This window comes from Xenopus tropicalis, chromosome 2 (genome assembly GCF_000004195.4).
Source record: "Xenopus tropicalis strain Nigerian chromosome 2, UCB_Xtro_10.0, whole genome shotgun sequence".
In the NCBI taxonomy this organism is placed as follows: domain Eukaryota; kingdom Metazoa; phylum Chordata; class Amphibia; order Anura; family Pipidae; genus Xenopus; species Xenopus tropicalis.
Genome location: NC_030678.2, coordinates 93,730,464 through 93,874,642, shown reverse-complemented (window position 1 = coordinate 93,874,642; position 144,179 = coordinate 93,730,464). Strand labels below are relative to the sequence as shown.

General features: G+C 38.7%; 5 protein-coding genes and 1 non-coding gene across 15 annotated transcripts in view; 3 read left to right on the top strand and 3 right to left on the bottom strand.

Annotated features, from left to right (window-relative positions):
- The window catches only part of styxl1 (serine/threonine/tyrosine interacting-like 1), a 13,173-nt gene extending 66 nt beyond the window's left edge, over nucleotides 1–13,107 (bottom strand). The window contains exons 1-10 of one of the 5 annotated variants that reach the window (XM_031896955.1): nucleotides 13,023–13,107; nucleotides 12,392–12,607; nucleotides 12,030–12,149; nucleotides 10,938–10,999; nucleotides 9,767–9,866; nucleotides 6,949–7,082; nucleotides 5,670–5,815; nucleotides 4,136–4,233; nucleotides 2,775–2,887; nucleotides 1–237 (exon numbers count right to left, since the gene is read on the bottom strand). The exon at nucleotides 1–237 is cut by the window's left edge and continues 66 nt beyond it. In XM_031896955.1, the coding sequence (XP_031752815.1) occupies nucleotides 106–237; nucleotides 2,775–2,887; nucleotides 4,136–4,233; nucleotides 5,670–5,815; nucleotides 6,949–7,082; nucleotides 9,767–9,866; nucleotides 10,938–10,999; nucleotides 12,030–12,132 (888 nt within the window). In that variant the 5' untranslated portion in view covers nucleotides 12,133–12,149; nucleotides 12,392–12,607; nucleotides 13,023–13,107 and the 3' untranslated portion in view covers nucleotides 1–105. Of the gene's footprint in view, nucleotides 238–2,774; nucleotides 2,888–4,135; nucleotides 4,234–5,669; nucleotides 5,816–6,948; nucleotides 7,083–9,766; nucleotides 9,867–10,937; nucleotides 11,000–12,029; nucleotides 12,150–12,247; nucleotides 12,369–12,391; nucleotides 12,608–12,656; nucleotides 12,748–13,022 lie in introns of those variants that run through there. The other 4 variants (XM_018091596.2, XM_031896954.1, XM_031896956.1 and 1 more) reach the window with 4 other exon arrangements.
- Nucleotides 13,108–13,175: 68 nt separating this feature from the next.
- On the top strand, nucleotides 13,176–38,557 carry tmem120a (transmembrane protein 120A). 3 transcript variants are annotated; one of them, NM_001114210.1, is made up of 12 exons: nucleotides 13,225–13,335; nucleotides 21,856–21,974; nucleotides 22,949–23,071; nucleotides 23,769–23,828; nucleotides 24,379–24,474; nucleotides 25,168–25,257; nucleotides 26,177–26,242; nucleotides 29,384–29,445; nucleotides 31,621–31,713; nucleotides 34,927–34,991; nucleotides 37,673–37,741; nucleotides 38,197–38,556. In NM_001114210.1, the coding sequence occupies exons 1-12, from the start codon at nucleotides 13,264–13,266 to the stop codon at nucleotides 38,290–38,292; spliced, it is 1,011 nt and encodes a 336-aa protein (NP_001107682.1). In that variant the 5' UTR covers nucleotides 13,225–13,263; the 3' UTR covers nucleotides 38,293–38,556. The 3 variants fall into 3 exon arrangements, with proteins under 3 accessions (XP_031751788.1, XP_012812338.1, NP_001107682.1); XM_031895928.1 differs by lacking the exon at nucleotides 24,379–24,474 and having other exon boundaries at nucleotides 13,176–13,335; nucleotides 38,197–38,557; XM_012956884.3 differs by lacking the exon at nucleotides 26,177–26,242 and having other exon boundaries at nucleotides 13,176–13,335; nucleotides 38,197–38,557.
- A 28,469-nt stretch (nucleotides 38,558–67,026) lies between these two features.
- On the top strand, nucleotides 67,027–106,938 carry por (P450 (cytochrome) oxidoreductase). 2 transcript variants are annotated; one of them, XM_002933818.5, is made up of 16 exons: nucleotides 67,027–67,308; nucleotides 78,316–78,517; nucleotides 91,481–91,529; nucleotides 91,990–92,118; nucleotides 94,120–94,269; nucleotides 94,566–94,690; nucleotides 95,365–95,454; nucleotides 96,897–96,995; nucleotides 97,408–97,524; nucleotides 98,996–99,114; nucleotides 99,510–99,691; nucleotides 100,692–100,841; nucleotides 101,116–101,383; nucleotides 103,406–103,551; nucleotides 104,533–104,618; nucleotides 104,943–106,938. In XM_002933818.5, exons 2-16 carry the CDS (start codon nucleotides 78,330–78,332, stop codon nucleotides 105,085–105,087), a joined length of 2,043 nt encoding a protein of 680 aa, XP_002933864.1. In that variant the 5' UTR covers nucleotides 67,027–67,308; nucleotides 78,316–78,329; the 3' UTR covers nucleotides 105,088–106,938. The 2 variants fall into 2 exon arrangements, with proteins under 2 accessions (XP_002933864.1, XP_004911688.1); XM_004911631.2 differs by lacking the exons at nucleotides 67,027–67,308; nucleotides 78,316–78,517 and adding an exon at nucleotides 87,684–88,170.
- Nucleotides 106,939–109,746: 2,808 nt separating this feature from the next.
- Nucleotides 109,747–118,981, bottom strand: rhbdd2 (rhomboid domain containing 2). 2 transcript variants are annotated; one of them, XM_031895868.1, is made up of 5 exons: nucleotides 118,966–118,981; nucleotides 118,278–118,760; nucleotides 114,606–115,007; nucleotides 113,988–114,138; nucleotides 109,751–112,716 (listed from the first exon to the last, which is right to left on the bottom strand). In XM_031895868.1, the coding sequence occupies exons 2-5, from the start codon at nucleotides 118,477–118,479 to the stop codon at nucleotides 112,425–112,427; spliced, it is 1,047 nt and encodes a 348-aa protein (XP_031751728.1). In that variant the 5' UTR covers nucleotides 118,480–118,760; nucleotides 118,966–118,981; the 3' UTR covers nucleotides 109,751–112,424.
- LOC116409374 lies at nucleotides 116,704–116,797 on the bottom strand. Its single transcript, XR_004221815.1, has one exon. It is a non-coding gene; the product is annotated as a Z30 small nucleolar RNA (small nucleolar RNA).
- Nucleotides 118,982–121,195: 2,214 nt separating the features above from the next.
- taf15 (TATA-box binding protein associated factor 15) lies at nucleotides 121,196–143,415 on the top strand. Of its 2 annotated transcripts, none has more exons than NM_001004806.1 (16): nucleotides 121,196–121,272; nucleotides 124,694–124,739; nucleotides 125,753–125,804; nucleotides 127,675–127,753; nucleotides 128,550–128,646; nucleotides 131,414–131,781; nucleotides 132,334–132,460; nucleotides 135,901–135,935; nucleotides 139,104–139,136; nucleotides 139,230–139,336; nucleotides 139,675–139,804; nucleotides 140,287–140,406; nucleotides 141,155–141,242; nucleotides 141,334–141,419; nucleotides 142,736–142,823; nucleotides 143,133–143,415. In NM_001004806.1, exons 1-16 carry the CDS (start codon nucleotides 121,263–121,265, stop codon nucleotides 143,170–143,172), a joined length of 1,506 nt encoding a protein of 501 aa, NP_001004806.1. In that variant the 5' UTR covers nucleotides 121,196–121,262; the 3' UTR covers nucleotides 143,173–143,415. The 2 variants fall into 2 exon arrangements, with proteins under 2 accessions (NP_001004806.1, XP_012812161.2); XM_012956707.3 differs by lacking the exon at nucleotides 121,196–121,272 and adding an exon at nucleotides 121,336–121,472.
- Nucleotides 143,416–144,179: the final 764 nt, after the last annotated feature.

The following is a 144,179-nucleotide window of genomic DNA, read 5'->3' as shown; positions in this document are numbered from 1 at the left end:
GTTTTCATTTTGCCACAATGGAAAACGTAATATTGTTATATACAGTTGCCTGGATCAAATTGAACCATAGTCTACTGTCAATTAATGTTAAAAAATATCTGAAAATCAGTAATGAGGGTCAGCTATGTCTGTGCTCTGCTGTCCCAGAATGATGTTCTCCCACTCAGACAGCTGCTTCACAAAACCTCTGTTGGGTCTCATGTTGGGTTTGCATGTAAGGACATGGGTCCATGCCTCCTGGAGAGAAAGACATTGAAAATGATATTATAAGAATCATCCTGCACAAAATACCTAACCCTGTTACAGGGGACCTGTCATCCAGACATACAAAACTTTAAAAAAAAAATATTAGGCACCCCCAAATGACTTAAATTGCCTACCTTGTACCCCGGGCTGGTGCTGTTCTCTCCGAACAGGGGCACCAGCCCGGGGTACAAGGTAGGCTGCAGGGTAGCTGCAGCACTTCGTCCTTCCTGCTTCGCTCACGCGCGCAGTAGAGTGGAAAGCCGAACTTTAACAGAAAAGTCGGCTTTTCACTCTATTGCGCATGCGCCGACCGCTGGCATTTGCTGGAAAATGAAGCAGGAAGGAGGAAGCGCTTGCTACAGGTACCCCGGGCTGGTGCTGTTTTCTCCTAACAGGGGCACCAGCCCGGGGTACAAGGTAAGCAATTAAAGTCACTTGGGGATACCTAACATTTTGCACCCCCAAGTGACTTTGCCTTTCCTTCTCCTTTAACAAATAAAACATGAAACCGAAATTCATTTTGTATCAAAACTCTCATGCCTGTAATAAACTCATTTAGAACTCTTAGCTGTCAATCATATATTGCATCCCCGCCTCGATGCCTCAGGTACAGCAATCACATTCACTTTACATTCAGCACTTCTTGTATGTAACTACATGTCTCACTTTGTGTATGTGCCAGCATGGGAACCCCTCTCTACTCACAGTCTATAACTGTGTAGCCAGTGCACGAACTTGGCACATGCACAAGATTTGGGGATGATGCAAATGAGTCATATCATACAAAAATTAAGAATGTACCAGTGAATTATACTCCTCTAAATATAGAAGGATTGTGCTTAACAAAGTTCCCTCAAAACCCTACTAGTCCCGCCCATCTGCTCCACTTCCTGCTGGCTGATATCTCTGGATGTGCAGGGGAGCCGGCAGCACTCAGTACACTGCACTGTAGGATAGGAACTCCAATAAAGGGGCCATTTTTGCAGACAGTATTTAATTTTAGCCCAAAGTGAAATCAGCACCATATATTATTCATAAGTGCCTACAAAATTAGGTTTTTTTTTCCATTTATCCAGTATGTCTCCTTTAACAGTGTCCACAAAATGGTGCCTGAATTCCAAGACTGATGAAAACAAGATTTATATAACGTATATAATGTTTATTTTGCTTAACTTACATGGTCCCCTTTAACATTTTATTTTGCACTATTCAAATAATACTATGTTAGCTTTACAGGACATTTAAAGCCATACATTAAAATATGTGTTTTCCCTTGTGTGTACATTTCTGCTTTACATTTTCTCATGTTCCCTATTTTATGTACAACCACATCCTCAGCAGCCCTATTCCCATCTGGGCTTTCTGTTTAGTCAGTCCACCAAATTTTGTGTCAATAGGCCTGCACTGTGTTTCCAGTAAATAGCTGCCAAACTGGAAATAATAAAGGGTGAGGGCACAGTGCACAAAGGAATAAACAAGGATGTAGTTGGCCAGAACCTTTAATGCATAGGGCTGCTGTATAATATTGAAAAACATCAGGAAGTTTTAATTTAGGGGTTTTACTTGACCTGCACTGTATTTGATTCCTCCTAACTATACATAAATTTATATATGTAACTATGGTAACTAGTTTTCAATGACCAAACTGTTAGGGACTTAAAGTAACAATTTTATGTATGCTACTATACTATAGAAGTTAACCCTGTAGGATTCCCACTGTCATTTAACTCTTAGCATCTTGTATCACTTAGAAGAATACTACTTCCAGCTGTTGACATGACATCTCTAAACCATGTTGAATAAGAAAATTGCTTTACTATGCATATTTAACAATGTGTAAAAATTCTGTGAGAGTTGCTCTTTAAAGCATGCCATTTATATAAACAATAATCCGCACTCATCCTGGTAAATACATTTTATGAAAAAAGCTATTAGAGAACATAAAAAGGTCCTTGGCACTTTTAGCTTTAAAGAATCAGAGCACCCGCTAAAAATCATAGTGCAACTTTGCCTGCCTTTTCTCTCATTCTTTATATCCCCTGTCATGGTTACAGTGTGGTCCTTTCTGTAGCATTTATGGTTGAGCATTCCAACAAAGTCAGCAGCACTATGTCCTTTACCTACAGAACACTAACCGGCAAGGCTGTGTATTGTTCTGGTCTTTTTATAATTATTTTTCTGTAACATAAATTTGATCCACAAAAGGGGGCAATATATGCAATTTTGTTACAGAAGTTTTGTAGATAAAGTAGAATCTAGCTGTAGAAGAAGAGAGGGTCTGCTATGGAGCAAAGAGTCTTAGTAAGAGTCCCTTAGTTTGGCACATAACTAATCGGGTAGTCTCATTCTAGAAAAAGGAAAATATAGCACCATGTGGTTGGGAATTTTTTTTTTTCAACACAATGTCACATATTTCTACATATAGGTTCATATGCTACTCAGCTGCCCCCTGCTGGAGAAGAGTTTACACAAGTGTATTTGAGTATAAGGGCTTGAGTGTTTATAATTATAACAAAAACGACAATTACCTTTAAGAAGTACTTTTTGCAATATATGAGATAAGCTATCACCACTGTGCTACTGCGGCTGATTCCCAGCTTGGAGAAGACAAGAACTGCAGAATTTGTCCCCATGTGCTTATCTAGAGAAAGGAAAAAAGACTCACTCAGTTTTGGAAACAACAGCATAATTATTACGTTGTTGATTTACTCAAAGGAGACAAAAAATTCCAGTAGAAGCATTACTACGGAGCATGTAGATTAACCATGCTTGGAATAGATACATACCTTTCCTGCATACAAACAAACTAAGGATTCAAACATTCTGAGCAGATTATATGGATAAATAGGTCTCTGTCTTTTCACAAGTACATTATTTTGTATAGGGTTTTATTGTAAAAATATAGGGAGGAATATGTTTACAAATACAGTTCTATGCTGTTCCAGCAGAAAAATGCAGAGTGTAAATAGTCAAAACATATTTGTAACTATCAAATAAAAAATCTAAAGGCTTAATAAATAGATATTTTCCTTTTTACAGATTATATCAAATAAACAATATGTAAATAATATAAAAATAATCTGGTTCATGATATTAAAAGTAAGGACGCACCAAATCCACTATTTTGGGATTCGGCAGAATCCCGAATCCTTTGTGAAAGATTTGGATGAATACCGAACCAAATCCGAATACTAATTTGCATATGCAAACTAAGGCATGGCATTGTAAAAAGAACGAAGAATGCAGCATAAGGCGAAAAATTTAGTTTATGTGCAAAAACTGACATGATTTTAGTGATTTTATGGATTCGGTTCGGCCTGGACCATGACTTTAATCGCTTACCTTGTACCCCGGGTTGGTGCCCCTGTTAAGAGAGAACCGCACCAGCCCGGGGTAACAACAAGCGATTCCTTCTTCCCTGTAGGCGCGATTGCGCATTATAGTGAAAAGCCGAACTTTAACAAGAAAGTCGGCTTTTCACTCTACTGCGCATGCACCGGCCCAGGGATTTCGCCGCCAGAAGAAACGTGGAAGAAGGAAGCGCTCGCTACAGGTACCCAGGGCTGGTGCAGTTTTCTCCTAAAAGGGGCACCAGCCCGGGGTACAAGGTAAGCGATTAAAGTCACTTGGGGGTGCCTAACATTTTGGCACCCCCAAGTGACTTAGCCTTTCCTTCTCCTTTAAGTGCCATGTCACATCAGTATATGTCCCATCTAGTATTTTTCCCACTATGCCACCCATGACATTTATTTGCTTCGGAAAGTTAAGACTGTAGAGTCATGGGTGGAATGGTCATATAAAAGATTAATTTAAAATATGAAAAAATACTAGATAAGCGAGTGGCATTAATTTTATTATTTTTTTAGGGCTGGCAGTAGTATTTTCTTACCTATAAACTCACAAGCTCTGGAGAAAAATTTAAGAAGATCTGAATCACAGGAATCCATGACTGGGATATGCAGTTCATTGTGCACTTCAGATGAAAGACTAAGAAAAGAGAACAATGTAATAGCTGATATTTTTCAGTTAAAATCATTGCCTATCTATCTGAAGGAATAGTGACTGGGAAAAATGTGACTAGTCTGGTTTTAGAGCTATATCAAGTCCAAAAAGTATCTGCCAGTATATAATAAGTCCAGTGGAACGCAACCACACTTTTTTGATCTATTAGACTTGGCACAAGAGCTGAAGACTAGTTCGGTTCTACACCTTTTCCCATTACTTTACACCTTTCTGGACACTAGACAAAATGTGATATTTTTTGTCACAGCAAAATGAAAAAATCACCACCTAAAGCCTGCCATGATGCCATAGAAGTCAGTGGAAAGTGAACTTTCAACATTCCACCAAGTTATTAATAAAGTTTCATGTGATCATTGTTTTTTACTCCTTGAAACTCTGTTTCAAGGAACTTATCCAAGATTATGATAGCAACAAAATGCGACTGCAGGAAATTACATTTTTTCAACTTAAATTTTAACATTTTAATAAATATGCCCCTGTGATCTTGATCTAAATTGGAATGCATTTTCTAACATACTATAATGTTCTTATATACTGCCACCATGGAACATGTATTATATCATTGTATGCAATATATAGTAGATACAATACAAGTCATTATACCATATAAAAATTTGAAATCCTTTATCACATTTAGGGGCAGATTTATTAAAGTACGAATGCTCCGAATCCGACTTTTTAGTACTGAGCGTATTTTCTGCGACATTTTCGTACTTTGCGACAAAATTTGTGCAACAAAATTGTATTGTCGCGCCGAGTACGAAAGTTTCGGATTCATTCAAGCTTCGGTATCGTGACTTTCCTTGGGCCAGGTTGGAGCTGCAGAGTGCCACTGAGTCCTATGGGAGGCTACCAAAATCATGCACAGAAGGATCGCAGTCAGAAAGGTTTTCCCGCCGTTTACGATCATTCGGATACAAAAATTTCATGACTTTCGGATCACCAATACGATATTATCGTGACTATTATGATTTTTTCGTAAGTATTTTCATGATATTTGCGATCATCAGAAATTATCGTATCCAATCCGAATTTTTCCCATTTCGGGATTCGAACTTGTACTTTGATGAATGTGCCCCTTAATGTCATAACTTTCAAAAGAATGTTTTGCTTAAGGTATTAACTATGAAGTGCAATAGCAGGATTTTTAGACTTTTTGGGCACAGCTCTTCACTCCCCATAGCTCATAACAATGTTATACAACATATTATAATGACTTTCAACGTGCTCTAGTTTTCCATGAGCATCTACAGCCACATAATTTAGCCAACAGCAATTTAGCCTAAATCCTATCACGAATAGGCTGCCTTCCACACCTCTTCAGTGTTTTAGTGGGTTAAAATGTACAGAAAACAATGGAAAAGGAATGGAAGTAAATGGCATTTATGCTGCTTACTTACTTTTTTTCTGGATCTAGAGAAACATTTACTTGAGCATTAATTTTCAAATCCTTGTGAATATGACGATCATTAGCTTGTCTTTGATCACCCAAGTACAGCAAACCAGGGATTATTTCAATAGGATAAGACAGAAATTCCTCTATTTCCTTGTGATAAAAATAATATTGAGAAGTCCTTTAATAAAACCTTTTTGCACTGCAAAGCTTCCATGAAATCTGTACATAGCATTGTACCTCCTTTACAGTGTCATTCATTCCATAGTTCTACTTTCACAGTTCTATTTTTACAGAATATGAAGAGCTACATTCTTATGAATATACACCTGTGCCACACACAGCACAACCAGCAAGTGGTGAAATAAACTTAACAGACCCACTTTTAAAAAGATTGATTAATCACTATTTTTTTTTAATTTTGTCAACCTATTATATAAAAAAAGATAACATCTCTAAAAAAATGTTTTATTTTGCATTGATTATCTTATTTGAGTATGGTGATACAACGGCAAACTATATAATTTGATACGTATTGCTATTTATTGCTCTACCATATATACAAATACATTTTATTAGGACAAAGCAGCACAATGTTTTAGTTTTACAACCCCTCTCTTCTTTCTCCTTCTTTCCAGCTGATTCAATGTTGGGCAACTCACAGCCCCACTTTTGCTGAACTGGACACCCCTCAAATGTTTTATGTGAGATATATATATATATATATATATATATATATATATAGATATATATATATATAGAGATATATATATATATATATATATACATATATACACACACAGGTATAGGACCCGTTATCCAGCATGCTCAGGACCAAGGGTATTCCAGATAAGGGGTCTTTGCGTTATTTGGATCTTCATACCTTAAATCTAATAAATAAAATCAATAAACATTAATTAAACCCAATAGAATTGTTTTGCATCCAATAAGGATTATGTATATCATATAGTTGGGATCAATTACAAGGTACTGTTTTATTACTACAGAGAAAAAGGAAATCAGTTTCAAAATTCTGAATTATTTGATTAAAATGGAGTCTATGGGAGATGGGCTTTCCGTAATTCAGAGCTCTCTGGATAATGGGTTTCCGGATAAGGGATCCCATACCTGTATCTATAAATATATATATATATATATATATATATATATATATATATGAATTGTGGGAAGATCTTCTCCCATAGACTCCATTTTAATCAAATAATACAAAATTTTACAACATAATTTCTTTCCTTTTGATCTTGTACATAAAAATATAAATTTACCTGGGGCATCCAAAACACTTTCTGAGACCTAAAGAAGTGGTAGTAAGCAGAGAATCGCTCATAGCCTCCTTCCAGCACTAAGACAGGGTAACGATACACCTGTGCCACAACCCTGGAACATTTAATAGCTGGACCTAGAGAAAGATTATAAAATTAGTAAAACATTATGGGGCAGAGTTTGTACTTTTACCTAGCCTTGGTCAGGGCATCCAAGTGCATAAAAGCAAGAATTTAAATCGCCGGTGTGATGGCATACACGTCGCTTCGGTTTCCCGAAGTTGCCTCGCAAGGAGACTTTAAAAAACCAAAGAGACACATATGCCATCCCACTAGCGCTTTACATTCTTGCTAGTGGGATGGCATGTCGGGGAGCTTAGTTGCCCGCAATATCGAAGATTTATCGTGGGCGACAAATCTCCCCGTGTGCCTCTGCCCTAAATATGCTAGTGCGTGTTGGGGAAAAAAAACAATTGCAGGAAAGAAAGTCAATCTAGTTTAGAGCAATTTGTTTTGCAATAAATTGAGAATGTTTATAGTTAGTATCAATTCTGATGAACACATATTTATAAAGTGTCAATATATTCCACAAAGCTGTACAACAGGTGGGTGTATAAACTGAACATACAGATTACATAATAGATTACAAATACTGTATGCTAACTAGAATTTACAATCTAAGGTGCAAAGAGAAATCAATGTACATTTTCTGGCCCATGTTGTACCAATCATTTTATTGTCTCTGCAAGTGAATACATTTAAAAAAACATAGGAATCTTATTACAGGTATGGGATCCCTTATCCGGAAACCCGTTATCCAGAAAGTTCCGAATTACGGAAAGGCCATCTGCCATAGACTCTATTATAAGCAAATAATTCAGATTTTTAAAAAATTTGTTTTTCTCTGTAATAATAAAACAGAACCTTATACTTAATCCCAACTAAGATATAATTCATCCTTCTTGGAGGCAAAACAAGCCTATTAGGTTTATTTAATATTTAAATGACTTTTAGCAGACTTAAGTTATGGAGATCCAAATTACAGAAAGATCCCTTATCTGGAGAATTCCAGGTCCCAAACATTCTGGATAACGGGTCCCATACCTGTACCTGGAGCAGAACAGAACATGTGGACATAACAAGGTAGTAAGATCAAAATCTATACACTTGCAAAGTATAGAGAAAGAACCCACTGATAAATACTGTACTGATATATACTCGAGTATAAGCCTAGTTTTTCAGCACCCAAAATGTGCTGAAAAAAAGGCACCCTCGGCTTATACTCGAGTCGGGTGCCATGGGTCCCTCTAGACTAGCACCCTCTCTCCTTTGTGTGCAAATTAGGCCACCTGAAACCAGACCCTCCAGTGCCCTGGCCTAGGCTCCCACTAGCAATACTTATTTCCCCGTACATCCCTCCGGGACTGGGTCTGCTGCCAGTTTGCCAATGTGCAATGAGCGTGGGGTAGTACTCATATTGTTACTGTTTTTCTTTGAAATAAATATTGAATAACATATACCCCACTGATGCCTCAATTAATGTAATTTTATTGGTATTTATTATAAGTTTTTTAAAACTTAGTACTGCTGCATTTCCCACCCTAGGCTTATACTCGAGTCAATAAGTTTTTCCAGTTTTCTTAGGTAAAATTAGGTACCTCGGCTTATATTCAGATCGGCTTATACTCGAGTATATACGGGTACTCTTCTAAAAATCCCATAGGAATGAATGGAAAGTGTGTGAATTTGTCTCGTAAGTTCATTAATTTCATTAATATTCCCCTATGTGTTCTGTGGCATGAGTGAAGCTGTTATTCGCTCAAAATTTTCTTCCCATAGTCCTTATGGAGAAAGAAAACAGAAGCAATCGTTAAGCTTCTATGGACTTATGGTGTGATGACTTAGTAATTCCTATACAGTGTATATAGCACAATTCAGCATGACAATGTTACGAAAGAGCAGCTTTTTAATATGCATTTTTCAAAGCCATGTAAAATATCAATATATAAAAGTAGGTCATACTTCAAGTTAACAATACTTATAGGTAAAATATGTTGCTAACAATGGATGGCCTGTCTACTCTTAAGTGTGGTTTGGTGCCAGCAGATTATGTACTGGTTAACTAGTTATTAATTGATTTTAATTTTAAAACATAGCTGCTTAATGTATACCACCAAGCTAACCTTAAAGTGAAATTCTAACTGCAAAATGGTTACATAGTTACATAGTTACATAGGGTTGAAAAAAGACCAGTGTCCATCAAGTTCAACCCATCCAAGTAAACCCGGCACACCTAACCCACACCTACCAATCTATACACTCACATACATAAACTATAAATACAACCACTAGTACTAACTGTAGATATTAGTATCACAATAGCCTTGGATATTCTGATTGATCAAGAACTCATCCAGGCCCCTCTTAAAGGCATTAACAGAATCTGCCATTACCACATCACTAGGAAGGGCATTCCATAACCTCACTGCCCTCACCGTGAAAAACCCCCTACGCTGCTTCAAATGGAAGCTCCTTTCCTCTAATCTAAAGGGGTGACCTCTGGTGCGTTGATTGTTTTTATGGGAAAAAAGAACATCCCCCAACTGCCTATAATCCCCTCTAATGTACTTGTACAGAGTAATCATGTCCCCTCGCAAGCGCCTCTTTTCCAGAGAAAACAACCCCAACCTCGACAGTCTCACCTGGTCTGGTTACTTGGGTGATCCTGATGGAACCAGAACATGGGCCAAATGTCTTTATTTCTACATTGAAGAATGTTGGAAGTTGTGCTAAAGTAACTGTGATAGTACTCTTCCCTTACCAGTTTCATTTAAAGATGCAGTATTTCCATCATACACTACACAGTACCGAACACATTCCAGTTCTACAGATTCAGGTAACAAGTAGTTTTCATCTTTATCCTAGAGAAAAAATAAGCAGTTTTAGAATCCTGCACAAATTAGTTCAACCAAGCTAAAATTGAAATGAAGTTTATCAAGACATATTAGCTATCTTTGTGCTCTGCAAATTTAATCAATGTAAAGGAAAACAAATCAAAACACTGGTCGTAATTTGTTAGGCCTTTGTACCTTAGGAGGACAAAATTGTAATGCATATTGTCTATGAAGATTCTCATTCATCCAGGCCATGATATACAGTATCTAGTATCTTCAAAGCCACTCGGATGATTGGTGAAACTTTTTCAAAGAAAAAACTCAGAAAAGTCCAGTTGTTTTAGACGTAATGCATATTCTTCATCGGGCCCAGTGCTTTGTTAAAGGTAAGGATTACTCTCTTCTTCTATGAAGCTCTATTAATATAGGACACTACCTTGCTAGCCATTCTTGCTACTCACTGGCACTGCTAGCTACAACTCTGTTTGTTATCTAAATGTTTCCCTAAGTCTGAATTGATATATTGCACAAATGGCTAAACTGAACTGACCGAAGAATTAACTGAACACTGCAGACTTTCATCTATGTTAGCTATACAAGATGGGCTACAATGCTCACACAACCTATTTATATGTCCCTTCAGGAAAGAATATGCATAGCAGCTCAATTTTAGAGATAGTTTAGAGAAAGCAAAGGGGACAGAAGCCCTACACCAAATATTGCATTTAGGTCCTCCAGTTTTGTGCATCAGACAGTTTCTGAATAAAGATTTGTCTTGCTTATTTTTTCTTTGTTTTGTATGTTTTTATGTTAAGCAGTATCCTATCTGTGTAATAATATTCTGATGAAGGATAACCCCCAAAATGTAGCTATCACACCATAACTGAGGTGCGTGATGTGCTCCTTTAATAATGGAAACTTTTTTATAAGTGTGGGTCACACCACTGAAAAGTAACTGCCACAAAACACTGTGCTGGGTGCTCCTTTCAAACTGTTTGGGTGATAATATTTCCATGATGAATCAGGTTCTCATATAGAAAGACTACCATATCATACTGCCATATCTGCCATGAAAGCAATCAAACAGAACTGTTTTACCTGCTTTGCCCTTCTGGCAGTTACAATGTGACTCTCATTGTACTCTCTCTTGGAACGGGCATCTGGAAAAACATAAGCCAAATGGGGTAAAGACACAGATATGAATATAAATGTAATCTTTCTATCATTTATGGGAGACATTTTTTTGGAAAAAACAAGGGCAAAGCACTCTGTTTTTATTACTTTAAACCTTTTTCTGCCAGAATTTGCTCCTCAGCTGAAGTGCAAAGAGTGCCTTTCTTGTATCCAATGCTGCAGAAATGAGGGGCGAGAAATGGGCAGTACCTGGACATCCCCAATTTTGCAGCCCCTAGCTCTCATGCACTACTTGTCTAGCAATAAGTAAATAAACTGGTAATCACTTCCTTGAGGCAGGGGCAGAGATTATTTGCCATTTGATGCTATTATATAGGCAATGTATAACATTAATTAATCAAGAAAATGGAATGAACTAGTTTTAGTGCAGCTGGTGAAGAACTCTGCAATGTTATTCCAGCAGGAATGTGCCCCTTGAAAAAAAGAAAACTGCTAATACTGAAATTGTATTATTTCTTTGTCTTGTGCAGGAAATGGAGAGTGCAACAGATAGTTACTGCATTTAATGCCATTACTATTAATCTATTCAATTTATAAAACAAGTCTTATATTTGAATATGACATGTGTTAGGTATGCTGCATGTTTCACATTGTAAAATACAGAAATTAAAAGAGAAATAACCCATTTTTACATAAAAGGACCCCCTGCACCGGGCATCCTCCCCAACAGCATCTCCTAGTCTCCTGAAAGGGGCCCCTTCCCTCCTTTATCCTAAATTGTAGGCATCCATATATCCTGCAGAAAGTCTTGTTTTTTCCATAATATGAAAGGGAGCATTATCAAATTATAGCTGCCTTATGATGCCTAGCATCTGGCATATACAGTACATTTCCCATTTAAATGAATTCAAAAAGGCTGCCAGCAGGTAAGGGAGTTTTGATCACTGCGGTTCTCCCAGAGAAACCATGGCAACATGATAAAAATAAGCCTATTAGACTATGGTTAAATATGGTTACATTTCCTTTTCAATAAACAACTGTAATAAAAATGGTTACCTAAAAGACACAAATAATTGGGCTCTGCCAGCCTGGAGAACTTTGTTGATTGGTTCAAGATGTTGTAGAGTTCTGTTGGTTTGCATAAAACTAAGTCAGCCATATCAGTATCCTATTATCCTTAAAAAAAGGGAACAAAAAGGTTTTAATATTAAAAGACACTCTAAAGAGTGCTAAAGAGCTACTAATACTCAAGGTCATTCTTGGCTAAATATTACCCCTTGACAAGCAGACAACCCACAAACATTGTTAACAATGCTCCTTCTAAGCCAGTGGTTTTTCGACTTTTCTGAGAAGTAGCTTAGAAAATTCCCAAGAATATGCTCCAATGAAACTGCCCAACAACCTTACTCATGCTTTACCTGTGCTTGAAGCGGTCGCTAAAGACGCTGGGACTGTAACCAATAGTATGACGTCATCAAAGTGCGCTGCAACCCTTAGTGTGCGGACTGCCATCTTTGGTTCTGGTAACTCCATCGTACACAGGCTGGAGCGAAAAGGGGCACAGCGTGCCAAAACCTTGATGCTTCTAAGTGGTTGGAAACCAAAGAGAACTCAGAAACGGTTTTCTGTGTTCCCTAAACAAAAAGAAGTGATAACAATGAAAACATGAGGTCGCTTACCGACCTGATCAATGGCATTATGGCGTTCCACGGCAATGGAGAACGTCCCAGCCGCACAGATGTTTGGCAAATCAGAGGGCTTTGTTAAAAATAAGGCTTTTTGGTTTAATGGTGTAACATCAAGCGGCCCTGGATACTTTATAGATAGAGAGATACCCATTGTATATACCCATTTCCAGATATTCTTTAGCTACGATTCTCTGCAACACTATGTTTTGATGTAGGCATGGAAAATCTTTTTCCTCACACCCCGACGCGTAAAATTATTAAACTAATCAGCAGTATTTAATAAAACACAGCGGTGACTGAGCGCCATTGTATTATGTACATTTTGGGATTATCGACTTCCCTTAGTTACTGACTCTCGTACCATGGAGTTCTATTACAGTCTGACACCGGGACAGAAGCTAAAAGTGCAGCTTGTCAGGATTCTTTCTTATTACTAACAGTCCCATCGTGTCACATGTCGAGTCTGCACTCCAAGCGTCTGATTGGACAGGAATAAGGGGACGAGCACCCACATTATCATTGGCTACCCGCAGTCAATCAGGAAGTGTCTGTGTCTGGCTGATGTAGTACCGCACAGCACAGGTTCCTGCCCCGGCACAACCATGAATTCCCCAGCGCTGCAGGACTGTGTGCGGGACTGGGGGGAGCTTCAAGAGAACTATCAGGATATACAGGTCAGTTTCAGGAGCCAGAGCTGCGGTTTACTTTCCTGCTTCTTAGCTGTAGCAGCTGTGATGCAAGCTATGCTCCGCCCAGGGACACGCTGATTGGTGGAGCTTTGACGTCCAAGTGTTTTGGTGGCCTACTATAAGAATACAGTATGTCTGTATAGAAACCGTAAGCGAGATGATTATAACCTGTGGCTTACAGATGTTTCTTGAGGAAACAAGCTCTACGTAGACCTGGTCTAGAACTAATATTTCGGTGGAGAGTAGCAATTTGGCCATTAAAGGGGTTCACCATCCTATGCAGTCAGAGTAGCGGTGTACAGGGTTCTGTCAACATATTGTCGCATCTGATTTGATATTCCATCTCCAGCAACCAATGTCCTTAGTTTAATATTACTATAAATAGCAAGAATGACAATCATCTTGGTAGGCATTACTACTAAGACCATTATTTCTTAACATGTTAAAATGGATTCTAGTTCTGTGCATTCAGAATGCTTTCCTCCTTGTAAGCAGAAATGATTTCTACCAGCACCGTTAAAGGGATTCTGTTATGATTTTTGTGGTATACTTTTTATTTCAAAATTACACTGTTCACATAGCAAATAATTCACTCTCCCATAAAAAATTGTATTCTTGAACCAACAAATGTATTTTTTAGTTGTAATATTGGTGTGTAGGCAGCCATCTCAGTGCATTGTGCCTGAGTCTGAGCTTTCAGAAGGAGCCAGCGCTACACATTAGAACTGCTTTCAGGTAACCTATTGTTTCTCCTACTCTCATGCAACTGGAGGAGTCCCAAGCCAGACTTGGAGTTATTTCTATTGAGCGCTGTTGTACTCCAACTTGCCTCTCAGCAGTAAAGTGTGACTGATATAGACTCTGCAACTTAGACAAACTACAGCTAAAACATAGACATCAAATCCATTGTATCTATTCAGGCAAGCTCAATTCTAGTCTCTTCTTTATGTTTTATATAATTTACACTAAAGTGGGTAAAACTCACTCAGGATCAGTATCTCACTGATGACATGGAGTTAGTTGTTATCACTGCCCTTGCAGATTCAGTGGTAGCGTCTTAGTAGCAGCTACTTGTCACAGCAACAAAATGCCAGAAAATACCCTACCATAGACAATACTGAGCATTGGGAAGCAGCTGCTACTGGTAGCTCCATGTGCCTTCTCCCTTTATTTTTTCTAAGAGCAAGTTCTTAAAGTTATGCATCAGCACAGTGTAGTGACTTGTCCAACAGCACTGCTCATCACATGGAACCCAGTAAATGAACCCCTATAATTAGAAGCTTCACATTAAGACACCTTAGATTACTGAAAAATATCATCCTCTAGGCCTTTTTTTTTAACCACTGGTGGCCAAATACCACAGTATTGTTATAGCTTTTTTTGGCTGTGTTATGCCAAAAAATACTACACTTGCAAGTATCATATATGGTGTAAAGATACCAAGCTCTGAGAGCCCAGGCTTTACACATCTCGGGCTCCTCTTTCCCAATTAAATTGAAAGTCTCTGAAGGTACCTATTATTTTAGCTCATTTGAGTAATCCACCAATTCAGATATTAAGCACACCAATGTAAAGGAATAACTTTCTGGCAAGAACACAGGAGAATAAACAAATGTTGGCTAAAGCTGGAGCAGAGGGTTCTCTAAGCTGTAAAAAATTGTTCTCCCTAGGGGCTTTTGTCCTGCTGCCCTCTCTGTGTTAGAAATATTCATATTGAAGCCAGCTGGACTGCACATTTTATTTGCAGAAGCACCCAGTTCTATCACCTTCTGATAAGACTGCTGTAATAAGATGGGGGAGGCATGTATTTATTTATTTTTCTCCTGCCAGTTCAAAATTTTCTATGCCTGACAAAGCTGGTGCATTGAGCCCCCTGCTGTATTATATACGGCAAACCTTAAAAGAGAAGGAAAGGTAAAAACGAAGTAAGCTTTATCAGAAAGGTCTATGTAAATACAGCCATAAGCACTTACAGAAACACTGCACTGAGTCTGCACAGCTCTCTCCTCTCCTGCTCCTGCTCCTCCTCCCATAAGAATGCTAAGAACTCCCTTCCTCCCCTTAGGAATGTGGATCTGAGCCAATCAGCAGGAAGCTTCCTCATAGTCTTACAAACTGCGCATGTACAGGGGTCTTGGCCTTGGTGCAGGAGCGAGGCATTATGGGAATTTTGTTTACAGAGCTCAGCAGTTTTTTTTTTCCTATGAGGCTTCTGATCATCTGAACAGGCATAATATTGGGAGACTTAAGGGCACTATTGAGAGAACTGAAGGTATGGCTGTAGCTTGAGATTAACACTTTATTAGCCTTTCCTTCTCCTTTAACATGTTTAAAGTATATGCATTTTCATGCCATATCTGCTCTATGCACTAACAAGTGGATGCCTTGCCTGTCAGTGCTACTAAATGTAGTATATTGGTGCTGCACCTACCCATGATTGTGAAGGGAAGGAGAGTCAAAAAGTAGCGATGTGCTACTTGAATATTTCTTGAGCCGTGAAGAAACCTGTTCCTAACCTGGCCTGCTGCAATGCTTAATATAACTGCACCAGGAATCATACACAGGGTAAGAGGGTATGGATTAGATCAGTTGTAAAATGCCATGTAGCAGTGCACAGTTCCTGGCACCTTTTCATAAAATTTCCCCCCCAGGGTCTGATCCGCAGTACTGTCCAGGGGACAACAGCCAATAAATGTAACTTATTATTATTAGTTATAAGACTATTCCACTCTACAATTCATTCAATATGACATTATTACAAATTAAATTAACCCTAGTTCTTCAGCCTAAGGTAACATGGTAACCAGTAATGTATCTACTCTGTGCTAGGCCCCCCTGTAAAAAAATCTGCAGAGGGGCCAGCGCGGAGTAGCAAAATCTCCCACCCCCCTGCCCTGATGCGCCCTCCCCTCTGACACACAGGGGGCCTCACTTCCTCGCTTTTCACCTGCTTTCCACCCTGGGAGCGTAGAGCAGAGATTTACATGCAAAATGGAGAACGCAGACCCCGTGGTCCAATAACTAAGGTTTTAACCTTGCACTGGGCTGGGATCATTATATTACAGGGCCTGACTGTAGCTTAATTCACAAAGATGTTCTGTTTAAAAATCCGGAACCTACAAACTGATAACCTTTGATTCAAGTGCACCTTAACCTGAATTATGTAAAACAGTCTGAGTATTAGGTCATGTACCCTCCCTGCCAAGGGCCACTTGAGTCAGCACCTGGAAAATTGCTTCTGGCATTTCATTTGGCTAACATAATAGTGATGTTTTAATTGGCCGGTTACATAAAAATGCTACTTCTGCATTTATATAAGCAAGTGTTGCAATTTTTTGTTCAAAGGTGATTTTTTTTCAGTTTTGATTGAGATTCAGTTCAGTATTCGGGCACATCTTTTGTGGAGCATTTAGTGCGTCCTTAATATGTACATTATGCTTTATATCAGAGACTTATTCTAATTTCTAAACATGCTTATTTAAAAGCTTTTTTTATAAAGCTTAACTTCCATTGTTTCCCTTTCCCTGATTTATGCTGTTAAAAGTAAATGTCATGTAATGTAGAAATCCTAATTAAATTGAGAAGAGAGTTCTAAATTACTCATATCCATCATAATCCAGTTATTGTAGGGTAGATTTGCCTTCTTCCCTAGCCTGGCTCAGAACCATTTTCTCACCCCCTTCCTGCTTCCATTGAGATATTCACTGTTCAGAGCAACCCCACATGCTGCCTCCACCCCAGGCATTGATGCAATCCTCCCCCAGTAGTTCTCCATAGGCCCTCTATATAGTCCAACCATTAGCCAAGTGCTTGGGTGGGTAAATTGGGTAGAAATCTGCTCATTTGGTGGCCGCTCATTGTTTATGGCCAGCTTTAATGGAAGATCAAAAGGAGAGGACCAGAAAAGAAAGATAAGCAATTCAAAATTAGAATAACCAAAACCCTAACAACAATCTTTTTATTTATTGCTGGGGTCAGTATCCTTAAGAACCAGATAGCATTTTAGTTGCATGCTGAAGGCAGACAAAATAGAAATGCCAATAATACAATAACAATACAAAACGAATAATGAAGACCTATTAAAGCATTAATTAGGATAGGTCCATATCTATTATACTAAAAGTTAATATAAAGGTGAACTTCCCGTTTAAGTAATTTTTTTGAAGTTCAGTAGTTTTCAAACTCTAAGCATATTTTACACCTCTTAAAGGACATGTAAGGCCTATATTTGCCTACAATGTATATCAGTTGGGCTTGTCTCCCCCACCCAAATGGCATCATTTGTATTGCATATATCCCACCCGCTTGCCAGCTCCATCACATTTTCCTAAAGCAAATAGCAGCTTTCACCGGGTGGCCATTTTTTCTCTGATACATAACCAGATACATTTAAATCTGCAAACAGCATACACACACAGACCGTTATTCAGTATACATTTCATCAAGAACACAGGCTCACACAGGCACAACTGTCTTTGATAAAAGTTCTGCTTTGTTTGAGCTGAGCTCAGAAGAGGAGGTTAGGAGAAAAAAATTGAAGCAGACAGCTAGAGCTAAGTTTCTATGGGAACCAGCAGTGCCATCTCTTCACTGGCTGCTAAAATGGAGGGTGTTTAGTAATCTGAGCTGAGAACAATTGAGCATGCCCACAAGCCAGAAGTCAAAGCAAATTCCTGAGGGGGCGAGTGGGTTACAGGAGGAGAAGGAAGTCTAAGTGATTAAGGAGATGTTGCAGCCTTACTATTAAACTCTGGACAACCAGTGTGGCAGGTATTGAAAGATTACAAAGAGGCTGATTACATTTTTGTGTGTGGGGCTTACATGTCCTTTAAGCTATTGTCACACGGTAGGACTCCTTTATGTCCACAAGTATAGTTGCTCAACCCTTCCTGCCTCCCATTCCAAATGCTGCACTGCTGTGCCTACTGATATATGGGAACCCTTATACTACCGCCACCTCCTGACCAGGCAGTAGCTGCAGGTTTCCCTTAGTGCCCTGTATCAATAGGTGCAGCACATTTGCAGAAATTATAGGCCATACACATCACTTGCAGGCAATCAGAAGATATTTGACACAACTGTGCCCGATTTACAGCATGTACATGTGCAACTGCATCTATTTTGGTAGATCGAACACAACTGTGGTTGGTGCAGCGCAGTTGCGTCAAGAGAATTGCCATTTCTGTCTATAGTGATGTCAGAATTTTGGGGAAGAATTAATTGCGGGAAAATTGTACACTTTGGCAAGATTAGCGAATTCCTGAATAGTGTTTTTCCGCTGGCAGAGCAAATGCTGATTCGACCCCCTACTGTTCCCTATATATGTGCAGCAACAAGAGTGCAAGCCCCCTGTCACTGTTCACACAGGGCTGATTTCATTATGAAAATATGGGCTTGAGCGTTTTTTGCCCCATGCGCCCAGTGATAGATGGATTGCAGAGTGTGATATTAACTTTTATAAAACCAATACATTTACAAAGAATTAATACAGCACGTAACATTTTTGTAGCTTTTTTCAAAACACAACAGAAGACACACGGTAAATGTATATCTTTATTTATAAAGCGCTACTTATGTACGCAGTACAGTGGAATACATCAATACAAACAGGGACTTATTAAGATAATAATAGATAAATACAAAGTATACAATAAATACAAGATACAGTTGCAATAAGTTAAGAGTCAAAGACAGAAGAGGATGGAGGTCCCTGGTAAATGAGCATATTGCGCTAAACAAGGCCACAAGTTCTCCCCTATGGGTCCCAAAGTACTTGTGGCCGTATCACTGATAATGATCCCCAAAAACGATTTATCTTTTAAGTGGAGAGGTTATGTTGATAGTAATTCATGTGAGCTGGATCTAGTACCGTGCAATTAACTTGTTTAAAACCACCAGCAGAATTGTGGGTACATTTATAACACTTATAGCAGTAAGTAATATGGATACTAAACATTACATTTTCATTTGTATTAACAGAGTTTGGCTGAAGTAATTGCTTTATATTTAAAGGCGGACATATGTAGGGACAGTGTTTTTAACATTGGTTCAATAAACAGGACTGCTGCTGAACATACTTTTTACGATGCAGAGAGGGATATTCTGAGACAATTTGCAACTGGTTTTATTTATGGTTTTTGAGTCATTTCACTTTTTATTTAGCAGCTCTCCAGTTTAAAATTGTAGCAGCTATCTGGTTGCTACAGTCCAAATTACCTTAACAACCAGGAATTTATTCGAATGGGAATATGAAAAGGGGACTGGCTAGAAAGATGTGTAATAAAAAGTAGCAATAACTATAAAATTGAAGCCTTAAAAAGAATGTTTTTAATGGAGAAGGAAAGGCTGGGGGGGGGGGGGGGTTGCTGAAATGTTAGGCACCCCCCAGTGACTTTAATCGCTTGCTGGTGCTCCTGTGAGAAGAAAACCGCACCAGCCCGGGGTACCTGGGAACAAGCGTCTTCTCTTCCTTCTTCTGTCCTCGCACACTGGTGCAGTAGAGTGAAAAGTTGAAGGTTAACAAAATAGTCTGCTTTTTCACTCTACTGCGGGATTCAGAAGAAAGAGGGAACACTCGCTGCAGGTACCCCGCGCTGGTGTGGTTTTCTCCTAACAGGAGCACCAGCCCAGGGTAAAAGGTAAGCGATTAAAGTCTCTGGGGTTGCCAAATGGTAGTGACTTAGCATTTTCTTGTCCTTTAAGAGAAAGTCAGGAGTAGAACTCTATTGTGCATGCTATACATGCTGTGCACATTTATTCTTGTCCCTGCTTGAGCTAAATTTGTCTTGTGCAACATCCTTTTCTGGCATTCTTCCCGGTACATTGTTGGACCAAGTTCTCAGTTCATTACTAAATAAATATGTCCAGAAGCCACAAATGAAAGTCAGTTGAAATGTGTTGCCTTGCCTTATGCCTTACTATCATTTACTGGTAGATTACCTGACCAATTATCCGAAGGACTCAATTTGCCAAATTTGACAATTTCATTTTTTCATTAGAAACAAGGATTTTCATTGTTTAAACCAACCAAACTTTCTGGCCCAACTCACTTTGGAAGTCTCTGTTTAAAGTAATCATTCTGTGTACCCCCTATATTAAAATGCTGCTATGCGCTAGGGCTCTGCACAGCTGTAACCACCTACCCAAGAAAAGATGGCAATTCCCTCTGGCTGCTCTCATGAGGGCTAAAGTCTACATTTTAAAAAAAAAAAACTACTTATACATTACATTACATATTTTTGGAACTTTTTAAAGGAGAATGCAAGTCAAAATTTAAAAAGCATACTGCCCAATAGTCCTCCTATTGTTTAGTAAAATCGCCACACTTTTGGCTCACCTGAAAAGTAGCAATGTACATGTGTGTAACTTGATCCTGTCTCCTGTTCTGAGCTACACATGCCCACCAGCCAATGAGAAGCGGATCTGCCAGAGGGGGGGAGGTAATGAAACACATGTGTAGTATGAAGCAAGGAGGGAAAGGAAGGGAGAATACCTTTTTTAAAGATGGCTGCCTGTTCAAGAAAACAGATAGTTCACATTTTCTAAGTGTGACTAAGTAAATATTTATTTGATTAGGTGAGACAAAAGTGTGGAGTTTTTACAAAACAATAGGAGGACTACTGTTTTGTATGCTTTTTAAATTTTGACTTGCATTCTCCTTTAATTATCCAGGCACTGATGTAACGTTGATCATCACAATGTAGAAAATGTGGCTGCCATGGAAGCATGATGCATTATTATAATGTAGAACTAGAGAGTGTTTGTCTGCAGAGGGCTTTACAGATAAAAAAAGATCCTTTGTACTCCCCCTTTATCAATAAAAGGCTTTGAGTTTGCCCTGGAGCAGTAAGCAATAGCAACCAATCAGCAGGTAGCATTTACTGGTCACTGAGCAAACATCTTATTGGTTGCTATGGGTTACTGCTCCTTGGCAAACTTAGCGCCTTTTATTACATAACCCCATTAGTGCATTCATCTACTAAAAAATGTCCTTCTTGTTAAAAAAAAACAGGTATTTTTTGTGTCCATATATTTTGGTATATTCAAGCTGGCCAACTGCATCAAATATATCTGGTCAGGTTAGTCCTACACTAAATCTAATCTAATTCATTAAGAATTCTAATACTTCATTATACATTTTTGACAGGGAGTAAGTTTTATCTGCAACTTTTTATTGACCATCACTGGGATTACGTGACTTTAGCTGGGAATGATGGGAGCTGGCCACTGCTCTTGAATAAATGTTAACCTTATTATTAATGTCCTTAATATATTTAAGGTTGGCGAGTGCAGAGGACCTTTTTTCTTTCTATGAATTGTTTACACCCTTATTGCACCTCCACTTAATAGTTCAAAATTGTTTGGTGGTAAACACAATTTTTCATTTGTTGCACAGGGCTTTATTATTTACAAATTAAAAAACAACAAAAACAGTACCTGTTTTGCTATAGTGAAATATATAACAAATTTGGTTTGGTTACAGTGTCTCTGTGATTAAATTGGCAGGAAACACATCGATTATACAAGCAAAAGTTGGAGGAACTAGCAAAGCTACAGACACGCTGCTCCGGTACCATTGCCCGTCAGAAAAAGAAGCTTAAAGAATTATCAGTGGAATTAAAGAAGTAAGTGCAACTGTGCTGATGTACGCATGAAGGCATATTTATCAAAAATCAAAATTGTGAATTTTTTAAAAAATTCGTATAAAGTCCAAAACTTATCAAACTTTACTGAAAAAGATTATATTTAAGTTTTTTGCACTTAATAAATCTCTAGAATTTAATCTTTAAAAACTCGCATTTGGATTTGTGAGTTTTAGCACTAAAAACTAATAAAAATTTTGATTTAAACGTTGATAAATTAGCCCCTTACTGTTGATTTTATGGATCTTATCTGCATAACAATCCATTCATGAACTTGCAAAAATGCACAATATCTGTGCTGATGGGTCAGCAAGCCAATCTGTTACTAGTTCTAAAGTCAGCCAATGCAGGCATAAGCATAAACAATTTGCACCAGAAAAGCAGGTGAATGTACATATGACTGTTGTGTGATTAAGTTATTGTAATCTTAGTAAAAATATGAAATACAGGTATAGGACCTGTTATCCAGAATGCTCGGGACTGAGGGTATTCCGGATAAGGGGTCTTTCCGTAATTTGGATCTCCATACCTTAAGTCTACTTAAAAACCAATAAAACATTAATTAAACCCAACAGGATTGTTTTGCATCCAAAATGGATTATTTTTATATTAGTTGGGATCAATTGCAACGTACTGTTTTACTACTACAGACAAAAAGGAAATCAGTTTTAAAATTCTGAATTATTTGATTAAAATGGAGCCTATGGGAGACGGAGCTTTCTGGATAACGGGTTTCCGGATAAGGGGTCCGATACCTGTAATATGAAATTATGGAGCTAGGGCATTTCCAGTGTTCTCTATAAACCTTGTGCACACAAATTTTGAAGCACGTACAACAACAGGGCATGGACACATTTGTCTGAAAATATAATTTAGTATTTATTTAGATCCATTGAGAGGGAACATTGGGCACACTGGACATTTTACTAATAAAACAACAATGACCATTTATACAGATATAAATCCTCTGTAAAAAATGTGGAAGAGGAAGAAGAACAAATCAGCGTCTTGAATAATCAGATTAGGATACGGGAGAAAACATTTTTTGAGATGGAATCTTTTCTACCTAAGAAGAACGGGTAAGTTTTTTATAGACATTACTGGACTGTACTCTTTATTGTTAGTAGTTACTGAGGAGTGGGTCAAGTGTAAACCAGCTGGACCACGCTTGGACCCATGGGTCAGGCTCATTTGCTTTACAAATAAATCTCACCTGTATTAGGGGTTTGGGTTGGCAGAGGGTCCAGACTGCACACAGACATTATATTTGCCACTGGGAAAGTGATATCATTTTACTCTTAGCCTTTAACTTTTTTGCACCTAACAGCACAATATCATCACATTAATGTTATAATTTAGGGGTTGAATTACTTCCATTTCCATTCATAGCTCATGTATGTGAAGATTAGAGCTTTATTTTAGTACCATGAATATTAGGTGGTTAACAGTGGTCAGAGAAGGAGTATATTACTTTTGTATGACTTTCTGAACAGCTGTCATGTGTTGGAATTCAATATCAAGGGTAGCTGGTTAAGAGAGGTACTCACAGATTGGTGTGATGCAGAGCTACTTCAAAGCAGATGCCCCAATCATTGTCTGCAGTAGTGCTGCAGTAGTGCTCCCTTAAGCTCCCATGCTTTATGATACAAGTTTATACTAAACAAGAGCATTGTCCCTTTAGTCCCAGCCTAATACATGTACTGTATCTTTTTGCAGTTACCAATCATGTACTGACATTTTCCCCCTCACCTTTCTTTTCTTCTGGTTTTGTTTTAGACTATACCTGAGCCTAGTACTGGGAAACGTGAATGTGACTCTCCTAAGCAAACAGTCAAAGTAATGATGCTTCTTCTTTCTCATTTCCAAACACCTCAGTGTTTTCATTTTGATAAATGCAGCTAAATGAAAAAAAAAACAGGACCTTTCTATGAGGGGAATGTTGGAGGTTCTTCAGTAGAGATTAGTGAAGATTAGTGAACTAGCAATTTCAAGGTACTGCTCATGCAGGTAGGCATCTATCCTTCTTTTGTGCTAGATTCCCTGGCTGATTCTGATTGCAGCCCTGCTTATATGCCTTATATGCAGAGTGTTTTCAACTGTAGAAAGTAGGAACCATTTACCTCTAAATCACTGACCAATGGACATACTCCATGTGACCACAGCCTAGGCAATCAGTATGACTTTCATAAGTAGTCCCAATACTTTCTGAGACAATTTCTCAGTACTTAGCTTTACTAGGAAACAGCACAGTAACCCTATTGAGTACTTAAATTTATTTAATAGGACACTCATAGGTATTTTTTTTCCATAAGGGTACTGTATTTACTTGACACAGTAAATGTATACACAGACACTGACCTCGTGTAAATGTGTAATTGTTTGGCAGGTTTGCATACAAGGATGAGTATGAGAAGTTCAAGCTGTACCTCACCATGATCCTTATGGTGCTCTCCTTCATATGCCGTTTTGTCCTAAACTCCCGGTGGGTTCATCTTAACTACAAGAACTTGTTTATAAGATTACAAAGTGTTTTTTTAACTCCCTACTTCAGGCCTTGAGCTGGCCATACACGCACCAATAATATCGTACGAAACCTCGCAGAAGGCTGCTGATATCGGTTGACTCGCTAATCGGCCAGGTTAAAAGATTTTGATTGGGCGCCATAGAAGGCGCCTGAGCAAAATCTGCCGTCAGGGCTGAATTGGCAGAAGGAGGTAGAAATCCTATTGTTTCTACCTCCTTATCTGCTGTTTCGGCCCTGAACGTTAGTGGCCGATTGAACGATCTTTCGTGTGTGCCCACCTTTAGAGAATGTTTTCCTGTGATAGAAGAACTTCTGCCAGACTTAAAGGGGGAGTATACACCCATTTCAACAGGTAATTAGATTACCAGTATGCAACCCCTCCCTTCTCCCTTTGTTGTGACTGCTTTGTTAGCTGGAGTCTATTATACAGGGCAGTATCTGCTCTCCTCTGATAATCTAATTATCTAACTCACTAAGGGCCAAACATGGAGTAGCTTTAAAAAACAGAACTTTTTTGTGCATATTTGTTGCCTAACAAATATGTTCAGCACAAGACCTATTCATTGGACTCAGGTAGAATCAGGGATTTTACTGCCACAGTGTAGGTCCATACGAATGAACATTGTCTTAACATGTGTTTTTCTGTTTAAGGGTTACAGATGCAGTGTTTAACTTCCTACTAGTGTGGTATTACTGCACGCTGACTATCCGTGAAAGTATTCTAATCAACAATGGTTCAAGGTTAGCTAAGTCTACCAGTTTTATTCTTCAATTGTATTAACAGCAATTTTCAAAGGTTAGCTGTTTTTTGTTACTGATGCCTGAATCAAAATGTAGCAAAGCTAGGAATTTTAGTATAGGCAAACCTACATTCATTATTAACATACTACAGGTATGGGATCTGTTATCCGGAAACCCATTATCCATAAAGTTCCGAATTATGGGAAGGTTGTCTCCTATAGTCTCCATTATAAGCAAATAATTCTAATGTCTAAAAATGATTTCCCTTTTCTCTGTTATAATAAAACCGTACCTTGTACTTGATCCTAACTAAGATTCTTACTGGAAGCAAAACACTCCTATTTGGTTTATTTAATGTTTATATAATCTTTTAGTAGACTTAAGGTATGGCGATCCTAATTACGGAGAGATCCCTTATCCTGAAAACCCCAGGTCCCCAGCATTCTGGATAATGGATCCCATACCTGTACCATATTTCTAAATCATTACAAAATAAAGAAATGCACAGAATTTGTAATTACAGAAAGTGAAAACCAATGAAAAACTTAATAAGTCATGTGTCTTGGTTCTGAGACCCTTCTAAGGGTGTTTCCCAAAGCTGCTTGAGCGCTATTGTAAGAAACCCACTTGGGCATTGTAAAACTTGTGGTGGCACCTGTGCCTAACCAGATGAGGGCCTATCTTGAGTTTGAATAGTGAACTTTTGGCATGTATGGGAATACACTGCTAGGAGAGTGCTCATCGTAAAAAAAAAAATTTGCAACATTGGTCACCAGGGGGTCTCCAGTATATTTTAATTTACTTGCCCTTTACTTTTTCTCCCTTTAACCAACTTTTTTTGTGAGATTTCTTAAAATTTTCTTATTGTGTCAATTAAACATGAGTAATGCATACTGTTCTGTTGGTTATGTCCCCACAGAATTAAAGGCTGGTGGGTTCTAAACCATTATATTTCAACATTTCTGTCTGGAGTCATGCTGACATGGTGAGCTTATATGAGCTTCCCTATACCAGTAAGAAAAAAATTAAATGTATTTATTCATATTCATTATCAGCTATGCAGTTCATAGCAAGTTCAGCCATCTTTTATCTCTTGACTAAACAAACCCCACCTAGTCTGGTGTTTTAGTGCAGCTGTATTTCATACTTCATACTATATGACCAGCTCCCAAAAGTCCTTTAAAGTCCTTTAATAAAAATTAAAATATAAAACTTTCTAGGAGCTGGGCAGAATATGTAGAATAACAACTGGCAAAACTTGAGAAGGTTTCAACTACATTTTCTAAGTGCCAAAGATAACAGACGGGCCATTTACTGTGGGATACTCCCTTGTTTAGCATGACCTTTGTACTTTCATCCTTGTACAGATATCACAATGCATTGTTGGCACTGGACAGTTGTATATCAACTGCAAGGTTATGAAATAATGCTTTGCCCTTCCTGTCACAATCTTAATTCCTTGTTGCTCCTTCTGTTGCCAGACTACAACTCCTAGCATCCTTCACTGCTATTTGTATAGTTTAGCAAGGGCTGCTGTGACAAGAGCTATTCATTACTGAGCTAGGTATATTTTAAACAAGGCCAAATTCAAATGCCCATTCAAGGACAATTTGATATATATCAAAAAACTTAGTGTAAAAAGCTCAGTGATGAATATCCCTTGTCACAGCAGCCCTTGCTAAACTACTAAAGCTGCCCCTTATAAGTTTGGATTTGGTAATATTTTTGGCACAAAACTACCAAGTAGCCCCGTAACTGCCATCCCCTGAGCAGTTTCCTTTAACTATATGGCCAGTGCACTTTGGCCTTGCAACTAACATAAGGCCTGAGATGCAGATATTCTTCCTAGAGAACATCTGATTTTCAGTATGTACAGAGTGGTGCATATGTTTTGATATGCACATAGAGAAACACCACCCTAAAGATTCATTAAGAGTTTTGCCAGCTGTTCTCCCTTTTATAGCGCACCTGCTTTCCCGTGCATATTAAAGGGGTTGTTCACCTTCACAAAACTGCCTTCTGTTCACTAAACAATGTAAATGAATGCAGATTTTAAATGTACATGTATTTACAATTTGCTACAGATTGTGAGATATTCACCTCGGTAAAGATACCGCTATGCTAAATGATAGGTCCGTGTTTATGCTCTCCAGGTAGGGGTTTGCTGACCCCAGAATCCGGCTGTCTAACCTGCTCCAAATAAAACAAACTTTTGATTGCAGCTCAGATGGCTAAACTTTTTAAATGCTGCTCTCAGCCCTGTGGTATTGCCTTTAGAAGTCCAACCTGCAGTCAGAAGTTTTCTATTAGGGGCAGGTTTATCAGGCAGATTCTGTCACAATGCAGTTAGAAAACCATGTGATGTGATCTAGGCCATGTCAGACTGACAAGCCTGCCTGTAGTAGAAATCTAGCCGCAGCTCAGATCACAAAGTTTTAGAACTGCCTTGTGTCACATTGCTTAACCTTCTCGTCATAGAAAACTTTTGACCGCAGTCACTCAGTTTTTAAAATGCAGCAGTAAGTTGTGTGGTGCTGTCTTTGGAAGATCTTGCAATCCAAGCAGCTGTGGAAAGTTCATATTATGACTGGAAGGCTAGGCAGGCTGACACTGTGACACAAGGCAGTTAAACTCTGCAATCTGAGCTGATGTATGGAGAGAAGAGGCAAAAAAAGTGGGCCTGTGAAACAGAAAAAACAGCAAAGAACTTTAAAGGAGAACTTAACCCGCTTAGGTACAAAATCCCCCTAAACTGACTTCCATTGCCCTCCTTCATCTCTCCCTTCTCGCACATTACATTGAAAAGTGGCCCTATTTAAAAACCTGAGCTAAAAAAGCTGATTCCCAACTATCCCTAACTGCACATACTTCTGTAGGGTCCATATCGGCAGTGGGACCCAAAGCATTTTCTGATGGACAGAGGATGGCGCCTATGTACCCTGCTGCATTCGGGGTTTTAATTAGGTCCACTTTTCAATGTAATAGGCTGTGCGAGAAAGGAGAGGGGAAGGGGGGCGATGGAGGGCAGTTAAGGGGGGCTGTTGTACCTAGAGGGGTTTAGTTCTCCTTTAATGAAATTAAAGTAAGGAAAATGAAAAGACCAACATCATCACGCCACCATGCGACTTCCCTAAACGGACCTCTCAGCAAATTCCAGAGACTGTGAAGTCCTATGACAGGGAGCCCTGTAACTGCACCCCCTGAGCAGTTTCCTTTAGCTACATGGCCAGTACTACTACTACTACTACTTCTGACCTTGACCTGCTTACCCGTGCAGCTGCTTCTTCACAGGGTAACCAGAACCTGCCCAAAACCAAATGCAACCTGCCCCCTGCTGAGAGCCATGCAGTACTGAAAGCGACATTGAATCTAGGCATATCTGTGAGCACTACACAAAATGGTTTTTTTTAAAAAAAAATCTCCTTACATTTAAACTGCCCCTATCCTGGCTGAATTCCCCTTGCAGGGTACCTGCAGACTACCCGTGCAGGCAGGAGATGGGTTTCTGACTGAAGCCCGGCCACTTTGCAGGTATTCCAAGGGTACCCAACCCAATGAAGGATTATACTCTCTGGGGCTCCAGTTTTATTAGTATGGTTATTTTTTATTACTTTTCTTTCTTTTCAGACCCTCTCCTATAGGGCAGGCCAAGCCGACCAGATGCCCTAGGCAACCCGGCTGACCACCTCACCCCTGCACCCTCTCCCCCATGAATGCGCAAAGGAGTGCGCGTATGCCCAGTGGGGTCGGTGCTGCACATTGACAAGAGGCAGGGCAAGAGAGCCAGATAAGGGGTAGGCAGGAGCGGTACCGGCCTGGTGACCCCCATCGTTGCACCCTAGGCATATGCCTCTTCTGCCTACCCCTAGTTCTGTCCCTGCTCTCCTATTCATATCCCAGTCTCTCATTTAAACCACTACCTGGTTGCCTTGGTAAATTGGGTAAAATTACAAACTCAAGAGCTGCTGAGCAAAACAGCCAAATAATTCATATTACAAAATATAAAACGTGAAAAGCAGTAGCAATTTGTCCCAGAATATGACCATCTACATTAAGTTAATTCAGAGGTTAACTGCACCTTTAATTTAGTAGCGAATGTAACTGTAATAAATACTATATATTTCAGGCCTGATGGGTTAATGTACCAGATGTTCAGGAATCAATTTTTGTCTTTTTCCATGTACCAAAGTAAGTGTTTTTTTTTCAATCTTATCCTGAATTATAATCAATATAAAATAATCTTTTCAGAAAAGAATCACTACTAGACACACAAGTGGTTCATTGTACAGGTATGGGATCCATTATCCGAAACCGTTATTCAGAAACCTCCGAAATACAGGAAAACCATCTTCCATATACTCCATTTTAATAAAATAACTAGCATTTTTAAAAGTAATTTAATTATAAAACAGTACTTTGTAATTGAGCCTATCTAAAATATAATTAATCTTTATTAGAGTAGTAGACTTAGGGTATGGTGATCCAAATTGCATAAAGACCCTTTATCCAGAAAACTTCAGGTCCTGAGCATTCTGGGTAACAGGTCTTGTAACTGTAGAGCACTTAAAAAAAGCTGTTAGCCCACAAACTATATATGTAACCTTCCTATATATAAGGGCAGTACAGGAAGTCTACATACTGTGAACCTATTATTCAGAAAACTGAATAACATTTATTTTCTGCACATCGGGTTTCTGTGATGGGAGTAGTATAGCATACCTCCCAACCGTCCCGCTTTCAGCGGGACAGTCCCGATTTATTTATAGCACTTCCCACTGTCCCAGATTCATTGTTAGATGTCCTGCTTCTCTTAACTCTTGAATCTCCCCTGCTATCTCAAGCTCACAGGTTTAGCTTGATGTTTAATTGTCCTGGGAGGAGCATTTGTGACAGGCAAGGGTCAACTATTGGCATTGGCGCGCATTCCTCTCCTTGCTCCTGCTCACGGGGTCAGGGGCTGGCAGTGCGCTCTGTCTTTTATCAGGCAGAAGAGGCTGCTGCCTTTATTTCTGTGCTGGACAGTTTCACCTTTCCACCCCTAACATATATCTCTAACCACTGGGAATCTCTGGCAGAGCATAGCATGCAGGAGAAGACAGAGGTATCGCTGATCCATTCATAAAATATAGCAGACATTTAAAAGGGGCCCTTATAAGTTTGGAACCTTAGGCTGGCCTTGTTAATATGGCTAGAACTTCTAGTGGTACATTAATATTGTTTTGCTTTCAACTGATTAAGAATGGAAGGAAATAACATAGATTTATGTATCACTGGAATTGGCCGTTTGTAACTTTGGAAAATGCACAGAACTGTTGGCATGTCTGAAGTTTATATGCCCTTTATCAGTTTCATTTAGTAATTTTACTGGCATGTCTGGGGTTAATATGCTCTTTATCAATTTAATGTAGTCATATTGGCACCTTTGAGTTAATATGTCCTTTATTCTTTTTATTTAGTGATTATACTGGCACATCTGGGGTATGTCAAGTGGGTGTGGCATGTGGGGGCGTGGTCACAAAGCAGGTGTGCCCAAAAATTTTTTGCCGCACTACCTGTGCCACATATTTTTGTCCCTCTTTCTCTTAATGAAATGTTGGGAGGTATGGCATAGTGCAACCTACAGTAAGCTAAATACAGCCTTCACATTGTTAATAGGTATTCACTTGTCTCTTCCTATGCAGGCTACACTATACTGTTAGACTTGAGGGCTGAGGCACACAAATCACTCCTTAAATGTCCTGTCTGATAAATAAGCATATATTGATAAATATGCATCCATCAATCAAGCGCTGGATATAAGCAAGGGTGGTCCAGACCATTCTGCCACCTGAAGTGGCCACCCCACTTAAGTGGTCAGACCTGGGCTAGGCAGGAGGCCATTTTTTGTCACTTAAGAGAGAACATTTTACTTTCTAACAGCAGTATGAGCTGTATTTCCCCCTTAAATTGCTTTCCTTCTGTTGGCAGCTGTTTGCCACCCCTACAAGAATGATCATCTTGACTTCCAACTGAAACACCCCTCTATACAAGGCATTGCTATATGTATGGCAGCAACTATGTTGACTATTATGGCTACATATAGGCTGATATTGATCACATATAAGTAAATTGGTCATTTGTCTGACTAGATCTGCACTTATTGGCCGTATTGCTTTTCCATTTTAAAGGCTAAGATCTATTTGTACCCAAAATAACCAAATCCTTGAATCATATGATCCCTTTTCTAAAGTATTTATTTTTTTGTAAAACATCTCATACAAGGGACCAAGGTTCAACAGATATAAAATATAAAATTGAGAAGGCCATAGTGTCACTACAAAAGCCTTTTGTATTCTCAGTTCATGTATATTTTATTTACTATAGGTTTTGTCCAGTTCCTGCAATATTACTATCAGAGTGGCTGCCTCTATCGGCTTCGAGCTCTAGGGGAGAGGCATAACATGGACCTGACAGTTGGTGAGTAGAAAAGGACAGATACATTTTTCAGGTGACAGTATACACCTCATTTCTACTGGGCTCATACTAAAAAGTTGCACAAAATGTATGTATGTTGGCAAAAACATTTGTTCCATTATTCTTGGGTTTTTATACACCCTCACAAACACAAACTAACCTGACTAACCTTATTCAAATTCCCACTCTCCGCTATTTTTATCTACCCTTATTATAATTAACATGTATTTATAAAGTACCAACATATTTGTTCTGTACGGCGAAGGCATTCTGCTCTCCCCTAATTCTCGTTGTAACCTTGTATCTATACCTCCTCTCTTCTACTTTCCTTCTTTTTTTTTTAACTCCTTCTTTTGAGGTACATGCAATTCTACTGTTCCACCATCTCTCTGCATGAGTGGCTGTTGTTTACAGACCACAATCTGCCAAATCCATGGCTTCATTCCTCTCTGACTTTGAATCTTGGCTAACTGTTTTCATATGTTCTGACAGCCCTACAGTTATCTTGGGTGATTTCAATTGTCATATTCAGTTGTCATACTAATAATCCCTCTCAGTTCTAGCCATCTCGATTTCTCTGTCTAACCTCCTCTTTTGATCTCCAGCAATGGAGACCAAAAACCTCAACCTTTATGCTTTCAACAGTAATCCTTTTACTTTTTCAGATCACCATCTTATCTCTCTCTCTGAATCAAACACTACACCCTCTGCTAACCCTCTGCCAAGGGATATGGTTCTAGCCTCTCTTTCCTTTGTGCTTTCTCTGATCCTGATTAACTGGTAAATATCTACAACTCAATTCTATCATCCACAATCCATACCCATGCCTCTCTGCAGCCACAATGCAGTTATCCCCATAATCCCCATCCATGGCTAAACTCTCAGATGTGATTTCTTCACTCCTACGCATGATCTGCAGAGCGCATTTGAGGGAAATCCCATACAAAAGCCAACTTCCACCACTGTAAATTTCTTATGGCCTGCCTCAATGCTGTCCTATCCCAGGCTAAAAAAGAGTTTTATAGCACACAAAATTATATTACATCCAACCCACAGTGCTTGTTTTCCATATTCTACTCACTTCAATTCATCCCTCACCAAATGAATCACTAACATCTGACCATATCCCATAGGACTTTAAAGAGATATTGACACCTGAAATTAAACTGCTTTTTAAATATATTATTACATTGTCTTTGCATGAGCTTTAGAATTTTGCCATAAAAGTATTTTCCAATGCTTTTACATTACCTGTCTGATCCCCCATGTTCCTCTGTGAGGGGGCTGCCATATTTGTGCAGCAGTAGTCCATTAGTATTAGAAGCTATAGCTGATTTCCCACCTGTCAGATACCAGTAATCTTAACCTAAATCTCCTCTTTCCCTATTCAGCCCTATGTAGAGTTGCAAATAACCCCCAGACTGCCAAGGCCAAAGGACACTTTTCTATTCTCATTTTTTCCTTTTGATACTGTTGACTCTGTCCTTATGCAAATTCTCAATTCTCTGGGTATATTGGATCATATTGCATCATGGTTCTCTTCCTACCTTTCTAACCTCTTCTTCTCTGTCACTTTTGCTAACAAAGCCTCTTCCCTGGGAACACCTTTTCAAAACTCTTTGCCAATAATGTCAACATATCCCATACCTTCTATTTATGGTGTTTATCCTCAATGGGGGCATGTGTAAATACATTTTTTGAAAGGGGCCCCTAAACATTACTGCCATATTACCTTCCCTGGATTCCCTAATGCATGCTCATGTATACTGCTCCCTCCCCATCAGTGTGTAAAAAGTTTTGTGTATTACTTTCCTACAGCTGCATACAAGAATATTTTCACACACAGAGCCATTCAGTACATTCTGTGCACAGTCTGTAATCTCTCAGCTCTCTCACTCTGCTTCACTCAGTGCCAATATTTTCTAACAGTTCAGACAAGCATAAATCAAGCAAATGCAGCTTCCAGCACCCTTCCCTGACATTACATGCAGTAGAGAAGAAAAAAAAGAAAGTTACTCGACAAGCTGAGGCTATCAAAAGAAACACAGGATTTCTTGTCTCTTTTTTTGTAAACATGTTCTTCAGTATCTGACTTCCTCTCAGATACAATGGGAGACACTGGTGGGGAAGTCATTTAATTCCAAATTATTCTGCATTGCCCCCATGTGTGTATTATTGTACCTCTCTCCACAACCTCTGAAACAAAGAGAACTACACATAGGCTAACATTTATTACTTTTACAGAAACCATTTACCAGCACTTTATATATTGATTCTTCTGCTGTTACATGTATAGATTTTTGCTGTGCTTACACATATTTGTTTTCATTCTTCCTGTGTTACTATGATATTGTTTCCTTTCCCATTGTGCCATATAAGTTAAAGGAGAAGGAAAGGCTAAGTCACTTCGGGGTGCCAAAATGTTAGGCACCCCCAAGTGACTTTAATCACTTACCTTTTACCCCGGGCTGGTGCTCATTAGGAGAAAACCGCACCAGCCCGAGGTACCTGCGAGCGAGCGTCTATTCTTCCTGCTTCTGTCTTCGCGCGCTTGCGTATGTGTAGTAGAGTGAAAAGCCGAACTATAAAAAAAGGAAGAAGAAACGCTCACTGAAGGTACCCTGGGCTGGTGCGGTTTTCATCTAACAGGGGCACCAGCCCGGGGTAAAAGGTAAGTGATTAAAGTCACTTGGGGGTTCCTGACATTTTGGCACCCCCAAGTGACTTAGCCTTTCCTTCTCCTTTAAAGGAGTTCCTGAATCTGAAATCTCTTTGTAAAGCTTTGAAATAATGTCCAGGGTATATGGGACATTCAAACAAAGCCTTTTTACTTCTGTAAAATGTTTTTTTATTTACCCATTTGGGTAAGAAATGAAAAAAATTCCTTCAAATTTTTATCTAACCTTAGGTGGTCAGCTAATATTGTACCAAATATCTAAATGTATAATTCTGCCATCCAATCCACATATACAGATCTTAAACCCTTGGCAGGGACCCATTCCCTTCTGTATCAGTTTGTCTATATGTCAGTTGTTATGTATCCTTTAATTACGGCTCTGCGGAATATGTTGGTGCTTTATAAACCAATGTAGTGATTATAATAGTGGTTACTATTGTGTCGTTCCATTCATTACATCAGCAAAGAGATGACAGAAGATGCTACATACAAGCTTTAGTGGTTGCTCTTCTTTATATTGTGTACCTTTGTCTTTGCAGAGGGGTTTCAGTCCTGGATGTGGAGGGGCCTGACCTTCCTCCTGCCATTTCTCTTCTTTGGTCAGGTCAGTTTGGGATTCACTATTAAACCTGCTCTGGGTATATTGTGGTAACATTAGTATGATCCCATTCTGGTGCCTGCTGTATCAAATGATACTGGCCAGATGTTCCTATCACTGACTTTGTGCATCACCTAAATGTATGGCAATTAAAAAAGGCTTTTCTTTCTCAGTTTTTATTTTGTCATGAAAATGATTATCCTTTTTTCCTATAGACTCTCTCTGGGTAACAATTGTTTTTTAAAGAAAACAGTCCCCGCCTGCGTCATGTAATTTACCGCGTATGTGCATAATGTGTGAGACTCCCCGCTTGTTCATTATGCGCGTGTGTGTAAAGTAGTAGCACTGGATGGGACTCACCCGCCTACGTCACACACATGGGCATAATGAGCGTGTTGTAGCACTCCCTCCTAATGTGCATGTGAGTGCCACAATATGATTACCTGAACTGGTGTGGGCAGCCTAGCACTGTAGGGGGCTTTTTTTTTTAAAAAAAACAAAAAACTATTATTTCCCCCCAACCAGAGAGTGGGCTCTATTAGCCTGCACCTCTGGTGGGAAGCAGTTTTAGTGATATAGGTGCCATTTTAACATGTCTGTTTTGCAATATGAGATTACTGTGAGTTTGCAGTACATAATCTCACCTGTCTCTCCTTCCAACAAAGGAATTCAGTGCATGTTAAACACATTGCATGTAGAGATCCTACATAATCACCAAAAAGATGCCTTCTTCCACATTTTCCCCTGAAAACACCAATATTCAATCAGTGCATATTTGTTGCCTGCAGGCTGCAGACCCAGTCTCTCATTACCCTAAAGGACAGTATCACTAAAAAAAAGAAATGTATACTCTTTGCAAGGTCCCACAAAATTGTAAGACAAACACTTTTCCCAATGCTTCATTTTTATGTAATGAATAAAATGTGTACCTACCCATAGAGAGGAATTGGATTGCACCTCTGATAACAGCAGAGAGGAATTATGGATGTCAGTAAGGCTCCAGATCTTTTGCACATACACAGTTTCTTACATTTTTATACCATTAATCTTACTGACAGCAAGTCAATTAACACTATGCAAATGAATGAGGAGTGGGCCCATGGGCAGTAACTCTCAAAGTTTGGGGGAGGGGTTTGCAGTTTGGTAGCAAAAAGTTTGGCGTCCCCTGCTGTATGGATTTTAATGGACTTAGATGTTGGATGCACAGTTTTTATTCTGCCCACTTGCTGGTTAGTAAAAAAATATACAGTAACATTAAGAAACGACTAAATTTTCTTCCTACTGTTTGCTAAAATATACAGAATAATAATACTGGACAGGTTTTAATACTTTTGGAATACTGGACTGCTTCAGTAGTGCATCTACATATTGCAGGTTGCATTGCTTTAATCCCTCTCTAAACCCCAACTTTTTAGTTTCCACCAGCCTTAGATTCTGCGGTTCTCTTACTTTTTGATCTCCAGTGCTCTCCAACTGGCAACACGCTGCCCCCCTTGTGTGACCCCCCATTAAAGTTTGGCTGCTGTGATTGCTTACCTTTGTTAAAGCTTTAAATGGTATCAGTACTGAGACTAACTGCCCCCCCTGCATGGTTAACACCTCAGGTTCAGGTTGTAAGCCCCTATACTGCTTACAACTGGAAGCCCTAGATAGGTTTCCCTGTCCCCTGCTCTACACCGTCTGTGTGTGCCATATATGAACCTGCCCTATGCTTCCTGTGTTAGCCATACTCTTTCTGCCCTATGCTGCCTGTGTGTGCCATACTATGCCTGACCTACCCTGCTTGTGTGTGCTGTACTCTGCCTGCCCTATGCTTCCTGTGTGTGCCATACTCTGCTCACCTGTGTGTGCAATACTTTGCCTGCTCTATGCTGCCTGTGTGTGCCATACTCTGCCCACCTGTGTGTGCCATACTCTACCTGCCCTATGCTGCCTGTGTTAGTCATACTCTACCAGCCCTACGCTACCTGTGGGAGGGAAGTCTGGTTGGGTTTTTTTTAGCATTTGGAAATAGTTATTATATGGTCTCTAAGGTTTTTATGTACTTGGGGTTGCTGTGTTATCCACAGGGGAGGAGAAGGCATGTGGATTTAAGGGTACTGCTCAATATGACTTCATTAACTTTTTTCACATATGAGTAATGGGTGATATCCCTGCAGTGAGCACCAAATATTTGTTTTTTTGGTGTTCTATCACCATTAATGTGGATATGGTTTTAAAAGTTCTTGTGATAACATGGGTGTGGTTTAAAAAAGGGAGTGGTCAGAACTGGCTTCCGCTATCGGCCCTCCAACATATAGGTCAGGAAATTCTGGCCCTTGGTACCACAGAAGTTGGACAGCATAGATTCTATGCCATGCATGGTTACTGGTAACGTGGCCAGTAAGGGTATTAAAATTTTGGGTCTTGGTGAAACTCACACTTATTGGCCCAAGACATATATGTCAAACACAAGGCCCGCGGGCCAAATCTGGCCCACCTGGCTGTTTTATGTGGCCCTTGGTGAGTGTGTCTGACCATCCAGCCTGATCAATTTCCATTCTCCTCACATAGTAACTAAAAAAATTTGGCCCGCGACTAAGCCTGTGTTTTAGATTTCAGCCCCCTTATGTGATTGAGTTTGACACCCCTGGCCTAAGACAAGGTATTAGAGATTAATTAACTAACTGTTTCTATTTGCCTTTCAGTTTTGGCAACTTTATAATGCCATCACCCTATTCAAACTGGCTAGACACCCAGAGTGCAAGGAATGGCAGGTAAATTACTTGTGAATAACAATAATGGTAATGATCATAACTTTTTCTCATGATGACTGTAATTTCTTATTTATATTGGGATAAAAGTCCAGCTTGAAGGTCACTGAGAGTGAGTTTTGGGGTGAATTTTTTTTGCTGTCATAGATATCATCATCAATAATTTATATAGTGCCAGCAAATTACGTGGCACTTTACATTAAATTCTAACAAACAGGGATCTTACAATAATTTAACAAACAAGGGTATACACAGTAACAACAGGATCAGAGGGCCCTACTTGCAATATTCTTGTAGCTGTGGCTGAACGGCTCATACAGGAGTATTTTCATATGTTTAAAGCTAAATATTAGCTAAGGAGGCTTGAGCCTTTGGGTGACTCAAGCCAAGGACATCAGTAATTAAAGAGCACTGTTTTCTGTTGCAGAACTTATTATATATTAACTGTTTCTTTTTAGGTGATAATGTGCGGTCTCCCATTCCTTGTTCACTTCTTGGGGAATTTTTTCACAACACTCCGAGTCGTCCACCAGAAATTTCAAAAGCAAAATTAGTAAGAAAAGTGTAAATGAAGCAACAAGTAGAGTCTACTGCTCCTGAGTGAGAACACATCTGCATTAAACACTGCCACAAATGCTGATCTTCAGAATTAGGCTTTACTGTATTGCCTGGAACTACAAATCATAATCACAGTTTCTGAGGTGATGGCTGGAGAATGCACAAGCAATGTCCCCTCCATCTGCAATGCTTTTGAAAATTATGCTACAAGTCTACTTTTGTCACAAAACTAGTTCTGCAATAAACCTTTTCTTTAATCATTTTATGTATTTATTTTTTTCAGGATATTACCATATTTTATATTTTTTCAATCACTCTTTTTAGTACTGTTTAATACTTGTGTCAGAGAAACCAAGTTGTGGAGAGAGCATCAAAATCTGAGAAAAGAGATTTAGGAGCAGAGACAGGTGCCACTATTTCCCATTAAGCAAGTTTACATTGATGTGTCCTATCAGATTCCATTTGTTCCTAAATAATGAAATGGGAAAATTAAATCCTGGTGAATTACTGTAAGAGAACCACCAAGGTGCATGGTTATAGCTAGTACACAATTAATGGAATTTTATACCATCAAGTATTTGTGGAAAGTCCCCTACTTGTTGAGACCCTTTGGTGATTGCACAGTTTTAAAGAGAGGGGTACAGTGACTTTATAGTAACAACTAACAAAGCAAAGCCTACCTTTTATCTATGGGCAGGACCACCAGACTATACTGGGGATACACTGATCCCATATTTTAGTAAGTAAGGACATAAAAGCTGATAAGTAAATAGACTTCACTGAGATGAGAACTTACTATAAGTAGGTATTTAAGATATTGGAAAATAGCCCCAAAACTCACAAGTGGGTATTAATTAAAGTGATTATTCTGCCTCAGAATATGGAAGAAGAGTGTCATTAATTTACAGGTCCACCTCTAGATCCAGCACATTTCAACTTATTAGGAGGCACATCATATACTGTATACCTAGCACCTACATGATGACTGATATTCTTTAGATCCAAACTTAAGTATCAACTGAAACAGAGAGAGGGAAGTTGTTCTAAAACCTGATATTAGCCTGCAGTTAACATGAGGAACAGGACTGCTCTTTTCCACTGATGCAAAATTGGTATATGGAACAGTGGACAGACATTTTGCATAGCATTTAACCATAGCTCTTACTAGAAATAGAGATAAAAGGGTTTTTAAAAATCTGTTACAGTTCAATAATGTGCCAATGTTACAGAAGAGCAGCATTAATTACAATGGAAAATTAGAAGTGTCAAGCTGCTCTGTTTTGAGCTGCATTCATCATTAAATGTGCTTTGTAAATGATCTCCATTCAGTGATAGGCACTATGGACTTAAGTTCCTTGAAAACTGTAATAGAACTGTACATCCCCTTACGCCAACCCTTGGATAAAGGCAGTATGAGTGCCAGAAGAGCACAAAAAGGAGCAACATCATGGTCCCCCTCTTTTTGTTTAGCAGAAAATACTGAAGAATTATTATTATTTCTATCTTATGCACTGGAGAAGGGGACACCTAGTTAGATTCCTCTGGTGGTGCTTAGCAACTCCATTGATCTCTGCACCCCAAGATAAGAGCTTGGATGATCAAACAACCCAACAGGAAAACAGAAAAGATAAAAAAAACAGAACACAAAAACAGATTGAAAATGTTGAATTTTAGAACACGGTGTCTTCAAGCAACAGACTTCTTCTAAAATGTTGAGCAGTTAGACATGCCTCCAGAAAGCTGGGTGTGAATTTGTGCAGATACAGTTAAAGATCTGCATTGATTGCTATACCATCTACAGAATGGGCAAACCTATAGAAACCGCATTTCTGCAGTACACATACAGGTGCAGGTGGCTATATAAAAGTTTTAAATATCTACAGAATAATGTGCTAAAAATAAGTATATATGTGTTGGCATTTTGAATTAGGAGCATTACAAGGTAAATGCAGATGTATCTCAGCAACGGAAGGCATCGCTAATCAAGACATAAGAAAATTCAACTACATCTTTTAGACATGGACAACAGTGGAGAAGTGAGTAAACCCCTACTATTGTTATTTATAAAATTCAGTCTCCTGCATAAAAAGACTTATAGAGGAATACTTGTGGATTCAGGTGAAGGCACTATTGGCTGATACATAATTAAGCCTATTGTGACCATGAACAGAATGTATGTCCCACAAAAGTGTTGCATGTATTTTGCACGCATTTGCAAAAAAAAAAATATATATATATCACAAACGTGTAGATTTCTGAATTATGTGTCAAAAATTCAGTGCACCACCACAGAAATCAGTATACTGTACTTCAGATTCCAAGGCTGAAAAATGTAAACAGTAGGTTCACTCCAGGAAGCAACATATCTTCAGAACGTATACACAATAGGAATACAAAATGGGTAAACATGGCTTTCTACTCTTTACTGCCAAACCACAATCCTTTCCTTCATTGGTGGGCCTCAAACATGCATACAGTGTCGGACTTCTGTATAACCTAACAGGAAAACAAAGAAGAGATTAAAAAGGAAAACCACTTTGCAATACAGATTGAATATGTACAAAAAATTAAGTGTTAATACATATTTTAAAATTATTTACAATAACTGTATGCTAGAATGGCAATGTAGTCTTTTTTCGATGTCTGGATAAAAATCGGGAGATGTTGATTGGATTTAAAATCTGGAACAGGGAGAAAAGAAGTCTGAGTTCTAAAAAAGTGAAGGATTGTACTTGGAGAAAGGTTGACATTGTGTTGGGGGGGGGGGGGGGCATGGATGGTGATGGGGGATGTCAGCACCAGAGGGAGAAATGGGGAAGTTTAAATTGTATATGGAACACACAAAACAGCTGCTCCTGGTAAATTTTAAAGGAGAAGGAAAGGCTAATAAAAAGTTAATCTCAAGCTGCAGGCATACCTTCAGTTCTCTCAATAGTGCCATTAAGCCTCCCCATATTTCTCCCGTTCAGATGATCAGAAGCCTCATAGGGAAAAAAAACAATGAGCTCTGTAAAGAAAGTTCCCATAATACCTCGCTCCTGCAGCAAGACCAAGACTGCTGTACATGCTCAGTTTGTAAGACTATGAGGAAGCTTCCTGCTGATTGGCTCAGATCCACATTCCTATGGGGGGGGGATTTCTTAGCATTCTTGAGGGAGGGGGGAGCAGGAGAGGGGAGAGGGCTGCGTGTCTTTGGCGCAGGAAAACAAACAGACAAGAAATCTCTTTTGAAAGAGAAATCAGTGCAGCGTTTCTGTGAGTGCTTATGGCTATATTTACATAGATCTTTCTGATAAAGCTTACTTAGTTTTAACCTTTCCTTCTCCTTCGGTTATTAAACCAGAAATTCAGCTCTTCTAGGGCAGAAACTGCATTGAGACCCTCACTTGTGGTGCTGGAAAGGTAAAAGGTATACCCCCCCCAGGTGCACTGAAAATTACAGCTTCCGCTTGAGTGCAAAAGCAGGCATTTTCGGGCCGACCTCCATTCCATATACTTGCACTCAAGTGGAAGCTGTACTTTTCAGTGCACATACACAAAGCTGCAGAAGGGAGGCTTCATGTGCCCTTGGCCTAACTTTAACCTGTATGCTTTCACTTTCTTCTGACTACACAATATGTCAATAATTCTGTTGTACTTGCTGTTACAAAACTCAGTGTTCCCTCCCAGTCACCAAAATGTTTTTTCTTGATTTATGTCATAAGTATGGGCAACAATAATTTCATAATTTCAGTGCAGAATACACAACTCCTTCCTCAGTGACGGCTCACTTGGGGCACAATAGGTTCTCCAATAATGAGACTAAGCTGCACGGACTTGTACCCTTAGCGATCTTGCACTTGGACTTCCGTGGGTCAAGTCATATAAGTGAGTGCAGAGCAGCTTAATAAATCCACACAATTCAGATAATTATGTGGGCAATAACATCAATGTACATATGTATACAGTGAAGGGATACATGTTCCCATGTGCCCCTAGTGCCTATATGCAACCCCCCTGTGCATACATGTGCCCCACTGCTGTCCATTAGTGTCTATATGCATTCCCCTACAGTCCTGGGTCCATATATGTTGCCTGACTAATGTCCTGTAGTTGATATATGCTGTCCCTCCCTGCAGAACATATTTTCTGACCCACTGTGCAAATATGCTGCCCTGTGAAATCCTGTAGTCTTAAGTAAAAATATGCTGTTCCTAGTGCTCCCCAGTACAAATATTCTGTTATCCACCTGCTGTCCCCACAGTAATTATGTTACCCACAAAGTATAAAAATGCTGCCCCCTAGTGCTCAAGACTACAAATATTTTGTTATCCCTTTTGCTTTCACCTGCTGTCCCACAGTAATTATGTTACTCCCCCTCTGTTCCACAGTACAAATACTAAGCCCCTAGTGCTCCCCAGTACAAATATGCTGTCTTGCCCCTGCTGCCCCACAACAATTAGGTTACCCCATGCTGCACAGTAATTGTTACTACATTGCTGTCCCCACAGTACAAATACGCTGTCCCTTAGCACTCCCTAGTACAAATATTCTGTTGAATGCATGCTGCCCCACAGTATAAACACGCAGCCCCCTAGTGCTCCCCACTATATTTTACAGTGCCAACTGACGTTAGAGGGAACCATGCAAAAGTGCAGCTGGGAGTACTTTTTCCTTCTCAGAAATAATTCCCCAGCCTTAGTTTTGCTATATTTAGAAATGTAACTTTAACTTAATTCATCCACAAGCATTTTTAAGCAACAAAGCAAGTGCAATGACAGGGATTCTAATACTGGGCAGGCAAAAAATATGTTCAGGAGCTTTAATGCCTGCCCACATATAACATATTAAAGGAGATATTTAGGATAAAAAAAACTCTAATCTTGCAGGGAATTATAAATACTATAAGGTTTTATAGTATATGATTGCAATGCAGTAATGGCACCATAATCATATTATATGACAGTAATGTGTCCTGTGGGTACTGACTTCAAAAGCTGCCAACAGAAATCACAGGGCCCCATACAATATAATTAACTGGACCCCCTGCCTCTCCGAGTGGTAGGCTGGCCACATTGAGAGGGTGCTCCCAGTACAAGCGGCCATGTAGGAGCGGGTAGATGCACCTCTGGTGGTTTAGCAATGGTGAGGGGCATAGTAAAAAAAAAAAAAAGGTATTGTTTCCTACTTCCCGAGTGTTGGCTCTATTAGCCTTCATCTCTAATGGGGAGAAACTATTTTTGCCCTTAAAGGGGGCCTGGCAGTGCTGCACTTGGATTAGCCAGCCCCCCCTGCTGTCAGTGAGCTGCAGACTTGAAAAGGGAGGGCAGTAGCTGAGTCTGCATTTTCTTTCCCCACAAAGCTTTCCCTACTGCTCCTTCTTTCACTGAATTCTAAGTCCCTGTAGAGCTGCACAGGGATTGGATCCCCTCCAGCCTTTCAATCCCCATGCGGCTTTACCAGGACTCAACATTTACTGACCAATGAGTTTACAGAAAGCTGTGTAGGGGAAAGAAGAACCAGGCACCTGAGCTCCCGCCTTCTTTTTCAAGTCTGCCACCCACTGACAGCAGCCTGGCTATTCAAGTAAATGCAGGATGACCAGGCCCCCTAAGACCCTTAAAACCCACCAGGCCCGGGACTACTGTCCCCCCATGTCGGCCCTGTATACACTTAGAGAAAATACTGGTACCGCGAGTATATTACAAACTGTGAGAAGCAGGGCTTACACCTCAAGCACAATATACATTGTGCAGTGACATAGTAATATAGTCATTTATGTTAAAAAAAGACTCATGCCTATCAAGCTTAGCCTTTTGTGTAAATTAAACGTACCTAACAGCTAGCTGATCCAAAGGATCCAGTAAAAGGCAGTTTTACACAACAAGCACATAGTATATAGTGGGTACTGAACCCCAAGCAAGGCTGAAACTAGAGGTAAGCAGAAAAGGCACCTGTCTAGGGTGCAACAGTCGGGAGTGCTCTAGTTTACATACACAGCTGTTATTTGGAAGCATGTCACTTGCTAGTGACCCTAGAGGGTACTTTAGTACATTGAATCTGTGCCACAGCAAGTGATTTATTCAGGTATGTTAATACTAAATCCAAAGCAAAAATTTAAAGGAGAAGGAAATAGTGCCCTTAAGTCTCCCCATACTTCACCTGTTCAGATGATCAGAAGCCAAACAGGAAAAAAAAACGCTGAGCAGTGTAGAGAAGATTCCCATAATGCATCGCTCCTTCCCAGACTTGGCGACTTGTTACTGTAGGCGGCGCATGCGCACACAGCAGGAGCGTCTGGTTGCCATGGCGACGCAGACTCTGTGACATGCAGGTGGGGGAGCGGCGGAGGGTTTGTAGCAGGAGCGGGGGGGTTTGTGTCAGCATGGCAGGAGCGGGGGGGGTTTGTGTCAGCATGGCAGGAGCGGGGGGGGTTTGTGTCAGCATGGCAGGAGCGGGGGGGGGGTTTGTGTCAGCATGGCAGGAGCAGGAAGCATCACGGCAGGAGCGGGAGCGTTGGGGAAGGGGGGAGTAGCCGGCAGATATGGCAGTAGTATGACACATACGAGTAGCCGGCGAGCAGCGATGATGGGGTGCTGCCGGATGATCTGTGACATGCTGTGGGGGGAGGCGGGTTGTGGCAGGTGATCGGTGAACGGGAGGGGGGTGGCGGAGGACACTCTGTGACATGCTGTGGGGTGGGGGACACTCTGTGACATGCTGGACAAGATGGCGGCGCCGTTCACTGAAACAAGTATGTAGGTTCTAGTATGTGTATCTCTTTAAATCTTTCATTAGGCAAGCCAGGAATAGAGCGTTTTTACACAACAATAGTAGTACTATTTAATAGTGTGCTTAATAGATTTTGACTTTCCTTGTCCTTTAAGCAAATTAAAAAGAAATTGACCTTCAGTAAAGTTTGAACTTTATAGATGCATCATTTTTGTGTCATAATAAATATGTATTTAAGTTACAGATTAATTTGCTCAAGCACTCTAATCCTGTTGAAAAGACTGGGATTTAGCTGAATCAAGGATTCAGTACATCCCTTATGTTCGAGAAATTTTGCTGGTCTTGGTGGTTAAAAACCTTACAATCTATGTAAGACAGGGGAGGTGGTGGCTCACCAGGTATTCTAAGATATAGGAGTGACTAATCCCTTTTTGGATTCACCTTCTCTTATCCCTTCACTCTTATTGTATCTCCTACTTATTTTCCCTTTCATTCTTCTTCTCCTATCTTCCTCACTTCTATACCGCCTGCAGCTCCAGGAATTTAACAGTCACAGGGGCTGTTAAAGGTAAGAACCCATGAAACAAGTTACTCGCCCGCCATAGATTTTTGCTGGTGGAAAGCCCTTCAAAATTTTCAAACCTGCCTTATACATGCATGGAGAATGTAAGCGTATATGCACCTTTTGTAAATAATGTAAGTGCATGGTAAGCGAGCATTTGCATTTGTAAGTAAGGCCATAAAGCTTTAAGTGACATTACTGTACTTTATAGAGCTATATCTAGTATAAATAAATTTGAAGCAACTGGACTTGTTTGGTAATCACTGAAGACGTTTCACTACTCATCCGAGCAGCTTCTTCAGTTCTTCGAACTGAAGAAACTGCTCGGATGAGTAGTGAAACGTCTTCAATGATTACCAAACAAGTCCAGTTGCTTCAAATTTATTTATACTAGATATACCATGACCTGGATGAATGAAAATCTTCATAGATGTATAGAGCTATGATTGTACACCAGCTTTATGCAATAAATACTTCCAGCATATCTACTCCTGTGAAATATTTTTGCTGTCAGTGTCAAAATAATTTTTGCAAGAGGACACACACACTATATTGTTATGCTGCAATGCTTGTCCTACCTGTGTGTATTTTTCCTATATTGTAAAATTGTACAGGACATCCTAGTGTTTCTATGGGACCTATTATCCAGAATGCTGGGGACCTGGGGTTTTCAGATAAGGGGTCTTTCAATAATTTGGATCTCCATACCTTAAGTCTAATAAAAGATAATTTAAACATAAATTAAGCCCAACTGGATTGTTTTGCTTCCAATAAGATCTCTTAGATCTCAGTTGGAATAAAGTACAAGGTAATGTTTTATTATAAAAGAGACAAAGGAAATACTTTTTAAAATTTTTAATTATTTGATTAAAATGGAGTCTATGTGAGATGGCTTTCCTGTAATTTGGAGCTTTCTGGATAAGGGGTTTCCAGATAACAGATCTCATACCTGTACCGCTTTATAAATATATTTATGCATACATGTTTATACATGTTCAAGCTGCCAGGGCAGTAATTGTAGGGCGACAGAAAACCTTTTATTAGCAACATGCTTTATCTCCTTTTAAAAGCTTGGTTCTCAATATTTTATTTTTCTTAAATAATCCAACAATTTAAAAGAGGTTGGCCAGCCACAATAATAGAGAGAACTAAATATGTAAATCTCTGGACACAATTGAATTTGAATCGCCAAAACACGCACGTTGTGTTAATTTTCATCAGGGCCAGAACTAGGGGTAGACAGAAGAGGCAGGTGCCTAGGGCGCAACGATTGGGGGTGCCAGGCAGGAGCCTCTCCTGCCTATCCCTAGTCTGCGCTCCTTTGTCATTGCCCCCGCTGCTTGTCATTACACAGTGAGGCAATGACATGTGGGGCCAAAGCACCCGTGAGGGGGAGGTGCAGGGGCGAGGTGGCCGACCGGGTTGCCTAGGGCGCCCGGTCGGCTTGGCCCGCCCCTGATTTTCATGCACAGGACAATTCAGGCAAACACAATGTTGCACTCTGCTGCAATGATGCGGCTAGTTTATTCTTGCCTACATATACATAGCCCACAGGACTGCAGTGACAGCAAAATATACAGACAAAATAGCACCATGGTTCAAATAGGTGGCACTGTAGTGATTCCTACAGAAAATCTGGGCATTCTTAAATAACTTTTCAATAAATCCTAGTGTGTGTCCTAGATTTATATTTATGGATCATAAGCTTATGGCACTGATACAAAATATATGCTTTACCATTATTTTTTTTTCTAATCAATTTATTAGGTACTCTGGTTTAGTCCCACGCTCCAAAACATACAGGTGGATTAATAATAGGGTTACCACATGACCTGAAAATTCAGGGACGCATTAAAAAATCCAGCTATTAAGGGCGACACTGACTGCCATTGACTTTAAATGCAATCAGTGCAGCCCTGAAATGTGAATATATTATATGTGGCCCTGAATTTTCAAGTAACTCTAATTCATAGACTTTTGATAAAATTGACAATAGTGTGGGTGAAGATTGTAACCTTACTGGGACAGGGACTTGTGAATTCTGTGTAATATGACAGTATCATATACTGATAATGATAAGGATAATAACATTCACATAGAACATAGGGATGTTCTCACTCTACATAACATGTCACTCCTCATGAAAGTAGAAAGGTCATTGATTTTGCAGATCTCTTTAAAAGGAAATAGGCCTTGAAACATGATGCAATAGATAAAAATACACACTATTGATGTGAATTAGTCCTTGAGTCAAGGACATGAGTGGAGGCACTGCCAGACTGGTTTGTCTTAATTTACCCACTCTTATCTTTGGCTCAGGGGCTGAAAGAAAATGCAATCCACTTTCTTCCACCACAGTCATTGGCCTGTCAGCACATGCAGCATAAATGCGTGCTTTTGTGTTTCTGTCTTAAAACTTCAGAAGAGGTTACCAGATATTAGGGACGTACCAAATCCACTATTTTGGGATTAGACTGAAATTAGGTTATGAAGAGGTTAAAGTGGACCAGTCACCCTAAGAAATGATTCCGATTTCTTTTCTATTGTGTTTGTTAAGCAAAATTAACTTAACATACTATATAAATGATATAGATCTTGTTTCCTTCAGTCTTGGGAATATACAATCACAGCAAGCAGGCAGCTGCCATTTTGTGGGCACTGTTATTAAGGCATGCTTTGTATCACCCCAAAATCTTGTGTATGTGCCAGAATGGGGGGACCTGATGCCCAGGCCCATTCACTGGCTACACTATTAGATGGTGAGAAGGTAGGGAGAATGTGAGTGCTGAATGGAAAGTTTAAGTACTTGTCTGCCCCGCCTCTATGCCTAAGGCATAGAGGCGGGGCAGGCAGTATATGATTGACAGCTGGGATTTTTAAATGCATTTAAAATGGGATTGAATGTGTTAATATAAAAATGAATTTTTTTATTATACAGATTTTTATGTCTGGGTGACAGGTCCACTTTAAAGGAGAACTAAACCTTAAAAATGAATATGGCTAGAAATGCCATATTTTACATACTGGACTTATTGAACCAGCCTATAGGTTCAGCATCGCTATAGTAATAATGTTAGAGGGGGTCACTGACTCTAACGGGCCCTGGAACCTGGGGCTCTAACCTACTCTGATCAGAGGGGCCTGAATAATGAACCTTCAGGTTCTTATAAAACAATTCCTAATTAGGCCCCTAACTGGGCACTAAATTTGCTAGGAGAGTAAAATCCTTCCCTGACTGACACTGGCACACTAACAGGAACATGCAGTTGATGCAGCCTTTCCTGCACTTTACCAACTTTGTATCCCAGGGGATCTCTGTCTCCTTGTTGCCAGCTCTGTGCATGTTCTCCTTGCCCTCTTGCCTTGGCATCCTCTTTCCCATCTCTCTTATGATACCATGTGACTGCATAGTCACATGGCATCAGCTTTGCTGTTTCCAGATTGTCTAAGGCTGCCATCTGCAGGTGGGAGGTGACCTTTGCACGGTCAATATTTGCCTGTCTATTAAACCATAAAAATGATAATGACGTTTCTCATCTGTTACAAAATGTTTTTGTTTCCCATCTGTTAAAGCCAGGGACAAATTTGAGTTTGGGGTGCCCAGAGGCCACCCTATTCGCTGCCCCCCTCCCCCACAGATGTACATCCCCTTTTCACACACATTCTGAATACTGGAATTTGTGTGTGTGTCCTGTTCCCAGTGCATCGTATGTAAGCAAATTTTACTTGCCTCCCTAGGCCAGGGTCTTATTGGCCTCACCACAAATCCGGGCCTAGTTATAGCCCCAATTATGCTGTTGCGCAACGTCGGACTGGGCAGCCAGGGCACTGGGAAAACCTCCGGTGGGCCCTTGTGGGCCAGACCCAAACCTCCCCAGAGCGATCCCACAATCCGTCCGTCTCCCTCCCCCGGCGCAACGCAGGTGAGTTTCATTTAGGCGCACTCAGGGGAGGGGGGTGGAGGGTGGGAGGGCGACGGGGCCATTCTCTGAGAATCCCCTTCACAAAGGACTGTGTTCTGAAATGTTGGGGTTTTGTCAATCCACATGTGTTTGCTTTTTCTTTTTATTACAATTTGTCTAACTGGTGGTATGTATATTATGTATTGTAATTGTATTTACTGTTTTGTGAAAATTTCCCATATAAAGAGCATTATATGTTAAACATACCATTTGTTGTCTTTTTGTGGTTAGTAGGTATGCATTGAGTAATTGATTGATTTCCACCCAAAAGTAAAAACAGAGAAACAACTCATATTAAGCTGACTGCATATATACTTCATATAAAGATTGACAACACACTATCATTCTTTTGTTTGAGTCCTGCTTGTCACTTTTTTACTGTATATCTATCACAACAAAAGCAAGGACATTGGTTTTAAAGGAAAATAACTTTTTATTAATATTTGCACCTAATTTGGACATGGCTTTACTGGTTAATTTAAATTCTGATATTTTAAAATATTTCTACACATTATTTAATCCCAAAAGATGTAATATGCAAAAACACAAGATACACACAAGATTGTGATAAAGTGTACATTTTTACCCAATATTTTATAAAAATTATAATTCAGATTTAGTCATCAGTATTTGTCCTGTTTTAATTTTTGGAATGGAATGATTATGAAAAACACACACAAACCTCTGCCATTTCTGGACACCTCTGGCCAACAGTGGCCTTTTCTTGTCTGCTGTGTGTGGTTTCTATAAAGCCCCCAAGCCAGTTCAGCATTACTGACACGGTACCTGCTCTGCCCACCCACCTGATATGTACAGTATACCAGTAATTGCTCTGTACATGACCAATCTGTCATTACCCATTTTTGTTTCGCCAGAATGTGTACTTTTGAAAAATATATGGTTTTTGTCAGATATGAAAATTCATATGCACTATTTTCATTTGGGTGTCTCTATACGCTACATAGTTTGGCAAATCTATCCATACTGGTCATCAACTGTTCAGTAGACCTGTGGCATTCTTATTTAGAATGTTTTATATTGGTATAATACGAAATGTGGGGTATATTGAGGTAAATTGCCAGCTTTAATACAATTTTCAGAAATTACATGAAAATCATTACATTTAGCTTAGCTTTGCTGTTTGGTGCTTTGCCATAGAAAGACATAATTACCCATTTTACATTTGGCAGAATGTGTATTTTCAGAAAATATTAGGTTTTCTGGGGTCAACCAGCACTTTTACTACACATGGTCTCTGCACTCTCTCCAACTCATTAAAGGAGAAGGAAAGGCTAAGTCACTTGGGGGTGCCAAAATGTTAGGCACCCCCAAGTGACTTACATGACCTACCTTGTACCCCGGTCTGGTGCCCCTGTTAGGAGAAAACAGCACCAGCCCGGGGTACCTGTAAACACCGCTTCCTCCTTCCTTTGCGCGCTGCTGGCGAAATCCGTGGGCCGGCGCATGCGCAGTAGAGTGAAAAGCCGATTTTAATGTTTAAGTTCGGCTTTTCACTCTACTGCGCATGCGCGTGCAAGCGAGGAGGAAGCAGGAAGCGCCGGCAGCTGCCCCGGGCTGGTGCTGTTCTCTCCGTACGGGGGCACCAGCCCGGGGTACAAGGTAGGTGTTCTAAGTCACTTGGGGGTGCCTAACATTTTGGCACCCCCAAGTGACTTAGCCTTTCCTTCTCCTTTAATATCCTTTTTAAGGAGACCTATAAAGAGGCCCTTTTTTAATAGAAAACAGCACTTAATTTAAGATCAAAATAGGATTGCTGTTTGGTTGTGATGAGTGAATCTTTCCCATTCCACCTCAATGGAAAATTTGTGAATCTTAAACAGCAAAATATTAGCGAAAAGGTGAAAATGATGTGAGTCAACAAAATTGTTGCGTGTGTGGAAAAAATTAGGTGTGCAACAAATTTTTTTATGCACGCCATTTTTTTGCCACATGCAATATTTTTTGATGCGCCAACAATTTTTTGTTGCGCCAACAATTTTTTGTTGCACGCCAAATTTTTCCGCCCGTTTCACAAATACATCTGCAAACGGCGTAACGCCAAAATTCGCCTTGAATCCATGCCTGGCGAATAATTGCTCATCACTAGTGTTTGGTACGTAAGAGTAGAAAGACATGGTTACCCATTTTAGACTCTGCATAATGTTTACTTTTCAAAATATATGGCTCAGGGGTAAACTAAAGCTGGCCATACATGCACCGATACTATCGTACGAAACCTCATTTCTTACGATATTCGGTGCGTGTATGGCATGTCGGCGAGTCGACCGATATCGCAGGAAGCTGCTGATATCGGACGACTCGCGGATCGCCCAGGTTAGAAAATTTTGATCGGGCGCCATAGAAGGCGCCTGACCAAAATCTGCCGTCAGGGCTGAATCGGCAGATGGAGGTAGAAATCCTATTGTTTCTACCTCCTTATCTGCTGTTTCAGCCCTGACTGTGTGTGGCGGATCTGACGAAACATCGTCAGATCGCCACGTGTATGGCCAGCTTTAGGGGCACATTCATCAAAGTACGACAGGCCCGAATACAAAAAATTGAGTCCTATGGGAGGCTTATAAAATCATGCACTGAAGGATCAAAGTTAGAAAGTTTTTCCTGCAGTTTACGATCGTTCCAAAAAATCGTACTTTTCGGACATTATACGATAAGATATGTTTATTCCTATTTCAAGATAAGAATTTTTCGTACTTTAAAAAGCACAATACAAAAAAATTGTATTTGATACGATTTTTTTGTAACATGCTTTTTAAAGGTACAAAAATCTGCCCCTAAATTCCAGGAATTTTCGCTTTGGAATCTAAAGTATGCTGTGTGCTTTGAAAATTTGGCAATTTACTGCTGGGAGTTTTTTATCTACAGAAGTCAGAAATCTCCCTAAACTATACATATCTGGTATTGGCACATTTGAGAGACATGAGGTTTTCTGAATCAGTTGAGTTTTTGTCCATAAAATAAAATATTTTTCTGGTATAAATACCTATATAATTATAATGAAAAATAGCAATTTTTCTTTTTTGGTATTTAGAGCTCTGTTCTAGAAGTGGTAATACACAAAAACTCAGGCTGATTTAACTCTGGTTCTCTGGAAAAAAAATGATATATAGTTTTCCCTACCTAAACTAAATCCCCACAGTAAATGCCCATAAAATGAGAGGGCACAAAATGTTCAAAGAACGTCCAACACTAAGGGGCACATTTACTAATCCACAAGCGTCCAAATGCGTTTTTTCCGTAATGATCGGTATTTTTGTGATTTTTTTTCGTCGCCGTCAATACTTTTTCGCGAAATGTTGCAACTTTTTCGTCGCCGTCATTACTTTTTCGCAAATTTTTGCGACTTTTTTGTCGCCGTTGCGAAAAAATCGGATTGGTATTTCCGCCGTTTACAATTGCTCAATACGAAAAAATCGCGACGGTGACGAAAAAGTCGGGCAAAATACGATAAAGTCGTGACGGCGGCGAAAAAATTGCGCAAAATATGAAAAAACCGCAACGGCGACGAAAAAGTCGCAAAATTATTGTTTCCAATCCGATTTTTTTCCCATTCGGATTCGTGGATTAGTAAATGTGCCCCTAAGCATAACTGAAATGTGAATTTCTGCTGGCACTTAAAGGGTTTAAGCAGTGCGGAGGTGGTTCACCTTGAACAGCCACTATAATCCTGGTTAGATTCTTAATAAGATGTAGATGATTTTTGAAGGTGCTTCTCCCTCCCTATTATATGAATACAAAGAACTAGATATGTGAATTTAAACTTGTACACTTGATACTTAGCAGGTGCACAAATATTTATTTCTTATTGGCTGCCTAGTGATTTGAGACCATGATACACAATAGCTTATTCAAACAGGGCTTAACAAATGTGCACACAGAAATTGTAAAAGCACTGCTGAGAGAAAAACCTTAAAATGAACACAGAAAAAAATTAAAAAAGCTCTAAGGGCTCTGGTACACGGGGAGATTAGTCGCCCGCGGCAAAACTCCCTGCTCGCGGGCGACTAATTTCCCCGAGTTGCCTTCCACCTGCCATCCCACCGGCGAACATGTAAGTCGCCGGCGGGATGGCAGATGCGGCGGGGCGATTTCGGGAAATCGCAGAAAAAGCCTCACGAGTCTTTTTCAGCGATTTGCGCGAAATCGCGCCGCCGCGTCTGCCATCCCGCCGGCGACTTACATGTTCGCCGGTGGGATGGCAGGGGGAAGGCAACTCGGGGAGATTAGTTGCCCGCGAGCAGGGAGTTTTGCCGCGGGCGACTAATCTCCCCGTGTACCAGAGCCCTAAATCTTTACCTGCTTTAATGAGAGCTTAAGACTAACAATTGTATGATTTTATCAGTAGGTGTAGGTGGCCAGCTTTAGGTTATGGAGATCCAAATATACGGAAAGATTCCTTATCCAAAAAAAACCCAGGTCCTGAGCATTCTGGATAACAGGTCCCATACCTCTATTTACAATATTTTTCTTTGATTTCATTACAAAAGTAAAATTGCACCCAATTGTCTAAACAAATTCTGCTTTTACACTGAGGTCTATAGAAACAACATCTATATGTGTACAAGTATTTGACCTGCACTTAAAATTGTTTGTAATTTCCAAATAATACTTAATATATTTTTATATTATTATTATTTGTTACCCTATCTTGGCTCGAAAAGGACTTGCCGGCTAGTTAAACATGGATTACATGGACTATAACAAACAGGATGGGCCTTTTCTAAGTTGAAAGGTGAAGTGAGGATCTTGTGGAATTACACCTCTCTTGCTGTTGTGTAAAAAAAATAAAGGATGTTTATTAAACAGCTGTCTAGGGTTTTTAGCGAAGTGCCAACCCCTTTCCAAACACTTTATTATAGTGTGCACAAAGTGGTTCTAGAACATGCCGCTAGTTATACAATCATTTACATCATCTTTTCTGTTATGCAATAGCCATATGACTTTTCTTAGGGAGTTATACACTGCATGTCCTGGCTGAATCTGGAACAGGTCCAGACACCAAAAGCTGCACTGCCCAATGCAAAAGAGTTAAGTGACAGATTAAGTAAAAATAAATCATAGCCTGCTTGTAGATCTTTATTTACAATTGCTTAACTGAGATGCCCACATACAGACCTGTTTTTATAGTGCTTTTCACCACCTAAAAGGCAAAAACAAGGTAGCTGATGACTAGATTTTGTACTGGCCCTAACTTCTATCTAGTGACTAAGTGAACAGGTTGCAGACCATTTGGTTGCAAATTGGACCTTGAGTGGACAGCTCTACTGGCTATGCTGACACTTTCAGGGTAACATACAGTAATTAGAATTAAGTTTTAGATAACTAGCCAGAATTGTTATTTGTACCTTGAAATTTTTGCTCCCACTATTATTAATGGTGTTTAAAATATCTTACACTGCAATAATACAGATATCACGATACATTGGTGCTATACCACTTTTTCTGTATAGTGAAATACATGCAATCAGGATTGAGAACCCCCTGCACCCCACAAGTACTAAAACACAATTTCTAAAACCCACTGTAGGTCATAGATCCTAGGAGAACTTTGTTTTAAACAATACACAGGCAAAAGAATGGACAATATAAAAAACTAATCAGAAGAAGAAGAGTGCAAGCATAAACCTGTGTCATCATAAGCATAAGGCTAATGCCACACAATGCGTATGGCATACATTTTCGGCAAGCCGAAAAACGTTTGCATACTCTCCTACCTAGTATCCGCATAAAACGTTGGACTTTGCATTCTCTTGCATTTTTATGTGGATTTCGGCTACATGTGCCTGCACCTGAGCGTATACAATTCATTCTGGTGCAGGCATAGGTAGGAATATATGGCGCGTATTCTTGGCAAGCGGTTTTTGGCTTGCCGAAAAAATATACCCCATACGCATGGTGTGGCATTAGGCTGATTCTACACCATGTGTATGGCATATATTTTGGGCAAACCGAAAAACGCTTGCCGAAAATACCCGTCATACACCCGATTTGCTCCTACCTGTGCCTGCACCATAAGCCTGAATGAATGGAATATGCTCGGATGCAGGCACATGTAGCCAAAATCCGCATAAAAATGCGAGTGAATGCAGTCTTGCGTTTTTATGCGGATTTCGGCTACATGTGCAGGCACAGGTAGGAGCATACGGTGCATTTTTTTCGGCAAGCAGAAAAAAAATATACGCCATACGCCACGCCTGACATCAGCCTAATGCATAATTCAGTACCACCTAACACTTTGCATTCTCTTGCGTTTTTATGTGGATATTGGCTACATGTGCCTGTACCCGAGCGTATCTCATTCATTCGGGTGCAGGCACAGGTAGGAGGCGTATGACAGTATTTTCAGCAAGCGTTTGTCTGCCCAGGTCTGGCACCTATGCCAGGGTGTATTACAAACTCTTCACTTTTATTTTACATAATATCCTTTGTTTCCTTTGCCTTGGAAATGAAGGTGAAATAGTTGGATTGTAGCAAATTAGTAACTATAAATATTCTTGAAAGAATGAGGCAATTTTGGGCTACTATGCAAAGCACAGGCAACACATACGTTTTCCCACCCATGATCTGCATTAATGTGGACGGAAAATCATTCTCAGAAGTTTTGTCTCCCACGGTAGAACAGATTTACTGGGGGTTATTAATCTCCTATTCTGCGATAGCCTTAAAGGAGAAGAAAGGTAAAATCTAAGTAAGCGTTATCAAAAAGGTCTATGTAAATACAGCCATAAGCACTCACAGAAATGCAGCACTGACTTCTCTGTGAAAAGATTTCTTGTGTCTGTAATTTCTGTGCCAGAGACACGCAGCTTTCTGCTCTCTGTTCTCTTCTCTTCTACTCCCCCCTCCCTCAAGAATGCTAAGAACTCACCCCCCCCTTAGGAATGTGGATCTGAGCCAATCAGCAGGAAGCTGACTCATAGGGGCACATTTACTAATCCACGAATCCGAATCCCAATGGGAAAAATTCGGATTGGAAACGAACATTTTGCGACTTTTTAGTATTTTTTGCGATTTTTTCATCGCCGTTACGACTTTTTTGTAAATTGTTGTGACTTTTTCGTAGCCGTTACGACTTGCGCAAATTGTTGCAACTTTTTCGTAGCCGTTACGATTTGCTCGTATATTGTCGCGACTTTTTCGTATTGAGCGCTCGTAAATGGCGGGCAAAACTTTCAGACTTTGCATGATTTTGGAAGCCTCCCATAGGACTCAATGGCACTCTGCAGCTCCAACCTGGCCCAAGGAAAGTCACGATACTGAAGCTTGAATGAATCCGAAACTTTCGTACTCGGCATGATGGCTACGAAAAAGTTGTGACAATTCACACAAGTCATAACGCTACGAAAAAGTTGCGACAATTTACGAAAAAGTCACGACAATGTACGAAAAAATCGCAAAATACCGATCATTACGAAAAAAACACATTTGGATGCTTTTCGGACGTTCGTGGATTAGTAAATGTGCCCCATAGTCTAACTAACTGAGCATGTTCACTTAGTCTGGGTGTCTGTGCAGGAGCGAGGCATTATGGGAACTTTCTTTACACAGCTCAGCATTTTTTCTTCCTGTTTGGCTTCTGATCATATGAACAGGTGAAATATGGGGAGACTTAAGGGCACTATTGAGAGAAGGTATACCTGCAGCTTGGGATTAACTCTTTATTAGCCTTTCCTTCTCCTTTAAGGGCAGTGACCCATTTGGAGATCAGTCGCCCATGGTTGAATCTTGGTTACCGCAGTTCATTTATCTCCCCGAAATGCCTTCCCATCGCAATAAACTTGAAACTTGAAGTTTCCTCCTGCAGGAACAAATTTGTGTGATCAGTCATCAGTTGACTAAAACATCTTTATTCAAGGCAAATGTCACACTGGCAGTTTAAAATTCTCTTTTTGCAAGTTGGAAAGAGACAGATTAGAAATAATAATAGTTTGGAAATGTTGTGTATCACATCTAAAGGATCTTACATAGGAGTTTACTCTTGCACAGGCATGCATGTGTTAACAGACCCTGTTATTCCCTATTGGGCATGTACCATCAGAACTGTGCTAAAGCAACATGCGGCAGCTCATGTGTTCAGTACTTTAGTGCTATGCCTGTAGCTTGTCTGCCCTCTCCTCTTTAACCGATTGCTACTTAGGTGTACTGCAACCAAGCTATCCTCAACGGTGTTACTCAAGAGTTTCGGTAACCCATACACTGTCAAATACAAAAAAACAGAAGAGATGAGTATAGGCTACCCAAAAAGATTATCGTTAAATATGATCATACACGGCTTTGTTATGAGTTTGTGCTCTATAAATGAATAATTAGCCTGTAAATATACAGCTATGCTTTGGCCAATATGAGGCATTTCAGGAGAGGATTAAGAAATACTAAAGCATTATCCAGTATCTTATTAATAGATATTAAAGTATTTGTAATTTTATCCAATGGTAAATAGATTGACATAGTATAGTATTATCACAGTGGATCACAGTTCCTCAATATTCACATAAACCAATATTTGCACACCGTGCATACTTGTATTTACTGGTAGTTTTTATGTCTGTTAATTAGCCTTTAGCAGAATGAATCTTATCTGTCAAGAAAATAGTTTTTTTGGAAACATTAAACATTGTATTATAGGTATAGGATCTGTTATCCGGAAACCCATTATCCAGAAAGTTTTGAACTATGGGGAGGCCATCCCCATAGACTCCATTATAAGCAAATAATTCTAATTTTTAAAACTGATTTCCTTTTTCTCTGTAACAATAAAACAGTTGATGGGAACTAAGATATAACTACTACTTATTGGAGGCAAAAAAATCCTATTAGGTTTTTTAAAGTAACGTAATGCAAATTATTTTTTAGTAGACTTGAAGTATGGTAATCCAAATTATGGAAAGATCCCTTATTCGGAAACCCCAGTTCCCAAACATTCTGGTTAACAAGTCCTGTTAACAAGTATCTGTATTTCGAGACAAATAAACTCCACAAAGTATTTTCAGTTTTAAATGCCTGGGAGGGTGAGTGTCACCCTGTGCGTACTGACGTGCATGTACGCATGGGGAGCGACCAATAGGATCACCCGTTGACCACCAATGACAGGGCCCGGAATTGATTAAAGGGGGCCCGAGCTACTAAGAAAACTTTAGCATGGCCGGGCCCCTTTTAAAGTTAAAATCATCCGGGCCCGGGACGACTGTCCCCCCTGATGGTGGCCCTGGTACCAACATTTAGAAATGAATTTATATGATCAGTTGAACTGTTTCTAACCAGAATCATTAAGTACAGGTATGGGATCCTTTATCCGGAAACCCGTTATCCAAAAATCTCGGAATTACGGAAAGCCTGTCTCCCATAGACTCCATTTTAATCAAATAATCCAGAATTTTAAAACTGATTTCCTTTTTCTCTGTAATAATAAAATAGTACCATGTAATTGATCCCAACTAAGATATAAATAATCCTTATTGGATGCAAAACAATCCTATTGGGTTTGATTACTGTTTTATTGATTTTTTAGTAGACTTAAGGTGTGGAGATCCAAATTATGGAAAGACCCCTTATCCGGAATACCCTTGGTCCAAAGCATAGGATAATGGGTCCTATACCTGTACTATTACTGTTGCTAAGGAAATATATTTTTCTGATAAATTAAGAATATGTCAAAATGCCAATACTGCTATTAAATTAAAAATGACCATTAGTAAAGGTACTATAAACTGGTAATTGAATGCATTATACTAACCAACATAGTTCCAAACAAATGTAGGGTTTAGGTAAAACTGGAAAATGGCAATACAGGTCATAGAGGTCACCTGTAGGCCAAAGACAGTAATTTAAAGCAACTGAATTTAATGAGCTAACACTTTATTTGAGAATAACCAACTTTTATTGACATAATGAAAACCTAATTTATATTCTAGAATTTAATTTGTTATTTAGGATACATAAATTAGGGGATAATCTGACAATGACAGGTTTACAAACCAATATGTTTTCAGTGACGGTTTTTATATGGTACAAAATAAAATTGCATCATAAAGGTGTGTGGACAAAATTTAATGTGATTGTAAAGTAAGAATTATCAGTCTATGTGATGATGTTATCCTTTTAGTTAAATATGGCAATCAAACAACATATCCTGGCCTAAAAAACTGTAATCTCAAAAGCTTTTATACAATTGTTCAGATCTACTTAGTCACATTTAATATATCTATCTGTGATCCTTTTCCAGAAAATGTACCTCCCCTTAACGAGGCAGGGCCTCCGTGATTTCATAAGAAACTGCATTTAATGTTAATCCTTTTACCATGCGTAGCTAATCACAAAGTTACATAAAAAGGGGTTGATTCAGGTATTTCCCATAGAGCAAATACAGAAGCTCAACAGACACCATTACGGTAAGCATTCTGAATTAACATATGTAGAACTGTCATTAGATTTATTGGATACTATGCTCTACATTATTCTTTTAATACTACTTCATAGGACTGTAGATTATGCAGAGCCACTGCCACTCTCATAGGCAGTTAGAGGTAAACACAATCCAGTGCCATTGTACAGTACAGATCTGCTTTTATAGTAGGTACAAGGTATATATAATCCCAGGTTGATTATGAAAAATGCCTTGTATTAACCTTCTTTCCTACTATGGGTGGCTTTAGACAGGTCCGCCATCAATGGGTAAGAAGGGGAACTGTTGTCCCATGCCTGCTGAAATGTTCATCAAAAAAGATGCCTCGGTGTGTTCCGAAATCAAATTGCATAAAGTTGGAAACAAGACATTTTCCATGAACACATATTGCAGATACTTATCAATCCCGCAGGCCCCCTATAGTTCCTGGACTTATAGCAGTTGTAGGGTCTTTTTCCCTATATACTACTTTTCAGTAAAATTATTTGTGGGTTTGTTTTATAGTAGCTGTAGTTGAAAAAATACATCTAACAAGTTTTACTTATAGTCCCAGCAAAACCCACCTAACTGCTAGATGATCATTTGTGTAGTACATACAATGGGTATAGGAAAAAAATGCCAGTTCAGCTTCTATTTTATGTAATAAATTTTCATGAAAATATGGATGAATTCGATACATTGACTTTTTTCTTTTTCAAGTAAAGTTTTATCATAAGTACAGGTAAAGGAGGTAAAGCAAAGTCAAAAGCTGCACGAAAAAAATGAACCTTGAATACAGACTGATTATTTATGAGGTAGTGAGAAGTATTAGCAAGATAACAGGTGCCGTAACCCATAGCAACCAATAAGATGTTTTCTTTGTAATAGGTGTCCAGTAAATGCAACCTGCTGATAACTGCTATGGTTTACTGCCCCTTTCTCTTTCTTGCATTTAACTTTTTTTTTCTCCAAAATTTTTTAAAACCACAACTGAACCACAAATGAAATCTGGGCGAGACTTCAGTGACAGCATCAGCACAGGCCCACTAGACAATAGGGTTATATGTAGTGAGGGCAACTCACTCATTCACCCCTTAATGTTAGCTGGAGACCCACTGCCTCTGCCCTGCAACCACTGCCTTATTACCCTGCCAGTGGTGCAATACAATATGTACAATGTATGTATATCAGTTAACCCTACCTGAGCGATTGCCTACCTTCTGTCTGCCTTACTAACCCTTCCTGTGCAACAGTAACATGTATCCTGTTTGCCAAGTACCTATTTATCTGTGTCCATACTCATTTCCATCTTAGTCCTCACTAAATCCATAAAGGGGACAAACAATCTTTCAGGCTTCTTCTTTACCAACATGCATTTGAAAACACAAAGAATAGGATCACTTATTTTAAGTAATTTACTTAAAAAAATGATTAACTGACAAATAAAACCATAGCACAAGTGTGGAGTTAATGCCAGTTTTGCTGCAGTCCTATTAAAGTCCTTATTGTTGTTTCTGCATTTCCTGGATATTGACCTCTGTCTCTTTTTTGGATTTGGTTTGTTTATGCCTGTCCTGACCTGACTATACTGGTCTGGTCTCCCATGCAGGGTTGGGCTTCAGCGGGTACTATTGAAAAAAGCCTGGGGCCCCAAAAGGTCAAAAACCAGTAGCTGTAGGTTGTTGTATTCATGTAAAAGAGAACGGCCAACATTATACAGCCTACCTTTGTTCCTGCGTCACATTGTCATTATAGCTTTGCTAAGATACTGCAATTAATGTTGGATTTCTGTGTTCTTTTTTAAAAATATATTTATGCTAATTGAATTTAAAACATTAGGTTACATTACAAATGATAAGTGAAAATTAGTTATAATAAATAATTCATAAAGTGATATATACTAACTTTGAATTACGTGGGTGCTTCTGTCCATTTAACAGACATATAAATCTATTTTTCTTTTTAATATGTTAAAGATAAGTTAAAAATATAATGTATAAAAAAAGAAAATGTAAAAGAAAAAAGTATGTGTACCTGTGCCGCCAAAAAAATCCAACCATTTTTAAAAATGTATTGTTTCCTTTGTGAGGGGAAATATGATGGCTGCTTTTACTCACATTCCCCTAACATAGGACTCATTTGCTGAGCAAGGGAATTCATATACAATTGTTATTGTTTTAAGGTACATAATTTAACTCAATAATGTTCAAATATGGGTCTGTCTGTAAATTTGGGTGGCTTAAGGCCTGGTTCACACTACATACCCTGGTGTAATTGTGTTCCAATTGACTTTGAGTGAATAGGCCCAGCTAGTTGGATCACAACTGCTCTCATTTAGTCTACAAGAATGTGATGATAGGATTGCACTCTGCAATTGTATCTGCGTGTCAGAAGAAGTTAAAGAAGTTTCCTTTATATAAGCAGTAAATGCTTAGCTGATCGTATTCTGAGAACCCTTCTTTGTTTGAATGCTTTATTTATTCATTATGCATTGGAAAGAAACTGCTTGGACTACGATTCAGCTTCACCTTTTGGGTGTGGACATTTAGTTTGCTTCCATTGTGATATTTGGCTAGAACTCTGGTCTTCCCTTGTTACGACAAGTTAGCAAACAGGCAGCTAGAAAATAGAGGCTACCTCTCCTACAGGAAGTAACGTGTTAGTATCCTCTTCTAAACATATATTTAAGCCATCAATATTACTGAAATAGTGTGAACATAGTGTGAGCAGTGTGTGGGTTGACAAAATAATGCCCCACACCCAACCCTAACTCATCTACTTGTTACCCGACCGTAACCCACTGAACCTCACTTAACACGTAATAGACAGGGAAACTTCGGGAGCAGAGGAAGAGTGCCAAGTTCCCCAGTCTAAACCCACACCCAACCCGAACCCACAATGGTTGCTTAATGGTAAACCCACAGGTCAACCCACACATCACTAGTTCAAAACAACCCTGCCTTTTGTTATGAATTTTGTGCAAGTATGTCTATTGATGTGAAATTTAGGTGAAATATAGAGAGCTGCAGTCACCTCTAAAGGTGTTGGTAGCACCAGGGTTCCCACAGCAGGCTGTGTCAACAAACACTGGGTACGTGTACCTTAAGAATTGTGCACAGGCTTGGTTTTGAGTTCAAGCACCTTAAATCATTGCACACTGCATTTGGGGTAAGTAAATGACCCCTGATCTCTCATTTAAGCTGCATGGGCATTTGCAGTTATAGCCATAACGCAGGTAGTAGTAAGTAGGTCAGCAGGGGCACACAGAGAGAAAATACAATCCCCCCATGAATCATACCAACTACACTTCTTAAGGGACAAAGTTAGCTTCCAGAAGACAAGTTTTAGAATGTCCACATTATAAAAAAAATAAAAATTAGTTTATTTTAAAAATCCAAGTGGCCACCAGAGGACCTGACAACCACTTGCATTAATAGTAATGTTTTATTTATTATATAAAGCCTTTGTGGCATTGGACTTCTTGCAGCTGCTTCCTATTCTTACAGGTATATCCAAAAGAGTCTATTTTGATGGTAATAACTTACAGGATGACATAATTTATTGTAATGTATTACAAAGGTCATCAGTACTGGGTAAAAGTATAAGTATATGGATGATAACAGCACTAAAATGATGAGCAAACAAAACTGAAAACCCATAAAATAAATGAAATAAAATCAATTGATCGTGGTGTTTATTTTTATTTTACCAAACAGATGCCTGTACATATTAAAACAACTACTCATGTGCACAGACCTTGTTCGAATAGGATATATTTCCTCTGTCATGTGAGCAAGTATTGCACTAACACAAAGAAATACATATTGTTTCCTGTAATATAAGAAAATGTGACTAATTGCAAGATGATTTCACCATGCTTCTCTGCTAGCTGAGTCATTATTACTACCTCAAAACTAGAGAGTGAATGATAAAAAATACTACTGTAAATAAAGGTTTAAAATGCAAAAACACACTTTATGTGTGAGAAGTCTTAATCATTTTTACTATATTAAAAGGTATGCAGCTGTATTGAAAACCTTAAAACCCTGCGTAAGTCTTATTCTGGCCACAAATTTATTTTACATTTTTTTTATTAATGCCAAACAAACTGAATGATCAGTGAGGTTGGGGAATGGCCTTCCTAGTGATGCTGTGATGGCAGGTTCTGTTAATGCCTTGGATGAGTTCTTGAACAAGTATAGTATCCAAAGCTATTGTGATACTAATATCTACAGTTAGTATTGATGTTGGTATATAAATAATTTATGTATGAGAGTGTATAGATAGGTCAGTATAGGTTTGTGTGTGCTGGGTTTACTTCGAAGGGTTGAACTTGATGGACTCTTGATGGTCTTTTTACAACCCCATGTAACTCATGAACATGTTGTCTGAATAGCAAGTGGTCAATGACTTAAAAAAATACACAATAAATAACCTAAGTGACTTAAGCTGGCCATACACGCACCGATAATATCGCATGAAACCTCGTTTCGAACGATATTCGGTGCGTGTATGGCAAGTCGGCGAGTCAACCAATATCGCAGGAGTCTGTTGATATCGGTCGACTTGCCGATCAGCCAGGTTAAAAGATTTTGATCGGGCGCCATAGAAGGCGCCTGAGCAAAATCTGCCTTCAGGGCTGAATCGCCAGGAGGTAGAAATCCTACCTCCTTATCTGCCGTTTCAGCCCTGAACGGTTAGTGGGTGATCGAACGATCTTTCGTGCAATCGATGGTCGCATGAAAGATCGCAAATCGCCACGTGTGTGGCCACCTTAAAGGAAAAGTAACACTAAAATTTTTTAAGTGAAAAAGCTATTCTACCCTGCACCAATAACTGCCCTATCCTGCAAACCCCTTAGTATTTTGAATGCTTCAAAAGAAAATACCTGTTAAAACTTGGCTTCCTGTTAATTGAACTAGGGCGATACGGCGAAGGAAGGAGCAGGCATCAACTATACGACGATCGATTGATCGAGTCTAGCCTTCCTTCTGTATAGGAAGGAGTCAGGCTAGACTCGATCAATCGATCATCGTATAGTTGATGCCTTCTCCTTCCTTCGCCCTATCTCCTTAGTTCAATTAAAGTTTTAACAGGTATTTCCTTTTAAAGCAGGGGTAGGGAACCTATGGCTCGGGAGCCAGATGTGGCTCTTTTGATGGCTGCATCTGGCTCTCTGCCAAATCATAAATAAAAAAAATAACGAGGGGCGTGGCCTGCACTCGGCGGATAGAAGACGTGTTCTAAGCCTTAGAACATGTCTTCTATCCGCCGAGCGCAGGCTATGCCCTCCTCCGCATCGCATCCGGTATCCTTGGCACCCACCCTACCTTGCCCCTGTGCTCGGCGGATAGAAGACGTGTTCTAAGCCTTAGAACACGTCTTCCATCTGCCAAGCGCAGACCACGCCCTCCTCTGCATCGCATCCGGCATCCTTGGGATTCACCCTACCTTGCCCCGCAGCATCCGCGCCCAAACATATTGTATGGCTCTCACGGAATTACATTTTAAAATATGTGGTGTTTATGGCTCTCTCAGCCAAAAAGGTTCCCGACCCCTGTTTTAAAGCATTCAAAATACTAAGGGGTTTGCAGGATAGGGCAGTTATTGGTGCAGGGTAGAATAGCTTTTTCACTTACAAAATGTTAGTGTTACTTTTCCTTTAAGTACTAGGAAAACATCCCTATAAGATGTCATCAGATGAAGGGTCTGCCTCTGTATCTCTGACCAGCCTCAATTCCTGAGATTAAATGTCCTGAGCACTAGCATGCTTCTCCATTTGTCCCTTTAGCTTCAAGCTTTTGGCACACGGGGTGTTTTAATCACCATGGGGCCATGTCAGAAACTCTAGTCATCGAAACTCCCTAGCCTGATGCCTTTCCATTCAGTTATTGGAAAAAGCACATAGGTGATGTTAGTCCATGTCATTTTTTAGACCTTATTTCATATAACAACTTAAAGAGTTTTTTTTTGCTTTTTTTTTTTTTTAAATCTAGCACCTGTTAATTATCAGCCTAATAGCAAGGGGTTAGTTGACATGTCAGCATTCTGCCTGTAACAGTAACTAGTAAATATTAATCTTTACAAGCAAAAGCCTTCTAACAGCATTAATGTTTGACACAGTCATTCAAGTTAATACAAAGTCTGCCTGCCGAGAGGGGCACTTTCATTACTGCAATTCTTCCTAAAAGAACCACGGTGATTAAAACTCCCAGTGGCACATCATGCAACATAGGCTGTGTAAAGGTGTATTTCTAAGGCAAAGTGGATGAGCAAGTGTGCAGAATTTCACAGCACGCATGATTGTGTGGTTTACCTGTAAAATGTTGGGCAGGGTTGGATGCCAGCAAAAAAAAAATCTGCCCTTAAAACTTCTCTAGAATCATCCCTCAAAGATGTAGTTCACTTCTAACTTGAGTTTTAGTATGACAGGGAGATTAAGCAGCAATTTACAACTTGACTTGTTTGATGATTTTGAAACTTTTAACTTTTTGTTCAGCAGCTCTTCAATCTCGTTGCGAAGGTCCAATTTGCCTAAGCAACCAAGCAGAGGTTTGAACACAGGCTTGAAGATAAATCAAAGAAAAAAATCAGCGTTTAAAACTCTGTGGTGGATAGAGGCGTATAATAAAGCAAAAACTAATAATAAAAAGCTTCTACAAGCTAATGGTATGTATGTATGTATATCTTTATTTATAAAGCGCTACTTATGTATGCAGCGCTGTACAGTAGAATACATTAATACAAACAGGGGGTTAAAGATAATGAATAAATACAAAGTACAACAATAAATACAAATAAATACAAGGTACAATTGGTTTGGGTAACCAAACGTTTAAGCTGCTTCACAAAGGTAGGCCGCACTTGCTCACTATAACAAGATAACTTACTTTGCTTGCTCGTAACACAGTATGTTTAAAAGACTTATGACATTGCACTCGCATTGAATCATCCCCTTCACCTCTGACCAACTTCTCGCCTCATTACGTGCCAGCTTAGCTACACCCCCTCCCACGTTTCTTACCTTTCCCTAATTGGCCCACAAGTGGGCTACGTAAAAGGACGCGTTAGCTTCGTCATGGGCTGTACCATATGAAAAACGAGAGAAAAAGGGGGAATGTGAACTTGTTTTATTTTGAGACTGAATGAAGGTTTAGAATATTGTGAGAGCTCGTTACATTAAAACAGGTGTTATTCATCAGCATGATTGTTATTGCTCTCAATCTTAAATATACTTGAATTTTAATTTTGGGAAGCGATAATAGCCGCCCCCTAAATTGGCAGCGGCCTTCTGTCACCTGACGTATCCCAGCTGCTAAGCCGGGGGTTGTACTATTGACTTGCTCTCTTTCGGTGGCGTTAGCTGTGGAACAGAACGGTAAGTAAGAGTGTGTGAGTCCTTTTGTTTTTGGTTTAACGCTCTGTATTCTTTAGCTTCTGACAGGCACACTCCCATTCCTTCCTTCTCACGGAGACCTCTCCCTTTCTCCCATGAGCTCGCCCAGGGTCCTAGCATCTCGTAGTCTTCAGGCTTTAGCCTCAGTCTTTGCAACCACACATTTCTGGAACTCAGAAATATGGCACTTAAGGCTGAAGCTGAGTGGTGTTTTTAATGGGGGTTTCTTGCTAACACTGGTTAATTTGAACCTGTGGCAATTAAGCAGACATTTATTTAATCTATTTCATGTGTTTAGGTTGTCATTGGTTACTGCTTTGGTGCAAAAGTGCCAGGTATTGGTAAATATCTACTTTCCCCAGAATTGTTTTGGGTTTTACTAATTATGATGCAGAAGTCACTGAAACTTGCCAGATAGTATACGTACCAACTTGGTTTCATTAAAAGGTAATATTTGTGTTGCCAGATTTAAATGGTGTTTTGATCCATTTACTGCACCCATTAGTTGACTGACACATTACATTACATTAACATTTATAAAGCGCCAACATATTCCGCAGCGCTGTACAATAAGTGGGTTACATACATTGGACATACAGAGTAACATATAAAGCAATCAGTTACCGATACAAGAGGGCCGTGCCCAAAAGAGCTTACAATCTACAAGACACAAATCAGAAAGTGGCTTGTCAGCTCGCCATGTATTCATTAGCACTGAAATTATGACAGACATGTTGTGATTGGCTGGTTGCTAACTTAATCCTGTTGTGTGGCATTGTAGTTTGAGATAATAGTTGCATGGTTATTAACTGTCTTATCTGGCTTGACTCATTCATGCGGACAAAACTTGCTCATTTGGCAAGGTTTGATGGGAACAATATCCGGCATTGAGTTGCCATTCTGGCATCATTTATCTGTGATTATTGCTGAAATTTGCCCAGTTTAGCACTAGAGAATTGAAAAAAATTCAGTTGTTGCACATATAATAAAGCTTTCATAAATAAAATGAAGGACCAGCACTCCATTCTCAAATTCATGAAAGTTTTATATTACACCATAACTGTGAATCCTTTTTTCCCCTAGGCAGGATATTTCTGTGTATGTGTTATCTTTCCTAGGTAGGGTGTAGGCAACCTTAGGCAATCCAGATACTACACAATAGAATCTTCCAACTTCTATTCATTTCTTGAGCTACTGCATACATTCTTGGAACTGTACCTGTGCAACAGATGTACCAAAGGTCGCCTAGGTATAATTACAAATACTGTGTGAAGACTGCCCAACGTAGTTCCCTCCCCACTCATGCATACACAGCAATGATATACTTGGTGCTTTCAAATATTTCTGCAGCAGACTGGAATTGAACGTGGCACTATTTTTTTTTTTTTTTCTTTGTCTGGTACTGATCGGCTCCTATGTCAGCCATAGATTCAAGTTAATGGTTGTATTTTATTTGCAATAACGTGCCGGTGTGCTAAAAATCATCCTATATGACCACCTAATGTGTTCAGCCTTAAAGCATGGTATGCTTTTTGTGTGAGAATCTGCAAACCACTACAGATGCGTGAGATTTCAAGTGATTTATTTTGGGACCAATGGAGGGTGATTTAAAGTGTTGTGATGCTCATGTATGGGACATAAATGTTTAGTTAGTTTGCTTTTGAATCTGACCTGCATGCTCACAAATTAACTAAACAGTTATGTCCCATGTGCCCCCCCCCCTGTTCTGGCTGTTATGTTATCCCATTTTTCTAAGCAACTGCCAAATGTTAATCATGAGTTGGTACTTGCAGTGTTTCCTTTGAGTGGTGGTTACACTCACCTATCTGGTTGTGGCTAGGTAGAGCTGCAGGGCACTTTTACAGTTTTACAAGTATTATTTTGTGATGCAAACTCTGTTGTAAGGCACAAACAGTCTGTTGGCCTATCCTCTAGCTCATGTTTTGATATTTGATCAAACTGCAAATATCTTAATGGAGAAGGAAAGTCATTTTGGCATTTTACTGCCAATAGATTCACCACATTAATGCCACCTAGAATGCTATATTTATTGTGCAGAAAGCTTTATTATACCTGAGTAAAAGCCCTAGAAGCTCCCTCGGTTTGTTTAAGATTGCAGCTACCATTTTTAGCTTGGTCTTCCTAGCTTCCTGCTTGCAGTTCTAGAGGTGGGTAGCTCAGATTACACACCCCTAAGGGTGGGGGGAGTAAGTTTTATGAATTCTTAAGGGAGAGAGGAGAGAGCTGCACAGACTCTGGAATGAAGGATTTGTCTGAGAGAGGAAGTCCGATACCAGAGCATGCTTACAAAAAAGGAGACCAGAAATCCTGTGTTTCTTTACATTGAGGACTCAGTGCAGCTTTTATGTGAGTGCTTATGGCTGTGTTTACATAGACTTTTCTGATAAAGCTTGCTTAGTTTTCTCCTTTTAAATGAGCAGTTCCCAGTAAAAATTTAAACTGGGTAAAATAGACTGCGCAAAATAAAAAATGTTTTCAGTATAGTCATCCAAAAATATAATCTATAAGGGCGGGACTGAGCAGATGTCTTACATAATAGCCAGTACTCTACTCCCTCCTTTACAGGTCTCTAAGTTGTTAGCAGTCTATAACCAATTAGTGACTTGAGGGAGGCCATATGGGACATAGCTAAGAGGTTAGAGAGCTGAAAGCAGGAAGTAAAGTTCTGGCTATTATGTTGGACATCTGCTCACTATAGCCTTTATAGATTACATTTTTGCCTAACTAACTATGTTGCAAATATTCTTTATTTTGCACAGTTTCATTTTTACACTGAACTGCTTTTTTAAAGTACTAAATTTAGAAAATGGGTGTTTACATTAATTCAGTTTTTGAGTTTAGATCCCCTTTAAGTTCTAAAGCCAGTGTATTTTGTGCATATGTTGGGCATACAGCCCTTTTGTAACTTAAATGGCAGCACCTTTATCTAAGAGCGAACATTTGAGAACTATAAAGGCTATAAGCAAATATTGATAGCATGGTCAGTCCTTTTTATGTAAATTAAGCTTTCACTAAATAGTCCTGTTATTTTTGTGTCAAGATTTTATCACTCAACATTTATATATTTTATGTATATTTTCCCCTATTTTAACCAACCTTTAATTATTTCTATGCCATTATTGTCTCCTTGTAGCAGTGATCCCCAACCAGTAGCTGGTGAGCAACATGTTGCTCACCAACCCCTTGGATGTTGCTCCCAGTGGCCTCAAAGCAGGTGCTAATTTTTTGAATACTTGGCTTGGAGGCAAGTTTTGGTTGCATAAAACCCAGTGTAAAGTCAAAGAGAGCCTTCTATAGGCTGCCAGTCTACATAGGGGCTACCAAATAGTCAATCATAGCCCTTATTTGGCACCTCCAGGTACTTTTTTCATGCTTGTGTTGCTCCCCAACTCTTTTTAAATTGGAATGTTGCTCAAGAGTAAAAAAGGTTGGGGATCCCTGCCTTATAGTATAGTCCTTACATTGACTGTGATCCAATAGGATCTATAAAAAAAAGTACGTCTTGATAGGCTTGCACACATAAAGATGGTCAGGCATTAAGGCCGATATCTGTTAAAGGGGAACTCCAACTTCTGAACCAAAATTTGTTACAGAGCCCCACACAACACAGAAATTCTGTTTCTTCAAAAAGTATGAACAAATACTATTTTTATATGCTGATATGCAGCTGCAAAACAGTTCTGTTTCTGCATCATTTGATATCCTGGCAGGGAAGGAGGAAATAAAACATTGATGTTGCAAATTGTAACAACTTCTCCACAGCTTGCAAGACAGCATGTAGGAACTACATAACCCACAATGCATTGCACTGTGATGTTCCTTTCGTTATTGACATTAGGTGCAGGGAATTGTGGGATTTGGATGATGCAGGCTGAGAACAGTCGACTACTAGTGATGGCACGCAAGAAGCCAACCCTAACCTGCTGAACACTACCTGACCCAGTTAGTCCCCTCTATTTATAGACCCAGGGCGGGGGTGCATTTATAAATAAGAGATCCGGTACCAGGCCAAGCCAGCAGTGTAAGGTCGCGGGTGGGGAGGGCAAGCAGAAGAGCTTGTCCTGGACCTGCCCATGACCCGAAAATGTTGTGCAGAGGTTGGTCTGAACCCACCCGACCTGCCTACACATCACTATCGTCTACTGTTACTTAATTTTTTTTTTGAGTCTCACAGTGGTCAGTCAGATTAATAGAACAGGGGGCCAGGCTTAGGTAACTGTTCCAGACCATAATTTTACATTTAAAATCATGAAATGGCTGCATATTTTTTAATTGATATAATTGTATATTGCAAAGTTGCTTTAAATTATGTTTAATTTTCAGAAAGCTCAAGATGTGTTTTGAGTAGAGTTCCCCTTTAACTGTTTTGTCAGAAAGGAAGTAATGTAGCATAAAATACAATGCAAATTGATTATATTTATGAATAAAGTAGGGTACACTAATATATTGTCATACACAAAAGGTGAGAGCAGCATTGCTTTAATGTGTTTTTGCAAAAAAGTTCCAAAAATATAAATAGGGAGTATTTTTTTTTTTTTTATTTTTTTTTTTTTTTTAACTGCAAGGAGTTGTAAGGATTCATTCTGTAGGAGCACCACATTACAATTTATGTAGCTTTTATTCATTTATATAAAAGGGACAGTATACACTTTTTTGTAAGGTAGGCAAAATAACAGTGACAAAACTGCCTATTTTAATTAAAGTATTATTACAAAGCAGTAACTGAGCGTTGGTTTGCTTTCATAGAGTATTTACAGACTTGCAGAAGTAATGTAATGATTTCAGTCATACTGTTTGTCTTTTGCAATCTTTATCAAGCTTGATTTTTTGCAACAGTCTTCTCAAAGATAAATAATATTCAGATTATTCAAACTATTATTTATTTAAATGTGTGCCTCAACTAGATGCTGAACAAATTGCATATTTTAATAGTAGACTGGATAGTTAGTTTGTTAGATGTACTCTAACCAACTGCATAAAACACTTGTTAATATTGTTGATTTTTAGTGGATAATGTGAACTTTGGCAGCATTCAAACTAAGTACATTGGAGTGGCAAATCTGGAAGCAGATTGGTATGTTGTGTAACAGGTAAAAGGCAATTTGAGTTTACTCTTTACTGACACTTCTGTATGCTGTAATATAATTTGGCATCTTCCTGCTGTTGGCTGTGTTCCTTTAAATCCTCTGGAACATCTTGATTGGAACAATAAGTTCTACTGTTTTGTAATCATTTATTGAATTAAATATTATTCAGAAAGTTTGTGACCTGCAATGAATTTGTGAATGTTTAAAGGGATTGTTCGCCTTTAAATTAAGTTTTTAATGTAGAAAATAATACAGGTTTGGTATCAGTTATCTGAAAACTACTTACCATAAAGTTCTGAGCTATGAAAGGCCATCTCGCATAGACTCCATTTTAATCAAATTATTATCATTTTTAAAAATGATTTCCCTTTCCCTTTTCTCTGTATTAATAAGACATTACCTTATACTTGATTCCAACTAAGTCATAATTAATCCTTATTAGAGCCAAAACAATTCTGTTGGGTTTATTTCTTAATAGATATAACGTGTGGCGATCCAAATTATTGAAAGACCAGAAAACCCCAGGTCCCAAGCATTCTGGATAATAGGTCTTATACCTGTATTATGAAACAGTTTGCAATTTGCATTCATTTTCAATTTTAATGTGTAAAGGTGAATTACCCTTTTAATCAGAAGTTGTGCTTCTCAGAAAGTGCTTGGCTATCAGCCGTACTTCAGCTTTGGAATTTCAGTGCCTTGGAACCATCTTATATCCAGAATTTATCTCTGGCCCTTTGAAGGCAACTTCATGCGACCTATATGTTATACCAGTTATGATTTACATTTAGTTCATATAAAGGTATTTTCAAGCACTTTGTCACCCTAAGGTAATCTCCTCTCCAGTAACAAAGTGCACAGTGTGCCATCAACCTTAACTAAGCATTGGAAGTCGGGTTGCTTCCATTGAGATTGACCTCTGGTGCTAAGTGAAAAGTTGGGGCTGTATATCTGGACTGTTCTGACATTTTGAGTTAACCTTTAGTATGATTTTTAGAGTAATATTTTGAGACAATTTGCAATTGATCTTCATTATTTATTAGTTTTTTAATTTGAATTTCTGTTCAGTTGTGCTTGACCAGTTGAACAATTGCATGTATGTATACTGTATGTGTGCTTAATGGCCAAACTGGGCAAACATCAATGCATCTGACAACCTTGCAAGAGCAGTGGCCATGAAAGGCCCTTTTCAAGCATGTTTGTTTGAACCTGTTCATTGTGAGTGCTTCAATATTGTTACTACAAATATGATTGTGTGAAGTTTACAGTGTATTGTTCAATCTTGCTTTACTGTGAGACTGTAGGATTAGGCATCCTACTTTGGTGCTTGTATGAACACACACTTCTGTTGGGATCTGTTTTTGGTGGCAAATTTACAGTGGTTACTTCTGATTTGATCATCTATTGATTCTGCTGAGTAACGATTAGGGTTCGAATACGGGAAGAAGCTGGTGGTGGTTGAAGGTATGATAAATCACAATAGCGTGATCATGTGGTTTCCTTCCCTTTTTGCAGTGTGTATGTTTGACATAGCATGAGTCAGTATTTTTTGTAAAAATACTTGGCTGGGCATCTTTAAAATGTATACTGAATTATTTGTGCACAGAGCCCCTTTTAAATGAATGGTCAGATTTCGCTTTACTTTTGTATTTGTTCTCAATAGTTTTTTTGGGTGTGTATTAAAGGGAAACTGCTTCTGCTAAATGTGTGCTCTATTTTATTATGTATGAAACTTGCTGATTTACACAAATAAACAGGCAGAAATTGTGTTCCTAGATTGAACACTAATGCTGCTTGCCACAGCCATGATCTTGAGTGATTGAGTGTCCTGTCATATTTTAAGCACATGTGGTATCAAATCAATTACTGGCTCACTGCAGGCAAGCCGATTTTGCAATGTAAGCAGTGCAGCTAATATAAATGTGATGTCTCTGTTCCTGAAGTGCATCAAATGGCCAGAGTATGGATTTAGGGATGCAGTTTAAGGGCAAATGTCAGAGGCCATGGACTGGTTTCTGTGGGTAATTCGGGGCTGCTAATTGCATTGGGTATTGGAAAAGCGCAAAATCTATATCCATTGGGCTGCTATATTTATGCTTTGTATCTTTGAAACAGAAAGTTAAAATATAGGATACATTGCAGAAGAGCCATGTTAAAAGACATTGTCCCCTTTTTAATTTTCTTAAAGGACTAGTTCAGTATAAAAGAGATGGTGCAAAACTGTTTACAATATAGTTAGTTATCCAAAAATATAATCTCTAAAGGCTGGAGGGGGCAAATGTCTAACATAATGACCAGACCACTTACTTCCTCCTTTACAGCTCTATAAGCTGTTATAGCAGTCAGTAACCAATCAGTGACTTAAAGGGGGACCATATGGGACATCATTGCTTTTGAATCTGACCTGTGTGCTCACAAACTAACTGAACAGTTTTGTCCCCCCCCCCGTAAAGTCACTGACTAAGAAGTTAGAGAGCTGAAAGCAGGAAGTAGTGTTCTCGCTATTATGTTAGAGATCTGCTTACTCCAGCCTTTATAGATTACATTTTTGCCTAACTATATTTTAAATATTTTTTTATTTTACGGTTTATTTTTACTTTTATTTAAGTTTCAGTTTTACACTGAACTGCTCGTTTAAAGGAGTACTCTTATGGGAAAACATTTTTTCAAAATGTTAGAGCTTATCCAGCAGAATCCTGCATTGAAATCCATTTTTTAAAAGTGCAGATTTTTTTTAATATTTAATTTCACGTGGGGCTAGCATTTCCCAGGGTGCCACAGCCATGTGACTTGTGCTCTCATAAATTTCAGTAATACTTTACTGCTGAGCTGCAAGTTGGAGTGGTATCACCTGCTTCCCTTTCCCCCCCAGCAGCAGATCAGCAGAACAATGGGAAGGTAGCAAGATGGCAGCTTCACAATACCTGTATTGCTAAAAGTGGTAGATAGGAGAAGAACTCAGTAGAAAAAAAAAAAAAAAAAACAAAGTCGGCTCGATTTCTCCAGTTATATTGAGTAGGAGAAACAATAGTTTATCTGAAAGCAGTTAATGTGCTGTAGCTAATGTTTAGACTTCTGAAAAGCAGCTCAAACTCAGGGGCACTGCACTGACTGGCTGCCTACACCAATATTATTGGTTCAAGAATAAAAATAAAAATTTTAAATGCTAGTGAATTATTTGCTATGTAAACAGTGTACTTAAGAAATAAAAGTTACACCATCATGGAAAAATCCTTTTAAAATCTATATGAACCTTTTTTTTTTTTTTGTATTCAGATCTTTATTATGTTCCCAGATATATATTACATTGTACATTTTTTTTTACCATAACATTTATTTTTTATATGAACCTTTTTATCTGTATTCTTAGTATCCATTTCTTTTATAGTAGTATTTCTAAAGTTTGCATGATGGTTATATAAGAAAAATATGTTCAAAAGGCAAAGGCCTGGTGAAGGTACTCTAAAATCCCCTAAATCCCACAAATTTGCTCAGCATTAAAGGGGTTGTTCACCTTTACTTTTAGTATGATGTAGAGCAGGGGTCCCCAACCTTTCTTACTCGCGAGCCACAGTCAAATGTAAAAAGACTTTGAGAGCAACACAAGTTCATGGAGGTGCCAAATAAGGGCTAAGATTGGTTATTAGGTAGCCTCTATGAACACTAACCGCTTACAGGAGGCTTTATTTGGTAATAAATTTAGATTTTTTTTCAACCAAAACTTGCCACCAAGTCAGGGGGGGGCACTGGGAGCAACATCCAACAAATAAAAACTATAACAAACAAATAATATGGACCAATTGAAAAGATGCTTAAATAGTTCATTCTATAACATACTAAAAGTTAGCTTAAAGCTGAATCACCCCCTTTAACTACTGTGGTTTATATTTGCTATATGACAGTAACCCTTTCCCCACGCCTCAACCTTTACTTATGTTACAGAAATGTGAACATTTGGGGGTGGGGGGTAGACATGCCACTGTGTTTGATACTAGCTGCAGTATTGAATAGCCACTAGATGGCTCCCTGGCCCAGATTTGCCAATAAAGCTCTGGTCTTTGCTGGGAACTTTTAGCATTAGAGGGCAGCAGGCTCCCTTTTTTGTAATCTAATGTCATTTGTATGCCTGCTGATTGGCTAGTAATAGTTTATTACTAGTTTTCTGTTACAAATATGGGGTGCAGAGAAATCAGACTTTATTTCCAGACTCTATTTCTTGAAAGCAAAAAATGAGATTTATTTTCACTCAATTCACTTTGACTAAAATACATTTATGGAATGAGTAAGCCAGTAGACAGTTCTTTTCTCATGGCTTTGTCTGTTGTGTTATATTACTTGTTTGCTTTGTACTTTGCTCCTTGCTATGACCTTAGTTCCTTGACTTTGTGCAGTTCATTCTCTGTTTGCTTGTGATGTTTTACCTTGACTTTGGGCACAGTGTTCTTGCCTTATATGAACTTTTATTGGTGTACAGGGCTTTCAAAGACATGCTGTATCTGATTGCAGAATCCATGTGCATTTCAGCTTTGTATTGTCCTTAGTAATTTTTTTTAAATAGTTATTTAAGCTTTTAAAAAAGGGGAAAGGGTAAGAGAAAGAAATACAAGGATTACAATAATATACCAAGCAGTATTCAATTCATGTATATACATATGATCAGAATAGAACATGTAGACAGAAATAAAGTACCGTAACTGGTAATTAGGTATCTTCCTCTATCTCAGGGTTCAAATCCAACCAGGGTAAACCAAGACTTTCTCAAATTTTTTGCAGGCAAACTTGCGCTTCATGATTGGGTGAAGGGATGTATAAATCAAGCTTACTCATAGGTGTCATTGAAAGCTCATATCACAAATATCTTTATGATGTTAAAATATATCACTGCTGTCATAATGGTAAAATACCATTAGCATGTGCATAATGTTGCCATCACAACTCAGGTCTATGTGATGTTGTGATAATGCCACAAATATATATCAATTCTGATGGTAATGACACAGATATCTTTTGCGATTTCACAAAGCCAATAATGTAATTGTGGCCTACTACACAAACAAAAGGGATTGTGATTTTATAATACAGTAAACACTGCTGTGATGTGATAATTGCACAAATAGTGTGATTGTTTACTACAACAAATTTAACTGTAATGTCGTATTGCTGCAAGTGGCACTGTAATTTTATAATGATATAAATGCTATATAAATGCTGTTGTAGTATAATACAAGTATGGGACCTGTTATCCAGAATGCTCAGGACTTGGCATCTTTTCAGAATTTGAATCGCTAAAATAAACATTAGCCATTTGAAAAAAAAAAAATATTTAAACAATAAAAAAAATCCAATAAGGATTAATTATATCTTAGTTGGGATCAAGTTCAAGGTACTGTTTAATTATTACAGAGAAAAAGGAAATTCATTTTTAAAAATCTCATTTATTATAGTGGAGTCTATGGCAGATGGATTTCTAGGTTTGCCACCCCGGGCAGGGGGTTGGTGTGACAATATGAAAATCTTGGCCAGTTTTCCAAATTGGGGAAACCAGGCAGGTGGTTTTGACCCAGACAGCCATTCCAAAAACTGCACTGTGCGGGTCAAAACCTGACAGGTGGCAACTCTTTGGTCTTCCCATAATTTGGAGCTTTCTAGATAACAGATTTCCAGATAACTAATCCTGTATCTTAAATATGTGATGTTATAATGCTGCAAATAAGGATTTTGATGCATAATGGCACAGATGTGGTATTTAAGAGAGTAAATGTTAAAATTCAAGTGACTATGAATACAATGTATTTTAGTACTTAGTTTATTAAAATGTTTTCTTCAAGTTTATATGGCGTTATTTCTTGTAGCTGATCTGCTTTTGGTCTGTTTTGTTTTCTAGTGTCTGAGAAAAAGATGGGGGAGTCTTGTGCGGAACAAGATATGTGTACATCGGAGCAGGGAAACAGCTCTCCTGAAGAGGCATTTTTCAGTATGGCAGATATGTTTCTTTTGTCTCTCATAGTTGGCCTGCTGACTTACTGGTTCTTTTTCCGGAAGAAGAAAGAAGAGACCATTGAATTCACCAAAATTCAGCCCACCGTGTGAGTGTCTTTGGTAATTTTGGGGGAAAAAAACACAGCATTTAGATGAATACCACATTATACCTGTAACCCCATTTTACTAAGTTGATTTCTACAGTTATGGCTTGATCTAGGAAGCTTTTTTTAATTACAACTAGGGATGCACCAAACCCAGTTTTTTGGGTTTGGGGCGAATCCATGGTAAGGGATTTGGGGGAATATCGAAGGAAGGGTTAAATGTTGCTGTGCGTGGCAAAGAATGCGGTGACAGACATTTAATCCTTCCAAATATTCTAATTAAGGTTTGACCGGGACTGTGGATTCGCCCGAACCCTGCTGAAAAAGGCAGAATCCTGCATTCAGGGCATCCCTAATTGCAACATAGAAATCAATTGCTGCAGGTTTATGCACTGTGTCAGTGTCTGAAAATTTGTAGAAATGGAAGAACAACATAAACTCAGGGTAAGGGTTTTGAGGAATTCATAGGTCATTATCCCAAAGCAGGCTGTAGTTATGCAGCATTTATTCAATAAAGGGGGGCCAAATAGCACAAGTTTTTCAGAGTAATAATCCACTTAAAGGACAAGGAAAGGCTAAGTCACTTGGGGGTGCCAAAATACACTGCATTGTCCTATATGTCTACAAACAAATCATTCTGAGAATTCCTTGTTATCTTACAAAGATAACAACCTGGAACTGTTTTAGGGGGCCCTTTAAGCAGTCATATGGGGGCAAATCATTTATTACACATGCTAAAACGGACATCATTTCTTAAAATCCTACAAAAAGTTACATAACCAAGTCAAAGCTTCTTGCAACAAATTTTTACGCTATCCAACAACTGAATAAGAAGCTAAATATAAAGCGACAAAAGAGCCTTTAAAAAAAGGCCTTTAATACTTTGGGCTTCCAAAATTATCCACGGCCCAACTAGACATGTTAAATTCAAGCATATCCCTGCATGCAAGCATATCCCTGTAAACATTGTAATTAAAAACCTCCCCAATGCCAAATCATCAGAACTTGATTGCTACAGTAATGAATACTACAGATTCCTAAGCTCACAAATTCAGCCTTTATTTACTGACCTGTTTAATAAAATTCTCCAAAGCTCAGAAATCCCCCCCGTCACTTCAATGATGCATTCACAATCCTTTTTTTTCCCCCAAACCATTAAAAAAAAAAATCTTCTCATACCTCCCCATTTCTCTGAATTGTGACTTTAAAATACTTGCTAAGATTATAGCCAACTGCCTAGAAGCTATATGACAAGATGTACTCGATGAACAAGACATGACCACATTTAAGGGCATTAATTTTGGGTGTAGAGAAATCAAAATCAGATCCGTAAAACCCTCTTACAGCCATACTGGAACATATCCGGATTTGTTATGGATTTTGAAAAATCTATAGCCGTCCTCCTAGGTAAAGCCACTCTACCAGATTGAAGAAAATCTTACAACTTAATCTGGGAACCTGTATATATAACATATCTTCCAATCTGTATTCCCCAGAACTATCAAACTCTATATTTTAAACATAGAGAGTAAAAACAAAGCTTACAGATGAAACTAACAGCTGAAAACATCACATTCTTTCAAATGTAGGCAGAGCAAACCTAATCAAAATGATAGCATTCCTGAAGTTTTTATATCCCTTACAAACAATACAATTCCTGTTAAGACAAAGCGATTTACTGTACTCTTCGGGATATTTATATGAAATGGGGAGAAAAAAAAAACCCTGCATAAGTATGTTAAAGTTACAGCAGCCAACAATGCATTGGGCCTTAACATTCCTGATATCAAGCAATGCAATATGGAAGCACTCTTAAAGGAACAGTAACACCAAAAAATGTATATATTTTAAAGAAATTAAACTATAATGTACTGCTGCCCTGCACTCGTAAAAATTGTGTGTTTGCTTGAGAACCATTACTAGAGTTTATATAAACCCTTGTGTGTAGCCATGGGGGCAGCCATTCAAAAGAAGGAAAGGCACAGGAAACACTTTCATTTTTTGGTGTTACTGTTCCTTTAAGGATGCTGGTAGACTGGCTAAATTCTACATCAAACTGCCCGATAATAGAAATAGATACATATTTTGTCAGTCTCCGAAACATAATACGTGCACTTCACATGCACAAACAGGAACTATCTCAGGACTTACTAGACAATCCATTAATAATATCAACATGGCAGACATGGCACATTCTATGAACTAAATATAACTTCAAAAACAGCCAGGCTTCCTACCCCTTTACAAGATGGGAAAACAGAGGGTCTCTCCACTATAAAACACTAAGGATGCACCAAATCCACTTTTTTTGGATTTGGAAGAACCCCTGAATACTTTGTAAAAGATTATTTGAATATTGAACTGAACCCTAATCTTTATTAGCATATGCTAATTAAGTTATGTAAGGGTTAAATGTCACCACGCTGCCAAAAAATTTTAACTTCCGTGTTTACAAGTCACATAATTTTTAAGGATTCGGTTAGGCCAGGAGCGTGGATTTGGCTGAATCCAAATCCTGCTGAAAAAGCCAGAATCTTGGCTGAATCACAAACCAAACCCTGGATTCGGTGCATCCCTATAAAACAAATGGTAAACAAACGCTCCCCAACCAGTGGCTCGTGAGCAACATGTTGCTCCCCAACCCCTTGGATGTTGCTCCCAGTGGCCTCAAAGCAGGTGCTTATTTTTTGAATTTCTGGTTAGGAGCCAAGTTTTGGTTGCATAAAAACCCAGTGTAATTGCCATACAGAGTCTTCTGTAGGCTTCCAGTCAATTTAGGGGCTATCAAATAGACAATAATAGCTCTCATTGGCACCTCCAGGACCTTTTTTTCATGCTTGTGTTGATCTCCAAACCTTTTTCCATTTGAATGTGGCTCACATGTATAAAAGGTTGGGGATTCCTGGCTTAAAGAGACCCCTAGCTTTCCAAGAACTCCGGGGAAAATATCCATATTCATACACTCCCACAATCTAGCATTGCAATTACAGAGCTACACTAAGATGATATGCACTTGCTTATTGAACCTAGATTGGATAACCCATTAGATGGACTGGGGGAAGTCTAAACAAGAAAGAGATCTCCTTATACTATAAAAATATACAAAAAAAACAAAGCTATGAATTAAATGATAATACAAAGGAAAAGAGGAGGCTTAAATATGGGAGACATCCTGGGAGCATTGCACCTCTTGATTTTTGGGCAGCTCCAGAAATTTTGGAGGGAGGCGAAAGACTATTCTAACGCTAATCTCCTCCATAATACTCCAAGACTACTGTAGGCCTTACAACAAAATTCAAAAAAGGGCAGCACCAGGTTGATTATAACCTTGGCAGTAGCGAAAAAAGCAATTTTTAAGGAATGGATCAAACCACAAACCCCTTCCATCTCTCTTTTTATCTCAAAATTGTCCATCTATTTACCATGGATTGGACTACTGTATTATAACATGCATTTATTATCACTAATAAGTTGATTAAAAAAAAATACACTGCACCGTCAAATAACCCAAATACCTTGAGATATTGTGGCAAACCTACCTGAGATAAAGTTAACTAAAAATGAAACAAGAAAAAAAATACCTTCATAGAAGCTTGGTGATGAGGAATAGCAAAATAGGAATAATTAGTCCGTTTAGAGTTTACATTAAATAAATTTAAAGCAAAAAAGAAAAACATATGGCAACCCTTTAATGCCTCCTTCCTGGTCTTTTACCTGCGCCCCTGTGTTCGCATTGCACCAGACTGGGCACAGGTGAAAGACCATGAAAAAAACCAAAGATACAAATTTATGTCAGAAATCTTGTAAAATAAACTCCTGTATGTAGCATTTCTGTGTGTGCAGCATGTTTGTAATGTGCTGGTAGTGTCATGGCTTTGTGGTGGAATTGAATATAATAGTGATGGTGTTTTGCGCATCTCAGTCTTCTCTAGTATGTTTAAGGGCAATGGCACATGCAGCAATAGTCAGTATTTTGTCACCCAAGCATTTTGTAGTTTCACTGGGGTCCACAAAATTCCTGGAATCACGTCACCATACATTTGATTTATCTATGCACTTGTAGATCACTTGAAAAATAGGTTATCATTTTCAAGCAACAATGTTCTGAACTGTTAGTGCATAGATAAAACATAAGGCACATATTTCCTGCCCATTGTATACTAGGTTCTATCAGTGGTTTAAATTTTCACTGATAAAAGCACTTTGTCATTTCAAATTTACGCATTTGGGTTAACAATTGGGCGATATGGTGATATTTCTTTAACTCTTGTATTGGTTTTTGGTATGTCTGCTATATGTGAACCACATTTTTTTTTTTTTTTTTTACAGTGCTGGAGAATGTGTTGGCGCTTTATAAATATGCAATAATAATAATATATAAAATTGCATACAATTTTACATACCATGGTCCTCTGATTGCTTTTCTGTCTTCATCTAAGGTCATTCCTTACTGGCACTTTTAACATCTTTGTTTTTTAAAGAAATAGTGTTTTTTTTTTTTCTCTTGCAAAAATATATTTATCTAAACCAAGCCCTGATAAAGCATATGTGACAATTTTGCAAATAAGAAACCAAATGCATTGTCAGTTCATGGGCGACTCCTTTTAATCTCAAGTATATATCCCAGGGTCTTGATAATTAGGTCTCTGTGTGGTATTACAACTAACCCCTCCTATTTATACTTGTAGGCTCATTAGTTAATGTTCTTGTAGGTGTAATGAACCCTTGATGCCAATGAAGGATCGCTTAATAGGCTACTTCAGAAAACCCAGATTATTAGTTAATTGGGCACACATGTTCAGATCTGAAGCAGGCAAACACTTGAAACTACAGAAAGGAGTAGGTAAAGTTACCCACTCAACATACTACCTACCTCAGCTCAACATTTCAAGTGTATCCCTTCATACAATGCCATACAACATTGTATATTTTTTCCACACAGAGCCAAAATCATGCCACCCACCCATGCTAAAGGAACAGTAACACCAAAAAATAACAAATGTTTAAATTAATAAAAATATAATGTACTGTTGCCCTGCACTGGTAAGCTGTGTGTATGCTTCAGAAAACCTACTATAGTTTATATAAACAAAGCTGCTATGTAGCCACTGGGGGCATCCATTTAAGCTGGGAAAAAAAGAGAAAAGGCACAGGTTACATAGAAGATAACAAACAAGCTCTGTAAGGCTAATGCCACACGTGGCGTAGGGCTGATATTTTCGGCAAGCGGAAAACGCTTGGCGAAAATACAGCCCTACACCTGCTACTTGTGCCTGCACCCGAATGAATGAGATACGCTCAGGTGCAGTCACATGTAGCCGATATACGCATGAAAACGCATGAGAATGCAAAGTCTCGCGTTTTCATGCGTATATTGGCTACATGTGCCTGCACTTGAGCGTATTCCATTCGGAAGTAGCAGGCCTACGTGTGGCAGCAGCCTTAAATATAATGGGAATCTACACAACTTATCTGATATCTGCTGTAATCTTTGCATTTTCTCCTTTTTTCACTTTTGTTAGCTACCCCCATAGCTACACTGCAGCTTTGCTTATATAAACTATAGTAGGTCTATGTAAATACAGCCATAAGCACTTACAGAAACGCTGTACTGACTTCTCTGTGAAAAGATAAGTTGTGTCTGTAATTCCTGTGCCAGAGACAGGCAGCTTTCTGTTCTCTGCTCTTTCCTGCTCCCCCCCTCCCTCAAGAATGTTAAGAACTCACTCCCCCCCCCCTTAGGAATGTGGATCTGAGCCAATCAGCAGGAAGCTGACTCATAGTCTAACTGACTGAGCATGTTCACTTGGTCTGGATGTCTGTGCAGGAGTGAGGCATTATGGGAACTTTCACACCGATCAGCATTTTTTCTTCCTGTTTGGCTTCTGATCATCTGAACAGATGAAATATGGGGAGACTTAAGGGCATTATTGAGACAACTGAAGGTATGCCTGCAGCTTGAGATGAACTCTTTATTAGCCTTTCCTTCTCCTTTAAAGGCAAAATCTACCCCCAGTTTTTGTATGAGCTCATTCAGTTGGAGTTGTGTTTGTTGGAAGAAGACTAAAATCTGAACGAGCATGGCCACCTTTAGGGCCGTGGCAGACGGGGAGACGCAACAAATCTCTCTTTTAGCAGGCGACTGATCTCCCCGATATGCCATCCCACCGGCTTGAATGGCATATGCGGCGCCGCAATTTTCCCGAAATGCGGAAGTTGCCTTGAGAGGCAGTTCTCGGTATTGTCTGTGGCAGGGTATTTTCTGCTATTTAGTAACCGTGAAAAAAAGTGCCTGCTACTAGTAGTTCTGTGTGTCTTTACCCTTTGGCTTGCAGTGTAATGCAACACCTCCCTTGTTGAATTGTAAAATGATAAATTCTTTGCTTTCCATAGTGAATAGTGAAAGATTCTCTGAAAGTAGATGGACTTCATGTTTCAGTCTCAGAGGGGTTGTTTGTATGTTGGGAGTATTGGCACGTGTATGTAATAATAATTTTACACGTTCCAGTATTTACCTCAGTGAGCACTACAGCACTTGGCACATACCCACTGAGCTTGTGATATTTTTGCTGCATGTAGCACCTGTATCTTCAGGTTTATAATTTTCATCACTTTTTCCCTGCATTGTAGTTGTACTGCAAGGATCTAGGTGGTGCTATAAAAATAAAATAATTATGGAAAAATATGAAGAGAAAAGGGAATAAAGTATATAGCACTTTTCTTCATGGGACTCAAAAATAGAAGATTTGGACTGGGAACTCCTGTAGTGGCTGTTTTGTATATTTTCTTTTATGTTTAATGTGCACACCCATGTATTGTGCAACACTGCAGCATATGTTGGTGTTTTATAAAAACATCTTAATATTTTTAACTATTTGTCCAGGGTAGAGTTATCTTGCAATTTGTACTTGCAAGCACTTGATTCTACATAGGTTTACAGTTGGGCACAAAGATTGTTATGGGATATACTGTTAATTTTTAGTTCAGTTGGCCAATGTGTAGTATAGTACAGTTTGGCTTGGCCAATTACCCCACACACATGCTCCTAATCGATCAATCTGCCAATCCAATCTGCTAATCTGCCGATTTAATATGTTAGATTTTTCCACTTGTGTCCCAGCCACAAGGAATAAACTAGACCCATTTCCAGATTCATGTGATTAAAAGACTCATACAGTGGAGTCTGAAAGAAAGACAAGTAGCAAAGAGCAGAATCTGTAGTTGGACTAACTTTATCTTTTCAGCCTTCATGGAAGGGATGAGTTGAATTTCCTCACTACTTATATATTAAGGTATTTGTTTGCTGTTGACAGATGTCCACAAAACAACTTCATAAGTGATAGGATACAACAAGTAAACTTAAGATGTTTTTATACGGGATTCCTTCTGAGTAAGAGGCCCCGTGAGGAGGGCTCTGATATTAACTCCTAAGTGGAAAGGGACAGAGCTGTCTTACAATGCAAAGCTCATGTTACAGGATGTTGGAAAACTATAAACTAGGCACTCAGGAATTTATCTGCAGTTCTAAATGTGTTCAGTCCTCTCTTTACTTACAATTAGCAGTCTCCTTTTATATACTTATCCAACACCAGTAGGGATTTAAAAAGCATGTATATGTAATACAGGAAGGCAAGCTTAAATTCTTTTTGGCATTTTGTTCTTGCAATGTATAATTTAGTATTAAATGATATTATTTTAAAACGAATATTAACAGAAGAAATGTGTTCTGGATCTCGTTTGTTCATATGCAACCTGCATTTATTCATTTGCATTCCCATGCATTTATTCTCTAGAAGTAAGCAGTCTGTAGATTAGCAGGCAAGCCACCAGTTATTCACAGACAAATGACTAGTGGGACACAGTGTATGGAAGCCTGTGGAGAAAAGATGAATCTGCCTCCATTATGTGCGTGTGCTAACAGGGCCGTTCATTTACACACAGGAAATGCTATGCATTTTCGTATTTTGGAATTCTATGTGATTTTTGGCCAAAATCTGTGGTGTATGTGTTCAGAAGGGTTGATCCCATGCCTGTCATTGTGCACACAACCTTGTCTTGTGTGTGCAGTGACAGACATATATCTGCAGGAGTAGTTCCGCCTTTTTTTTTTTTTTTTTTTTAGATAAACAAGTTTTGTAAGCCCACATAGGGGGGCAAACACTATGTCCTCTCTAACTGATCTGGCTGAGAAGTAGCAAAGGACAATTATAAGGCAGTTGGGCCCTCAATAGTGATGTTGAGTTTTTTCAGTATAAACTATTAACTTCCATAACTTAGGGATTAATTCTACAAACAATTTTATATAAGCCCGCCTAAATACAATCATGTAAAAAAGTGGGTTATATCTATCTTTAACAGAATCAATACTAAACTAAAGGTTTAAGCTTTCCTTAAATGTATTTATTTCTTATTGGACTCCGCGGTATTCATCCAAAACCTGCCTGCTGAGGCATACACCTTTTAACCCTTTTGCAACATTATTGCAAGTTTTACCGTAACTTGAGAGGTTTGAAAAGTCATGGACATAAATTTCTTTATAGTTGGCCTCTAAATGAAACCTTCACTCGGAGTGGGGGCAAAAAATGGTTTTCCAGAGAGATTGCGGATATTTCCAAAGTAAACCAGTACCTTAGAAAATGCCTAGACGTTTCCTGCATTTCTTCTTTGGTGAAGTACACCAGAATATCTTTCATATTCTTGTTTCAGTTTTTCCTCAGTGGTCATGTTGCCATAACATTAGAATGCTTGTTTGGTATTGTTTACCTTAAACATTTGAACAAAAGCAATTCAGCATGTTCTAGTGATCAGCAAAAACAAGAAAATATAGTGTTTTACCTCCCAATTTCGTCACTACAATGCCATTTAATTGTGGCTTACTTGTGATTTGTATTGATGTTACAACTTAAGGTAATTTATATGGTGCTATGAAAAATGGTGGGTGCTTTATTTAAGAAAGTATATTAGTCAGGTGCTAAATTGCAGCATAGAGCACGGCAGCCCCTAGCTCAACCAACCTAGAGATTCCTAGAGACTGTAAAAATACAGCAAAAAGTAAATGTGTGTGGGAGGCAAGAGGGGGATCCCGTCTGTGATACAAAACAGTTTCCCGGGAAACCAGATGGTGGCGGAAGGAAGGGGAGTGTGGATTTTCTTGTTCCACACAGATAAAGAGGAAGAAAGGAGAAGGGGGGTGGGTGCTGTGAAGCACTGGACCCTGTGATCATTTACTCTCCACTCCAATTCTTTTTGCTTTCTTGCCAGATGCAAAGGATTATTTTACATTTAGTTGTTTGTGTTTCCTCTTTCTCCCTCTTACTTTCCCTGTGTTCCTCTCTAGCTGTGTGAGCAGCTATTAAGAAGTCAATGAATCCCCACGAGGGGTGCATTGAGAAAGCAGACTTGGAAGTAGCTGCCTCAATGACTGTAACAGTGCCTGCTATTAGCCTGTTGCACGCTGCTACTTTCTCTTGCCGAATTAACTGGGAGCATTTGAACATGACGACAAAGTGACAGGATGAAAACATTTTGGAAACTACCGCCAACTTGCGTCTTAAAGTTTTTAGGATAGCTGTAAAATCCATTGCTTTTTTTCTGAAGAAGGGAGCAAAGATGGGATGTCTCAGCTCAGTCCCTCAAGAAGATCTCAGATTGGGAAGGTCAGTAGAACACTGTAAAAGGACCAGAAGGCAGTTTTATTGCATCTGTGCATGTAAAAGAACGAACTGTGAGGGAGGCGAAGAAAGTTGGACGGAGGCAGTTTCTTGGTTTTGTGTCTAAAGCTGTTTGAACTTGCTCGTGAGAACTTGAGGCTCATGTTTCTTCTCTTGGGATGCCTAGCTCAGACATGTTTACTGTAGTACTATTATGATGTGCATTTTTCCTTATTATTAGCGTATAATGCTTATAGCGTATTAATGCTACTTGTTAAGTACACATCCTTGGCTGCCTTTGGTTTTTGTTTTGCTTCATTTTTTTTAATGAAAATAATCCCTAGTGGCTGAGTAAGAACAGAGAGGCCCAGGGCAATAGAAAACAGAACTTACTTAAATCAGTTATCTCCAGTCTGAAATTCTCACCCTTTTTGAGTTTCTGTACAGTTCTCCGCACACTGAGTTGTGGTTGAATGCTGCAGTTTAACAGTGGCTGGAAGACTGCAGTTTTTACATTTTACGCTTCATTTGCATTAGATAATATATTGCTAAGATATTGTCCTTTAACGATTGCATTTTGCAGCCTGTAATACAGGTATGGGATCCTTTATCCGGAAACCTGTTATCCAGAAAGTTCTGAATTATGGGAAGGCAGTCTCCCATAGACTCCATTATAAGAAAATAATTCTAATTTTCTAATTTTACAGAGTAAAATTTCTTTTTACTCTGTAATAATAAAACAGTACCTTGTACTAGATCCCAACTAAGGTATAATTAATTGTTATTGGAAGCAAAACACTCCTTTTAGGTTTATTTAATTTTAAAATAATATTTTATTAGACTTAAGGTATGGAGATCCAAATTACGGAAAGATCCCTTATTTGGAAAACCCCAGGTCCCGAGCATTGTGGATAATGGGTCCCATACCTGTACCTCTCTGAGGCTGGTGGTCTAGGTTAAATGGGTAAGCTTGTAGAGTTTGCAGGTATAGTTTGGTTTAGTATAAAACTGGACTTGCCAAATAAGGGAAGAAGACCATTCAAGAATAAGAGGCACCTTTATAATTCTGGCTATCATAATACCACAAGCTTCATTTGTCTAAAGCTAGGCAGCAGCATTACATTTTATTTTTCCTTAGAAAAAAAAGTCTCCCTCCCCTTCCCACATAAGACAAAAATTTTAAGTAAAGATTCTGCTGTTCTTGTTATGATCCGTGATTACTTTGAGAAGTTCTTGTTTGGCATTCATAATCCTTAAACTACACATGGAACAGATTATGCTTGCTCTCATCTGTAAGCTTTACAGTGTATGCTGGCTCCATGCGCAGGAGATCAGAACAGATGAGATCACAGCTTTGTTGCTACACATTGATTTATGTTGATATTTTAATACTGGTCAGTGCTGTTGTGCATTCTATTAATATTGTACTCTTCCTAATGCCAGTGATCCCTCAGTGGCAGCCCTAGAGCCAAATGATACCCCTCTGTGCTTTTCTGTGGCACTCCCCATGCTTAAGGACCTACCAAGAAGCCTTTAACAGCTGCCTGCATGGATTTTATTTAGTGCTCAGAAATTTTTGTCACATGTTTTCTTTAAAAAAAAAAAAAAAATGGAACTCAATACAGTGATGTAAATATATATAATCCTTTACTGAATAAGCTAATTGAGGCTAATGGCACATAAGGCTGTCTTTCCATAGTGTATTTTAGCTGGCAGAGAAATGCTTGCAACTACCCTAAATAATTGGGAGGGAGTATAGGCAGTTTTGCCTGTTTACCTACTCGCTAAAATTCGGAAGAATACCAGCAGTGCTATTAGCCCATCGAGGCACTATCAGTTCAGCAAAAGTGTCAAGGAGCTATTATCTGGTTACCTGCCTATTAGTGATGTGCAGGCCGGCCCAATACCCGTGGGTTTCAGGTGTGCGAGATTTTCTTGACCCACACATCACTACTGCCTATTGTTCTGCTGATCGTCTGCTTGGGGGGGAGGTGGTGACATCACTCCGATTTGCAGAGCACAAGTCACATGGCTGGTGGCACCTGGGAAAGTAAGTTTGTAAAGTACTTTGGTAGGGTGAAGACACACAGCTACTAATAGCAGCTACTTGTCACTGCTACTAAAAAAGACAATGCTGATCATTTACTGATAACTGTCTTTACGTGTGTTTTAGCAGAGGCAATTCTCAGTATTTTCTGGCATTTAGTAGCCGTGACAAGTATCTGCTTCGAAGTAGCTCTGTGTGTCTTTACCCTTAGGGTAAAAAGGTTCAAGGTTCTGCTGGAGCAGCACTATTAACTGATGCATTTTTAAACAAAAAAAAACATTTTCCCACGACAGTATTCCTTTAATGCTCTCATAATAAAACTCGCCATGCAGTGTGTGCATTTCTGGGTGAGTTTGGATTATAACTAAAGGGTTATACTTAGTGGCCTATTGTCAAGGAATCCAAAGTGCATTACAAAAAAGGGGTAAAGATAACAATATATAAACGATGGAGGGGAAGAGGGAAAAATTACATAGGATGTAAATAATTGAAAACAAAAAGGAGAAAAAAAAACTTTAATTGACTTATTGTCTTTAGAAAGAATGTGCCACTTGGGTACATTGTCACACATAGGGCCACAGAACACTGCAGTGACTACTAATGTATTTTGTCTGAAGGTATATTGCTCCTTTTTTCCTGATAGAAGTTAATATATTAGAACTACTGAACAAGGAAAAGATTAGAAAGTTGTTTATCTTCTAAATAGGATAAATTTAGGTCCTTTAGAAAATGGCCATACTTGGCTAACTTTATAAATCTATAACACTGCCTAATTACTGACAATAAATGTTACCCCTACTACAATGTTAGAGTATTTCCATCCTGAACAGATATGGGGTCCCTTATCCAGAAACCCTATATCCAGGCCAACAGGAGGGTCATTGCTCTAATTTTAAATGTCTATTGTACACAGTAGTTGTATATTTACCTCTTTGGACACAGGCAAGGTTATTTGTTCACTGCTGTTGGAAAACATCCTTTGCTTTCCAGGTAATTTGGAGATTAGGAGAAACTGGCACATTGATTTACATTCTGAGCAGCCCAAATGACATTGTCTGCTGGAGTCTGTGACAAATAAACTGACTGCTCAACATGGAAGGCCCAGCTCCACATTCCCTGTAGATAAGAGCCAGTGCTGTTTTGCCAAGTACTAGTGCAAAGGCCTTAATTCTCCAGCAATAATAATAGATTTCTTATAAATATTTGACTAGGGGGAGATCATTGGGTAAAAGTGCTAAGCTTTATTTTTTAACTTGTTTTTTTCTATAGGAGTTCCTCTGTTCGAGAAAGCAGTTTTATTGAAAAGATGAAAAAGACAGTAAGTGTTAATTAAAATTATTGCATATTTAATATACTGATGCAGGAGTCGCTTAGCACAATTTAGGTTTAGTTTACTGTTACATATTAAACTGCACACGGGATAAAGACACTTTTACACTAACCTCTCAATCAAGGAAATTTACTCTATGAGAACTGGGTAATTTAATTGGCAGAAAGTAAAATCCTCTTTAGGGCAATGACACAACAGTACTTGTTGCTACTACCAAACACAAGAAAATACCCCACCATACACAGTTCTGAGAATTGTCTCTGATAAAACACATGTAAAAACTATTCAGTATTGTGACAAGTAGCTTTTTGTGTCATTTTATCATTTTCCCATAAACACTTCAGCAAAAATGTAATCACCCCTTCTATTTGTGTGTATTTGTATGTATTTATGTATATTTGGAGAGACAGATAATAGATTATATTATATTGCTTTTTTTTTCTTTTAGGGAAAAAACATTGTGGTATTCTATGGTTCTCAGACTGGAACAGGAGAAGAATTTGCCAATCGGCTGGCCAAGGATGCCCACCGGTATGGCATGCGTGGAATGGCTGCTGACCCAGAAGAATTTGAAATGGTGAGTGCATAGTCCTTTCCCGTTCTAATTCAAAGGCACATTAGGTAACATTAAACTATTTCTTGAATCCTACACTATGGTCCTTGCCCAGTGGGATTTCAGAACTGCATTATAGAAATCTGGTTTCTAATAAATATCAGTTGGGCAGACCATCATTTGGAACCATACGCTGGCCTATAAGCTGCTGGCCTGGCCCTAATTTAGCTGCCAGTGTGGGTCTCTGTATGGAAAGTTTAATACTACTGTTTTGGAGCTACAGATTTCTTGTATCTGATGTTCTTATGTTTTAGAATCATTTTCCTATTTTTACAGTTTAAGGACATTTAAAGTGTGCATCTGACGGCGTAACAGTTTGTTTAGAATTGAACTCATGGGGCTACTGTCTCTTAGTGCACTTTCACTTATTTCTTATGGAAGAACATATTGGTTTTTCTGTCTGTCTTGCTGCCCACGTAATGTAATAGAGTGAATGCTGGTGATATGTTGCATCAACCCTGAAAGAGCAAACACTATGAACAGCTATTTTGGAATGCTTTAAAGTGGACCTGTCACCCAGTCATGAAAAACTGTATAATATAAGTCCTTTTCAAATTAAACATGAAACCAAAATTCATTTTTATATTAACCCATTTAAACACATTATAAATGCATTTAAAAATCCCAGCTGTCAATCATATACTGTAATCATATACAATTACTTAAACTTTCCATTCAGCACTCACATTCTCCCTACCTTCTCACCATGTAATTGTGTAGCCAGTGCATGGGCCTGGGCATCAGGTCCCCCATTCTGGCACATACACAAGATTTTGGTGTGATACAAAGCTTGCCTTACTAACAGTGCCCACAAAATGGCAGCTGCCTGCTGGCTGTGATTGTATATTTCCAAGACTGAAGGAAACAAAATGTATATAATTTATATAGTATGTGAAGTTAATTTTGCTTAACAAACACAAGAGAAAAGAAATTGTAATTATTTCTTAGAGTTACAGGTCCCCTTTAATATATGAAAAAGTGCAAAATGCTTTTTGATCTTTTAACTTTGGATATAATCTGCAGTACCTTTATTCAGAAAAGCTTGGAGCTTAATACATGCCCTTCTAATCAATTGTGTTCTAATTTTTAATGACCTTAATTTGCCTTTGTACATGCAAATCTGTTACACTTATGTCTCGGTAGTCTGATCTTGTTTGTTGTCTCTTGCTGCATCTTTAACCAATTAGTACATTCCTCATAATCCAAAGCATCAGAGCTATGTATGTTCAAGGCTGATTGAAAACAGCCCTTACAGACAGTCATTAGGCTTTCGTATTCTCTGCTGTGAGAAAGAAACGCTCAGATGCAAAGTTAATGAGTGGAGCTGCATTCCCAAGATTCATTCATAGCAACCGCTTATACTAGTGAAAAGCCAGACGAGTTGGTGACAAATTGATTTGCAATACTAACTGGGAAGGCTGTATCCTATCAAAGCTTTTTAAGGATTGTATTGTTCTTGGCTAAAGGAACTAAATCCTGGGGGAAAAATGTAAGCCTTGCTTTGTAATTTTATCAAAGGTCTTGCATAGATATCTTTTGTATACATTGCTGAAATGAATGTGTTGTATACCTTTTATTGTTATTGACAGCAGGTCTTATTTAGCATTTACCCCATACCTCTTGCCGTTTATATAGTGTAGAGATCAGCCTTCTGAGTAGTGACTGTTGATATCCTTTTGGAGAAGATTTTTATCCAGAGTTGAATAATACAGTACTGGTGGATTTGTAAGGTGGAGTCCTAACTTGCTCTTTGAACTTCTAATATATCTTACTACAAAAGCCAGTACCTTGCTAGCTTATTTATAGTTCATTATTTATGGATGCCCAGCCACACTGACTATATCTGTGTCATCCACTATTTAAACATACTGGAGAATTGAAGGCATTCAGACTCTAGAAGGCCAAGATGTGCACATGAGGCCTATATAAAAGATTAATCTATGCTCACTTTTTTCTCCCCTGCAGACAGATCTCAGTCGTCTCACAGAAATTGAGAACGCTCTTGCTGTTTTCTGCATGGCCACTTATGGTGAAGGTGATCCTACAGATAATGCTCAGGATTTCTATGACTGGCTTCAGGAAACAGACATTGACCTTGCAGGACTTAAGTATGCAGTGAGTAATGTTAGCACTCTCAGGCAAGCACAATTTAAAATGTTCATAGTAAAATAGCATTTATCAGTCTCTCTAAATGCATTTGTTCATTATCTGTTGGATAAGGAATACATGTATTAATTGTTGATAAAAGGTGTTAGTTCATTAGTAGTGATTTTAGTTCTGCTATTTTAGTTCAGTGCAAGGTATATGTTGAAAGCCTGCATTAGGTTCTGGTATTTCTTTAATCTGTTATGGATACACATAATTATAGATTGGTGCTAAACTTTGGGTTTTTTTTCTTTAATGTTTTGTAGGTTTTTGGCCTTGGCAACAAGACATATGAGCACTTTAATGCCATGGGAAAATATGTTGACAAAAGACTTGAAGAATTAGGAGCTGAGCGCATTTTTGAGCTTGGAATGGGAGACGATGATGGCAAGTAAGTAGAAAAAAAAAAGAGGCATGAAACATTTCTACCTTTCTCAAAACATCTCTTGATTGGTAAATGCCTAGAGCACATTGACTGAGGTTTGTTGGTACAGTGTCAACCATTATGCACCACCAAGGCTTAAGCTAGAAAGCCTTCTGTGATTTAGTAATAGTAGGGTCAAGAATCAAACTGATTACTGTACTATAACTGCTGTACTTCTGTATGTGCACACCACTGTGCGTGAAATATGCCAACCCTTTTCACTTAAACAGATGCTTTTAGTTAGTGCCTTTCCACATCAATGGTACTGCAATGCACTGTTCAAGTGACTTCTACAGTAGAGTGAAATACTTTTGTGGGCATTTTTTCAACTTACATTATAGTAGCTGGTTTTGCAAACCTGTTAATTTACCAAGAAGAGATGGATCTTGATAGGGCCTGCATTAGTCTGTTCCTTACTCAGGAGGCTTCTCCTATCAAAATCCTCCTTGTTTAGGGTACTTTCTGTCTTTTTGCAATGATGTTACTGTGCTGGGCTCAACGGAAAGCACAGTGCTTATGGAACCTCTGTAGTACTCATGAAATATCTAAATATTTCTGGATAGCTTTACTGTGAATATTCACTTAATTTTATACTTGCTTTCTAAAACAAACCATGATATATATTTCTAAATTTTACTCAGCCTGGAAGAAGACTTTATCACATGGAGGGAGCAGTTCTGGCCTGCAGTTTGTGAACACTTTGGAGTTGAGGCAACTGGAGAAGATTCCAGGTATGCAACTGTCTGTACCAGCCCTGAAAAAATTCAGAAATATGCTGTGCATCTTTGTTATTGCTTATTTATCCATCTATGGCTCTAGTAATTGTAACTGGAATTAGAAAGTGTATATCATAAGCTGGGCTGTGGAGTCGGTAGATACATTCTCCGACTCCTCAGTTTCTGATACTTCCGACTCCTCTGTTTTTAATATGCTAATGTATTTTATACATCCAGGAAGGGGCACTTAAAACACAACTGAACTGATAATAAACTGATAGACAATTTTATCTATACTCCTAATGATTTCCCTAGAATCCCATAGTCATGTTTAAAGGAACAGTAACACCAAAAAATGAAAGTGTATAAAAATAATTAATATATTATATACTATTGCTCTGCACTGGTAAAAGTTGTGTGATTTCTTCATAAACACTACTGCAGTTTATATAAATACCCTGCTGTGTAGCCATGGGGGCAGCCATTTAAATTGAAAAAAGGAGAAAAGGCACAGGTTACATAAGAAGATACCAGATAAACTGTGTAGAATACAATGGGAATCTGCTACTTATCTGTTATCAGTGCAGGGCAACAGTACATTATATTTTAATTTATTTTAAAACATTATTTTTTAGTGTTACTGTTCCTTTAAGCTAACCTTACAGCTGTATTACAGCAGTTTTTCAAATGTTTTAAAACTTCAGTCTTAAACTATTGACTATCCATCCATTCCCTTCACGTATACAAGTATTTCTAGTCCTGCAATTTTTTTTTTACTTAATTAGTTATCAGTGAGAGTTAGGCTAGGTTCCCAGTGGGCATTGTGCTCCCTGTAACAGAGGAACACGACGCAGTGGAGCTGCCGCACCTTAACTGTGTGTTACGTCCCATTTAGTGAAGCATATAGTCAATGAAAAGCTTCATGGTCACTCAACGTGTTCGTTTATGCACTGTGTGCATTGGGCTTTATTCTTATAGCAGAGAAGTAATTAATTATGACTGTTTGTGAATTGGGACATTTAAACTTGCTTTATTTTTTTTTATTTTTTTTATTCCCATTTAAATTTAGTCGGAGTCGGTTCATTTTTTTCCGACTCCAGGTACCCAAAATTGACTCCAACTCCTCGACTCCGACTCCACAGCCCTGATCATAAGCATATGTTATTTTTTTATATTGTTGTTTTTTATGTAACCTAATTCAAATACAGTAGTAAAAATGTATGGGCTAGGTTGTTAGTGATGAGCAGATCTGTTCTGTTTTGCTTTGCTAAAAAAACATGGCAAGGAAGTTGTCTCTAGATTTCTTTCTATGAAACCGGTAGGTGACTAGTAAAATTAAGGGTTTAGAACAGTCTGGTTCATTAGTAGTCAGATTTAAATTATCCTAAATGCCACCCACTTGCTTAGTTTCATTTATAAATTAAACCATCAAACTCTAATATTTGTTTGACCTTTAGCATTCGTCAATATGAACTTGTGGTGCACACAGATGAGAATATGAACAAGGTGTACACAGGAGAGATGGGTCGACTAAAGAGCTATGAAACTCAAAAACCGTAAGTAGTCCAGGCCTGGATGAGTTCTTGAACAATCAGAATATCTAAGGCTATTGTGATACTAATATCTACAGTTAGTATTAGTGGTTGTATATATAGTTTATGTATGTGGGTGTATAGATTGGTGGGTGTGGGTTGTGTGTGCTGGGTTTACTTGGATGGGTTGAACTTGATGGACTCTGGTCTTTTTTCAGCCCTATGTAACTATGTAAGATACTGTACAACCCCTGCTGCTTTTGATGACAAATTTTGATGACAAAAAAGTGCATTTTGAACACTCTGACCGCTAGGGTCTGGTTCAAAACTCACATTTTAATGTGTGCCTTCATAAAATTCTTTAAGATGGAATCTGTGCAGTGGCAGTAAAGGCATTCAGCGGTTTAACTTACATTTTTTTTTATCCTTGTTGCAGACCTTTTGATGCTAAAAATCCTTTTCTGGCTAATGCAACAGTTAACCGCAAACTTAATGAGGGTGGAGACCGACATTTCATGCATTTGGAACTAGATATCACTGGCTCAAAGATAAGGTAATGTGGGACTATTGTGGGTCTATAGTGATTTTTCTGTATGCCTAGGCATTTTTATCTGTACCAACAATCCTCATGAGCGTATACCATAATTCATTGAGGTTCAATGACATTTACATTGCATTTTTGCTCTGAAAATGTCTTGTTTGCCATAAATTGAAGAACTACCAGTCTTTACTTTTGCAGTTTATGGTAGCTTTTATTTAAGTGGAATGAAACCTAAAACTTCCCATACACTTCTTTATAAAGGGAAGCAATTTCATGTTAATTCTCAGTCTTTGCCTTCTCTGAAACTTCTTCTTCTCAGTAGCAGATCATTTACCACTTATGTTTTAAATTTAAAATGTACTACCTTGTATTTCAATAGAACTTTGTCAAGTGAACATGTTTTTACAAGATGTATTCTGTTCCTGTTTTGTTCTCTCTGTACCTTAGTACATTGAACTGTAAATTGTTGTACAACTTCTATACATATAATGTGGAAATGTGTACTTAATAATGACAGGGTTTAGCCAGGAAACTGATATTTCACATATGTGAGGGATATGTTAGGGACACGTTTACAAAATACAGGTAGAGGGCCACATTTAAAGTGATACCGACACTTAAAATTAAAGTATTTTTTAAATATACCTTAACATTGTTGTTTGCGGGAGCTTTATAATTTTGCCAAACATGTACTTCCTGGTGCTTTTACATTACCTAACAGATTCTCCCCCCCCCCCCCCAAGTTTGTCTGAGGGGGCCGCCATATTTGTGCAGCAGTAGTCAGTAGCTATAACTGACAGGTTGAGTAAGGACAGTCGAGTTTAGGAACTACAAGTAACAATTATTTACAAAAGCAGCCCTATCAGTGAAAATCGATCATCATGTTCTGTAGGTAACTTTTGTGTACATTAATTATTTCAAGTGTTTTTTAGTGCCAGTACCACTTTAATGCTGGCCACCAGCACAGAGCAGGAATGCAGTTGTTAAGCCAAACATGCACATGAAATATATTTATTAGAGGGCCAGGAAGCATGTTGGGTGGTTGGATCTCCCTAAAAAGGTTTGAGAATCACTAAGCTTGGATGTGTTCTTGATAATTACCTTGCAAATGGTCAACAGTTTGGGCTCTGTTATGCATTTTTTGAAGCACACAGTGGCTTAGGATTCCCTGAATATTGTAAATATGTAGCTTTCTCTATCAGGGAGCACTTTGTCCAGTTCACCAGGAACGTGTGTTCTGCATGACTAAGCAGAAACCAGCTAATAAAGACTTTGGCTCTTGATGCTTATATCGGCAAATAGTGATGAAATGAACGTAGCCGGTCTGTACAAGCAGAAAGTGCACTTGCTCATCTGAAAACCCCCAAGCTTTTAAAGTGATACACATTCTCATAAAAACCATAAACAGGTCACTTTACAAATGTGACAACTAATTGTGTCTCTTGGAAATAATTTCCCCCAATTTGTACTTGCTAAACCTTAGATATGAGTCGGGAGATCATGTGGCTGTGTACCCAGCAAATGATGCTGCGCTCGTAAACAAGTTGGGAGAGATCCTGGGAGCAGACCTTGAAACTGTGATTTCTCTGAACAACCTGGATGGTGAGTTCTACCAACTGCTTGTGGTTTGTCTCACCCAGTCTGACACATTTAACACTACATTAGAAGCCAGTTCACAAAATGATATTGTAGTAAAAATATACATTATTCTTGAAGTCATAGTACCATGAAGGTGCTGCAACATTTTGATTGCTCCCAAATCCAGGAAATTTTTCTACCATCTACATTGCTCCCAAATTTTGCAGGCATTTTGTCTGCATCGCTGCTCTGCTTTCAAATTATTGTGCAGCAAAAAAAATTTGCATTGGTCTTGGTTTTAATCAAATGTGAGGGGAGTCGCACTGTTTTAGGACTTAAGCAAAGTTTGTGTGTTATGTGTAGAACTTTTTTTTTAAGTTTATTTAAAACCTTTCCATGCCCTTATTTGCTTTTTGCAGAGGAGTCTAACAAAAAGCACCCTTTCCCCTGTCCTACCACATATCGTACTGCCCTCACTTACTACTTGGACATTACCAATCCACCCCGGACCAATGTGCTTTATGAACTAGCACAGTATGCCACTGACTCCAAGGAGCAAGAAAACCTGCGCAAGATGGCCTCCTCAGCACAAGATGGAAAGGTGAGCAATATGCCTTGTTGAAAAGACTTGGGTAATCCTATATGGCAAAAAACAAACTGTAAATTATTGCTCACAACAACACCAAAAATAATAAAATAACTAAATAAGTATAAAAAAAACCAAACAAACCTTAAAGCCCTTATACCTTTACATAGGTACATCAATAAATCAGTATCTTATGACCGTAGTAGCTATATGCTGTAAGAAAAGTACCCAGGTACCCAAGGTGGAGGCAGGGGTCTTTGAGATCCAATGAAGTGCAGTGACTGAATGTGAGCTACTATCTTGTGCTACATTTAATAAAGATGACCTACCGCCAATGTCATTATACCCTAAGCCTAAGGCATGTATGTAGGTCCTTTTTACACTTTATATACAGTAGTGAGTGTGCTTTAGTGGAAAAGGAGCTCCGTTATCTATAAATTAAATTCCAGCAAAAAGTATCAAACAGTAGTGCAGCTATAGAACACTACATGCTTGTATATGATTCAGATCCATTTAGTTGTGTAGAATTGTTGTGTAATTACATGTAAGTGTTGATACATTTTTAAGAAAAAAAAAATTCTCTGCTTCTGTAGTAATAACTGATCCTGTCTGATGGATAAAAGTATATCAAGTCCAAAATAGGCATTGATAGAACGTTTGTTTGTTTGTTTTGTTTTTTATATTGTCACTAGTTTTTTTTTTTTTCTTGTTGCACTTTCATTCTTTTGATTTAAATGCACCTTTATTATTGTGAAAGGTTTACATACTACTAAATCATTCTATAGCTATTCTTAATCAGTAGTAGAAAGTATTTAATACATTTGCATAGATGTAGTGCACCAGAGGTGCCAAAAGAGGCATACCAGAATGCACAACCCCAGCATATTACTTTCTTTTTTATGTTAAAAAGCTTCAGCTTTACTAATCAGACTTCATCATAATATGTTTGGAGGGATTTTATACTGTGCAATACTTATACATGATATTTGAGTCCCTTTTATTTACTTGATTGCAGGCTCTCTATCTCAGTTGGGTTGTTGAATCAAGAAGAAATATTTTGGCCATACTAGAAGATATACCTTCACTGCGCCCTCCATTGGATCACCTTTGTGAACTGCTGCCACGCTTACAGGCCCGATATTACTCCATTGCATCCTCCTCAAAAGTAAGTTGTTTTTTTTTTTTTTTTTTCGTTCATTGCCATTTAGGGATGCAAAGTATCCACCAGTTTCAGGTGAACCCCGAATCCTGCACAGATTTGTCTGAATCCGATTCCTAATTTGCACATGCCTGTGAAGTGTAATGAGACCTGTGTCAATAGGCAAAATTTGATGAGATTTGATAGACTGAATGATTTTTGCCAGATATCCTCTGCTGCTTATTGGTGAAAAACTTTATTCTAATCGGATGTCATTTTTAATGCCTCTTGCCTAATATAGGTTCATCCCAATTCCATCCACGTCTGTGCTGTGCTTGTTGAATACGAGACAAAAACAGGCAGAGAAAATAAAGGAGTGGCTACAAATTGGCTCAAAAACAAACAGCCCAGTGACAATGGACACAAGTCATCTGTTCCCATGTTCGTGCGCAAGTCCCAGTTCCGCCTTCCATTCAAGCCCAGCACACCTGTAATCATGATTGGCCCTGGGACAGGCATTGCCCCATTCATGGGTTTCATCCAGGAAAGAGAGTGGCTTAAGCAGCAAGGTAAATGTAGTATATTTTGCACAGATACAGACTTCATTAACTAAGGGCTGGAGTATGATCAAATTGGGTAGCTGCTATTAAAAGAAGAACTCCACCCAAACACAACTTAAGCTTTTTGAAAAGTAAACATAATTTCAACCAACTTTGCAGTGTACATCAATTAAAAAATATGCAGCCTTTTAATGTAATAACATAGTTTGGAACAGTTATCTAAGCCCTGACCCCCTGTTCTCCTACTGATCTGGCTGATTACTTTGAGACTCAAATAAAATCAAACGGTCGAATGTCCAAAGCCTGCCTTCAGCCTCCATCCTCCAAATCCACAATTCCCTGCACATGTGATGTCAGTAAGGAAAGTAACAAAGTTGTTATGATTTGTAACATCAGTGTTTTAGTCCCTCCACCCCTGCCAGGATTTCAGATGATGCATAAAGAGAGGAACTGTTTTGCAGCTCGATTTGAGCATATGAAAATGGTATTTATTCATACTACTTAAAGTACAGATTACAGTGATATTAGGGGTTTTCTAAACAAATTTTGGTTCAGAAGTGGGAGTTCCCATCTAAGAACCTTGTATGTAGTGCAAACTTTACCATTTAATGGTCCCCTGCATTTTAGTATTTGATAAATTAATCTTCAATTGGTTCTGCGAAATGAGATGCTAGTGTAATCCATTAATTGCTCATATTTTTCACTTTCTTTCAGTTTACTAATATTGACTGCACTGGTGCATTCCTTTTACAATGGCTGAACTTCATGTCCTTTACTAGCATTACACATATCTACCGTAGATATAGGGTGTTCCACCATATATAAAACCTTTTGTCATTATTGAGTTTTGGAAAGTGCACAGTTTTGATGCTAGTGACAGCCTCAACTAAGAACAGGAAATCCCTGAATCAGTATTACCTATAATCAACACAGTGTTGTACTTCTCTAAGGCAGTGCAGTCCAACTTATGTGGTATGGAGGGCTGGAATTTTTCAGCCCTTGTGTGTAGCACAGCAAGCCCCAGCACATAATTAAACACCTTAAGCACCCCTTGCAACTATTTCCAAATGCTAACAAACGCATACAAAATAAACCCCTGCCAGGTTCTTCTCCCACAGGCAGCATAGGGTAAGCACTGTATGGCACAGACATTGTAGGGCAGGCGCCATATGGCACACAGGTAGACATAGGGGCACATTTACTAATCCACGAATGCTCCGAAGGCGTCCGAATGCGTTTTTTTCGTAATGATCTGTATTTTTGTGACTTTTTCGTCGCCGTCACGACTTTTTCGTATTTTCCCCGACTTTTCGCCACCTTAACGAAATTTTCGGATTGAACGAAAGAACATTAGTTGCACAACGAACATTCTTTCGTGCACAAGTGCACTGATCGAGCCCATGCAGACATGCACTGAAGGATCAAAGTCAGAGAGGTTTTCCCGGCGTTTACGATCGTTCAATATGAAAAATTCACAACGAAAAGTGGTGAAAAATACGAAAAAGTCGCGACGGCGACGGAAAAGTTCACAAATTTTCGTTTCCAATAAGAATTTTTGCCGTTCGGGATTCGGATTCGTGGATTAGTAAATGTGCCCCATAGTATGGCACACAGGCAGCATAGGGAATGCAGTTAGGCAGCATAGGGCACGCACACACACGCAGGCGGAGCAGGAAAGGAGACTCTATCATGACTGCGCAAGTAACTGATCTGAGGTGTGTGCAGTGCAGTGCTGTTCTAGGGTAATAAATGTACAAACATTTCATTCCCAAAATGGTTTATCTGTTTCCTTACAGTCCTATGTAAGATGTTTAAATGTTTACATATATTTTCATTCAAGTAAAGCTACAGGGATTGTACTATAACTCATATTGCATTTGTTTAGGAGGCACTGTAGTGCTGCATATGGTCTGCTTCTGTCTTAGGCTAATGTAAAGTGTGTTTATATTTTAACTTACCATATCTTTAATAACATGACCCTTGATTATCTTCCTTTTATTTGCCTTGTGCATTTGATGTTGTGTATTGTAGGCAAGGATGTTGGGGAAACGGTGCTGTACTATGGCTGCCGCCATGAACATGAAGATTTCCTTTACATAAATGAGTTAAAACGGTATCACAAGGAAGGAGTCCTAACACAGCTGAATGTTGCCTTCTCAAGAGACCAGGCCCACAAGGTACAGCTGATTTGGATTTTGTATTGCATGTACTATTTGTCACCACAGAGCAATATCACATTAGTCTTCCAGTTTGTAAATATATTTTTTAGTGGTCTGTAGGAGACAGCCAGGATATGTAGAACCTAAAGGAGATTCATTTATTATCACTTGGTTTTTAAAAGTGTAGTAAAAGCAAGATTTGGATTGGTTTTTATTGGATTTTTTTTTTCCATGGTGAAAATTTGTCCTGGTTTATAGATGAGCCCCAAAGTATTATGTTAACTTTCACCTGATAAAGAATTATATGTTGATGGGTGACTGTTTTATATACATGCACTAGGCCAGTGCTGTGCAACTTCTGTGGTAGTGAGGGCCGGAATGTTTCTGGATTACATGGTGGAGGGCCAATAATGGAAGCCAGTTTTGACCACTCCTTTTTTTTTTTTAAACCACACCCTTGTTATTACAAAAGCTTTTAAGGCCATACCCACATTAATAGTGGCATCACACCAAGAAAAACAAATAATTGATGCTCACTGCAGGGATATCACTTCACTCATATGTGAAAAAGTGTATAGCGCAGCTACCCCAGCACATAATCAAACCCTCAGAACCACTATAACAACTATTTCCAAATGCCGACAAGCTCCCAGAACAGACCCCCACCAGGTTCACTTTCCACAGGCAACATAGGGCAGGCACATATGGCACACTGGCAGTATAGGGCAGGCAGCGTATGGCACACACAGGCAGCATAGGACAGGCAGAGTATGGCACCCACATGCATTGTAGGGCACCTATCATGTCTATGTAAGTAACTGCAGAAAATATGGCTGTATTTAACCTTGTGGGAAAAAATATATACTTTGCTGGCACATGTACTGCTTTATATTTGTTAACTCTATGCTGTATTGACTGATGCAGATTAAAATGGCAAGTCTTACATTTAAAAAAAAACAAAAAAAACAAAAGCATTTTTATTTCTCTGCCCTCTTGCAGGTTTATGTGCAGCATCTTCTAAAGAACAACAAAGAGATGGTATGGAAGCTAATCCACGAAGATAATGCCCATATTTATGTCTGCGGGTGAGTGCTGACCTCTTAGCTCTCCTCAGGCTGCTGACAATATTGTCTTTTGTACCCCCGAAAATAGACCTGTAATGCCTTCATTGTTTTTCTGCAGTCCATGGTTTTCCATAAAGACCAGTATATAAAATAATCTGGCAAGAAAACAGCAACGCACTTATTCCAGTGGCACAGTGACACTGGCCATCTTTGCTGTAACAGCTGCATCTTGTTCTACATTCATAAATATCCCAGGCTAATTTTAGAGCAATTGAAATGCATACTGAATGCTGCTGTATATCTAATGCATGATAAAAAGTTTTGCTTTTCCTTCCCTCCCTACAGTGATGCCCGCAACATGGCTCGGGATGTGCAGAACATTTTCTATGATATTGTGGAAGAATATGGAAAACTTGACCATGCTCAGGCTGTGGATTACATCAAGAAACTAATGACCAAAGGCCGCTATTCCCAAGATGTCTGGAGTTAATCAAGGCTGTCCCTCCATAATAGAGCAAACTGTACCAACTTGGCATTATCTCAGACCCACGAGCCAGTCCATGACAATGCTAATGAAAACTAAATCCCTGTTAAATGTCGATTTCTGAGGAGAGACTACTGCCTTTTCTTTGTATTGTTAAGCCACTACTACTTTACAGTACAGGGTGGCAAATGTCATTGTAGGTTTGAACTGTACCCTACGGAATACTTTGTCAGTGTGTGCACCATTGCGGAAAATAGACTTTGATCTTGTATATTTTACTAGAAAGCAGAATCCATTTTGATATCATGTCATCATATCAGTTACTTCTTTTTTAAGAAACTTTTTGTTAGATCAACTCAAAAATGACATAGTACTTGGCAGGCTGGTATTGCCGTGTAGCATCTAACTATAGTTGGAATAGGGATTTGGTCTAGAATGAAAATACCATGAAACTAGCACTATATATGTAATGGTTATACTGCAAACTGTAATCATGTCATTTAATGATGCTACATTGCACTTTGTGCTGATGGAGTTTTAGAGTAGGTAAAGAGATCCACTTGTGTTCAGCACAGTTTTCAATATCTTCTCATTTTCTGGAATAAATTACATTTTTCAATTATCTGGGCATGTTTGGAAGAAGTATGAGAAATAATTTCAAGCCTTAAGTATGTAATGTTGGCCATTTCCAAATGGTGCTTGGCCTCACTGCAGATAGAATTCTAGGGTATTTCCCTCCTTCTCCTGGGCCATTCTAGTGAGTGCTGGTATTGGTATTACTGCACCTGGTAGAAGATATATATTTAATATCTAATTTATACCTTGTAGGTTCACAGGTTAATTGATTTCAAACACTGTTTTGGGACATACATACTGTGCATGGTCACAATAGGCTTAGAGGGGGTGCCTAACATTTGGCACCTCCCAGTGATTTTTACTTTCCATCTCCTTTAATTATGTAATCAGCCAATAGTGCCTTCACCTGAATCCACAACTATTCATCTGTAAGTCTTTTTAAATAAGAGACTCTGGCTTGTTCTGTAAATATGAATATAGAACGGTTTTACCTATGTTCCCCTGCACTACCCTCCATGTCTAAAAGGACTTCTGAAGCTTGATAAACTAGTGGATTGTTCTGATGCCTTGATTAGCCATGCCTTCTGTTGTCAAAGTTCATCTGCATTTACATTGTAATGCCCACAGTTCAAAATGCAAACATGTAGATACTAATGCCTAGCACATTATTTATTATCCTACATTGACATTGTTTCATAGATATGTAACACTTTAACAGCCCCGCTGTACCACGTGATTCCACTGTTTTAGTAGTTGGTGGTCCACATACCTCCTAATGGTTCATCTGCTTGTTTGTAATACTTTGCACTGCAGAAATGTGGTTACTATAGGTTATTCTACTAGGCGCATTCTGTAGACAGTATTGCTATATTGGCTGTAGCACTGCGACCAATGCAGGTCTTTCATTTTATCTGCACAAATTATTATTCAGCTTTGTGGAGGCATTTCTAACAGCCCAACATTTTACAAGAAACAAAAAAAAAAAAAGTCTGTACTTTTGCGAACCCGGGTCAGGATCAGCCGCACCAACCCTACCCCCAAATTCGACCACCCCGCCTGCCTTGTTATAAACAAAGGAAATGTCTTGCTCTTAAATGTAATTCTCATATCACTGGTAAGACTCTTTCCCCAAACTAAAGTCCATTGAAATTGGTTTTAATGTTTGTTTTGAGTTTCAGATTTTAAGGATAACTGCATTGTCATTCCAGCATCCAGTAATTGTAAATAAATTTTAGAATATGCATTAACCCTTGAAATAAAATTATGTACATTTTCAGTCTATTTTGCAGGTGGTTTTTTTTTTTTAAATCTCTCCTCTGTATTCCTGTTGGGCTGCCATGGATTGATCATCCGAACTAATTCATTGATCTCTGCACTACATATTGAGTGCCACTAGAGGAATCTAACCCTTCTCCAGCACATAACATAGAAACTCTTCTTCTGTTTCTGCTAAACCGAAAGAAAGACCATGATATTTGCTCCTTTTTGTGCACCCTGTCAGATAGAACTTCTGGCACTCATACTGCCTTTATCTTAGGGTTAGTGCAAAGGAATGTACAGTTCTATTAAAGTTTTCCAAGGTCTTTAAAGGCAATTTATCACCCTAAAATTGCACCCCCCACCAGAGGTGTCTGCAATCTGGTTGGGAGAAACATTTGTCTGTTTGTTTTTTTTAAAAAAAAAAAAAAAAAAAAGCTCCTACAGTGCTAGGCTGCCTGCACCAGGAGGGAGCTCCCAGTTCGGGCAGCCATGTTGTGGCACTTGCATAACGACCGAGTGCCACAACTTGCTCATTATGGCCATGTGTGTGATGCGACTCACCCGCCTACATCACACACATGCAGATAATGAGCAAGCGGGGAGCCTTGCTTATGTGTGCTAAAAAACATAGCCACCCACATTGGGAGCTCCCTCCCTTGACAAAAACTCCCTGTCTTATGTTAAATTCCCAGAGCCGATTTACTTACACAGTAGCTAAGTATCACAAGTGCAGTTGCTAACAACAACAAGTCAGCAATTCATTTTTGTCAGTCTAGTGCATAAAAATAAACCAGCACTGGTGCATTTTAGCAGTTATGTTAGTAATTTATCCCCAGAGTCTTAGGGGCATATTTATTATGCTGTGTAAAACTAATTTGCAGAAAAAGAGTAAAAAGCTGTGTAAAATAAATGGAAAAGATCGCCATCTGAACGGCGGATATTACGCCGTTATTTTCCATAAGTTCTGGTGGAAGAAAAAACGCGTAAAACAATTACGCCAATTTTACGCCATTTTTACATGGTGAAGCCTGGCGATGTGTGGTGAATTTTCTAGCCGTGTTTTACACAGCATAATAAATATGCCCCTTAATGTTTTCAAATGGGCAGAATGCCGATTGGTCAGAAACAAAATCTTTTAGTACCATAGTTATCTGACATCTGGACAGTCACATTTCAAACAATTGGCCCATTGGCGGCATACTGAAGAATATTTATTTATTATAGGGACCTGTAAACATGTGGCCCCTATACCTGTACTACGGAGAGCTGCACTGTGTTGGTATCCATAGTGCTGAACCACTTTTAGATGGTTTGGAAACACTAGTTGTAAAATTATCATATTTCTTTTTATTATTTGTGTTAAAGGTGCCATCTAGTGTCAGTTTGCAACTCCCAGAAGTTCACCTTGCTGGGATGCAGGAAGATGTAGTTTCATGCACAATGAATGGCTATGTTTTGACGGTAATTAATGCAAGATATGGAAAAACTTGTCATATTTCCTGCTATGTATATTTAATAGTAAGCAGCTTTTAGATAGCTGGGGAGTCAAGAGTCTTTGTGTTACTGGGTCATTTTCATGTGCAGTGTGCTTATTACATATAAGGTTGGTACTGTACATGTTCTACAAAACTAAATTAAATATGGTAGTTTGAAGGCCTTGGTCTTTTTTTTTTTTTTTTTTTTTTTTATAAACCAGAGACATTAAATTCCACATTTCTTAAGGGTATGGTCCACTGGGCACTTTCGGCAATTTACATGAATCTTCTGTTCTGCTATTAGCAGTTGTAGATGCTTAAACCAGGCTTTCGGCTTAACTGCTCTTTTTAAAGGCCAACAGAATAGCAAATAATATTTATATTTTTATATATGTAAAGTACTTGATCCATGAACCATGGATATTCTGCTGCAAAAATATCACACTTTATTGCTAAAGCTGTACTTACACTGCTTTGGTAAATCATTGTTATAGCTTCTGCAGAATCAGATCTCTCAAGGCTGCCATTTTACCCCTAAGTATAGGTATGGAACCTGTTATACAGAATGCTTGGGATCTGGGGTTTTCTGGATAAGGGGTCTTTCTGTAATTTGGATCTTCATGGTTTGTCTACTAAAAAATCATTTAAACATTAAAAACCCAATAGGATTGTTTTGCCTCCAGTAAGAATTATATGTATTTTAGCTGGGATTAAATACAACGTACTGTTTAACTACTACAGAGGAAAAGGAAATTATTTGTAAAACTCTGAATTTGATAAAATGGAGTCTATGGGATATGATCTAACTGCAATTTAGAGCTTTCTAGATAACATGTTTCCAGTTACCAGATCCTATACCTGTACACGATTTTGGCCATGCATGCCACCAAAATTCTAAAACCAATTTACTCAGAAGCCTAAAGGCCCCCCATACACTGGCAGGTCCATCTTCTCCCGATATCCCTCACCTACGGGTGGGCAATATCGGGAGAATCCAAAAAAAAAAAAATGGACTCGTACATGGCCAAAACAGGTTAGAAAATTACACTAAGAAGTTTCTTGATTACTAAATACTATTCATAGCATTATTTATTTTTTAAAGCATTCCTGGGTTGCAGTACTGTTTACATAGATACAGGTATCAGACCTAATACCTGAAATGCTTGTAACTTGAGGTGTTTTCCATAATCTGGATTCCCATACTACCAGTCCTTTAACAGGAATGATTCTAATCCAGGAGGAAGTCAGTGACAATATCTCTCACTGCTTGTTGTACGCAAAATTTGGGCACCCCTTGGCAGGTCAAATTTTTAACTAATTGTGTAAGTAAATAATAGTAAAAAAACTGCAGGAATTGATGTGTTAAAAAAAGCAAACATTTGCAAATGTTTTATTTCAAATACTTTAAAATGTAGTAACAAATAAAACAGAAATTGTGGCATGTGCAACTGTTTGGACATCCTAGTAAGTCAACATTTAGGTACAGCTTGACAAAAAAAGTTTGAAGTTCTTGTGGAAGGGATTTTTGCACACATTTTCTCACAGATAACTTCTAATTCTGATATATTCTTGCGCCAGCTTCCATGTTTAAAGGAGAACTAAACCCTAAAAACAAATATGGGTAGAAATACCATATTTCATACAGGATATTGAACTTACTGCATCAGTCCAAAGGTTTAGCCTCTCTATAGAAGCAATGATCCAGGCCTTCAAATTTGTGACACTGCACATGCTCAGTGCATTCTGGGCAGCTGTGGAGATGTTTAGCTCAGGGCTTAAAAAATTAGGTTTATTAAATTACACAGCAAATATTCCACTCTACCATTTTAAAATTTATTCTTAGATGTAATATTGGTGTGTAGGCAGCCATCACAGTGCACTGTGCCAGATAATAAACCAGCGCTACACAGTAGAACTGCTTTCAGATAACCTATTGTTTCTCCTACTCCCATGTAACTGGAGGAGTCCCAAGCCAAAGATTTCTTACTATTGAGTGCTATTCTGATATCTACTGGGAGCTGCTATCTTGCTACCTTCCCATTGTTCTGCTGATCGGCTGCTGGGAGGGGGGTGATAACACTCCAACTTGAAGCTCAGCAGTAAAGTGTGACTGAAGTTTATCAGAGCACAGGTCACATGGCTGTGGCACCCTGGGAAATAAAGAGAATGGCTAGCCCCATGTGACAAAAAAAATGTTTTGCAGGATTCTGCTGGCGCAGCTCTATTAACTGATGCATTTTGTTTTCCATGACAGTATTCCTTTAAATTCTGATGCCAATTTCATTGGTTTCAGAGCTGACATTTAATAATAATCAGCCTTATACAGTTACATTTATATCCTAGGTATTCAGTGAGTCAGCCCCGAAGCTCAGTAACTGACAGCAGCACAGAGCACGTGCAGGGAATCAGCAGAAAAGAAGATGGGGAGCTACTGTGGACATCTTTGGAGGCACAGATCTTCCCTGCTAAAGGGCTGTGGTTGCTTTGGGCAGGTATTGAAGCCTAAAACATAATGTTAACAAATAGAGAGAGTCCCACAAAAATTATTTTCTCCAAAGCCCAATAAAGACATTCTACTCCAACCACTGCTTTAAAGCATGCAATCATATTTAAGCGATTTGTACCATGACATTCTATAATCCATGTATATAGTGACAACTACTTCAGTTGTCATAAAATAAAGTGCAAAGTGTAGATAGGTGCTTTTTTTTTTTGCATAAAACCTGCTGTAGTTCTAAACAGAGCTTCCTGTAGGCTGCCAATCAACAAAGGGGCTACCAAACAGCCACTCAGAGCTTGGAACCCCTCCAGTGACTTAGCTTTTCCTTCTCCTTTAAAAACTGGCAAGACTATAGAACCAAGGGAAGTTAATACTCTTTGACAGGCTATCAGAAAGAATGGTCACTGGGTATATTTACAAAGAAAAAGTGACAGAACAAAATGGTGTAAAACTCTGTAGTCTTCAATTGCACTATATTGTAACCTATCCAGGCAATGATACGCTCCCCAATACAATTATAGCCATTAACATGGACCCTAGGAGACTACCCTATGAGACTGCCCCATGAAGGTAGTAGAGTTTCATTAAGGATGTAGTAAAAGCTGTAAATGCATGTTTAGAAAGAACTTGCTTATGATTTTGTTACTACTGACCCTTTTACAGCATGTACAGATCCTGCATCATCTGTAAATTAGTAGAGGGGTATTTCCCCATTAACAAGGACACTTGTTAAATATAGCCATGAATACAAACTCTAATAAAATTGCTTATACAAGAAAATAAAATGCCCCTTCAAATAAGAGCAACATATTTTGAGCTTTGTTGAGTGCAAAATAAAAGGTATCCTATCTAACATAACTACTCAGTGCAAATCAGAGAATTTCAGTCCAATGACACACATAGGGGCCCATTCATTAAAGCACACATTTTCACCAATGAAAAGCACAATTGGAAAAAATTTGCAGTAACCACAATAATTTCTGATGTGCAAAAATTCTCACAAAATTTTTGTATCTGAACGATCGTAAATGGAGCAAAAACCTTTCTGAAACTTCAATGCATGATTTTGGAAGCCTTCCAATGGCACTCTACATCTCCAACCTGGCCAAAATAAAGTCACAATACCAAAGCTTAAATGAATTCTGAAATGGTCGTAGTCTTTGTGAAAAATATGACTTTTTCGTGGAATTTAACGAAAACCACGAAAAAGTCATACTATTTTAACAATATCATGGTCAATACGAAAAGTTCTAACAATTAGAACTTTAAAGCAATCGTGCTTTAACGACTGGGCCCCACATTTTTGATTTCTCCATAGGAAATGTAATATTAAGGCTTAAACTGGTTAGTAGCAGCAGACAGGCACACTAGTATATGTATTCAGGTACCTGAAAAACAGTAGCAGGTAGGAGTTATATAACATTTAAGGACACACAAAATGTTGCTTTCTATTACATGGAATAGTGTTTGCTTCTTGTGAAAATCCAATCTGTTGCTACCAGGTATTAAACTTGTCCAAGAGCTATAAATATTTACTGTGTCCGTACTTGCTGCAAATCATTACCAGGTGGAACACCAACTCCACCTACAGTTGTAGATGTGGAAGCATCTAAATGAGAGTGTCCCCCTGAGCACATATGATGTGTCTGATAAAATGCCCCTGGAGGAGAAGTCATGGAATATGGTGAGGGGCCCACAGGTGCCATTGCTGGGGACACAAGTCCAGAAGCTTTGGGGTTGTGATATGGTGAATAGGCCTCATGGAGTCCTTGAGGAGTAGTGTAAAACTGCTGTGTAGGGTAGGATCCTGGTGGTGGGTTTATCCTATGGGCAAAAGAAACAAATACTGAACATGAAGGATATTAAATACCATAATGCAGGCACTACATTTGTCTAACAAGTTATTATGCAATAAATCCCATGGTACAAGAGTATTTGCTGTATTGCTCAACCTCTGGTATTACAGGACCTTGAAATTTAGCATCAGAGGGAAAAACTAATTTGTATAAGAAAGGTTTCTTAAAGGCAAATTGCACAATAGGATCCTCTACCGCAGATGCAAATGGCAACCATGTCTCATGCGTACAGGCCCAAAAAATGTGTTTGTCCATATGTACAGTGACAGGAAGTTGCTATCCAATTCAATGGTAGGCTGCATGGTGTTATGCCTGGCCCTTCTCCTCTGGGATAGAAAATGCCTAGTATGCCATTAGTCATAGGTATCAGAGATTTGACCCCTGTTTATAAAACTTATATTACAAGCACCTACGTGGCAGCCTCCACTATTGCCAAGGAGCATATTTCTGTTAAAGGAGAAGGAAAGGCTAAGTCACTTGGGAGTGCTAAAATGTTAGGCACCCCACAAGTGACTTTAATCGCTTCCCTCGTACCCCGGGCTGGTGCCCCTGTTAGGAGAAAACAGCACCAGCCCGGGGTACCTGGAGCGATGCGCTTCCTCCTTCCGGCTTAGTTTCACTAAGACTAACACAATAGGCACATGTGCAGCAGAGTGAAAAGCCGACTTCTGTGTTAAAGTTCGGCTTTTCACTCTACTGCGCACGCGCCAGAAACAGGAAGCGCTGCAGGTACCCCGGGCTGGTGCTGTTCTCTCTGAACAGGGGCACCAGCCCGGGGTAAAAGGTAAGCGATTCAAGTCACTTGGGGGTGCCTAACATTTTGGCACCCCCAAGTGACTTTGCCTTTCCTTCTCCTTTAATGGCATTAAAAACTTTAAGAGTTCACACATCACTCTTACCAGTATGAGAACTGTTTTTTTGGACCCCAACCCATAATTTATTAGTCAATGTGGATATGGTTACATGGGTTTGTAGTTCTGAAACTATGATGATGATGATAACTTGGTGAAGAGTCTGACATGGCAGCTGCTCTTTTACCAAGGAACAGTGATTTCACTGCTTAAAGAGGACTTGAACTTGCCATAGCACTTGGAGATGAAATGTTAATTCTGCTCAGGGCAAGAACTCTGCTATTAAGTATTAGATCCAGAGAGGAAAAAGGTATAAAGTATTTTAAGATTGTAAGATGGTGCAGGTGTACAATGATGATACTGATGGTTATAGAAGATAAGCACTTACTTCCTACTTTGAGCAGCATTCCTCTCAGCAGAAGAACCAGGCACATAAGTCCAAATTGGAATGCGTTTCAGTAATCTACACAGAAATATCTGATCTATTCGTGACATTATCGATTCCGGAAGATCAAGACAAAAGAAGCCACTCATGCCATCTGAGTTTAAGTCAAAGCTTAACCTTCATTAAGTGCTAAATGACTCTATAACTAGGAAACTCTACCCCAGCACAACTAACTGATTGCTTGCTATATTTTATCTGCATTTGGCTGTTCAATGTTAAAGGGATCTACCACCCATTTTTATATACTTAAAAAGAAACTGTAGTATTTGTGTCCCCCCTGTAGTATTTTGTGTGTGTGTTCTATTAACAAACTGTTAGAACTGTGAATATTGTGCAAAGGTGAACAACCCCTTTAAAGTCAGTGGTTAAGTAATTTGTACATGCCAGTAGCTTAGGCTTTGTGACTGGTGCTCTGAGGGAGAACAGCAGCGGTTAAAATACTTATGTACCTGGATACTATACCCATTCATGGGAGTGGAAGGTGCTATAGCTGCCAGACTGAAGTTATTCTAAGCAGCTTTAAGAATCACTGAGTTTTGACCAGTTTATTTAAAAGGATACAAGCAATGCCAACTAGAATTCCACAAACATTGCTGAGAACTGGAGCATGAGGAAGAAACAATGCCAGGATTAGAAAGAACAGAGGCAGCATTTTAGTTGGTACCATGAACCCAAAGAACAACATGCGTTTGAAATGGGAGCGAATGGTAAATACACTCAGCATGGTAAAGGCCACACTTGTGAAGCCTTGGACTGTCACATTTGCTTGAAAACTGAGGCCTGTGGCCAGGATTGCCAGGTAGAGAAGTCCTGAAGATACTGCGAAGAAAGGTGTAAGAAGCCAAAACTTTGCTGTACCGACATTCTCCTCAAAGCCTCCTCCAAAGAACCAAATTATCAGGGTGCTGCACACCAGAGATGAAAAATCCTCATGGAAATAGATGTAGATGAACAATTTGTACCCTGAAAATACAGATTAGAAAATTAAAAAAGTTACCACTGTCTGCCATTATCATGGTTGGGGCTTGAAGTAAATCGTATTGCCTTGTACTTTAATTAGTGACAGAATTCTGAAGTAACATGCAGAATGTTTAGTGGGTAACCCTCCAGTTATTTAGAGCTGCCAAAATGTTTCTGCATTACTTAGGCACCAAGAATTCTAATCCAACATTATAAAGCTGCAGATTAGAAATCCCATTTCATGCCTCTATGGCTAATATTGCTGGGAGGGGGGGGTTGAATGCTCCAACACTCATTATGATGCCTGGACCAGTAGGCACATTGGGGTGTCAGATGATCATCACTTAGCCAACACAGAGGGATGGCATACGCATTGCTTTGGTTTCCCAAAGTGGCCTCTCAAGGAAACCGAAGTGACATGTATGCCATCCCACCCATGATATACATTCTTGCTAGTGAGATGGCATTTAAAAGATTAGTTGCCCGCAATAGTGAAGATTATCACAGGCGACAAATCTCCACGTGTGCCACCGCCCTTAACTACAGGTATTGAATCTGTTATTCAGAATGCTTGGGACCTGGGGTTTTCACAAATAAACTATTTTCCGTAATTTGGTTCTTTATACCATAAGTCTAATAAAAAGTAATTTTAACATAAATAAACCTAATAGGATTGTTGTGCCACAAATAAGGATTAAGTCTCATGATTAGGATCAAGCACAAAAAGGTACTGTTGTATTACAGAGGAGGGGGGGGGGGGGGGGGGGGGAGAAAAAAAAAAAAAAAAAAAAAAGCACTTACTTGAGTCTACAGAAGATATCACTCCTGTTATTCTGAGCTTTCCGGATAATAGGTTTCAAGATGAGATCCTATACCTGTACCTACTGGGACTGTTTAGAATATACTGGTCTGACTTAAAAAAAAGAACAAGAATGTGTGCATTTACAGTGCATGATATGGTCTGCAGGGGGATACCTAGTAGAGATAGGGTTAATATTCCTACTTGGACAATAAGTGGCAGCTGAGAGTGGAGATGCCTATAGAGGTAAGGCTGATGTCAGACGTGCTGTATTCTCGGCAAGCAGAAAAACACTTGCCAAGAATATGCCTGCTACTGTAAATGCGCCCTACCTGAGCACCTGAATGAATGAGATATGCTCTGGTGCAGGCACATGTAGCCGATAAACAAAAAAAACGCGAGAGAATGCAAAGTCTTGCATTTTTATGCGTATTTCGGCAACATTTACCTGCACCAGAACGTATCTCATTCATTCCGGTGCAGGCACAGGTAGGAGGCGGCGGCTCGCCGAGAATACGCCACGTCTGACATCAGCCTAAAAGGGTGTGCTCCAACACTGGGGTTGATCCTTGCTGTTCCGAGTGTGAGAGAGACCCACAAGGGGCCTGTAACTGCTTAGAGAATGACAGTGTTTAGAATGCGCAGCAGTGAATCTGACTTAAAAGTAAGCAGTGTGGCCTGGCTGATAGATGTTATCGCTGAACTGTGAGTAATAGGATCAAGAGCATCTATCAGTCTCATTTGTGTGAGATACCGCTTTTTATTTTTGATGTATTGTTAAGATAAGCACCTTATTAAATGTGTTTTGAGTACATTCTGAATACTTTTTATATTGATCACCACAATGCATTATAATGTCAGAATTGTGTTGTAGAAAACAAGCTCATCAAATGACATGGTCAGCTCAGAGAGAAGATTAAGTGATCACTTCCTGGTCAAAGCAGATGCAAATCTAGCAATACCAGGTCAGAAACAAATCTTGCTCATCACTGCTGAGAGAGACATTTGTAACTGAACAACACGTTTAACCAACAGCTCAGAACTTCTACGTCTATTAGGTTAAAGGTAAAGGTCACCAAGCAATAAATTTGTAGTTTATGGTAAGATTGTATGAAGATAGAAAATTATAAAAAAAGACTGGCCCCAGACTAGTCTGTTGTAGTTATAGGGAAAGGAAACTTACAGAACAAAAGCTTTGGCCAGCATGTTTAATATCTTAATACCTATAGGTAACTTAACGTACATTCATATTTTGAAGAGCAGTTTTTTTAGTGTCAGTATCACTAAAGCTGGCCATACACGCACAGATATTGTACGAAACCTCGTTTCATACGATATTCGGTGCGTGTATGGCAAGTCGGCCGATATCGCAGGAGTCTGCTGATATCGGTTGACTCGCTGATTGGCCAGGTTAAAAGATTTTGATCGGGCGCCATAGAAGGCGCCTGAGCAAAATCTACCGATTCAGCCCTGAAGGCAGAAGGAGGTAGAAATTCTATTGTTTCTACCTACTTATCGGCCGTTTCAGCCCTGAACGGTTAGTGGCTGATTGAACCAATTGCCATGTGTGTGGCCACCTTAAGTGATACGGACACTAAAAACACTACTCTTCAAAATTTTAATGTACAAGTTACCAACAGGTTATGTTGATAATTTTTTGCTAAAGGGGCTGCTTTGTAGACTTGGTCTAAAAATAACAATGTACCACTTTCGTAAGTTGTTTAAGTTTGGAGTGCCACTTTGAAATTGTGGCAGAGCTCTTCAGGTTATCATTTCTGAACAGTGGGTTGGGCCCACAAAGTGCTCTAGAACAATGGACGGAGAGAGGGCAATATGAAGGCAAGTCAGGATGAGACTTTTGGCTAATGTCCCACACAGAAGATCTTTGCTACTGCAGGCAACTAATCTCCAAAATGCCTTTCCACCGGCAACAAAAGAAATAGTCAGTGGAAAGGCCTACGCATTGCTTTGGTTTCCGAATATGCCTGTAGGAGGAAACTTCACACGACTGGAAGACCAAAGCCACACATAGGCCTTTCCACCACCAATTCCCTTTGTTGCCAGTGGAAAGGCATTTAGGAGAGAGTAGTTGCCCGTGGTAGCAGAGATCTATTATGGGGGTCTAATCTCTGCATGGGACATTGGCTTTAAGTATACTAATTTTCTGCCTGTCCCTTACATTGGCCCTAATAGGGCTGGAAAAAAACCCACACATGCAAATGTTTTTAAATGCTTTTAAAATAACTGCATTTGTCCTAGTTTAGTTTGGGTGACATCCTAACAAATGTGGGTTTTCCTCCAGGTTTGTTAAGTAGCAGGCTTCTGCTACATTGTTCCAGGAACCACAAAAGAAAAACACAGAAATAAACTTTCAATTGCACATAAAACCATGAAATATTAAAGGTTATGGAAAGTTTGCTTGCAATTCAAAACATTTTGTAGATTAGTCTAACTACTTAAGCCCAAGCAAATACCTGTTGTGATTCCCAGAGACCCAGGCTCTAAATCAAACAGAGGTCCCACATCATCCTTATTGTCCACTTTAATTAGCGCCGGAGCCGAAACTATTAGAGAAGTCAGCACAGTCAGAACAACCCCGGTAGTAAGCTGCACATGCGGCAGCCAAGACAATACACTCTTCCGCCAGCTTTCCCGCACTTCGCCATACTTCTCCATGGCCGAATAATAAGTCAACTAAGTCCGCAACAACGTGCAGAGTTTACATTACTTCCGCGATGCCCCTGCTATACTATAGCCTTTATACTTCCGGGTTATCAATTCCCCGTAGCGTGATTGGTGGTACGGTACTACAGCGTCCAACGAGCCAAAAGTTGTTTGGTTTTTTTTTCAGCGTAGATGATCTACCAAGACCACTTTTATAGAGAAACATCTGAGTTACCCGACTTTCTGCTTAAAAGTTTAGATGGCTGTAGTTTGTAAACAAGGCAATGCGAAACCTAAATAATGCCAAAAAAAAAAAAAAAAAAACCCACAAACACACACACAGTGTGTTTATATATATATATATATATATATATATATACACGCACAAAATAATATAGTCAACTAACTAATCCTGCAATCATTTTATCTAATTTATGTAGAAGTCTAGTATTACATTTGTATTTATTTTTCCCATTGTTGTTAGGAACAAAGTCTTACCTCCAACTTGCTTTTCCAAGATTAAAACTCCTACACTGTTGACCTTTTTAATGGACACCTAAGGGATCACCTGACAGAAACTGGGAATGATGGGACCTACAACAAGAAATTGGCCACTGCTCCTGTATAAATGAATTGTAGAAGGAGTCATCACCCTAAGCATTTTAAATGCCACAGTTGGGGTGCAATGAGGGTGTGACCACATCATTCAATCAAGCTAGATTCTCTGCACTCACCCATATTAATCTATTAAAGGGGTAATTCACCTTTCAGATAACTTTTAGTATGTCACAGAATGACCAATTCTTTGCAACTTTTCAATTGTTTTTTATTTGTTGTAGTTTTTGCGTTATTCGCCTTCTGACTCTTTTCAGCTTTCACTGAACCCAGCAGCCAAAAAAAAAATATTTTTCTCCAAGGCTACAATTTAGTGATTGTTACTTTTTATTACTTATTTTTCTATTCAGGTCCTCTCCTATTAATCTTCCAGTCTCTTGTTTATACCACTGCCTGGTTGCTAGGGTAATCTGTGCACAAGCAACCAGATAGCTGCTGAATTTCCAAACTGGAGAGCTGTTAAACAAAAACTAATTAATTAAAAAATCACGTATAAAAAATGAAGACCAATTGCAAATTGTTTCAGAATATCACTGCTTGTAAATGGTTTTAAATCATACAGATGGAAAGGAATTTCCAGGTCCAATTGCCCATGGGAGAGACAATTTCTAGTGTTGAGTAAGTACCCCCTCTGCCATCAATCTAAAAATATTTAAACAAAACATGAATTGTTTACCTATTGTGAAGTATTTATGCTGCCCAAAAATTTCCCTTATGCTGTCCTTATTGGCAAACACTTTTCCAATGGTGTTTTTTTCTGGAAAAAATACCAGCCTTCCTAAATATTTATGTTTCCTTCCTAGTAAAAACACACACATTTTTACTACTGGCCAGGCGGCAACCCTAGTGGCAGCCCAATCCCGAGCACAGCTCTTCTCATCCTGCTGTTCTGATTGCTTGGTCTGTATGTCCAAAAGATCAAGACAAAATAGCTGCATAACAATATATATATATATATATACATCAGGAGAGAGCCGGCACTCACGTCAGTCAGGTCACAATAGCCTGGGTGCAGGTCCAGGTGAAGACTTAGATACAGCAGCGAAGAGATCTGCACTCACAGGACTTATAGAATTAATCTGGTGTTTATTAAGAAGACAGTCTTCTCAATAAACACCAGATTAATTCTATAAGTCCTGTGAGTGCGGATCTCTTCGCTGCTGTATATATATATATTGTTATGAGCAGATGTGGAGGTGAAACAACTGTTTGGCTACAGGGTTAGTAGAACTTGCAAGAGCAATCAGGCTCAGGGACCTATCATGGTACCATAGGCATAAAAAATTATCTTTCACATAGACACATCTGGATTTAGGGAAGGAAAAATAGTTCATTTGGCCACAGCCTCCAGCACCTGGAGGACCCTAGCCAGAAAATGTAACTGGTTAAAGTACAGATAACATATTTCTTGTGTAAATGTATTTTACACTGTCAGTATTCATGGCATGACCTACAATATTAAACTCTAGCATTGCAAGATAGCGAGTACTAAAGTTCTTCAATCACAGCTGCTGGGGCACAGGCTGGAAATTCTTGATGTACAATTATTTTCCTTATGCAGGGCCTGAAACTTTCTTTATGACCGGGTCAGTGCAGTAGTGATGAGTAAATGTTCCATTTTGCTTTGCCAAATAATTTGAATGAAACTGCAAATATTTGCAAACCACACTGCAAGTTTTTCCATATCACACTTCTTTGCGTTGAAACTATTTTTGTACCCATTGGAGCCTCTGGTGGATTTTTTCACACCAAAACCTGGTGAAAAGTTTGGCTCACCGCTACAACGCTTGAGGAAGATGAGCAACTCGTAATCTCACATGTATTATTTTTATTAACACATAAGCGCCAACATACTCCACAGCAATAAACAATACAGTGAGTAGAAACGACACATTTTCTTTCAAGTGCGATCATTTACTAACTGTGCCATAATCTCGGCCTACACTCTTCAAACACCTGACGCCTCCAATCACTAAGCACCACTATCTGTGCACGACCGGAAACTCATTTTATTCCCTCTCCTGCGCAACTGCTTCGCGTGAGCGCGCACGCACGTACGTACGCGTTTCACTGCGTCACCCGTTACGTTCTCCTCGTGCCCTGTATTGACTAGCGCGCAGTTGTCTTTGCGCGCGTTGCTGGCTTAACGTGCAGGTGTTCGATTCTATCCAGACGCCATCATGTCTTCAGGTAAAACTGGCTGAGCTAGTGGGACCAAAAAATCCGATACCGGCATGGAGTGGGAGGTTTGGTGGCGAGTGCCTTACCTTCCAGCGCCCGGTCACTGGGCCTAGGGAGCCGAACAGGAGGGGGAGGTGACGCAGGAGCAGGGAAGCCAAGGAAGCGCAGTCGTACACAGTGTAATAGTAATGGGTGCAACATGTCCGCCGGTAATAGAAACCCTGATATGTCTGTCAGATTACTCTTAATAGGCTAGTTATTGCACATTAAGGTAGCCGGGTTTGCCTGTCATCGATCAGATCTGTTTCTGTGATTTCCCCATTACTGTCTAGGTAAAATGTTCGTGCTTTTTAAAAATACAAATCCGTGCCCTCTGCACCCCAAAGTGGGCCGGGATTGGTATTTTTTTTCAGTGAAAGTGTTGTAGGGTGCTTGCAAGGGGTTTTGTTGGAATGGGTAAAGAGTAATTATAACAATCTCTCTTTTTAAAGGTATACGGTCATGGAAAAACATAAATGCATCAGTTAATAGAACTTCTCCTGCATTGAAATTAGTTTTTCAAAAACTGTTTTTTTATTTAATTTAAAATTTCACATGAGGCTAGCCATATTCTGCATTTCCCAGGGTGCCACAGCCATGTGCTCTGGTAAACTTCAGTCACACTTTACTGCAGAGCTGCAAGTTGGCGTGACTTCAAATCCCCCCTTCTCCCCCAGCAGCAGAACAGTGGGAAGGTAGTAACTCCCAGTAGATATCACAATAGCACTCAGTAGTAAAGGTGGCCATACATGTTAAGATCCACTTGTTTGACTAAGTTGCCAAGCGAGCGGATCTTCTCCCGATATCCCCACCTACAGGTGTGTGATATCGGGCAAATGTAGGCTATTTCCCTGAGGCCAAACGGTCGAATTATAACGGAGGTATTGGGCACTGTTGTTTAGGGGACCGCATCAACGTACCGATGCGGTCCCCGATCCAAGTAAATCTTTTAACCTGCCCTATCGATATCTGGCTAATTTCGCCGGTGGGATGGCATTTTGGGGAGATAAGTCGCCTGCGACAAATCTCCCCGTGTGCCACAGCCCTAAAGTGTTGCTTGAATTTCACCTTTAAAATGCTGGGTCTTACACTTTCCTCAAGAAAACTGCTTTGCCAAAGTTTTATCATTTAGCTGTTATAGCATGAACACTTTTTCTGGACACTTCATTCAGAGAGTCCCCCCTGAGAAGCTTATGTTCTGTATTTGCCTTGCTTGCATAATCAGTAAAGTGCATCTTAATGATATTTATAGTTAGTAGTAGTTAGACCAGGACAATTTGCTCATCTGTATTATCTGATAATACATTATACAAACAGTGCGCTGATGACATCCTTTTCCTTGTGACACTGGTTGGAGGGTAATTCAAAGGTGGAAGGTTTCTCTGTAGAGATTATCCAGTGTTACCCAACATATTGTGAGTTCCCACGGTGTGAAAAAGCACATAATTTGTTTTTAAAGCCCATGCTTTACAGTTTTTTTAGAGATAATATGGCTGCCTGTCTACAGCTTTAAGCAATATCTGAACATCTAAAAATAGCACAATAAATAGGACTTGTGTTAAGAATTCATTCTGCCTATTCTTATGCCATTTTAAAGCAATAATTTGAAAGTGTTTTTTTTTACTGAACAACCACCACCTCCCTGTTCCTATTGCCTCACTGAGCACTTTCTTCACCTACACTTATAATGCCCCACCGCTCCTATCCGCTCTTTGTCAATTCTGCACCCAGAGTCAGTGCATCAGCCTGGGTGCAGACACACGGAGCAGATTTTTAAAATTCACACTTGCACATTACTATTCCAAAATATGTCCGCACCCAGGCCAACACAGAGATTCTGGTTGTAGATACAACAAAGAGCAGATAGGAGCAAAGGGGCAAAGCACAGACAGAGAAACTGCATTGTGTGCAATAGCCTTATAAAGAGGGCAGTATGTTCAGAGTTCTTTATCTACTTTTAACCAAACAAATCCCTCCCTTTTCTAAAGGTGCCCATACATGCTAAGATTCGCTCACTTGGCCCTGGGGCCAAACGATCGAATTATATTGGTGGCAATGGGGCAGTCGGTTCGGGGTCCACATCAACGAGCCAATGCGGTCTCCGATCCGACAAGATTTTCTAACCTGCCCGATCGAGATCTGGCCAATTTCAGGCCAGATATCGGTCGGGCAGGCCCATCGGTAGTCCCCATACACGTGCCGATTAGCTGCCGAATCGGTCTAAATGACCGATATTGGCAGCTAGAATTGGCCCATGTATGGGGACCTTAAGCAACAGCCTTTGAGAAGCTCATTATCAGAGGGTTTTTTCAGTGGACTCTAAATTTGTTTTCAGATCCTCCATTGATCTGCATGCTAAAGTGAAACAGGCTTCATATTCTTTAGTGCTAGAAATAACAAAAAACGTACATACTTCATAATTGAGACAAACTGCTAAAAGTTTGTTCAGCGTAAGCCCTATTCATGGAGCTCGTGTTACATAGTGGTGTATACTGTAACCGTTTTTCATATATGGGCTTTTCAGTACTAATTTGGTCAAGATAGGCTGACATATTTTCCAATACAGGTATGGGATCCATTATCCAGAAACCCGTTATCCAGAAAGCTCCGAATTATGGAATGCCTGTCTCCCATAGACTCCATTTTAATCAAATAATTCAGATTTTTTAAATGCATTTTCTTTTTCTCTGTAATAATAAAACAGTACCTTGTATTTGATCCCAACGAAGATATAATTAATCCTTATTGGATGCAAAACAATCCTATTGGGTTTACTTTGTTTTATTGTTTTTTTAGTAGACTTAAAGTAGAAGGAAAGGCAAAGTCACTTGGGGGTGCCAAAATGTTGGGCACCCCCAAGTGACTTTAACAGCTTACCTCGTACCCCGGGCTGGTACCCCTGTTCAGAGAAAACAGCACCAGCCCGGGGTACCTGGAGCGGAGCGCTTCCTCCTTCTGGCTTCCTCTTTCTAAAATGCCGGTGGCTGGGCATGCACAGTAGAGCGAAAAAGCCGACTTTAATGGTTGATTTCGGCTTTTCACTCTACTGCGCGTGCAGCGAATCACAAAGGAGGAAGCGCAGGCAGCTACCCTGGGCTGGTGCTGTTCTCTCCAAACAGGGGCACCAGCCCGGGGTAATAGGTAGCCGGTTAAAGTCACTTGGGGGTGCCTAACATTTTGGCACCCCCAAGTGACTTTGACTTTCTTTTTCCTTTAAGGTATGGAGATCCAAATTACAGAAAGACCCTTGGTCCCAAGCATTCTGGATAATGGGTCCCATACCTGTATATGCTTTTGTATGGCCTTTTAAATCCTCATTTGCACCTGCTTGTAATATTTGAGATTTTGGTCAGGTATTAAAGTTTATATTGATAAGTGTATTCTGTTTTAGATCCCAGTAGCTATGGTGGTTATGGAGGAGGACAGCAGCAACAAAGGTAGGTTTTGGAATATTATAAATGCCAAGCACTATGGAAATATTCTTCCTGATGTTTCACTGGTTAAATACCAAATCTACACGTGCCTCATCGGCAGCGCTCAAATATACATTTTCAGTCTAAAACATCTCTTGGTCTAATGTCAGACATAAATGCCATAGGACTTATATGAAGCAATAAAATTATGTTTAATTTAACGTTTCGGCTTAGACTTAAGCCATCGTCAGCCGAAACGTTGAATTAAACACCATTTTTTTTGCTTCATACAATTCCTGAGAGTGCGGTTTGTTTTGCTTACTATATATACATACATACAAATATACGGAGCACACCCTATAATGGCTCAAACGCCCAGGGTGCTGGCAAAAATAATAGTATACAGACAGTGAGCCGCACACGCCAGGACTTTGCAAAAAAATTGAACCGTTTATTTGAAAAAAAAGGTCCTTTTTTGGCGTGTGCTGCTCACTGTGTGTGTGTATGTATGTATATGTGTATATATATATATATATATATATATATATATATATATATATATATATATATATATTTTTTTTTTTTTTTTTTATAAGATGAATTGCTCCTACCAAAACCCATCAGTCCTTGCTCCAGTGGAGCTCACTGTTTAAGGTCCCATTACATTTATACACACACACTGTGGTTAATTAAATTTGAGTCATTTTACATGCCTTCCTCTTTTTAGAGTGTGGAACTATATATAGATAGTGGAAGTATATATGTTATAAGCCATGTTTATCTTGTAAATTATATCCTTATAAACTGCACTAGGTGATGTCATCCGCTATAATCATAGCTTCCTGACCTGTATTAAAGCACTTAGCCTTTGGCCTTGTTTTATTTTTATATGTTCATGAAACTCCTCATTGACCCTAATTATAGGGATTGCATATTCACTATATATTTTCCCATAATATCAAGTTAACCCTGGTATGTACTTAGTATTTAAGGACTTGAGTATCTGTATTAAGGTTTCAACACATTATTGTTTGTAGCTATCCTGGATATGGGAGTCAAGGCAACCAAAACTCTGGACAACCTTCACAAGTAGGTGTTTTTCCATTTGCATTGTTCATAACGAATTCCTAAATCTTTTGTTCGGTTTGGGATTTGGGCAGATGCTTAGATTATTTTCGTAAAATATGTATTCAGCCAAACCTTTTAGTATTTGGCTGAGCAGAGGTGTTGCTCTTTTTCTTTATATCGGGAGAGGGGTTACAATTGTGCCAGGCCCCTTAAAATCATCTTAACGCATAATGTTGTTTCAAAACTTGCACAATATACATAACTTCCACAAAAACATATAGAAAAATACATAACTTGCTTAGAAACTTGAGTAAGCTGGGCAGCGGGCAAACTCCACTGACCACCAATGAATTAAATACTTAGAGATACTGACACCAGTATTTTTTTTTTTTTTTTTTTTTACATCATATCATTGTCTTTACATACTTATTTATATTTTTGCCCTTACCTATCTGATCCCCCTTGTTCCTGAGGGGGCTGCCATATTTGTGCAGAACGAGTCCGTTAGCATTAGAAGCTATAACTGACAGCCTGGATGGCAGAACAGTCAATTTTATGAACTTCGGGTAACAATTACTTACAAAAGCAGCCCTATCAGTGAAAAACGATCAGCGTGACCTCTAGGTAACTTTTAGGGAGTGATTTAGCAACGGTTGAGTTTAATTTTTCTTGATTCAAGTTTTTTTTATGCTTTAAAAAAAACTCAAATTTGAGTTATGATTTGAGAACTCTAATGTCTGGTATTTATTAAGTGCAAAAAACCCGAAAACTCAAATATAAAATTTTGGCATATAAAAGCTTGCAAGTTTTTATAGAAGCCAATGGAAGTTGTTATAGGGAAAGTCAAGCCATATTCTAAAACTCAAATTTTTTAAGCATAAACTAGAAAAATTTAAGATATTAGAGTTGTTTATTTGTATGAGTTTTTCCTATTAATAAATAAGCGTCCATTCAATATGCAAGTTAATTTGATTTAGAAAAACAAACTTGAATTCATAAACTGCAAAATATTAATATACATTAATGGGCTTATTTATCAATTTTCAAGTGTAGTTTTTTTTTTTTTTTTTTTTAGTGTTAGTATTACTTTAAAGTAAATTCCACTGCCCTTAATGAACTGACTGACTTATTAGCACGTTCAATGTTCATTTTAACTATTTATATGAATGATGTTGCTATGGGGCCCAATAACTAATCAGTAGTAGTTCATAAAAATTAGTTATTGGCCCACTATGCTTACACAATTTACATAACTTATGCTAAAGCTTACATTTAAACTCCACTGACCCACCAGTTAAAACTTACTATTTTTATGCTGCCGACTGGTTGTTGGGCCCCTAAACGTATGCAGTTTACATAACTTGTGCAAAAACTTATGTAACTTCTATATCAAGCAATGACAGTGCAGAGCATGGGCATGTAAGTGGGAAGGGGTTAATCTTAGGGCAAACTCCACTGACCCCCTATAAACAGGCTTATTAGCACATTAATCAATGGAACACCTTATATGAACTGCTTATTCTGTATTTAAAAATGAGTTTTTGACTGTTGCAGCCTTTTAGGTAGTATGTCCAATTTGTCAGACCTCAGCTGAATCCAAATCCTAATTAGCATATCCTGATTAGGATCGGAAGGGGTTAAAAATCGGCGCGCACACAGTGAATTTTTTTTTCACTGCCCATTTGACCCTTTCCAAATTCTAATTTGCATATGCTAATTAAGATTTGGATTCGGTTTGCCCGGGACTACAAATTCGGCCGAAACGGAATCCTTAAAAAAAAAAAAAAAAAAAAGGCGGGCATTCGGTGCATCCCCTACCTAAGTACCACAACAATATAAAGATGTTATTTAAATGCAGGAACATTATTTTTTGTTAAACTTTACATTTCAGATTTATTCTGGCTATGGGCAGACAGCAGAACAGTCATCCTATGGAGGCTACAGTTCTGGCTATGGACAAGGTCATTCAGGTGTGTTTTTTTTTTAAATTTATACTATATTTATATTTTTTGTTTGAAATAAAATTCTTTGCAGCTGGTAAAGGGGTTGTTCAGCTTCAATGTCCAGGCCTTATTAAACCACCAACAATGTTCTCGGTGTGTCAGAAAATTTATTTTCCATAAGTAAAAAGGCCACTGTAAAAGCAACTTTTATACCTGTTAAATCAGTCCTTCTCTAGGTCTCTCTGATCGCTTTTTTGAAGGGATGGGAGTGGCCTATTTTGAACCAGATCCTGAACTTCCTGTATGTTTACATCATCACGTCTTGGACTCACAGACTTTGGACCAGCTAATTGGTTGCTTTTGCACTCTAACCAGTTGCATAAATTGAAAGGTCATTTGTTAATTTCTCCCTTGCAATGGCATAGGCAAACAGACTCTGCATATCACAAATCTAATATACGGTCATGTTAGATTTGCAGCACTCTGGCACAGGAAGCAGTGGCTGACTGAAGGGAGACGCAGCCAGTAGGATTCTAATTCTGCTGCCGGTACTATGTGTGACTTCATATAAGGAAGTAGAAAAGCAACTGGTAGTGTAGGAGTCACTAACCCCCCTTCCCAGCACAGGGTCTGTGCAAAAGTGAAGGATCAGTGGAGGGAGTATTCTGAGTTAAATATCTCTGTAGCTGCACATTTTTGTTAACTATGTATATGGCAAAGATTGTTCCATTAATGTGAACTGTTAGATTTGTCATTGTTGTACAAAGGCAAACAACCCCTTCCAGTCAAAATGTAAGATCTTATAACTTTTTGTTTTGTCCAGGATTGGCACAGCCATTGCAAGGCCAGAGCAGCACTGGCCATGATAACCAACAATCCTATGGAAATTATGGGCAGCAGGGTGCAGATTCACGAGGAGGGTAAGGAAAATAGCAAAAAAGGAAACTAAAACCATCAGGCAGAGGTGCAATGAGGTTGTGACCACAAAATACATATAGACAACAACAAGAAATCCTCTGCACTCACCCATTATCAATATACCCTCCTCTTTAAGCAAAACAGGGATTGTTGGTCCATATATTGCAATATACTTCAAGCTAGCCAACTACGTCAGTCGTAGGCCCTTCTGGCCTGTCCTACATTTATGCGATTCATTAAGAATTCTACTGCTAATGCATTTAATAAAGGGACTAAGTTTTACCTGCAGCTAACTTGCTTTCAAGGTTAAAACTCCCAAATGGTTGCCCTTTTATTAGCTCCACTGGGAAATACATGCCTAATTAACATTCAGTGGCGGGAAAAGTGGGAAATGACGTCATCAACACACATCAATCATTGGGGGGAAAACACCAAAGTTCTGAATAAACAAAGGAATTTGCAAAAAAGTTAAAATAAAAGGGAATATATACACAGAAAATACTGCATATAACAACTATATACCGTATATACTCGAATATAAGCCGATGCGAATATAAGCCGAGGTACCTAATTTTACCTAAGAAAACTGGAAAAACTTATTGACTCGTGTATAAGCCTAGGCATCCATTTCTTTTAACACACCTGCACATGAAAGTTGTGAGCATGTACGTATGGGCGAGAATCTGCTAATACAGGGGTCTGATAGGAGTGGGAGCCTATGATGCCATTATTATCACTATAGCTGGTTCAGTACACTTATGCTACACATGAACACTTACTTGGGTTCAACATGTGGGTCTTTATTATCCACCAATAATACCCTGCAAATGCGACTGAATGATGCTACTAGTAGGAAAACACACTCAGTTCCTGCTTAAGTGTGTTCCAGAATTGACGTGCGTGAGTTATAGTTGCACTGGAGACTGTTGTGGGCATATACATACACTGTTGATCAGTTGTAAATAGATGAACTTTGATACCCTTACTAATTTTTAACGTTCCTGAGTAGCGGTAACAGTAAAAGCGAGGTTATTAATTTAACGTTGCTCAATCTTTTGATTGAACTGTGGATATTAGTCCAGTGACTGGGTTAAATTGTGTAATTAAGAATACTGTAACTATCCGCACTCACTACAAATGAATTGTTTTTAATGAATCATTGATTCTCTTGTTTTTTGGTGGATCCTATTTTAGATATATTTTAATAATATGAAATTAAAAGTTATATTTTAAAACCAAATAAGCAACAAATGAAATCTTTTTCCTTTTGTATATACGATTTTTGAGGTATTAATACCGGGTGTTTGGTAATAAATGAACTCTTGAGCGATTTATAGAAATACAACATATACATACAGGACCCTCGAATCCATCACTGTCTGCCATCTGATCCTTGCTATTAAACTAATGCGCGCTGCCTGACCTCTTAACTGCCGGTGTGCCCGACGCTACCTACAACCCTACTGACAGCGAGATGCAACCGGCACACGCAAGCGCATCACCCCCGTGCGCGCAACGTGACGCGTGCGACGTTTGCCGGTTGCATCTCGCTGTCAGTAGGGTTGTAGGTAGCGTCGGGCACACCGGCAGTTAAGAGGTCAGGCAGCGCGCATTAGTTTAATAGCAAGGATGAGTGCGGATCTCTTGTGAGTGCGGATCTCTTCACTGCTGTATCTAATTCTTCACCTGGACCTGCACCCAGGCTATTGTGACCCGATTGACGTGAGCGCCGGCTCTCTCCTGATGTGTGTGTGTGTGTCTATATATATCTCCAAAAAATGCAGCTCATCCCATGTTTCAATCAAAACTAATTGGGTGCATGTAGGTGAGTGGCTTGTATTATGTACTATACATATTACCCCAGCACTCCATTATATAGCTTCAAGAGAAAATTAAAAATCAATTTTGCACACACTGAAGGAAAAATGTCTGCATTTTAGTGAAAAGAGACACGTTTAGTTACACGGTTTGTACAAAGTATGCATAAGCTGACGCGCCCCGTCAAGGCAGTGTTCTTGCGTCAGTCCTAACCTAGCGAAAAAGAGTATTTTTTTTTTTTTCTCCTGGAATTTTCTCTTGAAGCTATATGATGGAGTGCTGGGGTAATGTATGTGTATATGTGTGTGTGTATATATATATATATATGTATATATGTGTGTATATATGTGTGTGTATGTGTATATATATATATATATATATATATTAGCAGCAGAGGATTTCTTGTTGTCTATAAGGAAAATAATTAACATCTTGAAGTTTTATCAAACAAAACACCTGCAGCATTTCCTACAGCCTTAAAGTGATACTGACACAAAAAAACTACTCTTTAAAATATGAATGTACATTAAAAGTTACCTGTAGGTCATGTTGATCATTTTTCGCTGATAGGGCTGCTTTTGCAAGTAATTGTTACATGAAGTTCCTAAACTGTTTTGCCAACCTAAGCCTGTCAGTTATAGCTTCTAATGCTAATTCATTACTGCTGCCCAAACACTGCAGCCCCCTCATAGAGAAACATGGGGGATCTGATAGGTAATGTAGAAGCATCATATATAAATACTTTAGGGCAACATTATAAATAGCATACAAAGACAATGTTATGATGTAAAAAAAGATTTTATTTCTGGTGTCGGTATCTCTTTAAATTGAAATATCGCTGTAATTTTTACATTCAGTGGAAACATTTTTTTGCAAGATTATATTCTGATTTGATTATTTTTTATTGTATTGGTGATTTGCTATAAAATGCTAATTTAAACAAAAATGTAGGTATGGAGGAAGATTTGACACCCAATCAAGTGGGCAACAGCAACAAGACTCTTATGACCAGCATGGTTATGGTCAGAAGCAGAGAATAGGCTATGGGGAGACACCACAGCAAGGATCCCTTGACCAGCCAGGACATGGGCAGAAACCAAGATCAGGCTATGGGGAGCAGCCCCAGCAAGGACCCTATGATCAGCCTGGATATGGTCAGAAAGAGCGACCAGGATATGGAGAGCAACCACAGCAAGGATCATCTGACCAGCCAGGATATGGTCAGAAGCAATCTCAGCAAGGACGCTATGACCAGACTGGGGGATTTGAGCAGCAGTCTTACCAGTCACGAAAAGAAGGCTATGGTCATTCCCATCAAGGTATCGTATGGTTTTTGTTTTGTTTTTTTTATGAAGTGTAAATTGAGCTACATTTTTTAATTCTTCTGTCAAATTTGTTCTTTAAAAGTTTTTGTTTAAAGTTGGCTTAAAACAACTTTTTTTTTGCCTGATTTTTCGCTCCTGTTGTAATTTCCTTACAAAAATTCAAAAAATGTAGCTTACCTGTTCATTACTTGATTGAATATTGGGCAACATCAGATATTGGGGGTCAGGTGATTTTGAGCCCATATGTGCTTTTATAAGCTTTTTATTTTTATGTATGTGCAATGATTCTTTGACCAGCATCTGTAAATAAAATGTTTTCAAACTGCGCTTCCACTGGCATCTACCACAAGTGAAATAGCACCTTGCAAATGCTGCTTTTTTTTTTTTTTTTTGAGTGCTTCTCTTCGGTTGCAGACTGCCCTTAACACTTCTTTTTAAGCCAATGGAAAGTGATCAGAACATATGTGCCATTGCCCTGTTAGGCCAGTACATATTAAAGAAACAGCATTACACGTCTGGTTGCTTATTTTTTATTTCTTTTTGCAGAAGATGATCGTCGGGACTCAGGCAGGTATGGTGGTGACCGAGGTTATGGCGGGGCCCAGGGATTTGGTGGTGGTCGAGGACGTGGCGGTTTCGATTCAGAGAGGAGGGGCTACCAAGGTGGCATGAGGTGAGCTTTTAACCATTTATAAAGTATTCATGTTTCTTATTGTATAAATGCCTGCTTAAATTCAGAGTTAGATTTTAAGTTTTAGAGCAACAGAAGTTTTAAACCTGAGTCTTACATTTTTTGCATTTAATAAATATTGAACATTTGAGTTTTGGAAATTCAAATTTTGAGTTTAAGTACAAAAAAATTCAAGGTGTGATAAAAATTTAAATTCAGGCTTTGATAATTCAGCCCCTTAGTTTTTTATAGATCTACCAAGTCAACACGCCTGTTTTTTAATTTATCCATAAGTTTCTTTCCAGCCTGCTGCTAAAAATTCTGACTGGAGTCACCTTTCCTGACATCCAATCGATTATAGGCAGCACTCAGTCTTAATTCATTAAAATGCCTTTGTCACAATGCAGGCAGCAGCAAAGTTTCAAGCCTAATTGGCTCTTTATCACTTTTCCTGACAGCCAAAACACAGTGACTGCAAGGTTTATATTTTTTTTAATTTTTTTTTTTTGTATTTCCTGCAGGAAAAAATTTTTTAAACGTACTACATGCTAAAAATTAAATTTTACTCCATTCAACTAGACTAGTTATAGTCAATGCATATTTATTATTTTTACAACTTTTTAATATGAAACATATATTAGGGCTTGATTTGTTATACTTCTAATTGCATTGCATGCATTTAAAAAAAACAATCGAAAATATAAGCAGTAAATTGATTTACATAAAATCAATTTTTAGTAAGAAAGACTAACTTCTGTCTGTTGGGTACTACATGCATATACCTTTAATTTTTACTGTTTATGTTTGGAAGACAGCTCAAATTAATAAAGAACTCTATTATCACATTGACATCCATTGAAACAAAAATGTGTTATATAAAGAGGTCATTGGCAAGTTCCTGACCATTTCTTTATTCTGTATACAGTTGTGTCTGCAAGTTTGTAAACCCTTTTTGAATTTTAAACATTTCTGCATAAATAAAACTTTATCTGTTTTGCATGCAAGTCCTAAAACTAGATGAGAACCCAATTAAAAACAAGTCATACAGCATAATGCTTGCTCATTTATTTAGTGAGGAAAATGATTCAAATTTACATATTTGTGTGAATTATGTGAATCTCTGGAATTCTCAGTTCATTTAAAATTAGAATCAGGTGTATGATCAGGTGTAAACTTGGAAACCAAAATCTGTATCTTACTAGCCAGGTCTGATGGTAACAACACAGGTTTGTGGAAGTGTGAAAATGCCTACAACATTGTGGGCAATAAATATACTTCATTGAAAATCCCAAGGTAAGTTGCCGAAAATGAACGCTACAGTGCTGGTTTATTAGTGGTGGTTAAGGGAAGTGGCATCAATTTGAGTGTAAAATGTAACTTGTTTGTGTCTGGGGAAACAATATCACCCAACTTTAAAGGTAACATTGGTGGTGGGAAAGAAATTGCCATGATCTGGTGATGTCTTGCTGTCTACTATGGCACTCAGCAGGGTTACTGCACCGTTACCTCAGGTGGCAATAATAACAAAAACTGCATATAATGTCAGTTATATAAGAATATGTGAGTTGGCCTAATCATTAAAAGATATCCTTCTGAAGGTGGTGATTTTTTAATCTCCTGAAGTACTTGCATAGTTGACCCACATATAGTTGCTCTTGTCACTTTAAAGCACTTATTTCTTTAACTTGCTACATATAGAACAGTTTTAATGACTATTTAAGATGTAAGACATTCTAAATTTAAGTTCTGTTTTTAACTTAAAGAAAGGGAATATTGTAATTTTGCTACAAATAAGACTGGGGTCAAGTGTGCCTTTCTTGTGGCATGTTGTAATTGAGTAACCTTCCCTGGAATCACTGCTATTTTTTAATGAACTTAACCAGAGAGATCGGACACTGCTCTGTGATTTTTCTTCCGATAACATTTTTCCATTTATTTTTATTTATCTTGGAGGCAAAGCAGCTTCTCAGTATGTCTGTGTTGCCTTACACTGTCCTTAAAATGATAGTAAATGTAATATTTTGTTTAATATGGAATGAACAGATGGCAAATAAGCTGTGTACGATACAAGCTAGCTTTTATAGTGGGTGAGCTAACATCAACCTGTAGCTAATTGACTTCTCAAGTGAAATTCACCATTCAATGTAGCCATGCTAGCACTTCTAATTAAGCCAGAAAAAAATGTCAACCCAAAATGTTCCCTGCTGCACACTTTATCATGGCAGTATCTGGGGGCTTCCACACAGACTGTGTAGGAATGTAGTATTTTTTTTTTTTCAAATCGAAGGTTAATTAAAACCAAGCTAGGGTAAGTAGAGTGTAGGAATTCTTGATTTTTACACTGTAACTTACTACTCGATAGCTCACAGTGCAGTTGGAAATGGTTAATGTAACATCGTATGTATTTAACAGTTAAGGAAATAATCTCAATAAAGTGTTAAAGGAGAAGAAAAGGTAATATCACTGGAGGTGGCAAATATTAGGTATACTCCAGAGCAGGGGTGAGCAAACTTTTTGGCTCAGGGGCCACATTGACATAGAGACGGGCCGGACCAGGCAGGGCCAGCGTTACGCCCAGGGCTGCCATCAGAAGAAATCACAGGGCCTCTCAGCTCCACTCCCCGGCATCCTGCAGCTCCACTACCCCCCCCCCCCCCCCAGCTGTATTCTTTTATACTGCACGCGACGTCAGCACGCACGGGGCAAAACCAATCGGGGACCGCCATTCTACTTACCTGAGATGCTGGGCCAGTGCTTCTGAAAACTGCACTAGCCAGGTTACTTTTTGAGCAGAAAGGAGAGTATGGCAATGATTGAGCTCCTACAGGGGTCTCTGGTAAGATAAATGTCTAATTTACATTAGTGTATAGAAACATATTAAATAATGGCTGGCATTAGATCTGATCTCACACCTATTAGATATGCAATGTGCAATTCATAGTCATACTAGTATCACAGGAGGCTGCAGATTTAGTTTCATGTTATATAAACCATATCTTATGCAGTCAAAACTAAATCCCATCCAAGTGGCAAGTATAGGGTACAGTTGTAAGCTATTACAGGTATGCGACCTGTTATCCACGATGCTCGAGACCTGGGGTTTTCTGGATAAGGAATCTTTTCATAATTTGGATCTCCATAACTTAAGAATAAGTAAACCTTTTTTTTTTTTTTCTATCAGTAAAATTACTCTAAACAGCATCCAGAATTATCTACCTTTAGCTTTTCTTTGCTGTATAAGGAAATGTGTATATTTTCTATAACTAAAAATGAATTCTTAACTGTTTAATCAATGACTGGACTTTGCTATTTGCTTCCTTTCCCAAAAACATGGTAACCATGGGAACCTGACTTACTCTTGGCTCATTTTTGGGGTATCTGAGCTCAACAGCCATAAGTTTTAAGGGGGGCCAAAAATCATGTCTCCGCTTTTTCCTCCGCAGCGGTGGTGATCGAGGTGGCTCCAAAAATTTTGGTGGTAAGTGCCCAGAATCTAAACCGTTTCCATGGAAATCCTGTCGCAAAGAACAGGACTTCTCAGCTTGTTCCAGGCCAGTAATATGATCTGCTACATATCTGTATACATTTAAACATACAAAAATAGTATCTGAATGCTGATCTGGGGTGATGGGCAAGGAATTACTATTCAGTTTATATTCTTATGGTTGATATCCACTGCTAAGTTTATAAAAAAAAAAAAAGCATTTAAATTAAGGTGTTCCTGAGAAGAAGAAAAAAACTTTGTAAATTTGAATTAGTACAATTCAAAGTTGGTCCTCCACACTCCTTAGTTTTGACTTTTTTCTAAAAGATTTACATGGCATGCTTTTATGCTGCTGGTAAAGAACCTTGGTACCATAATGTTTTTGCTGCACTTTCATCAGTTTTCCCCATTACCATTGTTAGCAGCAATGTGGAACCTAACATTTCTCTTCCCGGAATGGCTAGATTTCTGTTTTTTTAAAGAAAAACATACTTTACCGTATGACGTTTTTTTTGTGTGTTTTATTAATCAGTTAAAGCAGACAAACCACAGTTAGCAATCCCATTTTTTTTTCTAGTCAGATTGCTGTATGCATTTGTAGCCTGCAAACTAAAGAACTGAGGCTTGTACTTGTAGCACATATTGTACAGCACAGACTGTTTTTACAGATAAAAAGATTATATGCATGTTCTTATTTATAATTTACCTAAGCCATTAAAGGTCACTATACCATAACCGTTAAGCAAAACTGATTATAATATAGGGGCCTAGTATGCTAAAGTTTAGACATATCTTTATACAGTCTGGATGGACTTGGTATAAATTTGGTAATGCTCTGAAATATTACTAAACTGCATTTAGTTAAACATGCTTGAAATGTAACTTCATGCCATGCAGTCACTAGTTGGTGGTCAGCCAGCCTGAAGACCTGTTAGTGTGATGTTTTAGGCAATTATGTTAGAAGCAGATGCTATAGTGGCTCTTAAAGGGATGTGTTCAAGCTGAGAATAATGCTAACCTATTTCAAAGTGAGGTAGTTAATATGCAGCTGCATTTTCAGCCTTGTGGTGCACCCCAAAAAGTCACAATTAGGGCTGCAAAATTACCCCTACAGTTATTTTGTGTGCAGTCAGATTTCCAAATAACAGGATGGCAAGCCAGAAAAAAGTAAAAACAACTTGAACTCCCTGATCTCATTTCTGCAGTAGTCTTCCTCTGAGACATTCTTAGTTTGCTGCTGTGCTACCAGTGATTTAAATGTAAGCCATACGCTTAGCACTGCATCTTTTGTTGCTACAATGGAATCGACTGATTCTGCTCCTAGCAGTGATGTGACTGTATAGCTCTGGACAACTGAATGCAATATTTTGTTTTTTTAATTTGGTTTGGCCATATGGAAAGAACACTGCTTAAGGCAGACATAGCAGTGATATTTTGACCACTTCTCATCCATTTTCACCTCCCTGCTTTAGGCAGTGCCTTTTCCATAGATCTGTATGGAAGTGGTGTCAGGGTGATAGTGGTATTTAGACTGCCACTGTGTTCTGCCTACGAATGGTGAAAATTACATTTGTGCCGTAGGCTTATGGTTAATTTTTACACTAATTTCGGATGTTTGGGGAGCATTCAGCATTCACTTATCTGATGAACAGGTTTGCAAAGAAACAAAAAGAAATTAAAGGTAAAATATATCACCATTTATATGTGGGATTTTACAATCCATGTACAGTAAAATATTCATGTGTGAGGGCATAGCTTTTTCTGTGCAGATATTCCTTTTATACGCTAAATACTTCCTTTTAGCTGAGGCATTATGCACATATACAAGTAAGCGAACACAATGTAGTCAAAATTTTGTCCTGCTTTAATTATAATATGTTTAAGCAGTGTCCTCATACATCTCTATTTAGTGGTTGCTAAACCCAGCTTATAGACAGTGTACATTTTGCCTTTAGGCTAGTGGCACACAGGGACACAGGGCTGTTCATAGACTTTTCTGCACTTTCTTTGCAGGAGGAAAAAAGCCACAATGCACACCTAGGGGATCATTTACTAATACACGAATTTGAACCGAATTGGAAAAATTCCGATTTGAAAACGAACATTTTGCGACTTTTTCGTATTTTTTGCGATTGTTTTCGGCGTCTTTACAACTTTTCGGAAATTGTCGCGACTTTTTTGTTACCAATATGATTTGCGAGAAAAAACGCGAGTTTTTCGTAGTCATTCCGAAAGTTGCGCAAAATCTGGCGATTTTGTTTCGTAGCGTTAAAACTTGCGCGAAAAGTTGTGCCTTTTTCGTAGCGTTAAAACTTAAAAGGTGCGACGTTTCGCGCAAGTTTTAACGCTACGAAAAAAATCGCAACTTTTTGCGCAAGTTTTAACGCTACGAAAAATCGCCAGATTTTGCGCAACTTTCGGAATGGCTACGAAATAACTCGTGTTTTTTCGCACAAATCGTATTAGTAACGGAAAAGTCGCAACAATTTAACGAAAAAATCACAAAATACCAATCATTACGAAAAAAAACCGCAATCAGACGCATTCGGCCTGTTCGTGGGTTAGTAAATGTGCCCCCTAGTCTCTCCTTACAAGTGCACTGAAAGTCACAGTGTCTGTTTGTAATGACACACAGAGTGGATTTCATTGTGAAAGTATGCATTTCAGCACCAGATTTGCTCTGTGCGAGCACACAAACCTGATGTTGCACCTGTTTGTGCTCTTGTAAGGAAGAGCAGAGGGGAGCACAATGGCTTTTATCTGCCTGCTTTTTCTACATAGAGAAAAAGCTGATGAGCTGCCCTGTGTGCCAGTAGCATTAATGCTGTGGACAGTGCATGTTTTTGTGGTTGTTTACTTGAAGTACCTTTTAGATACCTGGCTTAGTATTACTTAAGAGGGAATAAAATGTTTGTTTTTTTTATACTGTTAAAGAAAAATTCAAGTTTAGTTTGTTGTATTTAAAAGATCAGCTAATATAAATCCAAGAAAAGCATGATTTATATTCATTATACATTGAACACCAATGAATCAGCTTATTTGATTATGGTTTCATTAGACAGGAAAGAGGGTTTTTTTTTTTTTCTTTGCCGTGTTTAACTTTATTGTGATGTGTTGGAGCATGTTTAATTCTATCTATGTCTGTTTCTTTTCCTTTTACAGGTCCCAGAGATTATGGAAGCAAACAGGATAATGGTAAGCTGTCCATTTTGCAGTCAAGCTTCTCTGCACTCCAAAAATACATTTATTTTTGTTTTTTTTTGTGTAATTTGTTTTTCTCTTCTATAGATGATCAGGATAACTCTGATAATAACACCATATTTGTCCAAGGCATGGGTGAAGATGCTACACAAGATCAAATTTCTGACTACTTCAAGCAGATTGGCATTATTAAGGTATGGAAAATGATGATGACTATGGTATTGTTCAAATTGTACAGTAACACCAGTGCAGAAAACACCCTTTATTGCTGCATAATTATTTTCCTGTCTGGCAACCATGCATAGAGGTTTTTAGTGAAACCAAGCGTAATGGATTTCATTCCCCCCCCTAACTTTATTTTTGTCATTGAAATGTTGCTGTGCCCAGTGTTCTGTTAAGACTAAGGGTTTTAGCAAAGGTCCATTACTGCTTTTCTGGAAGGACTACACAACAGAGTTCTCATAAGTTGCACTTGTACACTGTGATGTGATTTTTACTATTTAATAATTTTATTTTTTTAACCCCAATTTAGATAAACAAAAAGACTGGAAAACCAATGATAAATCTTTACACAGATAAAGAGACAGGCAAATCAAAAGGAGAAGCCACAGTCTCCTTTGATGATCCTCCATCAGCCAAAGCAGCAATTGAATGGTTTGATGGTAAGAATATTGACACTGCACTGTATTGAATGTTTGTCAGCTAAAGCTTCCATCTTTTTTTATTTAGAATTATAACTATAATAGATACTGACACCAGAAATTAAACCTTTTTTTTACATCATATCACTCTTTGCATGCTATTTATAATTTTGCCTTAAAGGTATTTGCCTGATCCTTTTACATTACCCTTGTGATCACCCATGTTCCTCTCTATGGTGGCTGCCATATTTGCACGGCAGCAGCCCTTTAGAATAAGAAGCTATAACTGACAGGTTGAGAAGGGAGAGGTTGGTAAAACAGTCGGGTTTAGGAACGTTAAGTAACATTTACTTAAGAAAGCAGCCCGATTGTTAAAGAAACCATCAATGTGACCTATAGGTAACTTTTAATATGTACATTAATATTTTGTACATTATAATCTTCTTAACCTGAATATGTTTACATTGTAATGAAATTCTTTATCTGTATCTCTTTAATACTAGGTAAAATGTTTCTTGACAATGTTATTAAAGTTTCCTTTGCAACTCGGAGGCCAGAGTTCATGAGAGGTGGTGCTGGTGGTGGAGGAGGAGCAGGAGGAGGAGGTGGAAGACGTGGAGGTGGTGAGTGATTTCAAATACTAAGTGTGCCTATATTCTCATTGGTTAGGTTAAATGAGAAAGATTGTAATCTACATCAAGTTAAGTTTTAGTGAAAATGTTGCCCAATTTCTAAGATTACCTAGACGTGACGGACATTACTTCTGAGGAATTAAATCCCACATGGCTATGGTTACTTGTTGCTGTGTAACAACACTTTTCTTTGCCTCTCTTTGCAAATGCTTTATGCCATTTATTAGCTTTATTGTTGAAAGTATATGATATTTTACTTTCACAAAGGACATCTGTTTCAGCCCTCTCAATATCACTTGATATAAACCGATAAACATCGATTTCTCAGCTTGAAGTACTGCAGTATATATTTTTGTATAACATTATTTAGCAACATTAGCAGAGAACAGCACTGAGAATTCTGACATACATTGTGAATAAATGCATATAGTCTCTAAAGGCAGAATAACAAATGCACATGACGGGCATATTCATGTAGATACCTATAATACACAATATATACATCAGATAAACACTACCTATTTAGTGTGTTCCAGCACATCTCTTGTTACTTAGGCACAATCATACTGCCAAGTCTATTTTAGCATAAGTAACATATTTATTGTTCAGATCATGTAGATGCAGTTATCTGTAGTATTTGAAGTTTGAAGGCTATGAAGTGAACTGCTGCTTTAATCCACAGGGTTTAATAGACTGATGTTCTGCTTGCACTTTTACAAAGCCTCTTCTGTTTTCACAGGTCACAGAGGCGGTGGCTTTGGAGGCCGTGGCTCTTACAGAGGTGGCGGTGGTGGTCCTCAGAATGGTGACTGGGTTTGTCCAAATCCGTAAGTGTCCATCCCTAAAATAATATTATATTTTATTTGGCTTTTTCATTTAAAAAAAAATATGAAATATATGCTCATCCTTTAATTGTAGCTCCTGTGGTAATGTCAACTTTGCAAGGAGAGACTCTTGTAACCAGTGCAGTGAGCCCAGACCAGAAGACTCAAGACATGGTGGAGGTTAGTAGGAGACCACTATTCTGCATGGTATCTGGGAAGCACTTGATAGGGAGACCAGAGCTAATACCAGCCTTTTGCGTTAGTGACAGCCTTTTGATTACTGTGGTCTTCACAAAGAAGGCTGCTGCATTCACACACATCTCATAAGTAATGTCCTGAGAGGTCCATTCGTCTTGTGCTATAGCTGTTATCATTGTTTTAGATCGTGCAGGACAAGATAAATGGTTACTCATTGTCAGATGAACTACCCATTTCTATAGCACTTTACAAAGATCTTTATTTTTCACACTAGTTGCTACTCCATAGTGCTTACAGTGAATTTCCTAGCTACAAAAATGCATTTGAGGCTTACGCAATATAAATTAAGTAATTTTCCTGCATGTTTTTGGGCTGAACTTGGCTAGAACACCCATGGAAAGCATACACAAACATGGAAACATAGAAACTCTGCAAAAAAAAATGTTCTGGCTGATTAAAAAAACAAGTCTGGTGTCAATGTAGCAGTTCAGACTGCTGTTCTGGACCCTAAGTCCATCTTAATTTTCCTGCTAACGTTTGATCATATTGGTTAGTCAATCTCCAGTATCAATCTATAACCATTTATACATGGATAACCCTTGGGACAAAATTCACACAATGTGTGCATTAGTAATTTACTGGTAGCACTTGAAATGTGTACTTCAGCCTTTCCTTGTCTGTGCTCCAAATGTTTGTCTTATATATTAAAAGCATACAGTTGTGCAGCAGGTAATGTATTTTAGAAAAATTGTATATCCTACCTACATAAAGCATTCTAGTTTAATATCCTGGAAACCTGTAACTAACCCCTGGATTAAGTTGGCATAGAGCATGTGATTTTTGGGTAGGTACAGCACAGTGCATTAAATGAGATGCCTGACTTTTTGGAACATTATCGGTGTATGTTTTTTTTTTTTTTTTTGATGACCCTTATGCATTTTTTTAATAGCATTCCTTTTCTGCCTTTTTCTAGTCTGCAGCTGAAAATACTATCTGGTTGTAAGCATCATAGGCCAAAAATAGGATCAGTTGTGCGGTTTAAGTGATGCAAGTCAATCAATCAGACTTTAATCAGCTGTTTTAAGTTTTTTTTTCCCTTACTTAGAACCTAATGTTATGACCTGTACATACCTTTTTAAACTTTGACAATATAAAAAATAGTATTGACATTTTCTATAACTTATTTACATCTGATGTACGAGGGGATTTGTTTGTGTCTTTGTTTTGTTTGTTTGTTTTAAGATTTGTTTAAAGGTAGTAAACATAATTAACTTTTTATCTTTTCCCCTGGAATATAGATCGAGGACGAGGAGGCTATGGAGGTGATAGAGGGTTTAGAGGACGTGGAAGGGGAGGTGGCGGATTTGGGGGTAAAATGGGTGGCCGGTAAGCATACTACCTTAAAATGCTAATCACTACAATACTGTTTGTTAGTTTTCAACAATATTTCAAAAAGACTTGCCGTTTGTAATTGACCTAACCCATTTCTGGACAGAAATTTATTGCTAGTCTGTTTGATAATATAATGGTTGCATCTAGATTTGTTGGGTGTATTTTGTGGCATTTATGAAAGTCCTTTTTACCTTTAATTGGGTTTTTTGTTTAGAACTAATGCTTGCAGTTATAATTAGACTCACTGTCTTGTTTATAGTCACACCTGCTCTAAAGTGTTTTATTTCGAAATTATATTTTCAGGAATGACTTCAGAAGTGATCAACGTAACAGACCTTATTGAAGCTCATCAATCGTCTCTTGCTTTACAAGTGATCTCCATATGTTTAGAGTTATGTCATATGCTTCATACTTGATTTGTTTTGTTTTTGACTTCCCCTAAAATGTGAGAACATTTTTTTTCTTTTGAGTGTTCTAAAAATGTAACAGATTTACAGAGCTCTGCCCCTAATTTCATCAATTTGACCAATGTGAAAAATGCCAAAAGATGTTTTGTAATACAATAAATAAGAATTGTTTTTATTTATGGTTGTTTCTTGTCATATTTCAGTTAAGTGTGACCAGCCTGCACTTAGATTACTTTTAAGATGAAACAGCCTATACTACAATCATGACCCATTTCTTTTTGGGCTTGTGCTAATAATACTTGTTATAAGTACAGCAGCTCCACAGAGCACAATCTGTCTGCTTAAGTCTGGGATGAATACGTATTTACTGTTTAAACATTTCTTTACTCATGGCTAAAAAGCCTTATACACTTAAGTATATCCTCCCATTCTTATTTGTGAGTTATATGAATCATAGGATAACTCATCACATGTGAATTATCATTTTGGGCAATTGAGAAATGGTAAGGACAAAGTGATACAGCTAAATAAAAATGTTAAATTCCATGTCAAAATGCCAAAGACTAGAACACCTCTATTTGATTCTCTATTTATTAAGTAACAGATGACCGAATGAGACACAAGATGCTTGAGGTTAAAAACGACATAGTATTCCAACTAGGAAACTGCACAACCAGTGCAGGGCTAGGGTTTTGGAAAGAAAGCCAATCAAAATGCTCTGTCAATGTCTATGGTGATGCGTGTCATTATACATGTAGGCTGACTGCAGCTGTGACTGGCCTTAAGCAGTTAACCAACTATATTTTAAATTAAATTGACTATACAGTCTAAGTACAGCTTTATACCTACATATTCCCATGCAAGTGACTTGAGTGTTAATACTTTCTAGGTAGGGAAATCACCTTTTTCTGTTAATCTCAACGCCTCAGTAGTGAATGTATGG

What these genes read in the sequence shown, in the direction of transcription:
- por (XM_002933818.5), top strand. Translation starts at nt 78,330, where the DNA reads ATGGGGGAGTCTTGTGCGGAACAAGATATGTGTACATCGGAGCAGGGA. An exon ending in GCAACTGGAGAAGATTCCAG is followed by an intron (nt 95,455 to 96,896) that starts GTATGCAACTGT and finishes TTTGACCTTTAG; the next exon opens with CATTCGTCAATATGAACTTG. An exon ending in ATCACTGGCTCAAAGATAAG is followed by an intron (nt 97,525 to 98,995) that starts GTAATGTGGGAC and finishes GCTAAACCTTAG; the next exon opens with ATATGAGTCGGGAGATCATG.
- taf15 (NM_001004806.1), top strand. An exon ending in ACTCTGGACAACCTTCACAA is followed by an intron (nt 125,805 to 127,674) that starts GTAGGTGTTTTT and finishes TTTACATTTCAG; the next exon opens with ATTTATTCTGGCTATGGGCA. An exon ending in GGTGCAGATTCACGAGGAGG is followed by an intron (nt 128,647 to 131,413) that starts GTAAGGAAAATA and finishes ACAAAAATGTAG; the next exon opens with GTATGGAGGAAGATTTGACA.
- rhbdd2 (XM_031895868.1), bottom strand. Translation starts at nt 118,479, where the DNA reads ATGGAGAAGTATGGCGAAGTGCGGGAAAGCTGGCGGAAGAGTGTATTG. An exon ending in AATTCTAGTTGGCATTGCTT is followed by an intron (nt 114,139 to 114,605) that starts GTATCCTTTTAA and finishes ACTTAAACTCAG; the next exon opens with ATGGCATGAGTGGCTTCTTT. An exon ending in AATGCTGCTCAAAGTAGGAA is followed by an intron (nt 112,717 to 113,987) that starts GTAAGTGCTTAT and finishes TTTTGCCCATAG; the next exon opens with GATAAACCCACCACCAGGAT.
- tmem120a (NM_001114210.1), top strand. Translation starts at nt 13,264, where the DNA reads ATGAATTCCCCAGCGCTGCAGGACTGTGTGCGGGACTGGGGGGAGCTT. An exon ending in GTCTTTTTCCATGTACCAAA is followed by an intron (nt 29,446 to 31,620) that starts GTAAGTGTTTTT and finishes TATTTACTATAG; the next exon opens with GTTTTGTCCAGTTCCTGCAA. An exon ending in CAGAGTGCAAGGAATGGCAG is followed by an intron (nt 37,742 to 38,196) that starts GTAAATTACTTG and finishes GTTTCTTTTTAG; the next exon opens with GTGATAATGTGCGGTCTCCC.